The 112,313-nt window shown below is 43.9% G+C and overlaps 2 protein-coding genes across 3 annotated transcripts; both read right to left on the minus strand.

Annotated features, from left to right (window-relative positions):
* Positions 1-220: 220 nt before the first annotated feature.
* On the minus strand, positions 221-88,966 carry GCN1 (GCN1 activator of EIF2AK4). The gene is made up of 58 exons (XM_083147110.1): positions 88,821-88,966; positions 78,718-78,820; positions 74,702-74,765; positions 72,876-73,007; positions 72,683-72,791; positions 71,127-71,225; positions 70,906-71,040; positions 70,739-70,807; positions 70,551-70,659; positions 70,389-70,463; positions 69,763-69,891; positions 69,634-69,684; positions 67,658-67,756; positions 65,877-66,050; positions 65,229-65,381; positions 65,053-65,145; positions 59,932-60,007; positions 59,682-59,841; positions 59,389-59,578; positions 57,977-58,104; positions 56,099-56,277; positions 53,648-53,741; positions 52,866-52,979; positions 52,224-52,422; positions 51,916-52,065; positions 48,729-48,907; positions 48,564-48,644; positions 48,175-48,318; positions 47,874-48,001; positions 45,311-45,500; positions 41,345-41,415; positions 40,996-41,161; positions 40,624-40,818; positions 40,290-40,536; positions 40,089-40,210; positions 39,892-40,006; positions 39,518-39,697; positions 39,194-39,414; positions 35,948-36,016; positions 35,701-35,839; positions 35,428-35,624; positions 25,692-25,834; positions 24,684-24,801; positions 23,472-23,687; positions 23,222-23,386; positions 22,949-23,110; positions 22,659-22,751; positions 22,414-22,557; positions 13,753-14,022; positions 13,516-13,629; positions 13,201-13,431; positions 12,913-13,106; positions 12,712-12,826; positions 12,516-12,612; positions 9,765-9,913; positions 9,526-9,633; positions 7,192-7,410; positions 221-516 (listed from the first exon to the last, which is right to left on the minus strand). The coding sequence occupies exons 1-58, from the start codon at positions 88,836-88,838 to the stop codon at positions 391-393; spliced, it is 8,010 nt and encodes a 2,669-aa protein (XP_083003236.1). The 5' UTR covers positions 88,839-88,966; the 3' UTR covers positions 221-390.
* Positions 88,967-95,273: 6,307 nt separating this feature from the next.
* Positions 95,274-101,920, minus strand: RPLP0 (ribosomal protein lateral stalk subunit P0). Of its 2 annotated transcripts, none has more exons than XM_083147122.1 (8): positions 101,781-101,920; positions 100,386-100,491; positions 99,279-99,454; positions 99,106-99,193; positions 98,330-98,476; positions 98,010-98,195; positions 97,756-97,896; positions 95,274-95,479 (listed from the first exon to the last, which is right to left on the minus strand). In XM_083147122.1, exons 2-8 carry the CDS (start codon positions 100,437-100,439, stop codon positions 95,327-95,329), a joined length of 945 nt encoding a protein of 314 aa, XP_083003248.1. In that variant the 5' UTR covers positions 100,440-100,491; positions 101,781-101,920; the 3' UTR covers positions 95,274-95,326. The 2 variants fall into 2 exon arrangements, with proteins under 2 accessions (XP_083003248.1, XP_083003258.1); XM_083147132.1 differs by lacking the exon at positions 101,781-101,920 and adding an exon at positions 101,629-101,651.
* Positions 101,921-112,313: the final 10,393 nt, after the last annotated feature.

Genomic DNA, 112,313 nt, shown 5'->3' on the forward strand with positions numbered 1-112,313 from the left:
GCCTAAACCTTGTAGGCGATTTTGATGATGTAGTCAAAATGACCTGAAAGAATCACCCCGTGTGTACACAGCTTTAGAATAATTTCAAGATATTCTACTGTATCATCCATCTATGTCGCAGTTAGGAGCTGCACCCCACTGCATCCTGTGTCAGAAATGCACACCAGCCCAACACGCTCAACATGACAAATGGTCATATGTGTATTATTATTATTTTGAAAGCATTTTTTGGAAAGGTTGTACAGGGTACAGAAATTAATATTTATTTTAATTAAACTTCTGGAAAGCCAATAGTTTCTGTGCACTACACAAAAAGTGCACTTTTAGAAACAAAAACCATTTAGTAGATATTCAGAGGTGAAATGTTGATGCAGCCAATATGGTTCCCAATCACGTCAGGATAGTTTCATCAATCTGTTCAGTGGAGTCTGGCTGGGCTGCCAGCTTCTTCAACGTGCGGCGGTTACATTCATTCAGCATTTCTATGCTGGCCGTGTCCAGTATCTTGGTCATATCCTGCAGAAACACAAAATATATATAATACCAGCATTAGATACAAATCTTCATATGAAGAATATTTCAAGGAATACTTCATCATCACTTAAAAAAAAAAAAAAAATTAGATAGATACAGATGTACAACCACACTCGCCATTCCTAAGAATGGGGTGCAAACAGCACCCACACTTCCCAGGTTGGGGTGCAGTGACCTGTGATCACACACGCTAGTAAATACAAATACAGGGGGCTCAGCACTCACCATAATTAACTAACTCAACTTAATTATTTGTATATTAAGGTGAGTTAGTTTATTATGCTGAGATAGATAGAATCTGCTAGCCAATGGTTTTGTTTTAGGTTTCATAACATTTAGTGTCTGCCTTTGGAGAAAATAAAATGCACAGATTTCACATGTGAAGTTACAGAAGCACTGAGAGAAGACTACTTCTCCTCAGTTTGCTTTATCCTTTTTGAGGAGCAGAGTCAGTTACCAAACAGCAGGGGCGGAATGGGATGGGGAACCAGCTCTGGAAATTCCTGGAAGCAGCCCCCACGGATGTTGGGTCTGTGGAGTGGGTGGGGTCTATTGAAGGGGCGGAATCCCTCCTCATAGGGCCAGATTCTGAGTTGGACACAGTTGCAGCCATCCTTGTGTCTTTTCCTACAGTGGGGTCTATGACTTTATGCTAATTCCACTACAATGCCCTTCCCTGGTGTCATGGGTGAATTGGGAATTTAAAGTGGACTGCAATTTTTTTGGTACTTATGTAGTATCTGGGCTGCCGATTTCTAAATCGGGTCGGATCGGGAGATCGCATCGCATCGCATGCGACCATGCGATTCGATGCGATGCCCCGATTTTTCCATAGGAATCAATGTTAAAATGGACTGAGTCTATTTTAACATGGAATTCAATGGGAAAAATGGGTCCTTTTCATACCCCTACTATCCAAGTGGGCATGGAGTTGGATATAAACCTGTGGCGAGCGTAGCGAGCCACCGAGCCCGAAGCGTGGCGAGCGAAGCGAGCCCCGCGAGGGGACGAATACCGTCCCCTCGCGGGGCTCGCTTCGCTCGCCACGCTTCGGGCTCGGTGGCTCGCTACGCTCGCCACAGGTTTATATCCAACTCCATGCCCACTTGGATAGTAGGGGTATGAAAAGGACCCATTTTTCCATAGGAATCATTTTAACATTGATTCCTATGGAAAAATCGGGTCATCGCATCCGATATCGGATGCGATGCGATGCGATGCGATATCGCATCGCATCGCATCTGATTGTATGCCTTAACTTAAGGCATACAATCAAAAAATCGGCAGCCCAGATACTACATAAGTACCATTTTTTTTTCCAAAAACTGTCTCTTTTCTACGCCCACATCTTCAGGCTGCATCATCTACCCCCTAACACACCCAGTCTGTCATCCTCTAATCTCTCCTGGCCACAGGAGGTCCTGTGGGTTCGCCGACCCACCAGGAATCTTCACAGTGATTTAAACTGCCAATTCACCTCCGCCAAACAGAATCAAGACAAAAAACGACATCATGACAACTTAAGAAATTGAAAAATGAGAGGGAAAAACAGTGGAAAAGATAAATCACCACCTTCTGGCTGCTGGGCACATGAACTGATGTTACTATATGGGTCAACAAGTTTAAACACTTAATATTTTACTGTGGCTATCACTTCAGTGAGGTAATCTATTCACTCAGGTCCACACTGCTGCTCAGAATCAATACTTAATAGTTGTGACCTCTGGAACACCAGCTGCTGACATGTGAAAGTTATTCAAAACGATGAACTGAAGATCAATAACTCCAGTCTACTGAGCTCTACAATGTTCCTGAATCTGTATCTGGCGTGTTGCTGAATAGACTGTGTACAAATATTTGAGGTGAAACACAGCCAGAAAATCTGCACACACCAAAGGACTGGTGAAAGCTATGCAGGTGTGATTACAGCTGCAATGCACCAAGTGGTATCAGTGTTTAAGAATGCTGAAAGTGGGCATTTCAGACTTCGCACATTCAGAAGCTCTGATGGTGGGCCTTTGGGTAATGCGCATGTGCTGGGCACAGCAGCAAATGTCTTTGCCCTTGCCAAGCCACTCACAATCTGTCTGACAAAATGGACACACCCATAGAAATGATAGTAGTGCCTGGCCGAACGCAGGCTTTCCTATGACTGCTAGGGGTGGGTGCATGATGTCGACACCCGCGATGAAATCTCTTAAATCCTCAGAGCGGTCGAGTGACTCCCGGGTCATGTGGCAGCTGCAAGCGGCAGAGACAGGAGGCAAAATCATTCGATTCTAAGTAACCATCAAATGATTTTTCTTCTGTGTGGGTGCACAGGGGCACAGACGTGCGGGTGGCGTTAACATGCTTGCCGGACTCCAAGCACTTGCAGCCCAGCGAGCTGGTCTGAATCGGGCCCTTAGTCCCACAAACCTATGGGCCAGACACGAATGAGCAATTTTAATAATTCCACTAAAGTAGTTATCTATTCCTCAACTCCACAGTACCTTACTCAAAAAAAGTCATAGTGACAGGTAATAGGTTGGTCTGACCCGGTTGTGGTATATTTGGACAAGTACAGCCACTGATTGTCCAAGTTGAAACACTTAAAAAAAAGAACTGTAACTTCCATCATATGAGGGCCAAAATACCTGCCACAGTGTGTGCAAACCTGGTCAAGAACTACAGGTAACGTTTGACCTTTGTAATTGTCAACCGAGGTTTTAACTACTGTATGCTGCGTTTATATATTCTCTGCGTACTTGTGTGGGTTTCCTCCTGGTACTCCGGTATCCTCTCACAATCTAAAAATATACTGGTAGCTGTGGCGTAGCCACTGTGCGGCAGACCCTGCTGTGGCAGCGAGGCGCTGAGTAATGTGGGCGCCAGGGTCTGCGGGAGCTACTGACCTGCCTTATACTGTCGCCGCGTTTGTGGCCAGGACCTACTTTGTCTGCGTCCCGGCGCTCCTAGCCTCTTCCTAGCTCCTTATGACAAAATGTCCCTCAAAAAATGGCCGCCCCCTTACAGCAGACAGTATTTAGGATGCTAGAGGGGGCAGCAGCGGCCTCCTCTAGTATCCTTCAAAACGGTCAGCTGTAAGGGGGCGGTCATTTTTTGAGGGACATTTTGTCATAAGGACTCGGAGCCTGGAAGAGGCTAGGAAAGTAGATCTGCGGTCCCCACTCCCAGCCACGAACGCGGACAGATAAGAGAGGAAGGGGAGGGGGGGGGGGCGCTAAATTTGGCGCTACGCCACTGACTGCTAGGTTAATTGGCTCCCAACAAATTAACCCTAGAATGTGTGCGTTTACAATGGCATGCGATGCGATCCGACCCGATTTTTTATTGTACAGGCACCCTGATTGGTGATTACTATGTTAAATGCACCCCCATTGTTATCGCCACCCCCACTATCAATGGCTACGATATTCAGTTGTATGGCATCATATACATTGTAAAGCAACGCATGCCATATGCCCGCATGCGATGCACCCTAATGGGTTTTTTCAATGTTAAATGGTCCCCCTATGCGCCGTGATAATACACAAGTACCGTAGATTCTGATTGGTTGCCCATAGCAATAATCACATGTGAAGTAGAATACACATCATAGTAAATTTCCCCCTATATTTCCTATATAAAAGGTAAACATTACAGGTCATTATGATGACTAAAAATATTTGCTTTGCCAATTTTTACCCCTTTTTTGACAAATTCATTTGTGTTGACTTTCTTGTGTTTCATTTCGACCTTCTGTCATTGCTGACTATTCTTAGGTGTTTAGCTAGTCACTGTCAACCTAGACATTGTTGACTGGTTAAGGTCTGACTCAAGGGGAGGTATATGCTCAATAGATGTATGAAGCAGTGAAAAGAGTGGAAAAATATGCCAGTGGAGACGTTACCCACGGCAACCAATTAGTTGCTACCTATAATTTTATAGAATGCACTGGATGTTACTTCACAGCTAATTGGTTGCCTCTATTAGAAAAACATGTTATTCCCAAAATGTAAACAAATCAGAAAGGCCCCAATCCATTAGTCAGATCCAATACCCCTTGAGCTCCTTGGGGGCGGGATGTTGTAACATCTGTAGCCCTGTTTGCCGCCTCTTCGCCGGCCACCGCATTATTAATAACGGCATATGCTCTAACATATGCCGTTATTAACGCAAGGGACAGCTCTTGCGATAAGAGCTGTCCCTTGCACATGCGCAGAGTGACGCGCTGGCTGCAGGGCATGCTGGGAGGGATCCGTGACGGAAAATAAAACTAAAAAAATAGACATCTGGAGCGGTATTCAATGCCCTGATGGCAAACTGTTGCGTACAGAAGTGCCGATAGCTCGCCATCCGGGTATTCAACGAATCTGGTTCACACACCGGTTTCCTCCTTGCCTGCTCCCTGAGATGAGGTGGAAATGGCAAATGTGGCCATTAAAATGGCGCGGCTCACTGGGGTTTGACGGCGAGGAGGGCATATTTTCGGGGAGGAAAATGTCATCCTCTCCATACAAACCCCCTCGCTGGTGGCATTGACTACCCCCTAAGCCACGGCTCACTGAATTTAGGTGTAAATCACTGAAACCAAATAGGACTTCACTACAGAAAACATACACAGGCCAGATAATAGATAGCGTGTGAATGCAATGGATTAGTGGGAACCTTGCGTTTACCTATAATGCTAGTAAACAAGACCTCTTGCCTGGGTAGTATTTCTGTTCTTGGTGCCATGCCTGCTGTGGGCACCCAGAAGAAAATATACCAGAGAACAAATAAATGAATAAACAAAATCTGGTATTATTGTACTGAATAATGAGAGCCAAGAATGGTTGTTTCCAAAATAAATTATTTTCCTGTTGTTTTTCAAATGCAAATGACTTGTGCCATTACTAACAAATGTAGGGAGCTGCATAGCTGAACACATATTAATCTGATAAACCTTGCTCTTGGTTCTTTAATATGTGTTCCAACCATTTCTCAAAATTCTAATTGTTTTTTTCTTATTGATCCCCCTGGTAACCTAACTCATGAAGTGCTATTTAGCTATGCCACCCATATCATGTACCTCACATCATGGATTCTGCATTGCAAGGAAACTACTGTTGCCGTTTCAGAGGCTTCACAACAAGTCTTGTCATTGCCTAGTCCAATATATTTGTTAATGTACAATGTGACAGATTTCAATAGTCAGCAGGCAATGTACACTGTACACCCAAACAACCTGTCTGCCTAATCTCCCAAGTAGCATTATACTACTGGCAACTGCATTTATTAATGTTGGGATTTTAAAATGAATAGGAAAACACAGCAACCCTGCGACAAAGCTCTCTGTGAGCACAGTGTTATCCTTACACAGGAAGATTTTATGATTGCTGTAGACATTTTCCAGTACGAAGTATACTCAAACATCCATTCAGTTTATTAAAATGTCCATGTGGAAAGCTGGACATAGGCTACCAGAGAATTACCATAATATTACCATCCAAAATGGCAGAGGAGAGAAACGAAATGTAGGTAAGTTAACTTAAAAACTGTTGCCGGAAAAATGGCAGCCAGAAGCATTAAGTAAAATAAATGATGCTGGAGAAAGTGCGTGCTAGAGCAACAGATTCAGATGAAAAAAATGTTACTTCACGGGCAGGGATGCTGGAACCGGAGATAGATGCTGATGTGCATGTGGTGTGGAAGAGGCTGCTGGGAGTGACACGCCATCATTACATCACACTCCCTGGTCTGTCTGACTCCTGCCATACCTTCTCTGTTCTTATGCCTCACACAGAAATACAGGTGAGTGCAGTTGCCAGTGAATAGGGGAAGGACTAAGGAAGGCCTGCAATGGAGGAACCAATCACAGTATCTCTACAGCCCACTTAGGACATCCCAAGCTGCACAGATCTAGGTTTATATAAAATAATTAAACAGAAGGTGCATGGATGCAATGAGCAAACATTCTACATGTGCAGCTGTATAGGAAAACAAGTGGGGGAAAAAGAGGGGGAGGAGGTTGATGTTTTGGAAGTACATTTGAAATCGCCTGACCTCCTGTCACTACATTCTATACCACACTTATGATGGCAAGCTTTCATTTTAAATTCATTGGGTACTCTAAGCTTACAAAAGGAGCTTTCTTACGGTCCATACACACTGGGCGATTATGCCCAGCGTGTATGGCCAGCAATGACTGCTGTCATCGCTGGGGGGAAAGCCGCTCAGTGCATACACACTGAGCGCTTTCCCCCCAGCGATGACAGCGCTATGCAAAGCGGTCAACAAAGCTGCTCATTTGCTGGTAATACCAACAGATGAGCGGATTTCCTGGCGCTGATGCACTCATCACCGGGCCGTACACACTGGGCGGCTTTGAGCTTAAAGACACTCAAAACACTGAGTTAGAGTGGCTTTCAGATCAAAATCGCCCAGTGTGCATGAGCCTTTAAAAAGAATGCTTTAATGATGCCAGATCCCTGGAGTGATGCTTCCTGGCACAGCTCGGAGTACCAGACACAATTTGGATATACACTATTTGCAGGATTTTCTGCTTCTTTTTTTCCACAAGTTTCCCATATAGTGATTACTCCAGGGATAACCATGGAAACTGAATTATGTCACAAGTAACTAGTCAACATTTCACATGTTATATTCCAAAATGTCAGTTAGAAGGATACATACCTGGAAGAGATCATTCCCTAACCTCATTTTTAAAAGGTTCACTATTGCCTGGTCGCTGTATGCTCGAACACTTGTGTTTTTGTCCTTTGTATTGTCCAGTAGCACTTTGAGAATTGGTTTGATAATTTGAGTGTCTAGCGGGGGCAAATGATCTTTGCTTGCCCACCAGATCATCTTTTCTGCTATAAGCTTAATATCACTTGATGGGTTCTGAAGACACTGTGGAAAAACATTAAATAGATGTTAATATACCATCAGTAAGGCTATAATGATTACAAGGCAGACTACTGTTTAGCTTTACTTTAAAACAAAACCCGTTTCAAACACTACTCACCAACTGCAGTGTCTATAATGCACATTATATTCATGATACAGATTTATACTGGGGGCATATCCAATGACCTACTGTTTTATCTGAGGGGTAGAACCAGTGAGTAATGGGCGTGGACCCATAGATCCAGGGGTGTGGTAATGCTCACAGACTATGTCTAGTTAGACAGTCAATAGGTCAATCCCAAATGTTAGGCATTATTCAGGCAGTGACAACAGTAACGACACAAGTAAAATGCTGACATGGAAAGTCAATATGTGTATATACACTGTATAAGTATAAGGCATCTGATCACCATGCTTCAGGCACTATTATATTCTCCCTATATGCCCATTGGGATGGTAGAAGTATGAAGTAGGTTTAAAAAAAAAAAGTTGGTTGTCAGTATATTGGCAGCATTGGCATGTCTAACTAATGCATGTCTAACTTTTGGGTACTTGTAAGTTATCCGGGCTGCCGATTTCTAAATCGGGTCGGATCGGGCACATCGCATCGCATGCGACCATCGGATGCGATGCGATGACCCGATTTTTCCATAGGAATCAATGTTAAAATGGACTGAGTCCATTTTAACATGGAATTTAATGGGAAAAAGGGGTCCTTTTCATACCCCTACTATCCAAGTGGGCATGGAGTTGGATATAAACCTGTGGCGAGCGTAGCGAGCCACCGAGCCCGAAGCGTGGCGAGCGTAGCGAGCCCCGCGAGGGGACACAGAATACCGTCGCTTCGCTCGCCACGCTTCGGGCTCGGTGGCTCGCTACGCTTGCCACAGGTTTATATCCAACTCCATGCCCACTTGGATAGTAGGGGTATGAAAAGGACCCCTTTTTCCCATTGAATTCCATGTTAAAATGGACTCAGTCCATTTTAACATTGATTCCTATGGAAAAATCGGGTCATCGCATCCGATGGTCGCATGCGATGCGATATCGCATCGCATCTGATTGTATGCCTTAACTTAAGGCATACAATCAAAAAATCGGCAGCCCAGATAACTCACAAGTACCAACTTTTGTCAGTGTCTAACTTTTGGGGTCAACCTATCTCTGACTAGGCATTGTCTGACAGCTGTCCAGAGTTAAATGATGGAATATACAGGTTTCTGTGCGCATTAAACTCCAGAGGCTTTATTTACTGCAGATTTTCCTTGCAGCTCCTGAGACTATGAGGAAAATCATTGTTCCGTGTTGGGATGCAGGACCTAATTAAATAGGGCCCGGTTGTCAATTAGCTGCGGTGTAAACACGGCTGCCAATTGGATACGCACCAATGGGAGTGTATTAAGTCTCTGGTTATATTTTTCTTACACCACTTTTACATTTATCAGTATAAAAGTTTTAGTTCACTTAATGGGGCCGATTCAGAGATGTGCGCTATTCTCATTGCTGCTGCGCCTTTGAATGAGAGAAGGATGAGAAAATACTATAAAGCTGCAGAAGGCATATACACCCCCTGACAACATCATAGATCCGATTGCTGTGTCCAAAGACTGCCGTAGCCCAACGGAGCAATTGCTGCAACATGGCAATTATGCTGCGGCTATGGGTGTTTCCTGCGAACTAGCAGACCACATTCCATCAACCTTGTATGCTTTCCATCAAGTGTACGTACAGGTTTGAATGAGGCCCAGTGTGTAGATGATTACGTTTCAGGTGATGTAAAGGTTACTGAATACAGAGAGGGTGCTTACAGAATTCATTCTATTGCACTTAAACACCATCATTGTGTATGGGAAAATAAGGTGTAAAAGAATGGATAATTTGAAACCACTCAATAAAATTTGAAATGGAATTATGGGGTAACATAGTTCGTATTTCTATTGAAGGCTCTCTCATGATAAGAGAAGATCATTCCTTTACTTGTACAGTATAACGGAACCCTTGCATGAATAAATACAAACTACTATACTGTCCTGTCCTCTTCCTCTTCTACATGTAGAAAGTTATGTCAGAATCTGGCATGAACAGGATGAAACAATACAATGTACTTTTTGTACCTACCTTCACAAACAGGGGAACCAGTTTAGGTGGAAGGTTTCCACTTTCTGTATCAATATAATGTTTAATAAGAAAACCAATTCCTCTAATTCCACTCACTGCAATGGGAATCTAGAAAACACAATGTATTAATGAATTCACATCATTATCACCACATATAGTATGGCATTTTATGCTGCCAAGCAAAGCATCTGTCCCATTTACCAACAATCTTCTCTAACAGGTGTTTATCATATCCTTACCCTATCAGCTGTAGCATTGCTAAGAATCATTGATTCAATGTTACTGGAGAACTTTGGCGTGCACAACTTGCTGGATGCCACACTGATAGCAACAGAGAGAGCCATGCTTCGGCCATGCCTGACCATCCAGTCAATTCCAGAGGCATCAGCTGTGTAACACAAATAGAAGTTGCCAATCACTGCATCATTTCAATACATGAAATACAGAACACAATATTGGTACAGCTGCTCAAACCGCCCATTCCCTGGAATGGAACTTGTCCAACAGAATTGCGTCAAAGAAGGAAAAACCTTTTGTTTCCACAACAGGTGCATACACAGGTGAAATGAGAATAGCAGTTCTTTTTAGAACTTGATTTGTCATGGATTGGGTGCCAAGGATCTTGTCTGTAGGAAGAAATACCCCCTTGCAACGAAGTGTGGAATAGCTATTTACAATCCAACTGTAAAGCCGCCCACACACGGAGCAATGTTCCGGTGCGTTGTTATTTCGTGCTCCCGCGCACATCACATCGTACAGCACATAAAGCATGTGCTGCCTGTACCTTTTGAACTAGATCGCATCAAAAATAGTTCAAAACGTACACTGCTTTAGAACATCACATGCGATGCAATCTAGTCCAAAACGCACAGTGCACATATCAGAAACCAATGGGTCAAAAGGAAAGTGAAAGATCTCCGGAGATGGTGCCTTTATCAGGAGATTTGGGACAATAGTCACCTTCAAAAGCCACTATGACAGCTACCACCTGCACAAAGACTTTGGAGGCAGAAAATAGTCCAAAGGGTATAGCCCTGAATTAGTAATGGCCACCCCCAGTAGGAAGTATTGGTGAGGTTACAGACAGGCATCTTAAATGTCCTTAGATGCCAGAAATTCCCACCAGCCAGTGATCATTAAGCGCAGCGATTCCATCTTGAACTTCTGTAACCATGAACATTCAGATATTTTAGATTCAGACTGGGAAGATGGAGGAGTGGGCAGATCTTCAGGGATGGGTCCAGCCAGTGTGAGGTTTATAGAAGAGGCCAAGGAAGCAGGGATAGAGAGTCTCTGTTTCCTGCTGGAAGCCAAATGTTGTGACAGCTTCGACTAGCGGGCCATCCTAAGCCTCCGCAACACACGCTGCGGAAACAGCCCCCCAAGTCAGACCATGTTTAAGGATATTTTACTTTGTAGAAACCTTTTGTGCTGCCCCACCCTTATCAGAGAGCAGCCCTGAAACACTGCCCCTCCTCAGACCTAATCGTTAAAGGGTAGGGAACAAAGGGTATTGGAATATTCATACACAGCAAAAGGTTTAAATATATACAGTATTGTCATACAGTAATGACAAAAGTGCACAAGCAGCAGAGTTACATACACTACTGGGCCGCAAAAAAAAACCACAATGGATAAGCCTGACTGTGCAAACAAGTACTCACTGACTAACTACCTACTGCATAAACACCTATGAATGCAACCAAATTCCCTTACAGAGGAATACACATAGCAACGTATAGAGGGGAGAGGAAGTATGCAGTTTCAAGGTGATTTTACAAAAGTCTTAGCATCTTGCTTGGATTACCATGGACCTTGCAGCGCGTATGCTGGTGTGAGCTGACAAACAGTCTGCATGTAGAAGCAGTAGGGTGAGAGAGAAAGCAGTATCTACTTCCCATGATAATAGGTAGGCAAATTGAGGAGCCCTGCCCATGAGGAGGGCTTAAAAGGACCAATATAGTAGGGGCAGCACGGACAGTGTAATGGTTAGCATTACTGCCTCACAGAGCTCAGGTCATGGGTTCGATCCCCACCAGGACCGTGGGTTTACTCTGGGTTCCTCCCACAATATATATACAGGTAGGTTAATTGGCTTCCAACATAAATGAACCCACATGGACACGTGTGCACGTACATGTGGTAGGGAATATATATTGTAAGTTCCACTGGGGCCGGGACTGATGTGAATGTTCAAAATATTCTCTGTAAAGCGCTGCGGAATATGCATGCGCCATATAAGAATCTGTTAATAAATAAATATTAAATAAAATAAATAATATAGTAGCTCAGGAATTAGAGACAAAAACCTGACTGACCGTCATTACAGGTATGTCAGGCTGCCTGTGGAAAATCAGCTCCATCAGCCTGCCAAATTAACTAAACAGAGGTCAGGTGGTTTATAGAGGAGGGAGGAGTCCTGTTGAAATCATCATTTATAGTGCTTAGCTCCGTACACCACCAACCATTAGGGATAGCCATCGTTGCCTTTGCCATCAATGTTTACCATTGATGGCAATAGTGCAACTGACCATCAATGGCGCTTAACTATGCAATGTTTTTACATATCGATGGTCATCCATTTTCTCTGACTGATTGGCCTGTGGGCCAATCAGAATATGGGGGTGGGGCTTCACGGGTGTCCTGGGCAGAGCTATGCTCCGTGTCCGAGGAAAAATGAAAACAAAACTATTAGTTGAACCTTGACCACCTGGTTCTCCCCCAACGATGGCAAACCTATCAGACATGTTTTCTATTCATCGATGGTCGATGGCCGTCCCTACCAACCATATCCAATGTGTTCTCCCGTGGAAGGAGAAAGTATAAAAACAGGTTCTCACTCGCCTATCCGTGCTCTTCTATTTTCAGTAGGAGACCTCAGGTATTAGAAAACATCTGGTTCATTTACACTTGGGCTTTGAGAATACTCTTTACAACTGCACAGTAGAGAATGTAAAACCCTTTACTAGCTACTGGATTAGTCTACAGACCTAGGAGGTGTTGCTGTAGAACTACAGAGAGCTCGTCCTCTGGAAGGTAAGCACAGATCTCTCCCAGGCAGCCAGCAGATGCCATTCGCGTAGCATCCTGGAAAATAAATGAAAGGGTCACCTCAGATCTTACAGTCTGCAAAGACAACTACAAAACGTAAAATATGACATCACCAAGTGTAAAAATAAATCTCACCTCATCATGTCCCAACATCCCAATCAACATGGTGACATAGTTTTTCCGTATTGTTGCATCCATCTTACCTCCACCACCTCGTATAATGTATCTTACAGCCTGAAGCATGGTTTCCCTGAAAACACAACATAAATACTAAGATACAAAAAGAGCCAGTGTACGTGCTAGGTCTCCCAATAAGTCTCTCATATATTCCGTTACCTTACTCCAGAGTCTTCACACACATGAATGATATTCAACAGCTCTGTGAAGAGAGGATCTACTTTTGTATGGATAACAATGAGTTTCCCCAGAGCATCGGCTGCCTTCAGACGTACAGCCCGGTTTGTATCTTGCAGAGCTTTAGTAAATGTAGTTTGAAGTTGTGGAAGGAAAGGTTTTAATGCAATGCCCACCTGGAAAAGCGGAGACAAGGATATGATCCAATGGCATCTGCTGCTTTATGCATATTCTGCTGTATAATGCAGTAACAATTGGGGATTACTTTACCTTGGCTAGAAGAAGACTCAGTGTTTCCAGAAGGGCCACCTTGACGCTCCAGGTGAACCGGTCTCCCAGAATACGAATTAAGGGCCCCGTTATGCCAATCACAGAAGGCTGCAATGCTTGCGCAGAGGTCAGCTTAATCACTAAGCCCAGTGCCTTGGTGGCCTCTTCTTTCTGTTCTGGGTTACCAGTGAGAACACCTTCTCTTAGCACTGGCAGAATGGATGTTACCCCCTGAAATAAGAATTCAACAGGTTATACTGGAAGAACCAGGCTACATGGCTACTACCATGGTAGCAAAACATGCTTTTGTTGTACCTTCTTTGGAATACAGAACCCAGGCACGTTCTCTCCTTTGGCATCATTTCCCACCATGCGAATATCTCTATACAGGTCATCAATCAGTGTCAACTGGCTCCCAGCATCCAATTTCTACATGTTAGGGAAATAAATAGATATTTTAGGGACATTTTTAAAGGCTATGGTAATGTTGTATATATACTTTAGTAGAACCTTACATTGCTGAAAAGAGACTTAAAATAAAGTTACACTCACTTTAGTAATAGCATTTAGAGCATCCCAGCTTTCGTTCAAAACAACGCTGCTGGTGTCATTGAACAAGCGCAGAAGTCCAGACATCAAGCTCCGGAGATGTGCAGAGTAGTCAGCCTTTGTCTTTGCACAGTATATATTCAGTATTATGACGGCTGCTTGTCGCATTCCTACATCAGAGCTGCGGGTGGCTTCTAGTAAATCTTCAATTACAATTCTCTGGCCGGCATCGTCTTCCACAGACAAGATGACAGCTTGGCAGTTTGCTAGTTCCTGTTGGATGAGCACAGCACAGATAGAACACAAGTATAAAAAACACTGCCTATTTTAAATGGAAAGCATTAGATTTCTACATCAAGACTGGTAAAACAAAACAAGCTAAATATACAATAAAATAAATAAATAGGCCCAAAGCCCCCCTTACATTTGTCCGACTTGTCATAACGACAAGTCGGACCCGAGTGTCCCAGCAGCTCCCCGGGAGGGAACACATGCGATGGCACTTCATGTGCCAACTTTTGCATGTGATGAATCGCATGCGATTTATCACATGCCACTCCCGGGGAGCTGCAGGGACAATGGGAGCGGCAGCAGGAATATGCCCGCAGAGTGGGCAGGGGGTCGGGGTGCAGGGAGCCGGGCAGGAAGCCGCTGGGCAGGGAGCAGGGGGGGCGGCGGCGCAGAGTACCAGGGAGCCGGGCAGGAGAACACGATGCAGCAGCAGCACTTCCAAAAAAAAAGAAAAACCCCATACAAACGAATAGGAAGCCATTGATTGGCTGAGACCTCTCTCAGCCAATGAGCGATTGGGAGAGAGAGGTCTCAGCCAATCGCTGATTGGCTGAGAGAGGTCTCAGCCAATGATTGGCTTCCTATGCGTTTGTATGGCCCTTTTTTTTTTGAAGTGCTGCTGCTGCAGCGTCTTCTCCTGCCCGGCTCCCTGTACTCTGCGCCGCCCCCCCTGCTCCCGCTGATGCTGCCCGGCTCCCTGCGCCTGACTCTGGTAGGTCCCCTGTTGTGGGGGAGCACGGCTCCGGGCAGCACATAAGATTTAGCAAATCTTATGTGCAGCCCGTCCGACCTCCCATCTCCGATCCGATGCGCACGGGGCCGCGCATCGGGTCGGAGGGGATGTCACCATATGTGATTTGGGACGATTTCACGGCCCGATTCATCCGAATCGGGCAAAATCGTGCCCAAATCGCATAATGTAAGGGGGCCTCTAGGCTTTCTGCCAGAAAAATAAACAAATATCCTTGCCCCTAGAGCAAAAGAAAAATGGTGCATCCTGAAAAAGAAGTGCAATGTGCCATACTACTGAAGGTACATGCTCCACCACCAGTGGATGTTCAGACACACCTGGCTCAGGCAGCACCAGGGGTACGTAGCATCTTGGACTGCAAGCCTCATGGCTAGAGGACCAGGTGATCGCCCAGGTCGGCAACCATCAAATGATTATTCCCCCACACCCAAGGCTGCGAAACATCCATTCGCATGCATGGGATGGCGGCGTACGATGGGGGGCGAGAGGCCGCGTGGGCGGCGTCTGGTGGACTTGCAAGGCTGCCTTGAGAGTCAACCAGAATAACCTCCTTAAATCTGCTTCTGTGCAGATATCAGCCCTATTTTCTTTTAGTGTTCTCCATACTCTCCACTAAAGTGTACATGAAGTTATTACACCATTTGTCGTTCAGTACTTTACCCAGTTTGTCTATGTAGGCAGCAGCTTCACTATTTACTATTGTTTTTCTCAGTGTAAAAGAAATGTTCTGTCTGTTCCCCCCATTGCTATTTTCTCATCCTATATTGCTGAAAGAGTGGTTCCTGGTTGCCATGTGAACCAGATGGTGTGCGCTATTTTTGGGATAGTCGAACATGTCACGGAAAAGGGAGATTTATTGCATTCTGTCGTTACGTGCTGTGTGATTGGATCATGCAGCCACATTAAGCATTTTCCCACTGAAATCCGGCTAGACCAATATGGCACATCACGTCAAACTCCAATTATCCTGTCATAACCTCTTTCTTCATATATTAATACTTTGTGTTATTTATTACGGTCTTCAATCAAATGTGCAAGGTGCGATTGGAAATGCTACAACATGATTTAAAAAATAGGATTTATGGTCTTACCTTGATAAATCCCTTTCTTTGAGTCCATAGGGGGCACAGGAGTTCACGCTGGGTATGAGAGGTGAGGTAGCAGAGCGTGCACCAAAGGGTTACAAAAATGTACCCAGCATGCTCCCTGCCTCCCTTCTCCCTCATAACCCGCCCCCTGACCCTGGGTCACCAGTTTCGTTAGCAAGCCCAAGGTAGGAGCAGAGCCAGAGAAGAAGGAAGAGCAAACGCACACGCACATAGCATACAGGCCCTAAAGCCATGGAACTTTCCTACATAGGAAGCCCCGCTACCAGGTGCGTCTGGGAGGGCGTCCTGTGCCCCCTATGGACTCAAAGAAAGGGATTTATCAAGGTAAGACCATAAATCCTATTTTCTTTTTCGTCCACTAGGGGGCACAGGAGTTCACGCTGGGACGTCCTAAAGCTGTCCCCTCATGGGTGGGGGACGCTCCTGGACTGCGGAAAGCACATGTCTACCAAACTGTGCATTAGCCGATGCAAAGGTATCAAATGCATAAAACTTGATAAAGGTCTGGGAAGAGGACCAAGTAGCCGCCTTACAGAGCTGTTCAGCCGAGGCGCCTCGATTAGCGGCCCAGGATGTACCCACAGACCTGGTAGAATGTGCAGTAATCCCCTCCGGGGGAGTAATCAGTGCGGAAAGATACGGTTGGCGAACCACTGATCTGAGCCATCTCGCCAAGGACTGTTTGGAAGCGGGCCAGCCCCTCTTATTGGCCCCATAAAACACAAACAGTGAACCCGACTTACAAGTTGACTTAGTCCTGCGAAGATAAATCTGCAACGCACGGACTACATCAAGAGAAGCTTCAGCTTCAGAAGAACCTGGAAAAGAAGGCACCACTATTTCCTGGTTAAGGTGAAACTCAGACACCACCTTTCGGGTGAAATACCAGAAAAGACGGTTTCCATGATAATGCACTCATGTCAAACCCCCCTTATGCTGAGGAAATAGCCAACAAGAAGCCACCTTCCAGGATTTCAGATCCACCTCCTCCAGAGGCTCGAAAGGAGACGATTGAAGTGCCCGGAAAACTTCTAAAGAGGGACACCTCAACAGCCAGCCCGTCAAAGCCAGGCGACTCAAGTCCGGGTGTCGGAATGGCCCCTGTGAAATTAGGTCTGGACGCAGAGGTAGACTCAGAGGAGAGGCTACCAACAGGTTCCATAGATCCGCGTACCAACCTCGACGGGGCCAATCTGGGGCCACTAGGATCATCATTCCTCCCTCCTTCCTGAACTTCCACAGAAGGCGAAGTAGGAGTTGAAACAGGGGGAATGCGTACACTATCTTGCTGACTTAAAAAGTCTGCCTCAAAATTGAGAACCCCTGGGATGAAGACTGCAGGGATTGCAGAAATCTGCTTCTCCGCCCACCTGAATATCTTGGAGACTTCTTTTATCGCTCCTTTGCTGCATGTCCCGCCCTGCCTGTTGATAAAGGCCACAGGCGTGGTGCTGTCGGACCGGATCTTTACAGGGCACCCTCGGATGAGGGACCCCAACCTCTGAAGAGCCAGAAGGATTGCTCTCAATTCCAGGAGATTGATCGGAAGGCGACTCTCCTGAGCCGTCCAGCGACCCTGAAAAGATTGAGAATTGCAACCCGCTCCCCAGCCCCGTAGGCTGGCATCCGTGGTAAGCAAGACTCAGGTTGGAATCCAAAACGGGCGACCCTGAGACAAGTTGTCTGTCTTTAACCACCATGTGAGAGACAGGCGAACCTTCGGGGCAGTGTGATCAATTGACTCCTTAGACGAGTATGATCTCCTGTCCACTGGCTGAGAGTGTAAAGCCGAAGTGGGCGCGAGTGAAACTGTGTATACTCTACCATGTCGAAGACACCACCATACACTTGTGTACTGAGACCCTTCTGTGACCTATAAGGGAATGAATCTTCCTCTGAAGGGAGTGGATCTTATCGTCTGGAAGATATACTCTCTACAACCGAGTGCCCAGCCGAGCTCCCAAGTGAAGTGTCCTTTGGGAAGGAGTAAGAAACGATTTCTTCCAGGTTATCCTTCAACCATGAGATAACAGAAGTGTAATCACGACCTGCAAATGACTCCGTAGTAGGTCTGGGGACTTTCCAAAATCAGTGGGCCGTCCAGGTATGGAATCATCCGAACCCCCAGCCGATGCAGGTGTGCAGCATTGACCGCCATCACCTTGGTGAACACCCTGGGAGCCGCAGATAGACCAAAAGGTAGCGCCCTGAACTGGAAGTGTTCGACCCGAAGGGCGAACCTCAAAGTGCTGATGTTCCTGTCGGATGGGGATGTGAAGTATATCTAGCGAGGCCATGAAGTCCCCTGGCTCCAGTGAGAGAATGATCGAACGCAGGGACTACATGCGAAACTTCGGCACTCGCAGAAAAATAGTGAGCGACTTCAGATTCAGGATAGGACGGTGAGAACCCTCCAGTTTGTGAATCAAGAATAGGGTGGAGAAGAACCCCTGACCCCTCTGCTCCTGAGGAACTGGAACAATGACGTTCGAGTCCAAAAGAGAGCAGATGGAAAGCTGTAGCACTTGTCGTTTCGCTGGGTCCTTTGGAAGACCCGTGCAAAAATAACACTGAGGAGGGGGGAACCGGAATGTCAGGGCATAGCCCCTGGATACCACCTCCCTGACCTGTTTAGCCACTGGACGTCTGGTAGCCCAGGGCTGCTTGGTGCAGGGCTTGGCTCCCTTAGTGGATGAGGAAAATCTAGAGGAAGGACTAGTGCCGTCGGACAAACCTCTCTCCACCTTGCCCGCCCACTCAGACACTGCCTTGGCCACCCATGACGCGGCAAGCGTGGTACACCCAATGGCCCCTGCCTGTGAAAAGCAGTCCTGAGGAAATTCTCAGAGGGGTCCTTCAAAGATGAAGAATCCGAAATGGGCAGTACTGAAGCGCGAGCTAATCGCGCAACATGATCATCCGCCAGGGGAGGATTTTCCCACTTAGCCCTCTCTGTGGGAGGAACAGGTTAAAAAGTAAGTCGCTTGGAAAGCTGGAACTTTCTAAACGGTTGAGACCACGCAGTCTCCAATAAATCCTCCATGAGGGCCGAAGGCGGGAGCTGGGCCGATACTTTCTTAAGACGCTTAAAAAGCAGGTCTTTACTTTTAGGGGCAGGAGCCTCATCCTCCCTCTGGAGGACTGCCTTAACCTCCTGCATCAGAGACTCTACCTCCGCTGAGGACAAAGTGTCATCGGCCCCTGCGGATTCCGCCCCTGAGCTGGAATCCGAATCGGAACACGGAGAACCCGCATCGGGACTCTGCTGCCTACACTGCCTCCTGGAATCCCTGCCCGCCCGGGTAGCCGTCAACCCCTGCACAGATTGAGCAAAGGATTGCCACCAAGGGGGCTCTACATAAGCAGGAGCTGCCCCAACACTGGTGCTGGCCACTGCCACAGGGGGCATGGGCACAGGGGGCAGAGGCGCAGGAGGTAAGGAGTTGACAAGCGGTCAATATGTCAATACCTGAGTCAAGGTCGAAGCCCAGGCCGGTTCCTGCTGTGAAGGCAGCAGAAGATCTGCTTCAAGGGCCAAACACCTGGAACAGATATCCTCCTCCTGCCGAGAGAGTATGTCCACACATACCCTACAGGTACGCTGCATCGGAGATGGAGTCTCCTTGCCAGGTTTCGCCTTAGGCATACTGTCCATGATAAAAGACAAAAAACACCAGCAGTTACAACACTGACACCCAAGCAACACACTTGCAGCCTTACCCACAAAGCTTTAGCAAAGCCATTTGGTATGGGCAGATAGACTCAACAATTCAGCAAGCTGAAAGGGAGACACCGTATATGCAAAGCCAATACTATGAATGGTGACAGTGTTTCAAACTTTCATCTCTTCAATGATATTGGAAGGAAGACAGCATCAGAGTACCAGCCGCAGGAGAGGATAAATACCACAAACACCAGGCTCCAGAAGCAGGGTGTGGGGGAGAATCCCAGCAGCCTCCATCTCTAAACCCAGCAAGTGCCAGAATGGCTGCTGATTAGGACCTTAATGAGGAGCTGGGACACCTGGGGCAAAAATATATATTTGTTATTTTTTTTGGATTGTGGGAGGAAATCGGAGTACCCAGAGGAAACCCACTCAAGTACGGGGAGAATATACAAACTCTGCACAGTTAGGACCATGGTGGGAATCGAACCCAGGACCTCAGTGCTGTGAGGCAGTAATGCTAACCATTACACCCTCCGTACTCCTACAGCACCTGGTGTTCCTATGTGGTCACCCACTCAAGTACTTACCAGGCCCAATATACAGCATTAGCTGTAGATCCCAGGCTGTCTTCAAGCTTCCAATGATATTGGAAATAAGACATCCGCAAAACTCAACAATCCAGCCAGCAGCAGGAGAGGAGAAATACCACACACACACCAGGCTCCAGGAGCAGGGTGTGGGGGAGAATCCCAGCAGCCTCCGTCTCTAAACTCAGCAAGTACCAGAATGGCTGCTGATTAGGACCTTAACGAGGAGCTGGGACACCTGGGGCAATCCTACATCACCTGGTGTTCCTATGTGGTCACCCACTCAAGTACTAACCAGGCCCAATATACAGCCTTAGCTGTAGATCCCAGGCTGTCTTTAAGCTTCCAATGATATTGGAAAGAAGACATCAGCAGAGCTCAACAATCCCGCCCGCAGCAGGAGAGGAGAAATACTACACACACACCAGGCTTCCAGGAGCAGGGTGTGGGGGAGAATCCCAGCAGCCTCCGTCTCTAAACCCAGCAAGTGCCAGAATGGCTGCTGATTAGGACCTTAACGAGGAGCTGGGACACCTGGGGCAATCAGAGAGCAAGCCTCAGCACTTCCCCAGGGGTGGGGGAGGGACTAACCTACAGCACCTGGTGTTCCTATGTGGTCTCCCACTCAAGTACTAACCAGGCCCAATATACAACATTTCCAATGTGTATGGCTGTAGGTTCCCAGGCTGTCTAACCTCCCCCTCAGGCATCAACCCCCGGGACATAGCCTGACTAATTGTCCCTGGTGATCTAGTGGAAAGGTGGAGCAGTCCAGACCCCCACTGCCTGCCCCCCCGCTGACTCCCATACAAACGGGGGGGATCGCTGCTAGACGCGGCTCCCTGCAAGCAGGGAACCGCCGCTTACCTGCCCGGGGACGGAGTGCAGCATGCGGGAGCCTCCGAGAGAGGGTCCCGCGACGGAAGTCCCCAGCCCAGTCGCCAGCGCTGCCGTCGCCGAGTGATGGAGCTGCGCTGCCGGTGATTCACTAAAAGAGCACCCGCCGCAGCAGCTCTAACCCATGGCTGTTCTAACAGCCGCGATAATGGTGCTGCTCTCTCCTTGGCACCAAAGAAAAAACTGGTGACCCAGGGTCAGGGGGCGGGTTATGAGGGAGAAGGGAGGCAGGGAGCATGCTGGGTACATTTTTGTAACCCTTTGGTGCACGCTCTGCTACCTCACCTCTCATACCCAGCGTGAACTCCTGTGCCCCCTAGTGGACGAAAAAGAAAGAAAGGTTCCATAAATATATGGCAGTACTAATTCCTTACAGCACTTTTGCTTCAAGACCTTCTATTTCTCTGTATGTAAAGCCCCATACACACTAAGCGATATTGCAAACAATATTGCTCATTTTGGCACTTCTGAGCGATATTGTATGTAATATCGCTTATTGTGTCACTGAATGATATCATTAACAATATCGTTCAGGGTGTATGCACTATATTCTTTGCCCAGGAGTTAAGGGAAATCGTTGACTATATTGCTCATGGACCGAATCATCTAGTGTGTACCCGGCTTAAGAGTTTAGATCAGACGGACATTTATTAAGTCCATTAGCCCAATTGTGGATTATTGCTCATTGTACCAGACTGCTGGTCATGGCAAAGCTTGGAAACAAGGCGCTTCGGCAGAGTGGCTGTGTAATGCTACAACATTACTAACAACGCGTTTTACCAGAGGAACAGGAACAGAAGGGGATGATCACTAGAGAATTGGGTATTTATACCAACAAGACTTACAAACACATATGGCTGCAAGCCGGACTCCGCCTTTTTGTGACACCTCTGGCATCCAACTTAAGTATTAACCACTTCTAAATGTGCACATTAAGTGGGGGCTGTGACTTTTAAAATTAACCCTACTAACTGGTTATTTAAAAAAAGGAAAATCCTTAAAACTGCATGTTCCAACTAACCGGTTTAATGAGATGGGGAGTGAATTCATTTTTAATGTGTTTGTAAGTCTTGTTTGTCTAATTGTGGCCACAACATTGTGTAAATTTTAATAAATTGTAATCTTATTCAGCACAGCGCTGTTCCATATATTTTTTTTCTTTCCTTGGTATTATTCTAAAGGGGTTTTGGGTATTTCCCTTTTTGGTACAGCTGCAGTGCAGAATACATCAGTCAGCACTCAATATCAAGTTGTCTTGTTGGGTATTTATACCAGTCAATACAAAGACCAGTATAGTACACGTAAAGATATTGTTAACTACATTACAAAACAGTAGTTTAACTGGTCTACGCATCTCCTTACCGCTTGTTCATTCTCTGTTCCCAAATGTGCTTTTAATGCAGACATAACGGCAGGTAGAATGACATTCAGGTGTCTTGTCAAAGCGTCACCTGCTACTGATGAAAGGAATGCCAAGACACGAGTATTCACAGGGGGATGTGTCAACTGCAAACAGATAAACGTGTGACAGATCCTTAATAATGCAATATGGATAACGGTCTGCTAATTGTAAGATCTGATTACAGCAGATTCATCTGGAAACTAACCTTAGGAACAAGATATGGAAGCACAACGCGACTCTTCACTGCCATAACCTGTTTCAGTCCATCCAAGGCAAACTCGGACATCTCTTCATTATCCTAGGGCATAATATTAAGTCAGTAACAAAAGTAGTCTCACTGATAAAAGCATACGCTAACATCCATCATTAGATAGATTCTGTAGAGGAAATATAACTGCTTAGATGTGTCAAAGAAATAGATTTAATCCAATAAGTAAATATGCGTAACAATGCCTTATAAAAGGGAGTTCTATGCCGCAATGTATTTCTTATTACCAGCTGCTCCAGTAAATATGGCAGGATATCTTCCAGAGCTTGATGGCCAATTGTAGAGTGCAACTGCTCAAAGGTTTTGGCTGCCGCCTCTCTGACTTGCTCAAGCGGGTCACACAGGGCTTTCCTTACGGTTGGAACGAGGGATTCCGAGAAAAACATTACCTGGAATATTCAAAGTTTTCACATGAAGAGATGCAAAAAAAATCCTGTACAATAAGCAATAAAATATATAAAAATATAATAAAAAAAGTGTTCTACTGTTCTATAACTCACCGCGTCCCTACTGGTTGATTTCATGATCTCACTTAAGCCAATACACACGCCCTGTCTTTCGTCACTTTTATCAGACCTGAGACTGGCCTCCAAAATCGGAATGATTTCCGGAAGGATTTTCTCCCCAAGTTTGCGGACCAGATCTCCAAGTGTTCTGGCAGCAATCTAAGGAAAGAACAAACCCCAGTGGTTCAGCACATCGTACCATTATACCGTAACAACAGGAAAATAAGCAAGTGACGCGTCTCACCGTTCTCTTATCTGCACATGTGCTGGCTAGAAATCCCAGCAGTAATGTAAAGAGGGTTGGTAATATTTCTCTAAGTGTGCGCGGTGTGTTTGAAACAACAATTTTCCACACATGAAGAGAAGCCTGGCGCACTACTAGCTGGGTATCTGACCGGCCCATGTACAATCCAGCCAAAACACGGTTCCTCCTTTCAGCTCCAAGGGCAGAAATGATGGCCTAAAAAAGAAGTAAAAATGAGGGAACAGAATTTTTTTTTACCTTTTAGGAAACCAAAACATTATTTACAGTATGTATTACTTCTTAATACATAACCATTTATATAGCACGCACTTATTCCACAGTGCTTGACAGAGAATATCTATCGTCATTCACATCAGTACCTGCCTCAGTGAAACTTACACTGTATGGGCCTTGTTCTGCTTCATGTGAAAATTAGCAATATTTGCCAATTGGCACGTTTGGAACCATTTAATCTGCAGTGTTAAAATTGGACTATAGTCAAAGGCACAATAGGGGTGGTGGCTCGGCGATTGTGGCGACTTGGCATTGAGGGAGTCACATGCAACGCTGTAACCCAAAAGATGGCAGCCCCGCAACTGGCTTCGAAAGCCAGGGGTCTACTATTAATGCGTGAGAAGCATTACATAGCAAAGCGCTCGCACAATAGCCATACACCCACAAAATCTTGCGTGCAGGGCGGTCTTGCCCTGTGCTTGGTGGCCCTCTGAAGGCAGGTATGGATTAATGGATAGACAGAAATGAGTTCTACAAGCATTAGGTCGACACAAACATTAGGTTGACATGGGTAAAGTCAACAGTCAAAAGGTCGACATGGTGTTTTTCACTTTTTTTTGTCCCAAATGTCTACATAGTTCACATGGACACTAAAAAAGTGCACTGCGTCCCCTTGCATGGCTTGTTGCGCTCTCCATGCTTTGGGCACACTATTTTATTCTTCCACCACACCCTAGTGGATGATAGGGCACATTGTCGCCTACAAAAAAAAAAGTTAAAAATCCATGTCGACCATCCTCATATCAACCAAATGATTGTGTCAACCTTACCCATGTCGACCATCATGCATGTTGACCTTCAGTGGTCGACCTAATGCTTGTAGACCTAGTGACCGTATCCCCTGCAGGCTACCGCCGGCAGCTGTAGTGTTCCCTACCACAGGCAAAATAACAAGGTATGACTGGCATGCTATTTTACCTTTGTGGACTGTGCAGTCCCGAAATTATCGTCTTCAGAAGCAGTCTCTGTAGTCATCTTCCCTGTCACCCCAGATATATGAAACAACAGGTCCCCAAGAAGTTGAACAGAGCTAAACCTACAGATCAAAACAATAAATATTACAGTTAACTCCCTTTGAGTACACAGAATCTGGCCCACACAATCCTAAAGGGGCATACACAAGGGGTGATTGCAGCCCCATTTCTATGCGAGGTGTGCATCGCGGGTGTACCACAATGTGTGCTGAGCGATCCTGCTTAAGCCAGTCGCTCAGCAAGAGAGCCAGGTCGCCCTGTGTGTACAGGGCATATCTCTAGGAACAGGAATCTGCTCTAAATATTCTACTACTGCCCTCTATGGAGAAAGTTTTCTAATCCGATTGGGTGTAACAGGATCAAATTTTATACTGAAACCAGAATTAGAATTACTAAAATATTTGTCCAAAAGTTTTGTCATGACAAAGCTATATTGAAAATGCAAAAATATTTTGAAATGCGGACCACTAATGGTCATTGCAAATTGTGAGCAGGGCCCTCCTACCATTTTGACTGTCTGTAACTATCCAGTTTCTTTTACCCCTGTTTCCAGCATAACAGAACTTGCTGCTCTGTATAAGTAAGTGCATTAAAGATGTTTACCATAAGCCCCAAATTCAGTGACAAGGTCACCCCATTATGCATACCACTTACATACATGACTACGTGAAAGAAAGGACATGTAAAGGCAGGTATAACCATAACATGTCAGTGCCTGTAATGCAATTGCATCTGTGATGTCTAAGAAAGAGTATATCATATGAAGTTATTTTGATGATGTTGGACAATGAATTGGGCTATGGGCTGTTATGTATTTCCTTGGTTTGTGCACCCTTCTATTGCCACTCTTTTTGTGAATATGTAATAAAACAGAAGTAAAAACAGTAAAATAATAGATATTACAGTTTCGAGAGCCCTAACGTTAACATAAGCTGTGGCAGAATGAAGATACCTTATTCTCCAAAGGTCATCAAATAAGCCCTGTTCCAGCTGTGGCAGCAGTAGTGCAATTGCAGTCTCAGCATACATGGAGATTATCCTCTGCCCTGCACGTAGGGCTGTGTCACGTACAAATTCATTTTCATCTGCCAGGGCCTGATATAAGACAGACATTTATTTTAGATTTGGGGTAAAAATGGGTGTTGATATATCAATTACTATATATCAATGAAGAAACACAGTGAGTTTATATTCAATGATGTCTACTTTATTTTCCTAAATCAGCCTCTCTATTTCTGCTGCCCCTCTGTGCAATCATTGGCTCACTATATACTTTATATCAGAAAGTCCTAACAGAACTTTCAAAACAAAGTGGATAAATCAATGGGGCCAGACGGAATGCACCCAAGGATATTAAAAGAAGTAAAAGATGTGCTGGTAGCGCCATTAACAGATTTATTCAACCAGTCACTAGATAAAGGTGCAGTTTCAGATGACTGGAAAAGAGCAAATGTAGTTCCACTGCACAAAAGCGGAAGCAAAGAAAAAGCAACTACAGACCAGTGAGCCTTACATCTGTAGTAGGGAAATTAATGGAAACACTATTAAAAGAAAGAATAGTGTAATATCTTAAATTAAACAATTTACAGGATCCAAAACAGAATGGTTAAACTGCAGGGAGATCATGCCAAACAAATCTTATTGACTTTTTTGACCCCGTGACCAAAATAATAAATGAAGGGGGTGCTGTAGATGTGGCATATCTAGACTTTAGTAAGGCATTTGACACGGTCCCACATCGCAGACTGCTAATTAAACTTAAAAGTGTGGGATTGGATTATAAAACAATTAAATGGATAAGAACCTGGTTGCAGGATAGGAAACAGTTGTAGTAAATGGAGTGCATTCTATGGAGAGACATGTTACCAGTGGAGTACCCCAGGGATCTGTACTTGGACCAGTGCTCTTTAATATCTTTGTTAGTGACATTGCAAATTGTATTGATGGGAAAGTATGCCTTTTTGCAGATGACACAAAGATATGCAACAGAGTAGACACACCAGGAGGGGTAAAGCAAATGTCTGATAATCTAGGTAAACTTGAGAATTGGTCAAGAGCATGGCAACTACAGTTTAATGCAAAAAAATGCAAAATTATGCACTTGGGATTCAAAAATCCAAAAGCTCAATATAGTATCAAGGGTACTATAATGGAAACTACTGAGGAAGAAAGGGATCTAGGAGTCACTATTTCAAGTGACTTAATGGCAGGAAAGCAATGTAGCAAAGCAATGAGGAAGGCTAGTCAGATGCTTGGTTGCATAGGGAGAGGAATCCGTAGCAGAAAAAAGTAATAATGCCACTTTATAGGTCTTTGGTATGGCCTCATCTGTAATACTGTGTTCAGTTCTTGAGACCATATCTTCAGAAGGATATAAATACATTAGAGAGTGTACAAAGAAGGGCAACTAAAATGGTTCATGGCCTACATCACAAAAAACTTACCTGGATAGACTAAAAGATCTTAACATGTATAGTTTGGAGCAGAGAAGGGAAAGGGGGGACATGATAGAAATCTTCAAATATATGAAGGGTTTTAACATAGTACAGGAGGGAAATTTTCTTCAAAGGAAAAGAAGTAATAAAACACGAGGACATGCACTGAAACTGGAGGGAGGTAGGTACAGGGGAAATGTTAGAAAAAATTACTTCACTGAAAGGGTAGTGGATAAGTGGAATAGCCTCCCATCAGAGGTGGTAGATGGTAAGACAGTAGAACAATTTAAACATGCTTGGGATAGGCGTATACAAAGAAATAAGGGTTGAGATTACCTGAAGGATAAAAAAGGGGCAGACTAAATGGGCCAAATGGTTCTTATCTGCCGTCAAATTCTATGTTTCTATATACTGCCTTTAGGACATCTCCACGGTGTTCAATCCTCTGGAATGCCCTCACTCAGACAGTCACCTTGCCAAACAACCCTTAAACGTGCACTAAAAATTCACATCTCTTCTTAATTTTGTATCTGTTTATATTGTCAGTATTTTCAATATTGTTGACCAATGTAACTCTGTATGTTGTTTGTCTAGGCACTGTGCTATTTAACTTTTGTGGCACCTCAGAAATGGAAGATAATTATTATTATACTAATAATAAAATTTATAATAATAATAATAATTAAAAAGAAAAATAGAAGGCAATGCAATAGAAAAAAAATTGTAAGAAAAAGAAGAGCAACGTAGAAAGGGTAAACCATCTTCCTAGTTAGGACCTTTGAGATAGTCATTTATCCTTATGCTTAAAAAACAATAAATACTCTAAAGCCACCTTCACTAGAAGAGAGGAATTCCTAAATTTAAACCAATGATTCTTCATCAATGCATGTACAATGTAAGGATGGTATGCTGAGACAACCAAGCAATTGCTCTGCATACCGGCTGACCTGCCCCACCACCAGAGGTGAGCGACATCACAACTCAGCGGTTACATGTTCCAGAGGTAAAATTGTCAAAGTAGTAGAATAAATGATCTAAATTAGTAAATATAACAATGATTTAAATTAATAGAAGATGTTTAGAGAGCGCCACACAATTTTTGAAAAATTGATTACAGTTTATTATAAAAAATACATACATATAAAAATAAATATAAAAATACACAATTAGAAATAACTCATACTGTATAAAAAAGTCACAATAAATTACCAAGATATAATTAATAGTATCCGGCTCCAAATCACTCAATTTAGGAATATATAATGAGATTTCAAATTTTCTTAGACACACAACCCTGTGCGCACCAGGGTGTGTGTATTAATTGAAAAAAATAGTCCTCCAAATTTCTTTTTAGAAGATACGTGTATGGCAATTTTTTTCAGTGCCAAAAGAACTTTAAAACTTTGATTGGTGAAAATAACAGGACACCCTGAGAGTTGTATAGGTGTCTAATCACCATGAGGTACAGACAGTACAATATATTGGCTGCAATGTTCCTCTGTATGTGAATGTGAAATATACTTTTTTGCCGCAGAAGAAAGGTTTTCAAATAGGTGAGCTCGCTACGACCCGCTTAGGCTCTAGCTGTATGTGGCGAGCCTCTGTTGTGGGTAGAGCGGGGAGCAAGCCTCACTGACCTGTTGATGTTTGTGACAGGACCTTCTTCTCCAGTGTTAAACGGCTTGCAGACACTTTGAGTAGGTGGCAGCTGTGCGTTAGAGAGGATGCAGTCGTTCTCAGGGAAATCAAGATGTGATGAGTGAGGGCTCTGGATAGGTATGGGTCACAAAGTGACAGTCCTTGACGCGTTTCTCCGCAGACGATAACGGCGGTTTCTTCAGAAGGATTGTGGTATCTGAAGAAACCGCCGTTATCGTCTGCGGAGAAACGCGTCAAGGACTGTCACTTTGTGACCCATACCTATCCAGAGCCCTCACTCATCACATCTTGATTTCCCTGAGAACGACTGCATCCTCTCTAACGCACAGCTGCCACCTACTCAAAGTGTCTGCAAGCCGTTTAACACTGGAGAAGAAGGTCCTGTCACAAACATCAACAGGTCAGTGAGGCTTGCTCCCCGCTCTACCCACAACAGAGGCTCGCCACATACAGCTAGAGCCTAAGCGGGTCGTAGCGAGCTCACCTATTTGAAAACCTTTCTTCTGCGGCAAAAAAGTATATTTCACATTCACATACAGAGGAACATTGCAGCCAATATATTGTACTGTCTGTACCTCATGGTGATTAGACACCTATCCAACTCTCAGGGTGTCCTGTTATTTTCACCAATCAAAGTTTTAAAGTTCTTTTGGCACTGAAAAAAATTGCCATACACGTATCTTCTAAAAAGAAATTTGGAGGACTATTTTTTTCAATTAATACACACACCCTGGTGCGCACAGGGTTGTGTGTCTAAGAAAATTTGAAATCTCATTATATATTCCTAAATTGAGTGATTTGGAGCCGGATACTATTAATTATATCTTGGTAATTTATTGTGACTTTTTTATACAGTATGAGTTATTTCTAATTGTGTATTTTTATATTTATTTTTATATGTATGTATTTATAATAAACTGTAATCAATTTTTCAAAAATTGTGTGGCGCTCTCTAAACATCTTCTATTAATTTAAATCATTGTTATATTTACTAATTTAGATCATTTATTCTACTATTTTTATTGACAATTTCCAGAATTGTCTCTGGGAGCGGCCATTATCTAAACTTACCAGATTTGTTCCCCCCCTTTTTTTGTGTGTATGTATTTGTGTATATATGTGTGCATGTATATGTACATATATATACACTGAGTAGTAGATTTATTAAAAGAGATCGCGCCCGATTATATTCTTTTTAAAATTGTCAAAGTTCTGCTTCTGCTTTTCTCCACATGCTAAGGGCGGTAATTCAATGTGTGCCAACAGTCAGAAATATCGGTACACATATATTCAATGCGGCCATTCCTGACCGCATTGAAGCAAGTCAGATTTGATTTTTTTAAAAGTGGAATCTGCATGGATGAAAACGGCTGATTGTCGAATCCGCAAATATCTGTTTTCGACCAAATAAATATGGATTTCGATAATCCCCATGTATTCCGAATGCCGAAACATTTCAGATAGTATGAAGATTCAAGAAGAATCAAACATTTAATACCCCCCATAGTGTCAAAAAACATGGAAGCTAGTTAAACTCCTATAGACTGGATAACCCTCTCTTGGAATAACTACTACAGAGTAAGGTCTCCCAAAAGTAATGACTGCACAAAAGGAACAGTCATGCTTGATTGAAAACCTCAAACTATCCAAGGGGACCACAAGGACACAGGGGGTTATTCTGGTTCACTCCTTCTGGCAAATTCCTTTTTAGATGGACAAAACCATGTGCACTGCAGGTGTGGCAGATATAACATGTGCAGAGAGAATTAGATTTGGGTGGGGTTTTACTTCAAAGTGAGATCTATATTGCAGTGTAAAAATAAAGCAGCCAGTATTTACCCTGCACAGAAACAAAATAACTCACCCAGCTCTAATTCTCTCTGCACATGTTACATCTGCCCCCCTGCAGTACACATGGTTTTGTCCATCTAAGTAGGAATTTGCCAGAAGGAGTGAACCAGAATAACCCCCAAAGTCCTCTACTATTCAGACAGGATATACAATATATACAATAGTTACAGTATATGCCCCTACTGGCCCCAATACGGCTTTTTTCACCGATATATATGTACAATTACAGGAATGGGCGGAAGGATACATAATAATGGGAGGAGATTTCAATACTACTATCAATCAAAGTCTGGATAAATCTAGTAATATCAGAAGTAAAGCCCCTCCACCGGCGATAGCATTAATAATGGATTCCCTACACCTTACCGACCCATGGAGATTTCAGCATCCCATCGATAGGGAGTTTACATTTTACTCTCACCCACATGGCTCTTCATCTAGGATTGATTTTTGGTTAATACAGAATAGCCTATTGGGTAGAGTGAAATGTTCTAAAATTGAAAACATTGTGGTTACGGATCATGCCCCTACATGGTTTACCCTCGCATTACCAACCCCCAGATCTTATGCAAGGAACTGGAGATTCCCTACATACCTTATGGAATCAGCGGATTTCAAGGCATATTTGGAAACCCAGTTCCTAAATTACATAGAAGACAACAAGGTACATATAGAGGATATAAATTTATTCTGGGCTACATCAAAGCCAGTCCTACGAGGGCATATTATTTCATATGTGGCATCTAAACGTAAACAGTTGGGCCGAAGGCTGGAGGAACTCAGTAGAGAAGTGGCAAAAGCTTATTCTTCTATGCTGGCTACCAATACATCCGAAGCTCGTAAAGAATATCTGGATACAAAGGCACTATATGATGCGGTGTGTACAGAGAAGGCGCAATTTAGTGTGGATTGTCAGAAAAATCGATATTTTAGGGGAGGGAATAAAGCAGGAAAGCTGTTAGCTTCCCTGATAAGGAGCAAACAACCAATAACACATATACCTAAATTAGTGGTGGGATCACAACAAGTGAACTCAACAAATGAAATAGCTAGTTCCTTTTTAAAATATTATTCACAGTTGTATGATGCGCCAGAAGACAATCCATCATTGGGGATGGAATTTATTAGAAAAGCTAATGTCCCCAAGCTGTCAGACGAGGAGAACATGGAATTATCAAAACCTGTATCAGAAATTGAAATCAGGGAACGCATTGGTAAACTACCCAGGGGCAAGGCCCCTGGCCCAGATGGGCTGAGTGCGGAATACTATAAAATGCTGACACCACACCTGATACCACATCTGCAGACTTTATTCAACTCGATATTAGAGGGCAAGACCCCACATAGAGAGTTTAATAAAGCAAGAATAATAGTACTGCCTAAAGCTGGGAAAGACCCCACCCACATATCCTCATATCGACCAATATCCTTACTGAACCAGGATTTCAAAATATTGACGGCCATTATGGCAGAACGATTGCAGCGGGTACTCCCCAAATTGTTACACCCTTCCCAACTCGGATTTATCCGTGGTAAATCGTCAGTCCATAATATCCGCCAAGCTATAGCAGCAATAATACAAGCGGAATCTAGCCCGGAGGGGAGATCTATTATAATTAGTTGTGATGCGGATAAAGCATTTGACCGGGTGTCCTGGGCCCACCTCCTTAGAGTATTTCACTCTCAGAATTTAGGGGTGGGTTTTATTACTTTCTTCCGAAAAATCTATGCATCGCCCATGGCAACTATAACAGTTAATGGAGTGAACACCCCAGAATTTACCCTTTTCCGGGGCACTAGGCAAGGATGCCCACTATCCCCTTTGTTGTTTGACTTAGGGATAGATTCCTTGATAAGATGTTTTCACCTGGACAGTGCTTGGAAAGGAATCCAGATTGGACAAGAAATATTAAAGGTATCAGCTTATGCTGACGACCTACTGCTATATTGCTCAAAACCACAGGAAGAAATTCCAGGTATTGTACAGGTGTTACAGGAATTTGAACAGGTGTCCGGGTTTAAGATAAACAAAACAAAAACCAAGGCCTTAGCACTCCATGATAAGGCAAAACAGGGATGGGGAGATGAATTCCCTTTCACATGGGAACCTTCATCACTGACCTATCTGGGAATTAGTTTATCAAAAAAAACACAAGACATCTATTATAACAACTTCCAACCTATTATAGAACGAATCTTGAAAGATTTTAAATCATGGAGATGCCTCCCAATATCATTTATTGGAAGATGTAATATGATTAAAATGGTAGCATTCCCACGTCTATTGTATTATATCCAGAATTTGCCGTTTCTTCTTAAGAAAGCAGACTTACAAATATTAAACAAGGCGATGAGTAACTTCATATGGGCAGGGAAAAAACCCCGTATATCAATGACTAAACTAAGACAAAAGGCCAGCTTGGGAGGTATAAATTTACCATGCATACATAGTTATACTCTTGCAGCGAACTATAGATACGCAATTGACTGGGTATATAACACTGACAATTATGCTAATGTTTCGATAGAACAAGCGTTCTGTCCAGACATCCCACTAAACAGCCTCTTGCATATGAAACCCGCAAAGCTTCCATTGAATACAATAAACAACCCTCTCCTAATAACTACATGTAAAGCATGGAAAATGACCAGGTCTAGACAAGGATTAACCCCATACAAATCAATATTCTCTTCGCCACATTATAATATAATATCCCAAGAACCTTTGATACAGAACAAAAAAATAATCCAGAAATGGAGAAATGCAGGCATAAGATCAATAATGGATGTGGTAGATATAAAGGATGTTTCAATACTATCACTGGAAGGATTAAAGGAAAGGTATGAGGATTTAAATATTAATAGCTTTCAATACCAGCAGATGAGAAGCTACTTGAACGACGAGAGAGTAAAACCATTAAAGGAAGAAATAACAGAAGGCTTGGAAGTATTAACACAAAAAGCGAAGGGGAAAAAATGTACTACGTCCGTGCTATACGCACAGATTAAAAGACAAATCCAGGCGGATAATATAAAATCAGGGTTGGCAAAATGGGAAGAAGATCTGCCGGACTTGACTAACCAGTCGGTGCTTACGGCATTTATGCGTATAAATAAAAACTTGATTGAGTCATCCTACATAGAAATGCAATACAAGTTGCTGCACAGGGTATACTATACCCCTAAAAGGAGACACCAAATGGGTTTAAGTATGGACGCTAAATGTTTCAAATGCTCAGAGCCAGAGGCAAACCTGTTACATTGTATGTGGGGTTGCGGGGAGGTAAAGAAGCTCTGGGATACAGTAACCCAGTATGTGCAAAGGATATATGATATTAAAATACCCCTTAGGCCGGAGTGGGCAATATGGGATATAGATTTAGAGCATAGACAAACTAAAATACCCCAGGGACAACGGATACTTATAGCCAAAATTGCCGCAGCAACAAGGAAAACGATTCTCTCTCAGTGGATACTGAGAGATACATTAACACTATCATTAGTAACACCTAGAATAGAATATCTATTCCAAATGGACTGGATAGAAATGAATAATAATAAAGAGAAAAAGATCAAAATATTTTTCGATATATGGTTACCTCATGTTAAAACGCTACCCGCATATACAAAAAATCTGCTGAGGAAAGCAATAGTAGCAACAAAATGGTATAAAGAAGAGTTGTCTCTAAGGGGAAAAGAACCGTTTTGAGAAGGGATGGGAAAACAGATACCCACTATGGTGTCGATAGGCGAGAGAGAAAGGGAAAAAGAGGGAAAAGGTGTCAAGGAAACAGATATAGAGAATGTTATACTTAGAAAGAAAAGTGCGATTTAATAGAAAAACGGTATAGGAATACTCATAATGCTAAATACGGAGTGTAATGTAATATATGTAATGTTTGTAATGTATGTGTGTATGTGTGTATGTTAAAGTAAGTGTTCTTTTTTAATGTTTGTATTTGTGAAGAGCAATAAAATTTAAGGAAAAAAAAAAAAAAAAATAAAGCAGCCAGTATTTACCCTGCACAGAAACAAAATAACTCACCCAGCTCTAATTCTCTCTGCACATGTTACATCTGCCCCCCTGCAGTACACATGGTTTTGTCCATCTAAGTAGGAATTTGCCAGAAGGAGTGAACCAGAATAACCCCCAAAGTCCTCTACTATTCAGACAGGAGTATCTACAGAACGCGCCATAGATATTTGTACCACATCCATACGGTTTGCGATCTTCTCTAAGAAGCATCTATCGTTGGGTTCATCTTCTGTTACCCTCCCTGAGTACCAAATACATTCTAAAGCACTTACCTAATCCGACTACCTTTGAATAAGTATGGGTCCTCCTTGCTTGTGACACTGATGTGACTGGGTGGAGAACCAAATGTTACAAGGGTTGAAGCAATTATCCCCTTCTAACTGATGTGCCCTATGGAACCCTTGGCTGACACCATGGAAATAAGTGAGGGCAAGGAGGTAACAAGTCATGCACAGCTGGATAAAGAGAATGATTTACAAGACCCTGCTGTTCTTTGGGAAAGCTGAGGCACCACAATGGACAGCGGAGACCAGTCCTTCATGGAGGTTCCACAAAACAACACTAACTTGGGAAATACAAGGCGCTTAAATTAAAGAGACTATACTTTAAAATCCATTACTTGTACTATACAATGCTATAATATAACCAGAAGACAAATGTCATACCAATATAACTAGAATATGGTTACAATATACATAATGTTTTACCTTCAGAATACAGGGTATGATTGGCCCGACATAAGGCGTTAATTTGTCACCAAACGTGATTGGCAGATAAATGAACATCATAATGTAACCATCACGGACATGGGGAGCAATGTCCACTTTGCTGGCTGTTGCTACAATGTCTGGCATCAGCTTTTCCAGTTTCTCCACACCTAGACCAGCCATGACTTCGGAAAGACCTGTGACAGAGGGTAGAAGAATCTTAGTACTGTACACATTGTGTTGACAGAAAAATATATCGTGCACAATTCTTACCTTGAGCAGCACCAGAACGATCCACTGAGCTGTAATCGGATGCTAACGTGTCCATCAACCATGGCAGTAAATCCTGAAAGCAGGACTCTCCCGTTCCTTTAACCATTGCACCCAATGCCTTAGCGGAGACCGTGCGAACCTACAAACAAAGTCAAATTTTACTTATGATAAGGTAGACCTATATTTGAAAATACACCAAACATCTTCTCTTAATAATCATAATCCGCAGATATTATAAGAGACTTACTTCAGGAACAGGGTCTATAAGAGATGCTTTAAGTCCTGGAACTACACTTGGGAGGTAAGGAGCCAGGTCCTGAAAAACAAATCACAGATGTCTTCAAAATCTAGAAATCTGACTGAACTACATCTACAAATTAATGTCAGCCAACTACATCTACAAATTAATGTCAGCCCTGTTAAGGAATATAACTGTATTCTGTATACACATCACACATCTCTTATATATTTAGCCAGATCCGTCACTCAAAAGCAGTGTAGGTAATGGTGGGCGGGGTTCCACGGGTGATTGACAGGCCCATCCACCGTTATCTACAATGCAGAACCTGCATTACAAGTTCTACACATCCTATGTCCTACACAAAGCTCCTGCCCCCTACTCTCCCACCACTCCCCATGTCTGGCCAAATACCACCCAAACCCCGCCCAACGGCTGAACACCACCCCCTCCACCCCAGCACACTGACTGTGACCCAGGATGCTTTTAAGTTTGCTGCAGTGGCTCATGTGTACTCTCCTGCCAGCTCCTTCCTCCCTGGCCAGACATCCACAGTGAGTACTTCTGTACTCACCGTACAGCCCCTGCTGAAGGTGGCATGGCACACCCCACATGGGGGTGCCCACGATTTTCGGGAGGGGGGGGTCGCGGGTGGGGTGCCCGCGATTTTCGGGAGGGGGGGTCGCGGGTGGGGTGCCCGAGATTTTCGGGACGTGGGGTCGCGGGTGGGGGAGGGGTGGTCGCGGGTGGGGGGAGGGGTGCCCGCGATTTTCGGGAGGGGGAGGGAGGGTGCCCGCGAATTTCGGGAGGGGGGGGTCGCGGGTGGAGTGCCCGCGATTTTCGGGTGGGGGGAGGGGTGCCCGCGACTTTTCGTGAGGGGGGGTCGCGGGTGGGGGGAGGGGTGCCCACGAATTTCGGGAGGGGGGGGTGTGTGTCACGGGTGGGGGGAGGGGTGCCCGCAAATTTCGGGAAGGGTGCCCGCGAATTGGGGGGTGTGTGTCACGGGTGGGGGGAGGGGTGCCCGCAAATTGGGGGGGGTGTCGTGGGAGGGGTGCCCGTGAATTGGGGTGTGTGATCCCTCTCTATCTCTCTCTGCGATCCCTCTCTCTCTCTGCGACCCCTCTCTATCTATCTCTCTCTGCGACCCCTCTCTATCTATCTCTCTCTGCGATAACTCTCTCTCTATCTCTCTCTGCGATCCCTCTCTCTCTCTCTGCGATCCCTCTCTCTCTCTCTGCGATCCCTCTCTCTCTCTCTGCGATCCCTCCCTCTCTCTCTCTGCGATCCCTCCCTCTCTCTCTCTGCGATCCCTCCCTCTCTCTGCGATCCCTCCCTCTCTCTCTCTGCGATCCCTCTCTCTCTCTCTGCGATCCCTCTCTCTCTCTCTGCGATCCCTCCCTCTCTCTCTCTGCGATCCCTCCCTCTCTCTCTCTGCGATCCCTCCCTCTCTCTGCGATCCCTCCCTCTCTCTCTCTGCGATCCCTCCCTCTCTCTCTCTGCGATCCCTCCCTGTCTCTCTGCGATCCCTCTCGCTCTCTCTCTGCGATCCCTCTCGCTCTCTCTCTGCGATCCCTCTCTCTCTGCGATCCCTCTCTCTCTCTCTCTGCGATCCCTCCCTCTCTCTCTCTGCGATCCCTCCCTCTCTCTCTCTGCGATCCCTCCCTCTCTCTGCGATCCCTCCCTCTCTCTGCGATCCCTCCCTCTCTCTCTCTCTGCGATCCCTCCCTCTCTCTCTCTGCGATCCCTCCCTCTCTCTCTCTGCGATCCCTCCCTGTCTCTCTGCGATCCCTCTCGCTCTCTCTCTGCGATCCCTCCCTGTCTCTCTGCGATCCCTCTCGCTCTCTCTCTGCGATCCCTCTCGCTCTCTCTCTGCGATCCCTCTCGCTCTCTCTCTGCGATCCCTCTCTCTCTCTCTCTGCGATCCCTCTCTCTCTCTCTCTGCGATCCCTCTCTCTCTCTCTGCGATCCCTTTCTATCTCTCTGCGATCCCTTTCTATCTCTCTGCGATCCCTTTCTATCTCTCTCTGCGATCTCTTTCTATCTCTCTCTGCGATCTCTTTCTATCTCTCTCTGCGATCTCTATCTCAATTACACTAGATCTCACACTCACATATATTTCTACTTCTAATGGGGCGTAGCCCCTCACGACGGTGTGAAGAGCGCCCGGAGGGCGCGATGAATCACCTAGTATCTGTGTATGTAGGGATGATGGTACACTGTTGCATAGGTTGCACTGGCAGAAACTTGGGCACTGCAAGATATACCAGCAAAACCTACTCCCTTTGCATACACTGAATGGCTTTCAGGGCCATGAGGATTTCCCGAAAGTGGTGGGGAACAGGTAGCACCAACATTTTCATAGGTTTGGAAGACATACCAGTCAAGTTCGTCAAAAGTGACCATTTCCAGCTGGATTACTCTGATAAATGAACCACTTACAATGAGCATGCTTTCCTGCCCCTGATAATGGAAGGATGATGCAGCGTGGGGCATCATTTAAACCATTGCATCGGGCACTTCTGTTCTTTGTTAGATGGCTACATTGCCTGACATCCAATTGGTGTACAGGGGGAAGGAGCTTTATCTCTTGCCTGTACACTTAAAGTGCCCGAACTAAAGGTGCCCATACAGGGTACAATATTCCTGTGCGTTTTGAACTAGATCGCATCACATGCGATCGGAACCTAGTTCAAAAAGCACAGGCTGCAGAGACTTGTGACTATGTGCTGTGCAATGGGATGCCCGCATCTCATAGCACCCTCACACCGTGTATGGGCACCTTTAGTACAATCTAATGAAAAAAATTTAACACAGTATTATTATTTCAATATTAAAGAAGTAAACAAAGCCGCTACCTCATCCGCACTCATTACTCGCTCCCATTCCCGACTGCAGGACTTTCTTCGGGCTGCACCCACTCTGTGGAATGCCCTCCCAAGCACAATAAGACTCTCCTCCAGTCTCCAAACCTATAAGCGTTCCCTAAAAACTCATCTCTTCAGGCAAGCTTATCAAATTCCAGAACCAGTCATAGAACCTTGCATTCTGGTGGAATCGATGCAATAAAGAATACAGTCTCTATCCTTATGTATCAATGCCTATTTCCCTTTAGATTGTAAGCTTGCGAGCAGGGCCCTCCTACATTTTGACTGTCTGTATATACCCTGTTTTGTTGTATCACTGTCCCCTTTGTAAAGCGCAACGGAATATGCTGCGCTATATAAGAAACTGTTAATAAATAAATAAAATAAATACCTTCTGGTCCGTCAGGGAGTACATATTTCCAATAATTTGTGCTGCCATTTTTCTAGTGTCTGTCGATCGGTCTTGGAACGCCCTCTGTACAATGGGCATAATCAAGGCTAATGATGGAGCATCAATAAAATGCACAAACTTGGTGTCCAGCAGTGTTTGTAGGCACTGCTGGGTCATCCTTGAAGGATCCGTAAGTGCATCTAGCAGAACCGGACAGATAGCTAAAACAAGAGCACAAATAAATGTTATCAAGACCATGGACACACAAGGAACTATTCCCATATTACCAATGATTTACATACTAAAAATATGGCTTGCACTCACCCAGGATCTCTGGATTACGAATTACTGAGCCAATCTGACGCAATGCTTGCTGACCAGCTTTCTGCACCTTCACATGGGAGTCGGTCAGCACTTCAGTGAGTTTGGGCACAATGTTTGGGAGACAAGACGACAGCTGTTTTGGAGCACAGTATGCCATAGCTCCCAACAGCTCCACAGATCCTTAAAACAAGCAAGAATAGAAAAACAATTCAAAAACCAAATAATCATCAGGACTCCATAACGGATAAATCAGTGATTCACAAATATGACCTATAAAAGTAACATAACATTTCATTTGGCAGATGGCTGTGGAAATCCCACAGGTTTTGGCCCCATCACAGCCAGCAGAAAATGACATATATATATAAAATTACCAGCTTTGGTTCTCCATGATTCTTCCTCTAGAGCCACCAGAAGTGATGGCAATACAAGCTTTACACCGTGGGCACTGAGATTACTCATCACTGCCTTGGCACATTCATCCGCAGCCTAAAATAATGAAATAAAGCAATATTCAAGAACATATTCACACAGGCTATATACTACATGTTCATGTAAGGACAGCACTTACCTCACGTACATACTGGTTTCCATCACCGAAGCACAACAATAGATGAGGTAGCACGTGAACCACGTAGGGCTCAAATAACTTCCCAAGCATATTACAGAGCATCTCAAAGGCAAACAGAGCTCCTAGAAGTAAAGCACGGTCAGCATTGAGCATTCATTCTACATTTAGACTTCTCTGAACATTTAGGGCATTGTTTCTTACCCTCCCTACGTCGGAAGTTCTTTTTATCCTGAATAGCTTCAGTTAGTGTGGTCATCATTTCTTGCTGTTTCAGGGAAAGAATTCCTAATCCCTTCACTAGTCCTGCAAGCCCATAGGCAGCACCTTTACGCTCTGCATATTTATCGGACTCTAGAAGAAGAGCCATTAATTTCTGGATCATACTACCAGCATCCTCCTTAATAGCAGGCACCAAAGGAGGCAGGCAGCCAGCCACAGATTCTTGGACCTTTGAAAGAGCAAGACCAGAAATGCATCATTAAGGCAAGTACATAGCTCATATATCTCCAAGCATCGCTGATTTACAATGGAATACCTGTTGTGATGGAGTAGAGAGTGCTGCGATTAGTTTGGCGACAATCGGTTTAATTTTAGGGTCACTTTTGTCCAGATGTTTTGCCAATGAGCCCATAAGAATGACAACACTCTGCCGAACAGCGTCATAATTAGCATCGTTTGGGGCATTTTTCAAGAACTCTTCAAATACTGGCAATAATAAGCCAACGCAATCCTGAAAGGCAAGAAGAACATGGTTTAGAACCAAATGCCAAAGAATGATTATGTTAATGAATATTGCTCTAAAAAAAACAAAAAACGAAACTACAGCCACACAGAACACTGTCGCCATGAACTGTACATCAGCAGAATACAAATGTGCTTACTGTACTCGTCTGAAAACTTGTCTCACCTTTCCATGTGTGTTAAGTGCAGACAAAGCAGCGTCCAGCATACATTTTCTGACATCAGCATGTCGATCATTAAGGGCATCAGGTACAAAGAACTGGAAGAGTGGTTTAACTTGAGAACTGTCCAGATACTGAGCCAACTGGTTTAGGGCCAAGGCTACTCCACACCTGAGACAAAAGAAAAAAGTTTGGAATAAAAGGACTTTATAGTGATGTGAGCACAGCAACAGAAACGTACGGAATACAAACAGATATTGGTCAGTAAGGAAAAAAAGGCAAATGCCAATCAGCTGTTAGAAGTCTTTTTATAATAAATATCATCAACTATCAAATATCATCAAGCTTACTAACCTTGCTTCAAACTGGTCAGGAGGAGACTCTGAAATTAAGCGACCCAAAGCATCCAGAACCGGTGGTGGTCTCTAAAACAAGACAAAATATTATAGTTCATAAATAAAAACGGGTATTCTTACTGCCGGCGTCCCATCTGAGAAGATGTTAACTGCATCCCCAAGCTCCTTAATACTAGACAAGACTACTTCCTATATCCTGGCTAAACCACCAACACGTATATTTTCAACTCCACAATTCACTTTACTGCTTAGCACAGAAAACTGCTCATCGGGTGGGAGGGGTGGAAGATGGAGCGGGAAGGAAAAGAGAAGGGTATGCAGTAGAAGAGTCCCATAAAAACCAGGGCTACTTGCTGCTTGGAAATGCATTGCACTTTACTGCCTTGCACACAACACAAACATTGCTGTTAGAAACCATTGAAGAGTAATGAAATCCACCTATCATTCGAGGCATTCTAACCCCATTCTTTAGATTTTTTCATTTGAAATCTCCTAAGGAGATCATAAATATCTCATAATGTATTGTCAGCATAAGCTTATCCATCATTTAAAAAAAACACCATTACATAAAGGGCCCGATTCAGGTTGGCTCAGTAAGCTGCAAACATCGCAGCTTACTGAGCCACTAATTCCCCTCGGTAACATGCGAGGGGATGTGTAATGAGAACACATCTCCTTGCATGCCTCCGCTAGCAGGAGAAATCATTTGATGGTCGCTGACCATCGAATGATTTCTGCCATCGCAAATAGAAGTATGGTAAGTTAAAAACCAACTTTTATTTGCAAGCGCTGCAACGAAGATGGGGCAGGCAGTTGATGTTCTGTGGCATCAACTGCCCGTCCACGACAGGCATGGGCCCGCCACCCACCTACCTGCCCATGGAAACATCAAGCGTTTTCATAGGGACACCCATGAAATCCTGGGTGCTCCCATGGCCCACCGTCATCACTGCCCCAAGCCCTCCCTCCCCCGCAACAAATATCGGTACTTGTGGAGTATCACGGCTCCCACGATGGCCATCGTACATGAAAAAAATTGCATCGCATGCGATTTTTAACAGAAAAGCATCCAAATGTATTGAAATTAGTATGAAACATGTTCAATGGCCCCCAAATGGCATTTTTGAGGCTGTACCACCCCCACTCACTATCAACACGAACCCGAAGCGTGGCGAGCGCAGCGAGCCCGCGAGGGGCGGCGGTACACTTCCTACGACCTTTTCATACCCCCACTATCCACGTTGGCGTGGAGTTGAGAACAGAAAGTGTGCCCGAAGCGTGGCGAGCCCCGCGAGGGGACGCGGATACCTTCACAGGTATCTGCGTCCCCTCGCCACACTTTCTATTCTCAACTCCACGCCGACATGGATAGTGGGGGTATGAAAAGGTCGTAGGACGCGTACCGCCGCCGCTCGCCACGTTTCGGGTTCGCGTTGATAGTGGGGGTGGTACAACCTCAAAAATGCCATTTGGGGGCCATTGAACATGTTTCGTACTAATTTCAATACTTTTGGATGCTTTTCTGTTAAAAATCGCATGCGATGCGATTGCATGCGATTTTTGAAAAAAATGCCTAAAAACGGCAAAAATCGTATCAAATCGCATGCCATCGCATGCCACTACATTTGGCATGCGATCGGAGCCGTGATAATCCACAAGTACCCAAATATCCTAAGCTGTTCATTGGCAGGGTCTGAACATGCACAAATACACACTATGAAAAAGGAAGCAGTGTTGGAAGGGCATATGGAGGCTATGTGATGTTACCACTGGTATCCCACATATAGTAGTTATGTGTCTTAAGCCACATACAAACTAGCCCAGGCATGTCCAAACTATGGGCCTCCAGCTGTTGTGCCATAGTTTTAGCTTTCCCTGTGGTTCCTCAACAGCTGGAGGGCCATAGTTAGGACATGCCTGAACTAGCCAATATACTCTATGAGCTATACCGGCAATGTTTCCCTGTGATCTCCAGGGAAAGTGATATACAGGGTGCTCCCAAAACTGAAAGTGTATAAATCAATGGGGCCAGATGGGATACATCCAAGGATACTAAAAGAGCTTAAATGGGAGCTGGTAAAACCATTAACAGAATTATTCAACCAGTCACTAGCTACTGGAGTAATCCCAGAGGACTGGAAAACAGCGAATGTAGACCCACTGCACAAAAGTGGAAGCAAGGAAGAGGTAAGCAACTATCGACCAGTGAGCCTTACATGAGTAGTAGGGAAGCTGATGGAAACACTCTTAAAACAAAGAGTTGTAGAATATCTCAAAACCAGCAATTTACAGGATCCAAAACAGCATGGGTTTACTGGGGGAAGATCATGTCAAACAAATCTTATTGACTTTTTTGACTGGGTGAGATCAAGGTGGGACTGTAGATGTAGCTTATATAGACTTTAGTAAGGCTTTTGACACTGTCTCACATCGCAGACTGTTAAATAAACTTGAAAGCTTGGGATTGGAGTCTAGGACAGTTGAATGGATAAGATCTTGGTTGCAGGACAGAAAACAGAGAGTTGTAGTAAATGGAGTACAGTTGAAGGAGGGAAGGGTTACAAGTGGAGTACCCCAGGGATCTGTACCTGGACCAGTGCTTTTTAATATCTTTATTGGTGATATTGCAAATGGAATTGAGGGTAAAATGTGCCTTTTTGCAGATGACACAAAAAGGTATGCAACAGGGTAGACACACCAGGAGGGGTAAAACAAATGATTGATGATCTAAGTAGATTGGAGGAATGGTCAAGAGCATGGCAACTACAGTTTAATGCCAAAAAAAATGCAAAATCATGCACTTGGGTCTCAAAAATCCAAAGACTAAATATAGTATAAATGGCACTGTAATGGAAACTAATGAGGAAGAGAGGAATCTAGGAGTCACTATTTCAGGGGACTTAAAGGCAGGTAGGCAATGCAACAAAGCAATGAAGAAGGCAAGTCAGATGCTTGGTTGCATAGGGTGAGGTATATGCAGTAGAAAGAAAGAAGTACTAATGCCACTGTATAGGTCATTGGTACGACCTCATCTAGAGTATTGTGTTCAGTTCTGGAGGCCATATCTCTAGAAGGATATAAATACATTAGAGACTGTACAAAAAAGGGCAACTAAAATGGTGCATGGCCTACATCGCAAAACGTACCAGGAAAGACTAAAATATCTTAATATGAATACTTTAGAGCAGAGAAGGGATAGGGGGAACATGATAGAAACTTTCAAATATATCAAGGGTTTTAACAAGGTACAGGTGGGAGACATTCTTCACAGGAAGAGGAGCAGCAGAACACGAGGACATGCACTGAAGAAGATTCAAGGGAAATTTGAGAAAGAATTAATTCACAAAAAGAGTAGTAGCTAAGTGGAATAGCCTCCCATCAGAGGTGGTAGAGGCAAATACAGTGGAGCAATTTAAACATGCTTGGGATAGGCATATTGATATCCTTACATAAAAAAAAAATAAGGATCAAATATGGTTTGAGGTAACATATTTAAAAAGGGGCAGACTATATGGGCCAAGTGGTTCTTATCTTCTGTCAAATTCTATGTTTCTATGTTTCTAGTGTACACACTGAACAATATTGGTAAACAATATCGTTCAGTGACATCACCGGGACCTGCTGAACATGCGGGTCATTGGCTATTTAGCCAAAATTAACCTGCATGTTCAGAAGACAGGGGGGGTCGTTAATGATATGCAGAAGCGGGCATCGTAAAGATATTGAGTGCACATATTACGCTTTTTCTAAAAAGATATTGCTCAGAAGAGCCCTTCTGGACGATATCTTTTACATTCTTGTCTAGTGCGTACAGGGGTTTACTGTATAGAGAAAGGCCATCTAACCACACATGATGGCTAACACCAGATAGTATTTTCACATATACTGACTGAGCTATAAAACAATGAATGGAGTAAAAATACATTAAAAAAACGGCAATAAGATTTCTGCCCTCACAACTTACATAGAGCTTCTGATGATACAGCTCAACTAATTTCTTCATGACCTCAGTGGCTTGATTCTGATATTCTGCAACTGCATGAGAAAGTGCCTCAGCTCCGGCATGTCGTATTGCTTCTTCATGATAAATTACATCTTTAATGAGCAAAGAACAGATGTCTGGTTGCAAGATCAGACCCAATGACTCCCAAAATCTGTAGAAAGCAAACAAACCCAAAACAGGGTGAAAATCATGTATTCATGTAAGTGTCCTTTTCAATTAGAGAATAATGTCTGAGTTGTAGTGCAAAATTGGTATTGGCATGCTGCTCAGGTGTGGGTGTGGAGAAGCCTGCACCCACCAATGGGAGGAGCTAGGCAGACCAGAGGCATTGCTCTATGGAGTAGGCACATTAGTGCATTTAGTTCTGCCAAGCAAAGTAAACATTTTATTTAGGGAGCAAATTTACCGACATTAGATAAACAGGTAGATGGTGCATTTTTTGACATGTTCAATGTTGTATGAAGAACAATTAGACTTAAAAGTCACAAAAAAAAAAGATTAATCAAATCACAAGAAAAAAAAGCCCAAATTGCATGTAAATGACAGCAGGTCCAATGCGATGCACGGTCTCGTACGCATCCCACCTGATCCTGCCAGTTGCAGGATCCGGGCGTAACTAGAACTCTGCTCCCAAGATCAGAGGATGACCTCGGGAGCTGTGTGTATGTACTGCTTGTAATGTCTTGACGAAGTCCGGATACGGCCGAAACATTGACTATATGGGTCTTCGGTTGATGCTACTGATGGTGATGTACAAATAAAAACTACTATTATTATTTTCAAATGTGGTGAGTGCCCTCACTGGTTCTATTATTGTGGTGATTTGCACACTTAACAAACATTCAACACCATTATGTTCCCACAATTCATTTTCAAGACCTGCATTCACTTCTCCTGAAAGGCTGTATCACACTTGAACCAGAGTCTTGCTACCCATCATACTCCACGTAGGCCTAGATGTCAACCGTGGTGCATTAAATTAACAAAACACCTACAAATGTTCTCATGTAATGGTGAACGTTAGTGGTGTCAATTTTGTACTCCAAGTGACTTTCTTTTGTATAAGACTATCTACCACTCCCTATCATAATGTCTTTTGCTCAAGTCTCTTACTCAAAGTGACTTTTAATATATTTAAATTATTTCTAAACCTTCCCTCGCCCAACCCACAAGCCAGTAACACTGCAAAAGATCTTATTTACTATTTCAAAGGACAAGATTCAGAAGATTTAAGATGAAATGGTATGCTCTTGCTCTTTCTCAATCTGTGTCTGGCTCAATACCCTACCCCCTCTGGCACCTTCTCTTCATTTGATCCCACAAATGGAGTTAAAGCATCAACATCGTTCTACTCTATTACCTCTCCTCCTGATTCTATACAATCACAAATACGGCAAGAACGGTTTCCTGTGCTCATCCCAACTTTAACTAAAATGTGTTATCTCTCTCTGTACTGGTATCTTTCCTCCAATATACAAGCACGTAATGACTACTCCAATTTTGGAACAAAAAATTACAACCCTAACTCTCTCAAACTACCACCCTCCCATATCTCAGCTCCATGCTACTTGAACGACGCCTCACATTCTTTCTTAACTCCTACAAGTTATTGGACCCACTTCAGCCAGGCTTTTGTTCCCAACACTCCACAGAAACAGCATTGACTAAAGTAGTGAATGATCTGGTTACGGCTATGTTTATTCTTCTAGATCTTCAAGCAGCTTTTCTCAGTGATGACCACTCTCATCTCATACAAATACTACAACTTCTAGGTCTTCAGGACACAGACCTTTTCTTGGTTCTCATCCTACCTATTTAATTGCTCTTTCAGTGTCAGCTTCTCTAAATCCACCTCCGCTTTGCTACAGCTATCAGTTAGAGAACTGCAAAGTCTTACACACATGGCGATTTCTGCCAGCGACTTAAGCTATGCTAAGTCGGGCAGTTCTACACCTCTGTCAGTCAGCACACAGAGCTGACAGCCCACACACAGAGCGAGCTGACAGTGCCAGTGTTCTCTGGGGGAGAACACTGGTGACCAGCAAGATTGATGGACACTGCTTATCAATCTCGGCCAGCGATAGTGACGCGCGGGAATGCTGTCGCTATAACCCCTACACACACACACACACCAATGTAGGGGCATTTTCTCAGCGATTTTGCCAAACTAATCAAAGTCGATTAGAAAATGCCTTAATATCGGCATGTGTGTAGGCCCCTTTAGAGGTACTACAGTCTTAGGCCCTCTGCTTTTCTAAATCTATAGCATGTGTCTGGACAAACTAACCAACTCTCTTGGATATCAGTATTATTTGTACGTGGATGATGTTGGTGTCAGTAACTACAGATAATAAGTGTGTATGTGTATAAGGAAAGTGCGAGGTATGTCTGTCAACCTGTAACCAGTGGGAAAAAGACGGCAAGATTGAGTGCTGCAATCCTTTGCAATGCACTGCAGTAACCACACTATAGCCGCGGTGAGCGGACTTCGTGACAACAGTCATCAGTGTTTCAGGTGCCTCACCTCTCAGCTTGTGCTTTTATTTCAGCCTCAACATCAAATTTCACCACCCAAAGTCTGTGCAACAAGGCCAGTCCATTCTTATCATCTGTGTCTGGTGTAGGCAATACCATTGTAAGTTCCATTAGTCCCTAACAGAACAGAAATGATTTCAGAATATATAAATAAAAAAATTAAAAAAATACAATAGGACTGTGAATGTGTGCATCATGAAGTTAACACATACATTTCAGGTAATAAGACCATTGGTCTGACAACAGATGAATTTTACAGGGGACAAAGGTGGCGTTGAACCAGCTCTTACCCGCAGAGCAGAATCTCGCACATTTGAGCATGACGACTGTAAGGCTTGAAGTAAAACATCTATTTCCTCCTGTTCAGCATATGTACATCCTTTTCCTCCCCCACTGCTTGTGCACAGTGATGTTAGAGCATTGGAGGCGAGGACCTGAGGATTAACAGAAATACAGACAAATTACACAGGTATGGTCTAAGCCAGGCATGGCCAAACTATGGCCCTCCAGCTATTGTGAAACTACAAGTCCCATCATGCCTTGCCACAGTTTTGCTATTAAGGAATGCTAAAACTATGGCAAGGCATGCTGGGATGTGTAGTTTCACAACAGCTAGCATGTCAGATTAGTTTAACATAAACAAACTAATCTGTTCTAAAAAATCCCCATACACACTTACTTGTAATCTCGGACTGGATGTTCCAATCACCCTAGTTAACAATAGCAGCATATCTGTGCGAGGCAGCAACTCCGGACCATTCTAAAGACATAATATAATCGGATATTTAGATTAACCAATATTAATGAAAGTGTGAGTTAACAGATTATACAATACCACACTAACCTCATCAATAAAACCAGTTGGACTCTCAGAAGATCTCAGCTGGGAATGTACAGTGATAATCTGTAATGTTTGCACTAGGAGTTCCTCGCTTTCTTCACTTGTATTGCTTGTTTCCATTAGAACCATTTTCAGAAGAGGGAAGACAAAGGAAAATGCTGGTGCCGGTAAAGGAGATGCCCCTGTATAATGCAAGACACACAATTAAATCACAATCAAGTGAAAGGAACCATAGCCTCAAAAACCTTCTTCTTCCCTTGATTCTGCCTAGTAAAATATACGGTATATGATAGACACAGCTTAATACTATACTACTTTTACAAAGTTACAGTTTTTCATGCTAATAGGCAAATGTTCAGTTCATAAAAACGATTATAATCCAACCCCCATGGTGTGAATCTTAGTTAGACAAGCACAAACCTTTCCTTCAAAACAGAAGTAGCAGATAAGGCGAAAATATGGCACTAGGACTGCAGGGTCTCATGCAGGAATTCAGTTCTAGCAGGTAGGATGAGTAGTCAGTTCTATATCCAGAACACTAAGCAGTGATCCGAATTCGGCTCCTGCCCTGATGTTCGGGGTTTGCGCATGTAAAAAATATGACTGCTAACAGCCGCATTAAGTTACTCACTTGCCAGGAATTTCGCATGGGGGAGAGGGGTGGACGGGGGTGTTGCCCTGCCATGGAAACAACCAGCGGTTTATGGACATCCCCATGAGAATGCTAGTAGAGTTCCCATGGGTACGCGGGTAGGCTGATGCCTGCCAGTGGGCATATGTGACGTCAGCCACCCACCCTGTCTTTGTCCTGGGCGCCCCCAAATAAAAGCCAGTCTCTGAATTGAAGTGGTGTAGGGAATTACCACTGTGTAGCTGCTAAAATATTATCTCTGAGAACATCCTGCTCTGGAGCCTGAGGCTAAAGGACAACAGTATAAGCCAGAAGGATGAGTCCTAATGATAGAAAACCCAGGTGCATTGCCTCTTTTGAAGACATGATGTGAAATCCAAAGGCAGTTTCCTTTATAGAGAAGTTACATTACCTGAAGTGCCAACAGGGGTTAATGCAATGAATGTAGAAGTGCCACTAACTAAGAGATAGGTGGGGCTAAGAAATATACATTAAGAGAGCCAATAACAAATTGGTGCACATCTGCAGTCAATGAACTTAAGAATCTAAATGCTAGGAAAATATCAGTACATTAGAAACAAGGAGACAGGAGACAGTGAGAAATACATAGTATAAAATGCACATACTTGACGGAGGAGACTGTGAGAATACACACGTACTTCTAAACACGTATAAAAGAAGGAGACTGAAAAATACACAAAAGTACTCCTACACTACACTTATACAGGCTGGAGACATTGAAAAATATACTACTCCTCTAAACCTATACACCAGGGTTGAAGAACCTTTGGCACTCCAGCAGTTGTTGAACTACGCATCTCAGCAGGTCATGCAACAGTTTTAGCATGACCAAATAGCAAACCTGTAGCAGGGCATGCTGGGATATGTAGTTCAACAACAGCTGGAGGGCCAAAGGTTGCCTATCCCAGATAAACACTTATGCACAGAGGACATTCAATGCAATTAGAACAATAAAATACAGGCAATAATTGCTCAACCATACAAGCTCCAGTCAAAAGGAAGGAGCTAAACTGCCCTCTGAGAAAGAGGTATACAGGGAAACAGGAGCCCAACTCTTCAGAGAGGAGCTGCAAGAAGCATTGGGGAAAATGGCAGCTCAGTCTCTGTGAGGGTGGGGAGAGCAGGAGAACTCATCCTTGGCAGGATGCTTATGTCAGGGAATGCACCAAGAGAGCTTGAAAGGAACTAATAGGGGCAGGCTGCACTGCATGCTTCGGAGGACCTGGCTGAAATCGGAGACCCACCCGCCATCTCTGTGGCTATCCGCGCGGGGGGTCAGTGGAGCGGCAGCTACTAGCTGAGACATTTGCTGCATCATAGCCTTCATTGAACTCAGCCACTGTGGTTCAGGAATCCCCCCCCAAGAGGCCTCACTATGCTGAGATAGCTGGCTGCACTGACCACACGAGAGCGGGGGAAGGGGAAAGAGGCCAGTGTACGCATTGGGGGGGGGGGGGGAGGAGTGATCCCCCCCAGAGAAGAGGGTGGTCCGTATGCCTCCCTGCAGGTGTGCCACACAAATTAACTGGGTCTCCGGCTTCTGCTCGCCAAGCAGATGTTTTCAGACAGGTTAGGGGTTTGCGGCAAGCTGCGGGCGTCTGCACCGTGGCAAAATGACAGGTAGTACACTAACCCATTCTAGCAGTGGGGATTAGAGCAGCACCTGAAGAGGTCGGTATCCATCCTTCTTCCCCCCCGTAAGCCCCAACTCCAAGCCGCATGCCCAAATAGATAATAAACAGTTTTTAATAAATTAAGAAAATTCTGTGGAGCTCCAGAGTGTGTATCCTCTCCTGAGGGCACATTTTTCTAAACTGAGCTGTGGGAGGGGGCACAGAGGGGAGGAGCCAGCACACCCTGTTTGAAGCTGTATGTGCCCAGGCTCCTTTGGACCCCATCTTTACCCCATAGTACTAAGTGACTCCCCAGTATCCCTTATGGATGATAGAGAAACTAGAGATAGCTGTAATCATTTTGTATACTACTTTATTATAAATAGGTTAGGTTCTTAATGTTTTCACGTTTCAATCAAGGTGGATATGGTCATCTGAGCTAATTGCAAATTCTTTATAAATCAACTGATTATATGCAAGTTATATCAACTGTAATTTTATATCTCTTAATACTATATACTGTATAAATTAGGTTTTATATGAATTAACTGTAAATCGCTTTGTAAATGACCTCAAATTTTTTTTTTTTATTGTTTTCACGGTAAATTAAAACTGACAAGATATAATATGGTAATTTGAGCGAATTGCAATCACTTAATATTTGAATTTGATATATGTAAGTAAGGTCCTTATAGATCTAAAGGTTTATAGAGATCGATAAACATTATGTGTTCTTCCTTTAGAGATGTGACAAGGATTGTAGCTTTGGACTATATGGTATATGTGTTATATATATATTCATTATATTTAAATGCATGCTTTGTTTCATTAATAGAAGTATAATATGGCAATGAAAAAAAAAGTTCCCTCCTTTGCGTTTCTCTTATTACAATTGCAGTCTATACAAACTAACAAATACCAATACCTGTGTCATCCTTGCGTTTGTGGACTGTATAAGAGTGTAAAAGGTTTACTGCTCTTCTCACAGCTACTGGCAGATCCTCCTGACACCATGCAACATCTAGGTTACACTCTGGTTTCAACAAGCGGAGACTTATATGGGCAACCAATTTTCCTAGGGAAAACAGAGCAGTCAGATATTCCTGTCAATTCTTATGTAAAGGTAATCTTTTCTCAAAGAGATGTAAAGGTAATCTTTTCAAAAAGGTACATTATAGGTTCTAAATCTTTACAACAGAAAGGCAAGCCTCAGAGAGGAAACGAGAGACTTACCAAATGTTTTCAAATGTGCTGGCATGACACAGTCTGCAAATTGTACAAGAGGGACGTGGACCCGAGGAGCAGCTAAGGGTGACTTGAGTAAAGGCAGAAAGCTACTGGCTAGCCCTGGGATGTGCTGTGAAAGACCAGGGGGGCTCTGCTGTAGGACACAGTCCAGAAGCCTAATAGTGTTTTCCAGATGTTCATCCAACTAATGCAAAGAAAGTGGAAGTTTAAGTTACCAGATCAACAATTTGTATACAATAGTGCTTCCAACATACAGGAAACCAATTCTATTCAACATGGTTATCTAGCCAAGGGGTAGATGTATGAAGCAGTGATAAGGGAGAAGAAGTGATAAAGTGTCTGATACTTTACCACCGGCCAATCAGCTCCCAGCCTGTAACTTAACAGTCAGGAGCTGATTGGCTAGTGATAAAGTACCAGACACTTTATCACTTCTCCTCCCTTATCACTGCTTCATACATCTGCCCCTAAATGTGGTTGATACACAAAATACAGACATTCACACATACTGTACATACACATATATCTATCTTTACACATCCCGCTTCCATTTTAGGTATAGACACAATGCAATTCAGTGACAATCTGTTTAGATTTTTCTAAAATGTGATCACATGGTCTCCTCACCTCCAATAGTCTCTTGCGGATCTGACTCTCCTTCTCTGTCTGCGCCTGCAGCATTTCTTTTTGTTTGCTGGTTAGCTGAAGCTCCTCCTTTATTCCCTTTTTTTTCTTTATTTCCTGCAGCAAATAGATACATGTACACATGATATCCACATTTCTCTCTGGTATGTCTATTTCTGTTTTCTGTGTACCATGCTGATGTCATTTCTATTTCCATTGTTTTAATGTACCAGTAATGTGTATACCCATTCGATTGTGTATCAGTTTATTAAAAACAATCAGCCCTCCCCAGTTTTACATGGGAGCAATCTTGAAGAAATCTTGGTGTGCTTTCCTGAGGATATTGATGATCTTGCTATGATCCATACTTAAATACTAACCAAAAGCATGCAGATTTACTAGAATGAATAATATCGCACACAGGGCCAGATGTATCAAGCTTCAAATAGTGATAAAATGAAGAATGATAAACAACCAATCAGCTCCTAACTGCCATGTTACATGCTGGGTTTGAAAAGTGACAGGTAGGAGCTGATTGGCTGGTTGTTTATCACTTTTTTGAAGCTTGATACATCTGGCCCACAGTCACCCACTGCAAAATATAAACACAGGAAATAATGTGTGTGATAAAATGGGCAGTAGAAATCTCCTGGCCCTATAACTTGCTCCAGCACAAAATGAGTAAAGATACTAACTCTGAAGTTCAAATATAATCAGCTGAGGGCCGATGGCAAATATTAATCCCAACGCTGTAGAAATGTTCAGAAATAATGCCAGTAACATACCTCTTTCAGTTCCATTTCAATGATTTGCTCCTTGAACGAGTAAGCTTTATTCTCCCTCTTCATGTTGGTCTTTTTTAAACTATCCTGTTGAGCACTAGCAACAATAGAAAACAACAGAAATTAAAAAAAAAAAAGTATATTATATAATATGTATTATCTGAAGTAGCCGCCGAGTCCCCACGGAGGCGGGGAAACACCTCATTTGAGCATTTTTTTCTGACTGCTCATGCTCTCCGGAGGATAGGAGGTCTTACCCGGTTACCTGCATACAGCTTATTGTCTCTGAAACTGCTGGGACAAGGCGTCCGGGCTCTTAAGATGTCACAAAGACTGGCTATTCCGGTTTACAGCCACAAGGACTACAAAACCCAGCATATTTAAAGCAGGAACAGGAAGGACGCTCCCACTTATACCTATACTGGACTTGAAACATCACCTTTTCTTAGGAATAAGAAACGGTCCCTATACACAACTGCTAGGATTTAAACATACATAATTCTGGCCCACAGGCTTTTCTAATAATAATGTTCTGATGCGGATTAGCACCTAGATTGGGGGTATTCAATCTTATAAAAAAGTTTGATTTGTCGAGCACATTTTATTTTTCGTTTTGCTCGCCTGCACTTTGATAGCTCGACAAAATGAGTGCTCGTCTATTCAAAGTATCAATCACGTGAAACCCCACCTGTCGACGTCAGCGAAATGTATCGAGTTGATGGTCCCATGATCTCGCCTTCCCGCCTCGCCGAACCCTATATAAGTGCATTGTACTCGTGATCCCGTGCCTTTTCCGCTGTCCTAATTTCTTGTGAGGATGAACATCGATGATTGAAGGATCTAAAACATCGATGATTGATGTTTCTAGAACATCAGGATTTATCTTCCAATGTTGAAGACATTGAAAGATAAACATTCAATACTGTACCTATGGTGGCTAATTTCAACAATTATCAAAAATCTAAGCCGCCCACTAGAACAGTGTTTAAAGATCAAAACAACCTAGGTACATTTGCAAGAATACAAATTAGTCAAAGCAGTAGGCTGGAGTCTCTCTTGCAAACGAAATAATGCAGTATCAACAGTCTGGTATATCACAACTACCACAAATGTACAATACTTCAAAGAAAATAAAATTACCCTATATGCAAAAATAAATCCTGTGTATCTCTAAAAGCTAGCTGCCTTGGTGATTGGCAGCACAGGCACAAATAATACAGTATCTAGGGAGATACATCCACGCAGCAATACATCCTTGCTGACAAGAAGAAGACAATGCAGGCAAATGAAAATAAACACTACAGAGCTGTCACTCCAGCAGCAATTCTTTAAATACGACCCGCAATGGTCACAAAACAAATGGTGCAGGAAAGATAGCAGCCACGAGGAGGTCTACGCTAACAGGTACAGTACTATAAAAATCACAGGCACAACAGAGCATCTCAGCAGCAGCAGAGGTTTTCAACAACAAACTGCTCAGCATAGCATCATTGAGACCCAGTACAACCGCACACACCACGATCAATAAGCTGAAGAATACAAAACACTCAGAAGATAAACAAGGGCTGTACGTGCAGCACATGTAAAACAGTGTATGTTCTAGAAACACCTCATTTTTAGATAAATATGTTGATGTTTACTGAAATCACGCCTAGAAATAGGCGAGCTTATCTTGATAATGTAATGAGTGTAACCCGTCGAGCAAGCCAAATAATCATCCACATTGAATAGGGTACACGCGAAGTCGAGCAAATAAACCTTCAAAATTTTTCGTTAAGGCAAGAGAAGATAATCTCGACCGTCGAGCAAAACGAGTTTATTTTTCTTTAAAAAAACTCGACCAGCGAACAAATTCCAACATAGAATAGGCGAGCAGCATAAAAAAACATTTTAAAGCGAGCAACATGAAAAGCTCAACAAAAACCACTCCTCGACAGACATTGAATACCCCCCTAATTGTTTTATCATTCTAATTTTATGCATTTGGTATTTAACTGTGTATTATTATCACTGGCCAGTGAGATTTAGTGTAATTAATAAATATTTTATTTTTATACATTGTTTCTAGCGCGTTATATGTATTTTGTTTTCTTGCATCTTTGGGAACTAGGCATTTACTATTACAGACGCTGCTTGAACCGGCTGTGAATGTATATATATTCATTTTTAAGAAATATATGTACACAGCAGTGTATATGGTCCACACCATAATGATATATATTTGAGGGACATTGTTTTGTGGGGTTTAGCGCTGATATACCACCTTTTTTGTATTATACTGTATAAGCAGATGCATTGAGTAAACACAATCATTAAAAAAAACTATCAATGTATAAAACTGCAAAGCTATACGAACTAACGGTGGTTAAACAAAACATAAGAATGACATGCATTTTGCAGGGTTCACCAAGTTATATTTAAAGGAAAGAAAATACTCAAACGTATGTCACTCACCTTTGTAAGATAGATTTGTCATACAGTTCCCCCTCAGGGGTTTGCATAATGGCATATTCTTCTCTGGTAACCTGACACAATGCTGGATTCTGCAGAGATTCTGTAATGATCCCCATCAGCCTAGGAAGGACTCTATCTGGAGAAATGCGAGCCAATGTACCTGCAGCGTTAAGAACAGCCTGGGGGGGAAAAAAATCTGATTTTATTAGCTTTACATAGGGAAAAATAAAGCATCTCCCTAAAAACAATGGATTGGGGACAGAAAGCAGCACAAAGTACTGTCTTGAAGAGATCATCAAGAACCAAGATCAAACCTGACTGGGTTCTAACTGTGCAGCCAAATTGTTTTCTGACCTATTCTTCTCTCCCTCACCTGAAGAGAAATTCAATAGCAACATATGGGAAAGCCACTACAAAGGTAAGGTGCTTGCATTTTAAACAGTGAAGCCGGGATGCCTAGCCACTATTGAAAATTATACAATGGACTGAAGTATGGATCTAAAACATTCAGGGCATACACTGCAGGGCTAGGCTCTATATCTGTAGCCATGGATGTGCCCAAGATAAGGCTCCAGCAACACATAAAAAGGTCTCTGCTCGGACTGCAGAGCAAAAACAGAAATACAGGGAAGACTAATCTGCAGATTGTTTGGTCTGAGACATTTCACAGACAGTTCTAGATGCTAGATAGGTGAGGGGGATGAAGGTGTGTGTGTGTGTGTGTGTGTGTGTGTGTGTGTGTGTGTGTGTGTGTGTGTGTGTGTGTGTGTGTGTGTGTGTGTGTGTGTGTGTGGTATTCCCCTGCTCTAAAGCAGGTGTACTATAAATAAAAAAGGAACAGAAAAAAGCTGGCTAAGGGACACCAGAAGATGATGCCTATTCGCCAGGTGTGTCCATTGCCAAAAGGCAGAATTAGCTACTATGACCACCTGCTAGTAGACTACTACAGTTGTCTGCATATACAAAATAGTTGCTAAAGTGATAGGGCCTGATGCACTAAGCTTCAAAAGTGATAAAATGGAGAGTGATAAACAACCAGCTTCTGTCTGACATTTTTCAAACACAGCCTGTGACATGGCAGGTATGAGCTGATTGATAAATAACCAGCCAATCAGCTCCTATCTGCCATGTCAAAGGCTGCGTTTGAAAAATGTCAGACAGAAGCAGATTGGCTGGTTGTTTATCACTCTGCATTTTATCACTTTTGAAGCTTAATGCATCTGGCCCATAGTCTGCTTTACAAACACAGGGCATGCCCAAATCTTGTGTGCAGGTCCCCACTGGTCTCTAATAGAAGGCTGAATTAAGCAAGTTACTTACAGCATTAAATAATACAAAATTAGATGTAAAGCAATGGGAAAACTTTATTTTTTTACACTGAAGAGGGGAGTTTACTACAGCTTCTAAAAGTGCAAAGTGGTTATGTTGCCCATAGCAACCAATCAGATTTCTCTATTGCATCCTAGGAAATGATAGTGAAAAGTGGGGATGTTTCCCATAGCAACCAATCAGATTCTGCCTTTTATAAGCTTCAGTAAATTTACCCCTAAAAGAGCTATTTAAAAGAACCAATAAGTTCCAAAAATATTTAGCTTTACATATAATGAAGGTAAAACACACTGTTCAGTGTTAACCCTTTGTGTCAACATTGTTGTGAGAGATCCTCAAAATATCTGCGATAAATAATTACAAATACAGCAAGTCAGTTAATGGAAGTTTACTTAAATATTGCGCCCAAATAAAGAACAGTCGTTGTGAGTGGCGCTGACATTTTCAGCAGCTATTTTATGGATCTGTCACAGTAATGTTGGTACTCAAAGGGTTAATCTGTACTGCAGCTCTTTCACTTCTTGCTCTTGAAGTCCGATGTACACTGACCTGGTTTCTATTATTATTAGAAGTGATTAAAGGTAAGAAATCCTCATCAAAGTGCTTGTTTATAAAGTCGGCAGCGTCAATCTTCATCTTGTACAGAAGATCTACCCACAGATCCCTGTACACAGAGGCTGTTTTTATAAAAACAAGATGGGGGTGGGGGAAAAGATCAGACTCCGCAGTGATTATGTTTATTTAAAAATTTGCCAAAGCAGAACAAAATAAAAGTTTTAATTTTAAGCTGCCCACACATCTACACAGTTTTATTGTCCGATCTGGCTGGTTGGAACAAAATCCTGAAAATGGATGAGAACAAATGACAGTTGCCCATTTGCTTTGAAATGCTGGAAAACTGTCATTCGGATATTACCAGGTTTTTTGTTCCAACCAGCCAGATCTGACAATCACTCTGTAGATGTGTGGCCAGCTTTACACGGTGACAAAACAAATTAAACTTGAAAGGAAATGCGTAACAAAAAGAACAGATTATAGAGATAATATGTATGACACCACTATATAAATGTACCAAGCCAGAAAATGCTATCCGGATGCATGTATAGGAGACACCAGCACCTATAGACCCATGTTTTGTTTATGGCTACAAGGAAACATGGCTCTTCGCAGATGTAGATATACTAATAAAATTGACAACGTCAACACCACAATGTTGAGTTATGTCGATAGTGTTGAAATGTCAACATTGAACCTGTTGGTATCTGCAAAATGTTAATGTTTGAAACGCCAACATTCTGCAAGGACTGGCACTGTAGAGTTATGCTGTGGGATGGCTCGGTTACGATTGGGCACTAGGGGTGGGTAAGGATTAGCAAAACCTTCCACTGGAAGTCATTGTGACACTATTGTCTGGAATACACCAATGGCGCCGCAGCACCAGGGATGTTTTGATGACACTCTAGCAGTGTCACCGTGATGAATGTCAACATGGTCAGTGTGATGGTGGATTCACCCCATGTCCTCTACTTTGCACCTGAATAGATAGCATTAATTAATAATTAATGAAATAATATTTATTCACTGATCGCTGCGGTATAGCTTTGGATAGCTTATACTACCTATAGTGTACCAAATGCTGAACATGAATATAGTAGTATATGTGTTGGCTTTATTAGCTATGTGGACTTGGGTTCAGGGAGTAATATTAAGCAAACTAAGCACTTTTGTAGTTTATGGGTAAAAGGATTTTGACATTTTAAAAGTCAATTCCCAGTTACTCTACACTAAATCAGTAACAGTGTGGCACCAACGTTACTTGATAATTGTATGTGCCAAAATATAAATCTAGTTTTTAATATTACTATAAAGTTTGGTTTATTTACTAACTGATAATGTTTTTCTTAATGACTTATCTGCATGTATTGCACATTTCATTTGTATACCTTACTTTATATACTTACCAATTAATGGATGGTTTACTAATATTAGAAGCTCCTGGGCAAGATTTTCTGCTTCCACAAAATCAGACTGCAAACCTGGCACACATGTGAGAACTTGAAAGGCTTCTTGTAAAACTCTTGGCTGCACGTGGTACTTTCCAGGTTCTGTCACCTCTTCAGACTCCACAGATGAAGTGTCACTTGGTATCAGCTAGTTTAAATAAATGAGAAATACAAGTTGCTGCCACCTAGACAGTGTATTACTAATACAGAGCTAGCTGTAACAAGGGCTTGTGCCTTTCCAATATACTAACCTTATCTGAGTTTAAAACAACTTTGAGTTCTAACAGAAGACCATGTAATAGCTTGGTACCACCAAGGGACGCCAGCAGCTTTTTAATGGTCTGCTGACACTGCTTACGCACTTTCCACGATCGACTCAGCAGGACAGTGATCAGAGCATTATAGTATGGTCTGAAATGAAAAGGATGCCATATAGTTTGTGTATATCTCAGGTACTCCAAAATTCTGCATCCAGAAACACATAATAAAAAAAAAACTTACTGAGCTCGGTTGTCTGGAATCCTGTGGATGTGATCAAGAAAGAGTCTCTCACTTAACTGAAGAAGTGTGCAAAGGTCTTAATGAGATAAAAAAAAAAAAAAGCAATGATCATTTTACTAAATGAACAAGACAAAAACATGAAAAGATTAAACAAAATATAATAACCACAATGAATTAAACTAAAAGGACACCCGAGTCTCAGAAATCAAGTGACTTTCATGGACCAGACATAAAAGAACCTTAAATATTAGTTAAACTGACAGGCTAAAACATTATTTTTAGGCACTGTTTAACTGATCAGAATGGCAGCCTCTATAGTACTTAGGCAATACTTTAAATATTTTTTTCTGAATGTGTAGGGGGGGGCACTTAAGAGGATTTTTGGCAACAAGGAGATAACCTCTATAGAGAAGTGCAGCCCGTGGCTCCACCTCCCTCATACCCTGTGCTCAGGAAACAGTTATTGTAACAAGCAGAGAGTAACAGGAGGAAGAGAGAAGAGAAACACACATTCAGCAAAGCACACACTTGTAGACAGTGTCCCTAGGCAACCCCACCCACAAAGGAGTGTTAGGGTGGGTGCCCAGCATCCACCATGGCTTCAAATAAAAGGTTATATGAAAGACCAAAAATAGCCTTTTTTCCTTTCAAAATATGGTGGAAGCCGGGACTATGGGACCTCCCAAAACAGTCCCCCTATGGGTGGGTAAGCTCCTGAGCTGCACTAAGACACCTCACCTGAAAGCAGAATCTGCAGAGGCGAAAGAGTCAAATCTGTAAAACTTGATAAACGTGTGCACAGAGAACCAACAATCGTCTAGGAGACGAAATACATCCTGCTTGAATGCCCTGCTGGCTTAGGAAATTGGCCGCCAGTTCAAGACTCCTGGGATGTATGTTGTGGAAAAGGGACATCAGAAACCGTTCTGCCCACTTCAGAATTGCAGAGACTTCCGTCATGGCTATTTCTGCTGCCCTGATGATTTGTGCACTAGATGGCAGTCACATTTTCCGTCCGGACCTTCACTGGCCTGCCATAGAGTAATGTGCCTGTCTGACAGAGAGTACAGAAGATTTACCCTTAATTGCACAATGTTGATGGACAGGCAAGATTTGAGAGCCATTAAAACGACCCTGAAAGGACTTGTCTTGTGCCACCGCTCCCCTGCCCCAAAGGCTGGAACCTGCAGTCAACAAAACCCAATCGTGCGTGGCAAAGGAGCGTCCCATGCTGAGGTAGGACAGCTTGAGTCACCACCGGAGGGACAAGTGAACCTCATGGGATAGGGAAACTGTCTGTGACTTGAGGCAGCGGTGTGAGCAATTCCATTGGTAAAGTAGCTCCAGTTGGTTGCAACTGTTTGTAATGGAACTGATAGAATTCCACCATTTTGAATGAGGACACAAGTTTCCCCAACACCCACATACAGAGATGAACTTGGATCCTCCGGTGTTTGAGGAAAGACTGAACCGTGTGTCGAAGTTGCAACCTCTTGTCCTCTGAAAGGAAGACTCTCTGGGCCACCGTGTCCAACAGGGTACCCAGATGAAGCATGGTGGTCAATGGAACAGTGCTGGACTTGTGCCAGTTGATCATCCAACCACAGGACCTGAGAAGTGCCTGTGTTAGGAGATTTTCTTGAAGAGCCTCCTAAGACTGGGATAGCAGAAGAAGGTCGTCCAAGTAAGGGTGAATAAGGACTCCATCACCTTTGTGAGGACAGAAGGTGCTGTGGACAGACCGAATGGAAGGGCCTGGAACTGAAAGTGACGGTCTAATAACAGGAACTGCTGTTGAGCCTGGCAAATCGGAATATAGAGGTAGGCGTCCTGTATGTCCAGAGATGCCATGAAGTCCACTGGTTCCAATGATTGTAGTATGGATCTGAGAGACTCCAGCCTGAATCTCAGTATATCTAATCACTTAAGTGTCTAATACAACAGACTGTCAGTACTCCTAAGTTGTTGAAGCTAATAATACACCTAGGCAGTAAGCAGTCAGTGACATATGAATACCAATCAAAGAAGAACCAAGTACAGATACTTCTTTAAAAAAAAAGGTAGGCACATTGGACTTGACAGCAGCACAAAAAAAAAAAAAAGTGTGAGGGGAGTGTAGTTTAAACCTGCACTAGGACAGTGGAGACAGGAGGTCACTCCACTCCGCTAAGCTGTGAGGAGATCACAAGGTGGCCCGAGTTCCCAGAGGAGGGAAATCCGGGTCAGGACACGGGCAAGGGGACGGGGGCAGGGCCACAAAGTCCACGCCAACCCCTCCTAAGACCCAGGGGCAGCGCCATAATGGCTCTGTAATCGGCCTAAAAATAACCTGGTGGTCTAGTGGATGCTCAGAAACAACTGTGTGCCACTATCTTTTCCACTGGTGCTGCCTCAAGCACCGGCAGTGTCTCCTCAAACAGAGACCCGCTTAACTGGTCCTCTGTCCCATCCGTGGCTCCCTCCAAGTGCTGGAAGGTAGTTGGTGAGAGCAGCTAACAGGTCCATTCACTGACCGCTGGGAGAGGGTGCCATCAGTAGCCACGAAATAATAAAACAAGAAATGTAAGAAAGATTTTCAGGGCTGCAAAGAAGGCACCAAGTAAAAACTGGTTCCTGGGGACAGGGGAGCAGGAGCCATGGTCTGCACTTCTTTAAAGATGTTATCTCCTTGGCGCCCAAGTGCTCCAGACCCCCATCATACCCATAAGCTACAGACAGAGACAGGATTACTGCAGCAGCACTGAGATGACCTGGCATATGTTGGGCCTGTATAACTAGTGGATAATAAGAGAGGAGAAGGAATATAGGAGTGATGCAGCCTGGATTGTGCAGAAGGATGCTGTGCCGCAAAAGATTCTGAACAGTGTGTTGGGGGTTTTATTTAATCACCATAGGCTGAAAGGAAAAACTGGATCACATAGAGATCAATTAAGAGCATTGCATTTTAAGAATCTATTCAAAGTCTGCAAATCCTCCACCTACTATAGCCAATCTTAGTAGGTAACTAATTTATATAACCATTCCCCAAAAGAGAGAAGGAATAGAACTAGAGAATAGGGAAAAAAAAAGAATAAGGAACAAGCATTCACCATCCTAAGTACAAGTTTTTTGGATAACCAGAGCATAAAATGGTGAGCATCTGTGCAGCTCTAAAGGTGCCCATACAATTATTGTATATAATATTGGATACAATATCGCATCGTATGCTGCACATACTTTTTGTACTAGATCTCAACTCATCTTATCGCAATATTGGATACAATATCGCAACGTGTATGGGCACCTTAAAGCTTCAGAGAAAAAGATTTAAGCACAGCCCAAAAATCAGTTCTGTGTCCTATCGGGGCAGTACCATGCATCCAAAGCTCAATAAAGAGTACCACTGGACAGACATAGCAACGGTTTGCATTTAAATACTTTGGGCAGCATTCAATACTTTTTGCAAGCTGTGACAGCGAGCAGTGCTGACTTAACTGACCTCCCTGCACACACCGTTCCACCTCGCTGGATTTTTACAGCGACGTGGAAATGACATGTGAGGCCGCCAAAACAGCGAGGCTCACGGCTAATTGCAGCGGGCACCCTGCATTAGCCACGAACCTTGCCGTTTGGGGGAATCCTCACTGTCTTCTGACAGTGAGGATTCCCCCGGAACGTTGAATATGGTGAGCAGCTGGCGCGGGGGTTAAACAGCGAGGGCCGCTTGTTTTCAGTGATCCTCGCCATTTAACCCCCTCACCGGCCGCATTGAATACGGCCCATTGACTTTGAGCTCAACCTCACTTGTGGTTCAACCAAGCTAACATCTCCCTGGCCCCATTTTTCCGCTCTCTCCTGAAAAACACCTACTAGACTAATCTCTGAGGCATAGGGCGGTATTCAATGAGCCTGATTCGCCAGGTTTTTATGGCGAATTTGTGCTGTTTGGCGAATTTCTGACAAAAACGGTGAATCACCCTATTCAATGACCACATGGCGAATACATTTGAAGGTTTTTTTCGCCATGATTCACCGAGTAGCAATCGCTATCTTTTTATGGTGAAGTGGAAGGTGAACTTTTAAAATAAAGTGTTTTGTTTTTTACATTTGGTGTCAAAAAATCAGGAATTTTATTCTGAGGAGGGGCATGCTATTTTTATTCATGTGCTGTAAGCACATGAATATATATTTAATTTTAAAAATAATATTTTTTTTTTTTTTTTTTTGCACAGCAGCCAGCAAGGGGCGCCGGAGCCGAGCCGCTCATTACATATTCATATATTCACTGCACGATCATTACGATCGTGTGTAGTGAATATACGCCCCCCTGCTGGCACTCCCGGGGGGGCAGCCTGTGCTGCCTGGCACCCGGGGAGCCCACCTAACCCCCCACAAAGGTCTGGGCTAGGCAGAGAGACTACCATCTCTCTGCCTGGCACCGTCCTCAGGCTCCCTGCGGCAATCGCCGCAGGAGCTCATATTCGCCAGTCAGGGGCTCGCTGCCCCTGACTTGTTGAATACCGGAGCCCGCCGGCTCCGGAACGTGGCGAATGTGCAGCGAATCCAAAAAAGGATTCGCTGCACCTCGCAGGTATTCACATTGAATACCGCCCATAGTGTATGACTGTTCATAAAATCTGCTTTCCCATTTCTCTATATTGCTGGTACTACAGTGATTGTGGATACTTTGGTCCAATGCATTATTTTAGTGGTTTTCTCTCATAACAATGGAGCTCTTGGTGCTTCCCTTACCACAGCACTGTACTATTGACAGACTCAATTTTTATGGCCTGAAGATAGCTACATTGTTTAATATTATTATTATGTTGTTTCTATTAGAAAGGCCCTACAAACAAGTTATTATTGCATTACTTGTTCCAGGACAGTGATAATGAAAGCATTCATTAGACCCTCTGTGCTGCTGCTCTGTCACTGAGTAAAATCAGGTGTAAAAAAAAAATTCTAAAAAGAATTATGGCTGCATAATGCAGCCCCTCTCTAAGGTCCACTACCCAGCTTTAGCCCTGTGGCCCCTGACGTGTCCCGAAGAATAAATAAACAGTTTTAAAGTGCTATATTTACAGCACCTGACACACAAATATATAAAAAGTAGCAATAATAGGAAAATACCATTTCACTTACAATCTTCATTTGCAGAGGAAATAAACTTATCAGAGGTAAAAATCTGTTTCTTCTCATCGGACAGCAATTGCCAAAAGTTGCTCAGTTTATTTTCTGTGTAAAAATTGGGACAGAGTCACTCCATAGCTTTAACCACAAATGATTAGAAAACTGTTATAGGAACATTTGCAACCTACCAATCTGTGTTTCAGTGACTGAAATCCTGCACACAAGAACAGCAGCAGCCAAAGCTTCTGCCACCAAGGATATCTGCGAGGTTTGCGAGGACGCTTTATCCACAGTTTGGATCAAAAGGGGTAAAAGTTCCAGAGCTTGTCCCAATGTATCACCTGAGGGGAACATTAACTTTATGAATATTTTAAGGTTTGTGTTCATTTCAGTACTTAGGCATGTCTCTTTCGATGTAAACAGTATTAAAAAAGTGTGTCAAGTTATGGGCAGACAGGAAATGTGACACACTTAGGGGGGTATTCAATGTCAGGGTCACGGCAGTCGAGCTTGCTCGACCACCGTGACCCAGTCCCGTTCTCGGTCAGCTCGACCGAGAACACGCAGGCGGGATTCAATGTCCCGCCTGCCGGGGAGCGAAAAGGGGGCGTGGCCATGAGTTGCGGCCGGGAAGAGGCCAGCTGCAGCCGGCAGCTCGTCACTTCCTGGCTGTTCTCGGCAGAACGAGCCCGACAGCTAGTGATGTCGGGCTCGTTCTGCCGAGATACCCTGCTCAATGCTGTCGGGGAAGACAGCATTGAATAGGGCCCGGCGGGCATCTCCCCGATGGGAGGTGCTCGCGGGAGATTGAATATCCCCTAATTCCCTAAACTCACCTTTGAATGATACTAGCATACACTGGAAGTATGCATATCTCACTCCAGATGTGCTCGTTTTCAGAGAAATTGCTTTTTGAAACCATTCTACCAGCTTCTTCGGGACCTCTGTAGTGAACTTCTGACACCATTGAGTAAGTACCGAAACAGCGTGAATTAGAGTTCCTTCATGAACTACAAAAGCAGAAGAAAAATAAATAAATGTAATATTAATATATATTGGTTTACACAAAAGTAGCATTTTTTTTTATTTAGTTATTTGGACTTCATAAGCAATGCAAGCAGAAAGACAGAGGTTCCCAAACTTTCTCGAATCCCTGTGGCCTAGAATGTTTTACATGGCACCTTTAGGCCAAAAGTTTATTTTTGAGAAATCCAGTTCATGTTATTAAATTAACCCTTTGAGTGCCAAGTGAATTTGCCAAAATAGGTGTGAAAATTGTCAAGCAAACATTTTTACTCATCATAATGACCTGTAGGGGAAATTTACTAAAGGAAATTTGTAAAAAAATAGGTGTATTTGTATCCAGAAATACACTTATTTTTGACATTTACTATCCCGAAAAAACGGCAATTCATATTGATAGCACATCAATACGACTACGAATTGCCGTATTTTCGGGATAGTAAATGTCAAAAATAAGTGTTTTTCTGGATACAAATACACCTATTTTTTTTACAAATTTCCTTTAGTAAATTTCCCCCGTAATGTCTACTTTATACAGGAAATATAATCTTGTTTTACACATTTTTTATTTGAATTTATATAACAAATGTGAGTGATGCTGGCATTTTTAGAGGATATTTTGAACATCTCTCACAGATGTTGGCACTTAAAGTGTTAAGTATATTGTGCTGACCTCTCAGCCTAAGGAACGCTATGTGTTGGTGAAAAGGGTTGTGTTTCTGCTTGTCCATATATTTTATACTAAGCAGCCAAAAGCACTGGTTTTTCCACATCGAACGGACAATATTTGATTGATTTGGACCTGTATAGTCAAACCAATTAACCCCTGCAAGCTCACCAATATAGACACACACTTGCCAATTGTCTGTCCAATGTGTTGTGCCTTCCATCACAACCGGTAGGGCATTTAAATGTGCCTGCCCAGTTGAGATGTTGGTCACAGCTGTTGTACAGCAATATCGGAGCACCCTCCAGTGGCTCTCACTGACATGACAGACAGGATTACTGCAGCAGCAGCTTCAGCACAGGTTAAGTATGTGGGGCATCACTGAGATGACCTGGCATATGTTGGGTCTGTATAACTAGTGGATAATAAGAGAGGAGAAGGAAGATAGAAGTGATGCAGCCTGGATTATCCAGAAGGATGCTGTTCTGCAAAAGATTCAGGACAGTTTGCTGGGTTTTTTTTTTTTATGTCTACTGTGTCTGCTCTGGTGGGGTTCAGTGATAAACCATGCCAGAGAGGAGGTCCTGAGGGAAAGTACCTCCCCAAGGGCCTAGCATGGCAGAACAGCCAAATCCAAAGAAAGGACCCTTCAGCCATGCCCATGACCTGTAGAGAACCCCCACCAACCTTAAAAACAACAAAGAAAAGATATTCAAAGTAAATATAGATATTTGTTTTATCCGTGAAAACTGCTTTTGCAGGGCAGGCTAGTAAACAAGCAAACTCCACCTTTTATGCTATATCTACATTTTGTTGTAGATCAGATCCAACAAATAGGTCAATTCAACAGTTCAGATCAATAACAAAATGACAAATAGAATTGTGGTTGCTCCGTCACATGAGAAAGTGATGGAGAAATGCTCTTACCTTCTTGTTGAAGAAAAGGAATGAACAGCTCTGATATGGTCTTACTCAGCTCCTGACTGGAAGCGCCAAATACAGCATGGTGACTTAAACTACCAATACCTTTTAAAAAGAAAAATATATAGATGATAAAGAATAAGATTATAGCTTACAAGTTGTATATATTGCTAAACCATTTTATTTCAATTCAAAAAGTATCATATTTGTACAAAACTGTATTTGATGTTAACCCCTTGCATGCAACAAACAGAAAAAAAAACTATGTACCGTACCACTATCTGATGTGACTGCAGATGGAGTCATTAAACTAATACTCGCATGTGAGTGGGCGGAGTAACTATGAACATTGACTGAACTCCAACATACACAGATTTGTGTATGTATGGGTGTGTACACAGCCCCTTCTTTTACAACCTTTAAATGGATGTAACCATTCTTTTAAGAGCTTAATATGAGTAATAAATATTACTTTCAGTTAAGGGCCTTTTTTCAGTTAAGGGCCTTTTTTCAGATCTGATCGCAGTACAAATTTGTTCTCAAAATGGGCAAAACCATGTGCACTGCAGGTGGGGCAGATGGGCAAAACCATGTGCACTGCAGGTGGGGCACTGTACAGAGAGAGTTAGATTTGTGTGAGTTATTTTGTTTCTGTGCAGGGTAAATACTGGCTGCATTATTTTTACACTGCAATTAAGATTTCAGTTTCAACACACCCCACCCAAATTTAACTCTCTCTGCACATGTTACATCTGCCCCACCTGCAGTGCACAGGTTTTTGCCCATTTTCCAAAACAAATTTGTACTGCAATTTGTACACCGTAAATGTGTGGATTATTAGATTATCAGTGCCTAGACAGTCAATAGGTCGACCCAAAAGGTCAACATTGTAGACTGGGTGAAAAGGTAAACATAGGAAACATGAAAAGGTCAACATTTTTTGGGAGCCAATATAGACATGGACCTCCAATTAGTTTAACGCCTACCCTCGCATGGCTCACTTTGCTCACCATGCTTCGGGCTCGGTGCCGTGCACATTATTATATTCTCCCTCTATGCCGACATGGATGGAGAACCAAAAACAAGCAGGTTTTAAGAAAAAAAGCATAAAACCTCATGTCTACCTTTTGTATTTCGACCTATTGCATGTCAACCTTTTGGGGTAGACCTTTCAACAGTCTATCTAGACACTGTAGATCAGGCATTCCCAACCACGGTCCTCAAGGAACACCAACAGTGCAGGTTTTGTAGATATCCAGGCTTGAGCACAGGTGACTTAATTAGTATCTGAGGGATTCTGATTAAACCATCAGTGCTGAAGCCTGGATATCACTAAAACCTGCACTGTTGGTGTGCCTTGAGGACCGTGGTTGGGAATGACTGCTGTAGATCCATAAACTAGAACCAGCCCTAAAGTGAGGCTAAAAAAGCAAGCTCTGCAAATATTCAGTAGTCCTTGCCCAAAGCAAGTGGTCAAGAAGAACTAGCCACGGTACCCAGCAAAGAGGAGCTGCAGCATTCACACCCAACACCCATATGTACAGTGGATCCGGAAAGTATTCACATTGCTGCACTTTTTTCCACATTTCGTTATGTTAATGCTTTATTCCAAAACGGAATAAACATATTTGTTTTTCCCTCAAAATTCTAAACACAATACCCCATAATGATAATGTGAACAAGGTTTTTGGGAGATTTTCAAAATAATAAAAAAAACTAAGAAATCAAGTATGGGCACAAAAAAAAACTATACACAGCTGACACAATGGGTGAGTGCCCGGGGGACCAAGTAGCACAAACAGGAGTTGTTAGTAAGAGCAGACCAATGACGGTAAGGTCAACCCTAATACAAATCTGTAGATCAATCCCAAAAAAGTGAGTAAGACCTGCCTGTCTTAACCAACACCAACCCTGTAAAGCACAATAGGAAGCATGATGAGAATGCAGGTTCACGTTGAACAATACAGTGTTGTCATATTTACCTGAGAGAACACTTATTTTCTGAGCCACAGCTGAGAGTTTTCCTTCGGAACCTAAAAATGACAGCTGTTTAATAGCAGCCCTCTTAGGTTAGCAAGGCAAGTCCAGAAGATAATATGTTATTTACTCACCTCCCAGAATGGCAAACAAATGTTTTCCCAGCGCCTCCACAGCAGTCGAGTCACTGCACTGGTGGGCCAGGTTCTGTATTGCAACTACTGCTCCATCCATTAGTTGGGGGTTGTTAGACTTCAATTGCCCTTAAAAAAAAAAAGATTGGATATTAAACACAAAGCATCACAAAATACACAAAAATAACAGCCACTTGCATTAACACAAAAGGTACAATAATGGGATCTTTATACTTCTGTTAAATCCTTTCCTCTGATCCAATTGGAAAATAGTGGAAAATGCAGAGATAAGGATAAATGTAATAGCAGGTTAGTTTTGCCTTGCATTAAAAATAGGGGCAGACTCCCACAAAGTCCTGCACCTCTAGCAGCTTGCAGGCTATAACATTTAGCCCTCAGATGGGGGAATTCAAAAGGTGCGTCTGCTTCCTGCAGGCACCAAACAAAAACTGAGCTGCATGAGCCTGGAGGTGGGGTTGCAGGGGAGAGGGCCCTAGGCATCCTGGGAAATCTTAAAAAAGCTTCGCTGATTGGTGCCTCGGACGCCTGGATCCGCCTACAACCCCCGATGTCCCCTGTGGGACCCATGAACCCTGAAAAGGATTTTTTTTTTTAAAGCTACTTACCGGCTAAGCTTTTCCCAAGATCAAGTGCATATTGGCTCAAGTCAAGTGTCACAGATGCAAACAGAGAGGAAATTGCTGGGGAAAAAAAGAAAGAGGCACATGCTATTCCATTCGATTTCACAATCAATTTCATTTTTTCTGCTGAATTATAAAGGAGCTTACTTTCAATCACATTTTCAGGGCTACGCAGAAGAGACTTTTGTAGCGTGGGTAAAACTTGGTCTTTAAATTCATCATGGGTCAGATGTTGGAGCAATGGGGCGCAACTATCCTGCAATCAAAATATCAACAGAATTAGCCTCAAAAGACACTTACAGTAAAATAAAAGAGCCCACAGGAAGTCGCCTTACCAGTATGTACTTAGGAGGTTTGACTTTATTCATGAGAACCATCTTCACGTAGAAATCTAGAAGATTACTCTAGAAGTAAAGGTACAGAACATTCCAGAGTAAAACATAGGAAGAATAGCGGCACTTCATTCAAGCTTTGTCTGTTTCAGTGTTAAATCTTTACATACCCTGTGCTTGGTAAGAATGTCCATCTCACTCTGCTTCACACAAAAATGCACGGAGAGCCCAAGGATGCCAGCAAAATTCTGGTTTGGCTCAAGGCTTAAAACAATGTCTAGATACTTTTCAACAAGACGAGGGTTCTGGGGTTGAAGAAAAGCAGGTTAATCAATTAAGATAATTAGTCTACAAACAAAGTATGTATGTACTGCATGAAACGAACACACACCTCCTTCCATAATTTGTACATCTTCTTTGAAGATGCCATTACAGCATGTCTATGTGAGCCTCCTAATATCTCCATCAAAAGATAAGACTGACATTCCACCTGTCATGAGGAAAAAAGTAAATGATGAATCAGCAATGATATTTCATTCAGAGTGTCATAGAACATTTACAGATTCAACGGAAAAAAGAACTATGGGGCGGATGCCTGGAGAAGAGATCAAATGGAAAGTGATAATGCACCAGCCAATCAGCTCCCAACTGTCATGTTACAGACGGGGCTTGAAAAATGACAATCAGGAGCTAATTGGCTGGTGCGTTATCAACACCCATTTTATCTCTTATTCAGACTTAATACATCTGCCCTATTGCCCTTTAATCCTGTATGACCCATTGCATGTTTCCAGTGTATCCCAGTGATGACATTGGTAAAGTAGATGGATGATGCTCTAAATAATCAAAACAAATATGGTTTAATCCCGACAGGGGGGGGGGGGAGGGGGGCGTTGATCATCCCCCCTTGCAGGCTCGCCACGCTAATTTATTCGCCCTCTATGGGTGTCGTGGACACCCACGGAGGGAGAAAGTGTCGGGATTTCGGCGTTGGGATTTTGAGCGCCGGGATTCCAACTGCATCCCTTTTGTACAATTACATAAAAATGGTCAACGGTCATCATACAATACAGTCTGAGCAAAACATTTTAAGGACACCCATTAGAATGGACAAGGGTCCATAAAGGGTTAATAGGCCGGGCAGCATTGTAGCACAGAGTTTGGCATCGATTTTGTGGTTACAGTCTGACCTGGCTTTATCCATGTCGGTTCCCACCATGTGTGTGTTTTTGTGCTAAACAATTGTACAGTGTGGCTCCCATAGCGCAGGGACTGATGTGACGGATTAAGGCGCAGATCTATTCAGCCTGATGAAGTGATAAATTGGCCGGTGATAAGGCACAGCCAATCAGCTCCTAACTATAAAGTTGCAGGCTGGGTTTGAAAAACAATAGTTTGACTGCTGTGTTATCACCGGTCACTTTATCACTTCACCAAGCTTTATAAATCTGCCCCTAAATTTGGTCTGTACAATATGAATGGAGCCAAATAGAAGAATAAATTGGCTTTACTTGTCCTTGATACAACAATACAACCTAATAATGGTCAAGTGGAAAAAAATCCCTCACCATAGAACAAATGATATCTGTGTAACGTAATCTGTATTTACAAAGAGCTGAAAGACCTGCATGATGGGAACTACAAAGATGACCTTTGTATCTGACAAGAGGATTTGATGCGGGTGAGCACACAACGATCCACATTCATTGTCAAGGTTCCTTTACAGATGTGAAAGGGCTGAACAGGTAGAAAATAAGGTGTAAAAAAAAACCAAAATGCCTGAATGATTAAAGCAGATGGATCTAGTCTGGAAATGGCAATAGTACATAAAAGAAATTGCATGACAACATGTTTACACACTTGTATTTGGCACCTAGTGGCGGTACGCATGGTCTATTACATTTTCAATACATACTGTATAGCTTCAGCTATACGGAAAATACATACCAGTTTTTTCCATGTATCCCCTTGCTGTTTGTCTGGGGTGGAAAACACAACCCTGACAACGACACAAGTCCATGACAAGGCTAATGATGCTGCAGAGCCACTACTCTTGCTGCAAAACAATTTACAAAAGAATGTCAGAAATGTACACAAATGATGTAACAGTCAGACCAGGACTACACAATCCTGAAATTACCTGGGCTCCACATTTCTGTTTCCCACCCCAGATGTCTGGAGTGACTGTAGAAGATTCTTAGCAGTGGCATCTGGCTGGGACTCCAGCAGCTGTTGGACAACTGACTGCAGAGCTTGACGGGATGCTGCATCTCTGTAATATAACAAACCATTATGTCACTTTAGAAACACAGACGCTACCGAAGGTGGCAGAAGGGAACAATGGTGCACTGCTGCTGCATTTTATTAAATCAGAACTTTTCCCTGGCTAAGATTCTCTGGAAGTCAGGTATTGCTTGGAGGTGGAAGAAGACCCCAGGGACAAAAGTTATGGGGCCTGATTCATATGTGGTTAGAGAGAATCACTGCAAACAAATGGCAATGCAACAGGAGGAGACCGGTATAAGTAGATGCCTCCTGCATGCATTGGTGATACACTGCTGTATCTTAGGAGGCCAGATTGGGGATACACCATTGGCTGACTGAATGACCTATGAGGTCATGCAAGCCGGCCAGCATAGCTCCCACTAAGAGATCAGGAGACAGAGAAGTTGGCCTTGGCACTCAGAACAGAGGTGATGTGTCTGAGTTTTGGGAAAGGGAGGCTATTGCTGCACCCTCCCCCAAACATCAGTATTTTGCCCCAAGACTGTCAGGACCTGAATCAGGCCCCTGGGATGAGTGCATATGCAAAGTGTTTACCATAACCACCTTCAGTGGTGTTTAAAACCCTTTACTATAGCTATCTGGAAATCAAATGCAATCAAGGACAAAATCTTAATATTATTATTGCAATTAGCAGAATAGATGCAAATTTAAAATCCGGTATTTGTTTCCTAGCACGGCGCCCATCGCATACGATGGTATGCGATGCGATGTTAGCCGATGTTAAATTGTTTAAGCACCCTAATGGATGTTTTTAATGTTAAATGTGCCCCCTATAAGATAAATAATTGTATAAGCACCGTAATAGGTGCTTACAATGTTAAAAGCACCACCACGCCACCCATACTATCAACGCCAACCCGAAGCGTGGCAAGCGCAGCGAGCCAGCGAGGGGAGGCGGTACGCGTCCTCCAACCTTTCATACCCCCACTATCCACGTCGGCGTGGAGTGGATTTTATATAGTGTGGCGAGCGCAGCATGCCCCGCGAGGGGACACGGAATACCTGTGAAGTAATGCGCGTACGCTCGCCACGCTTCGGGGTCGGTGGCTTGCTGCACTCGCCACACTATATAAAACATCAACTCCATGCCGACGTGGATAGTGGGGGTATGAAAAGGTCAGAAAACACGTACCGCCGCGCTCGCCATGCTTCGGGTTGGCGTTAATAGTGGCGGTGCATTTAACATTGTAAGCACCTATTAAGGTGCTTATACAATTAAAAATCGTATAGGGGGACCATTTAACATTGAAAAAAACAAACCCATTAGGGTGCTTATACAATTTGAAATCGCATCGCATTGCATTCTATGCCATATACAATGGTATACAATTTTAAATTGAATACAATGTAATACGACTGAACATTGTGGGCGCCGTGCTAGAAAACAAGTACCTAAAATCCATATCCTGGACCAGCCATTCGGCTCAATGGTCAACAGGAATTAGCCAGAGGAACCAGAAAAGGAGGTCTGAAACAGCTCTCCTTACTACCCAGTGAATCCATGTACATGTGAAGGAGTCTAGTACTCTTACGGGAAAACATACGTGACGTAGTGTACATGTTAAGTGCTGGTTAAGTCAACCCATATGAACAAGAGTGGTCAATTGGTTAAGGAAGACAGTGAAACTCCATCATTTGGCATCAATCTGACCAGTTGTGGAAGCCAGTCCAGTCACTCACCGATATCGATGTAAAGTTAGACAGAATAGCTTGCAGAGTCCTTTCACAGCAACCTCTGGCAGATCTTTAAGAAAGATTAAAAAAAAAAAAAAAAAAAGTAAAATTCTTCAATAAACATACTGGGTACTTGTGTATTTTGGCGGCGCCCATCGCATCGCATCGCATACCATAACACATACGATGGTATGCGATGCGACGCGATATCGTACGATAGTGCATGATGGCATACAATTTTGAAATTGTATGCCATTGTACATGGCATACGATGCCATAGGATGCGATGCGATTAAACATTGTATAAGCACCCTAATGGGTGCTTATACTATGTTAAGCACCCAAATGGGTGCTTACAATGTTAAATGCACCCCCACGCCACCCCCCACTATAAACGTGAACCCGAAGCGTGGCAAGCGCAGCGAGCGGCGGCGGTACGCGTCCTAAGACCTTTTCATACCCCCACTATCCACGTCGGCGTGGAGTTGAGAATAGAATAGTGTGGCGAGCGCAGCGAGCCACCGAGCCCGAAGCGTGGCGAGCGCAGCGAGCCCCGCGTGGGGACGCGGATACCTTCACAGGTAAACGCGTCCCCTCGCGGGCTTCACAGGTGTCCGCGTCGCCACGGACACCTGTGAAGCCCGCGAGGGGACGCGTATAACTGTGAAGGTATCCGCGTGCGCTCGCCACGCTTCGGGCTCGGTGGCTCGCTGCGCTCGCCACACTATTCTATTCTCAACTCCACGCCGACGTGGATAGTGGGGGTATGAAAAGGTCGTAGGACGCGTACCGCTGCGCTCGCCACGCTTCGGGTTCACGTTTATAGTGGGGGGTGGCGTGAGGGTGCATTTAACATTGTAAGCACCCATTTGGGTGCTCAAAAGCACCCTTTAGGGTGCTTATACGATTTTTGGTCGTATAGGGGGTCAAAATCGCGTCGCATCGCATGCCATCGGGTGCATGGCATGCGATGCGATCTGTTCGTCGTACGACGGACATCGGGGGCGCCGCCAAAATACACAAGTACCACATACTGTATTTGTTTAGCTGTGAAGCGTGTAGAGGAAAAACAGAAGGACAACAATGTAATTCAATTCACCACCTCTAACACCTGCTGAATGCACAGCCTGGATACCACTTACTGAACCCTTATAGCTCAGAGACATAGGGCTGGTTTCAGAGTTGATCGCAAATGCAAAATCTTTCTCAAATGGACAAAACCATTCTGCACTGCAGGTGGGGCAGATGTAACATGTGCAGAGAACATTTTGTTTCTGTGCAGGCTAAATACTGGCTGCTTTATTTTTTAAATTAATTAGTTTTTATTGAAATGTTTACATGTTTGTGTAACAAATATTTCTACCCCCACAAAAAAGAGAGAACAAAAAATAAACATCCACATGAGCACAAAATTGCCAGTGTTTTCTTTACAACACTGGCATCACAGTGTATACAAGCACACACTAAATATACTTTGCAGGCATTGCCGTTAGGCAAAGTTAGCGTTAGAAAAAAAAACAAAATGAGTAAAATCAATGTTGTCTGACAAATTAATAAGATCAACATGTAAGACGCAACAATGCATATACCAAGATATCGATCTATCCAAAATCAAGAAATAAAAGTGCTACAGACAAAACATTGCAGATGGTCAGCCAACATTTGAAGCGTAGGGGGAATCATGCCACCTATAACATGTATTATAATATTTTTCCTGCTTTACATTTTTCTCATGACCAGTTTAGGCAGCACTGTAATTAATGCCTCAGATATGGAACAGGGAAAAGTGCTACTTTCAAATATTTGATGGAAAAGTTCCAACATTTTGGGTACATAGAAATCTATGTCTTCTATAAAGCTCCACAGGATTATCATCCATTCCCAGGGCTTTGCCACTAGGGGGATTGAATTAATACATGGCTGTCCTAACCTCATCCTAAAGAATAGGAGAGTCCAACATAATATGGGCCTCCTGTGGTAAAGATGGAAGTTCTACACCAGAAGATATACACTCTAATCTCAGGAGCTATAGAGAGACATCTATTGTAATGCAAAAAAAAAAATCAGCAATATCAGATGACCATGTTCCAACTGTACCATCCATTCAAGGATGTCTACTACAGTACTAGATGGTCAGTCAGCCCTAGTGAGAATCGCCAGGTAGCTCCCCGGCCTGTCACCAGTAGCATATCTGGAGTGTTCTGCAAAGAGTCATTTGGTACTCTTTACCTAGAACGGCGCCAGCGATTGAAATCGCGGGCGTCGTGGGTAAAAATCGCGGTGATCGCGGTCATCGCGGCCATCCCGATTTACCCGCGATGACCGCGATCACCGCGATTTTCCCATAGGGAACAATGTTAAAACGGCTGATTGACCGCGATTTTACTGTTAAATGCCTCAATGGACCCGATTTGGGGCCAAATAGGCCAAATTAACCCTTAAATGTCCCCCCAAATGTTTAACGCCACCCCACGATCCACGCGAACCCGAAACGTGGCGAGCGCAGCGAGCCCGCGAGGGGCGGCGGTACACGTCCTCCGACCTTTTCATGCCCTACTATCCACTAGGGCGTGGTGTGAGAATATAATAGTGTGGCGAGCGCAGCGAGCCACCGAGCCCAGCGAGGGGACGCGGATACCTTCACAGGTAGACGCGTCCCCTCGCGGGCTTCACAGGTGTCCACCTCGCCACGGACACCTGTGAAGCCCGCGAGGGGACGCGTCTACCTGTGAAGGTATCTGCGTCCGCTCGCCACGCTTCGGGCTCGGTGGCTCGCTGCGCTCGCCACACTATTTTATTCTCACACCACGCCCTAGTGGATAGTAGGGCATGAAAAGGTCGGAGGACGCGTACCGCCGCCCCTCGCGGGCTCGCTGCGCTCGCCACACTATTATATTCTCACACCACGCCCTAGTGGATAGTAGGGCATGAAAAGGTCGGAGGACGCGTACCGCCGCCCCTCGCGGGCTCGCTGCGCTCGCCACGCTTCGGGTTCGTGTGGATCGTGGGGTGGCGTTAAAAATTTGGGGGGACATTTAAGGGTTAATGGGCTCTGTGGCCCATTTAACATTGATTCCTATGGCCAAATCGGGTGGATTGAGGCATTTAACAGTGAAATCGGGTCCATCGCGCCTTTTAACATTGATTCCTATGGGAAATCGGGAGCATCGCGTCGCGGGCATCGCGGGTACATTTATGGACGGCCGCGACGCGACCGACACGATTTCAAAGTTTAACATTGGTTTCAATGGGAAATCGCGGGCATCGCGTTGGTCGCGTCGCGGCCATACATAAATGTACCCGCGATGCCCGCGACGGGCGCCCTTCTAGGTAAAGAGTACCAGTCATTTATATTGCACCTTATCGAACAGAGAGCCCACCAAACTCCCTGAGAAGCAATCCAGGCAGTCCTGGTTGCATCAGCCCCATCCTCTAAGTATGCTACCTCCAAGGCAGGACACAAAACCTTGAATTCCTGTTCATGTTGCCTACAGGAACGTTTCAAAACATTTGGTTTTAATTAACACCCTCAAAAAGCATATAATGGCATCCCGACATGGTTTATTTTAGTATTTTTAATCACTCCAGTATTAGAATGTTCCTATCCCCCATGATACACTACTTTTTCCTCTTACCATCATGCCCTGCCCCAAACAGGAGGCCTCCTATAACTCCATTCTCACCTCATCACTCGATTATGTTGCCCCATCTCTTCTGTCCCCCTCTGATGTTCTAAAGCCCAACAAACAGCAACCGACTGCCTCAAATTTGGAGGAGGAGGAGAAATAGGCAATCTGAAATGAACTCCACTCATATCCACAACCATCCCACCTTATTCGCTCCCCCCTCCACAGACCTGCTTCCACCGTGCTCACAACTTCAACATATCATTCTCTTCCAGCATCTTTCTCTCACAATCTTGTCTCATCAATCGTTAAAACCTTTAAACCTAGTTTTCCATTATGTTGTATTTGTAGACAGAACAATTTCTTAATTTTAAATGGGACATTATATAAACCCACCTTTTGCAGAAATACATAATTTCAGCTCATTAAGGATTTCTCTGCGTTCCTTCACACTCGATGTGGTTACTTTTGTTGCAAATTTCCTAAGTGTGTCCTGCACCTACAGTACATAAAGTAGAAAACAAAAAGCTTACTTCTGCAACACACAGAACAAAAACAGAGAAGGCATAAGTCAGAGTCAGGGGATACGGTCATTGGGTCTACAGCAAGTTGGTCGAAAAGCGTTGGGTCAACACCGTTAGGTCGACATGAATCTAGGTTGACAGTCAAAAGGTCGACATGAGGTTTTTCACTGTTTTTTGAGCGACATGTGCCGACAAGTGGTACTTCATGCCCTACCATCCACTAGGGCATGTGGGAGTATAAAATAGTGTGCCAAGCTCAGCGAGGCACCGTGCCCGAAGCATTGCAAGCGATGCGAGGGGATTTGGTGCACCGAAAACTGTGTCCATGTGGACTGTGCCGACATTCGGGTAAAAAAAACAGTGAAAACCCCCATGTCGACCTTTCGACCTAGACCCTGTCGACCTATTGCTTATGCCAACCTATTGACCTGTCGACCTAAACCCATGTTGACCTTTCCCCATGTCTACCTAACGGTGTCGACCTAACGCTTGTCGACCCAATGATCCCAACCCTAAGTCAGATGGTTAATGTTATTAAATACAAACCTCAAAACTGCTGCATGAATACAATCACATTTAATTAATTGTATACCTTATTTACAGCACCCAAATATCACATCACTACACAGAGAACCATTCACATAGGGCCCCGGAAAATTAAGTTGCATGTACAGGAGACACTTGCATCATTAGCGATATAGGCCCTTATTCAGATCTAATTGCAGTACAAATTTGTTGTCAAAATGGGCAAAACCATGTGCACTGCAGGTGGGGCAGATGTAACATGTGCAGAGAGAGTTTGGGTGGGGTGTGTTGAAACGGATATCTAAATTGCAGTGTAAAAATAATGCAGCCAGTATTTACCCTGCACAGAAACAAAATAACTCACACAAATCTCACTCTTCCTATACATGTTACATCTCCCCACCTGCAGTGCACATGGGTTTGCCCATTTTGAGAACAAATTTGTACTGAGATCATATCTGAATAAGGGCCATAGAGCGTACACAGTGAGCAATTTTAAGGATTTGTCATAACGAATAGTCATTATCGCCTAGTGTGTACCCAAGTTCTCTACGAAACATACTAACAATGATATACCAATGTGTTTTTTTTATTTTGTATTTAAGACTGCAGGAAAAGCCAATGAAAGAAGCATACAACTCAATTGCATGACATACAAACTCCACACAGATAATGCTCTGGTCAGAGTACAGCTCATGTTCCCCAGACGGGTGAGGCAGCTGTGTATTCCAGATGACATTGTGCACCCCAACCCAATGAATATAGCACCAATTTATATCCTGGAGCACAAACAAACAACTGCCTTGTGAACAAATATTGCTAAAATGTACATAAGACCAACATCAAGATAAAATGATTTATTTAGTAAGGTAAGCATGTACAAGCCAATAAACTAAAGTTATCTGAAGGGTGCGAAAACCTGTAAAAAATGTAGCACGGTGGTAGCCATCCCTAGCCCTCGAGAGCTACCAACATTGCACATTTTCCAGACAACCTAGCTGCTGCACAACTGCACTCATTAATCACTGACACATTTTAAAAGATCTGCAGGTTGAGCTAATTAGCTCACTTGTGATTCTGTGAGGAGACCTGCAAAACATGCACTGTTGGTAGCTCTCGAGGACTAGGGTTGGCTACCCCAGGTGTAGCAGTACTGGTTGCTGTGTTCATTTGAGGCTTGGATTTGAACATAATCAGTAGCCAAACCCAACTACTATCTAAACAATGGCCATACACTGTGCAATAATCAGTCTGGTTATAAGGTTGTTTGGTCAACATGCATTGGGTCGACCACTGAAGGTCGACATTGGCTTAGGTGACATGAATGGAAGGTCGACACAAGCATTAGGATATGTTGACAGTCCAAAGGTCGACATGGGTTTATTCTATTTGGAGGGGAGCCGACAGGCGGTATTTCATGCCCTACCATCCACTAGGGCCTTGATGGCTAACCTGGACACTCCAGATGTTTTTAAACTACACATCCCAGCATGCTTTGCTTCAGTTTTGCTATTTTGGCAATGCTAAATGTGACGCAGAGCATGCTGGGATGTGTAGTTCAAAAACATCTGGAGAGTCAAGGTTAGCCATCAAGGCACTAGGGCATGGAGGGAGAATAGAATAGTGTTCTGAGTGAAGCGAGGCACCATGCCCGAATCGAGGGGTACCATTTAGAGACCATTTCGACATTTGGGACAAAAAAAAACATGTCGACCTTTCAACTGTCAACCTAGCCAGGGGACCTTCCATCCATGTCGACCTTAGCTGTGTCAACCTTCAGTGGTTGATATTGGTTCCTGACTATCGAATGATTTTTCTCCCTCTGATCGCCAAATACAGGGTAGGGCACTGACGTCATGTGGCATCAGCCGCCTGCAATGAGCAGGCAATGCCACACCTGCATTCTCAGGGGAATGCCCAGCATTTTTATGGGGACACCCATAAAACGCTGGGCGTTCCCCTGCCCAGCCACCTGTCCGCCCCCTCTGGAACGAACGGCCCGGCAAATGTGAAACTCGCCGCAGCCGTTCACTCCTGGGGTATGCACATACGCATAAACACGCATGCACAAACCCCAAACATCGGGGCCGCATTCGGGCCCACTACGAACGGGTCTGAATCGGCCCCTAAATGCAGTGTCACCACATTGTCCAGTTTTACAGTGCTAGGAATAGAAAGCCTGAACCACATAAAGGGGGAATTAAATTTACAGCAGTAAATGACAGCAGCTAATTAATGAACCGGGGCTTAGTCAATAAGCCCAGATAGCCAGCATGATCAGAAATGTTTGAATTTTACCTGCCCATAGGTAACTGAAGCATTGTCACGGCTAGTAATGTGATATCACATTGATTTGGGAACTTAGCACGATCCTGTGTTATTTTCACAAGAATGTTTCAGGTCCAAAAAATTACTCAGATCCGTGAAATTTTTTCATGATAATCTGAATATAACCCAAAAAAACTGAAAAGGTTACTGGTTTAGAACAGGTATTTTTCAATCCTCATCAGACTTTACTAAAATCATGAATATAATGTCAAATACAGCATGAAGGAAAATGTAGCCCCACGCACACTAGGCAAACAATATCGCCTAGTGTGTATACTCCATATCGCTAATGGCCTCCTCTCTCGTACTGCATGTTCAGATGAGGGAGGTTCTTGTTAACGGCGGTCATGCTGTAGTCTTCTATATCTGTGTCGGCGGAGATCGGCAAGTGTGTAGCGGGCTTTTGTTAAATAAATGGTAACTAGGTATTGTTCCTAGTTTTAATCGGGCAGAACATTTTACCCATTTTTACCTTAGGAGTCAAAATTTTAAATATTCCTGCTTAGTGGGTGGCAACAAATAACAAGTTTGGCGTCTGTGCGGGATGCCTGACAAACTCAGAGGTATTTTTAAAGGGGCAGTCATTTACAATGCATGGCTATTTGCAGCAACTGTTTGTGACAGTTTTCAGATTTTGGGAGCAAATGACTGAATTACAAATTACATTTGCTCCCATCCAGTACCAGATTTTTATTCAACTAACTTTTATCCAACTAACTTGGAAGGTTGAAGGAAAGTTGGTCTAATGTATGGCCAGCATTTGAAATTTGTCTACGAACTGGAATTACATAAATCTAAAGCAGGACAAAGACAGACTCTTAAGGCCCCCATACACTATGCGATTTTGGGACGATTTCATCTTATTTCGGCACTTTGTGCTGATAATCGGGTGATATCGGCCCAAAATCGTAGGTGTGTGATATCTGATCCGATGCGTGGTCCCGTGCGCATCGGACCGGATCAGGGAGGTCAGACAGTCTGTACATACGATCACGTCCGACCTCCCTGTATGCATATGCCTGCCACCTGAAAGGCATTTGAATGCAGACACCGGGGGAGCAGTGGGGCGGGCAGCGGGTCCCTGAGCGCCGGCGAGTGCTGCTGACTGACCTGGCCGGGCAGTGTACTTACACATAGCAGCAGCGGGGACGGGCAGCGCAGTTGCGGCTATTATATTTTTAAAATACTTGTCAAATGACCGACCGCTCTCTGATTGGCTGAGAGCTCTCCGGCCAATCAGAGAGCGGCCGGTCATTTGACAAGTATTTTAAAAATCTAATAGCCGCCACTGCGCTGCCCGTCCCCGCTGCTGCTATGTGTAAGTACACTGCCCGGCCAGGTCAGCAGCGCTCACCGCACCCGCCGCCCGCCCCCACCACCGCCACCGCTGCCCGCCCCCACTACTGCCGCTGCCCGCCCCCACTACTCCTCACCGCCCTGCAGCTCCCCGGGTTTTTTTTTTACATGGGATAAATCGCATGCGATTTGTCCCATGTAAAAAATGGCACATCAAGTGCCAAATTGTATGTGAGCCTCCCGGGGAGCTGCCGGGCGGCTCGCAGGTAAATTGGGTCCGACTTGTCCCTAGGACAAGTCGGCCTAATGTATGGGGTCCTTTACACCAATACAATAAACCAGATGGTAATCTGCATACATCAAATGTGAAAAGGGTGGCTAATTGGATCCACAGCTGAAGTGCAAGGATATCCATATCTAATTTATGCAGGACTGCAGTGCAATGGGAATATCTGCTGGGCCTAAACAAACCTGAATTAATAAGCAAGGCATCCAGCATGTGCAAAATACTAACTATATGATCAGTTGAAAAAAACAAGGCATCAATAAAGACTCATACATAATTAAATAGTAAAACCACTTAAAAGTAGGCACTTGTAGACTCTAGCTTTTTGCAACCAGATGTATTGTATCGCAATGTAGTAAGACTAGGGTTGCCAGAACATCACAATAGGGACACATATGAATTATACCCCTTTCAGACATACTACCCAGGATTTCAAAGCTGGTTAAATCCTGATTTTTTTTAATTCCTGGTCAATTGCAGGTGTGCAGGACCCAGGATTTTAGTGGACTAAAATCCCGGGTAGACCCTTTCAGACATACACTAGTCCTGGGATTATGCGCGTACATGTGAAAAATCCCAGGATTTTTGCATACGTCTGAAAGGGGTATAAACACAGATTTTGAGGCTGATGAAAACCAGGTAAAATGTAGAGTTGAAGTGAAACCCCCTACAACAGGCATTCCCAACCACGGTCCTCAAGGTACACCAACAGTGCAGGTTTTAGTGATATCCAGGCTTCAGCACAAATGGTTTAATCAGAATCACTCAGGTACTAATTATGTCACCTTTGCTCAAGCCTGGATATCACTAAAACCTGCACTGTTAAAGCCCCCATATATTAGGCCGACTTGTCCTAGGGACAAGTCGGACCCAATTCTCCTGCGATCCGCCCGGCAGCTCCCCGGGAGGCTCACATACAATTTAGCACTTGGTGTGCCATTTTTTACATGTGATAAATCGCATGCGATTTATCACATATAAAATAAACCAGGGAGCTGCCGGGCGGTGAGGAGCAGTGTGAGGGGGGGCAGGCACCGGCGGTGCCAGTGAGCAGCAACTGTAGTGGGGGCTGGCAGCAGCGTCTCTGGGTGCCGCGGGGGATGCCGGTGACAGTGGGGCGGGCGGCGGTGATAATCAGCGTGCTGTCACTGTGCAGCGGGCTGGCAGCAGCGTCTCTGGGTGCAGCGGGGGATGCGGTGACAGTGGGGCGGGCGGCGGTGATAATCCTCATGCTGTCACTCAGCGGGCGGGCAGCGGCGGCTATTACATCTTTAAAATAACATGTCAAATGACTATCCGGCTTCTGATTGGCTGAGATAGCACACTCTCAGCCAATCAGTGTCACATGTCACACGCATGCGATTTTGGGACGATTTCACGTGATTTATCGGCCCAATTGCCGAAATCGCATGGCATCGGCCCAAAATCGCATAGTGTATGGGGGCCTTTAGGGCTATTTCACACGCTCCGGCTCCTGCCGGACGGCGAAATCCCGCACGGACAGGAAGCCGTGCCGCACTAAGAAGTTTAGAATGGAGGGGATGGCCACAGCCCAGCAGCCGTCCCTTCCAGTGGTGGGATCCGGCTGCAACCGGACTGCCGGGCCGTGGCCGTCCCGTGTGAATGGACACAATAGTGTCCATTGACAACTACTTTGTACGGCACAGCTTTTGGCCGTGTGGCATTTCGCCGTTCGACAGTAGCCGGAGTGTGTGAAATAGCCCTTAGTGTGCCTTGAGGACTGTGGTTGGGAATGCCTGCCCTACACAATACACAGATTTTTTTAAAGAAATCATTTCTGAGCAATATCTTTTAAAAAAACATGTTGTGTGCATGTTCAGTATTGTTAACAACCCGTGTCATCTGAACATGCAGGTCAATTTTGGCTTATGTAGCCAATGACCTGCAAGTTCAATGAGGTTCTGATGACATCACTATACCGTCCATCCATGGTCACCACAGATATCGGTGGTGCCGTGGGTTAACTAGGTTGTACGGGGCTTTAGCCAGAAACAGAATCTGTGTAATTCATGTGTCCTATATTAAGGGACAATCTGGAGCAGCTGACGGCATGCAGCCGGTGTCAAGGTGCGTACACATGTACAGATTTTCTGTCTGATTTACCTGGTGGGAACAAAATCCTGGAAATGTATGGGAGCATATGACAATCAAAAAATTGTTCCCAAACACTTGAAAACAGACAGTGATCAGTCAGACAACTTGGTTTAAATCATTCTGATATTACAAATTTATCAAAGTATATCTTTTTTTTTCTGTTTTCCTGCATTTGGGTGAAATTTTTTGATTGTCAGTTGCTCCCATACATTTCCAGGTTTTTGTTCCCACAAGATAGATCAGACAGAAAATCTGTACGTGTGTACGCACCTTCAGACACAAGTTAGAGGATACCCAAGGCATTGATTATTGCAATAGTCTTTTACTGGTCTTCCCCAATACAGACTCTCACTACTATATCATTAATGCAGTTGCAGGGTGGATTTTCCATCAGACATTCATCATTTGCAAAACTGCTCCATCAGTCCCTCCATTGGTTACCTGTATTTACCGCATTCTATATAAAAAAACTTTTACTTACACACAAGGCCATAAACCAAAGTACACAAATGTACATCTCTTATCTCTAAATATCTCCCAACCCGTCCTCTTTGTTCTGTACAAAATCTAGGTCGCTCATCCACACGCATTACCTGCTCCCTTTCATAATTGCAGGACTTTCTGTGGAATGCCCTCCCACACGCAATAAGACTCTCCTCTAGTTTTCAAACCTTCAAGAATTCCCTGAAAACGTACCTCTTCAGGCAAGCTTATCAGATTCCAGAACCACCTACATTACCTTCGTAAACCTTTCACATCCAATTACATCCTTCGTTCACAGCACAAACATGCTCACTTATTTGCCCTCTTATTTTCCTTCTGACCCAAGGCTTACTTTGTTGGGTCACCATATCATTCAGCCCACCAAGAACTTTAGCAATCTGGTGGACCATTATGCGATACAGAATGCATATCCTTGTGTATCAATGCCTATTTCCCTACAGATTGTAAGCAGGGCTCTCCTACTATTTGACTGTCTGTAACTACCCAGTTTGTTTTATCCTTATTTCTAATTGTAAAGTGTAACGGAACCTGCTGCACTGTATAACAAATTGTTAATAAATAAAACTTCATCAGTGATGGACTCCACCCCGTTTCTGACACTTAAATCCCTTTCTGACACTTGTGTCTGCTTTACACCTCTCTACAAATGTAGTAAGGCATTGATAGTCGCACAATATATCATATCTGTCAGTGGCACAGAGACCTCCCCCTTTGCCTGAGCCACACTTCAGGAAAGGAGAGAGAGAACTGACTGCTTCTCCCACAACAACAAAACCTCCAATCGGTCTTCTCTCTCTCAATGCATGGAAGGAGCAATTGCCCTCCACCCACATAATCGGACACCTTTGTTTTCAGGAAGATCGCAATTTATGACTGATGGTCATTTTTGCCTTATCCAATTAAAGGCCAGTTTTATTGGCCAAGAAAAGGACCCAGGATAAATTCCTGGTCCATGTGTTATTGCACATCCAACAGCTGCTTATCCTGGATTTTAATACCCGATAAGTGCCGGTATAAGAGGGATGAGTGCATCTCATTGTGGGTAACTGGATAGCTTACAGTGAAGCAATTAGCAACTGTAAATTACTGCTACTTATAGGATACCCCCTATGAGCAGCATGGGATTGGGGGGTTCAATTGAATGCAATGTTGTTTAGTTCTGAGAACGAATGCCTGTATCTATTCAATTAGCCCTAAACTCACACCAAGAATAAAACTAGAAATGTGTCTTAGCATGTGTGGTATGCTCAGTTATTAGCATCACTAGATAACAGAATCGTGCCTGCCATTTAGGAGTCTATTTACAAAGGACAAAGATAAAGTGGGCAGAGATAAAACACCATCCATTCAGCTCCTAACTGACATATTACTGGCTGTTTGAAAAATGACATTGGCTGATTGGCTGGTACTCAGAGAAGCAGGGTGTGAGTGCCAAGTGCATGCAGGGACTGAGCGCCAGGAGGTAGATGGGGTCGGGACTGGAGTGAGCACCGAGCGGGTGCAGGGACTGAGCGTCGGGAGGGAGACTGGAGTGAGGGACGACAGGGGGTGTGGTGCAGAGCCGGATTAAGGCAGGGGCTGCAAGGAAGGAGACAGGACCCTGCCACCTTCCTAGTCATCATCCTGACAACCACCCTGTCCATTGCCCGCAAGCCCAACCATTGACTGCCGTCTGCCCTAGCCATCGCTTTGCCGTCCGCCCACATGCCCCGACCATCGACCTGCTGTCTAGGATAGAAATTGTGCAGGTTTGGGGATTCTTTTTTTTAGGTGCAGTGGTAGGGACAGAGATGCAAGGGTTGGAACATTGCTACATGTGTAGAGGCCATAGCGATGCTGTGCCCTGCGCGTCGCTATCGCATGGCGATTAATATCCACCATGCCGGATATTAATCGGTCAGAGCCAGTGTTCTCAACAGAAAACATTGGCTCTGACAGATCGCTCAGCACAGTGCTGACACATTGCTGTGTGCTGAACGATCTAGCCTCGCTCAGAACACATCAGCATCTTCCTGTGTGTTGGCCCCTTAAGATGCTCAGTTGCTCGGCTACTCGGGTACAAATGAACCAGTTCTGTTTTCATCCTACTACAAAAAAACCAACCTCACTATAAAATTATTTTATTTGCATGTAAAATTTTCTGACGGGCCACCTAGTTACCCATATCAAATTATTTTGGCTTAAGGGTGCCTTGAAAATTTCTTGGAGACCCAAAGGGTCTTGAAATTAAAAAGTTTGGGAACCACTGTATTAGAAGATCAGTTACCTAGTAGATGATAAACATGGGCATTTGGTTGGTTTCATCAAATTGAATAAAATATAATCTTATGCTGACAAAATAACAAACTTCACTATACATTTTCCATATTATTACTTAGTGGTCATTCAGAAGCCGAAAGTGGAGTTTAGCACCAAGAACGTCATTATAAGCACACTCAAAAGTCCCAATAATACGGTTAGTGAAAGCTATAATATATATACCCAGATATTTATTGGTTTATGCATTTCACTTTATTTAAAACAAACATAAATCAGATACAACAGAGATACAGGAGACCGACATGCCAAAGATCAATGATGTGGCCTTTACAGAGCCAGATGTATACACCCTGATCTTGGAGATCTGCTTTATCTCACCAATAGGTGGGTAGAAGATATTAATAGGCAAAGGCTGAGGAATCTACCCATTAAAACAAGCAGATGGCACAGTCTCATCTGGTGAAAGTCCAAGAGCCACAGCCCGAATTATTCCGGCCCCTCTGCCATCCACTATGCCTCCCAGCTGTGCGACAAAGAGCAGCACTGTGTACAACTCCCTGCAGCCACTGTTACCGCGCCTAGGGGACACACCGGCAGCACAGACCCTGCGTTACACGTGTATAAGTACACGCACCAATCACTATTGCCGGGACCACACTCACCTGCGTGTCCGTCGCCATCTTACCGGCTGTGACCCAGGAATCACTTCCAGCGCACTTCCGCCTAATACTTGCACATTGTTTCTGTTGCTGTCGCCTGCCGGGTACGTCATTTCCGGTAAAGCAGCTGTCTGTGCCAGAGATTCTCCGTGCAAGGAGTGTGTTGTAGTGTCTATGTTTATCTGCCACATGCCGGTGCAGCATCCTGTATATACTGCTACCTGTGCATGTATGTTCTGTGATTAGTCTTAGGTTCCGGGTATAGTTAATTGCACATGTTTGCCTAGTGTACGACAGGCTGAGACTTGTAGTTTCTGTGGCAAGTTGCCAGAGTTTTCTGGTTGTTTTCTGGCTGCCAAGCAGTTTTCCAAATCATCGGTGCGCCATAAAACTGAATTTTTAACAGATATTGCAGTGTCAGTTAAAAATGTAGTTCCCCCTTTGAATGGGAAAACGTTGGCTGTGTTTACCTACTCATAGGTAAAGCTGGTGTATAGTAATCGCAATAAATGCCTTAATTCATGTGCAATTTAAAATTGCATAGGAGATAGATCTGTAATGACAAACCTTCATCACTTGTTTTCACCAAAGGCTAGCTGGGTCTGTGCAACCATTCATTATTCACCATAGCAATAAGGCTGAACAAAGACTTTATGCAGTGTCAAAACATGCTTACTCTCTGCAAAATTCGGTTATCACAATTACACAAAGAGCAACACCATCCCTACACAGCACTGTGCTGACCAACCAATTCCTTTCCAGTGAGTGACTCCATTATATTGGCAAATCTGCTTAATCCTGGGTGGATGGTATTTAGGAACCGTAGTGTGCAAGAGGCCAGCGACATCACTTTAAGTGCATCACAGCCAGTCTGGGCCTCTGCTACTTTACCTAAGGGTGGTTTCACACTGTCCGGCTCCTGCCGGACGGTGAAATCCCGCATGGCTTAAAAGCCGTGCCGTCCCTGCAGTGTGTAATGGACAGCTATGTGTCCATTCACACAGGACGGCTACCGGGTAGCAGCCGGATCTTTCCACTGCAGTGTCCGGCTGCCGTGCCGTGGCCGTCCCGTCCTCACAGGTCAGTGTGTGCTGAGGGCGATGGGGGCCTTTCACACACACCGGTCATTTGGTGTCCGGTTTTAGCTCTCCACCGCCCCCAAACTGACGTCACTTCAGTTTTTACCCTCAAATTTACATAGCACCGGCTCACTGAGCCGGTGCATGTGAAAGAGACAACTGTCAGGCAAAAAGCCGGACAAAATGTGTCCGGCTTTTTGCCTTCCGGACAAAACCGGAGTGTGTGAAACCAGCCTAAAGGCTGGTTTCACACACTCCGGCTCCTGCCGGACGGTGAAATCCCGCACGGCCAGGGAGCCGTGCCGCACACAGTACTTTATCATGGAGGGGATGGCCACAGCCCGGCAGCCGTCCCTTCCAGTGGTGGGATCCGGCTGCAGCCGTGCGGCCGGGCCGTGGCCGTCCCGTGTGAATGGATACAATAGTGTCCATTCACAACTAATGTGTGCAGCACGGCTCCCTGGCCGTGCGGGATTTCACCGTACGGCAGGAGCCGGATGGTGTGAAACCAGCCAAAGGCTACATTTTCTACGCAATCCTTCAGACAACACAGTAGTTTTGTCATCCTGTAAGGGATGCACATGGTTAAATTCAGGTTGTTAAAATATCCCTTTAATTAGTGGCACACATAATCCACTCTACAATCTGTGTGAATCGTAACAAAAAGGTGTTTAAAAGGATATTCTACCAATTATTTCAACCCTAGACTAGGAGCCATATTTCCTATCCTGCAGTTTGTGAAAGCTGAATGGTGGCGAGATGCAAACATTTAGGAAACTACCCCTAAACTGATGTCTGTCCATTTGTTCCCATTATCTATTAAGATCTTTAACAACATAGTATACTGGAACCTGCCTTTCCTTTGATCATCCACAAAAAGAGGAAAGCTTGGACAGTGCGCTAAGATACCCCTTGCAGGCTTGGTGGCTTGCCACACGTTCTATTCTGCCTCCATGAGGGAGAATAGCCCATCAGTCGGGATCCCGACTGTCGGGCATTTAACAGTTGGGATTCAGATGTCAGAGCGTCTTCTGGCACCCCTCAATAATACCCCTTTCAGCAATAACCAAAGTAATTGCACATGAGCATGCAGAACTCCGGGTTGTGGCTCAGTCTTAATTATAATCTGGGTAGCAAACAGGGTTCAACCCAGGTCACAGTGCAGTGTGAGCAGGAAACCTGCGTCAATGCAACCTGGGACCTATTTACAGCATATGAAGTCAGTATTTGGGGATTCTCATCTCCACATCGTGGGACCTATGTGTGGTGATATCTTTGACCAGGCAATAAGCCCTGTCCAGCTTTGTAATCTGAAAGCGTTATAAAAAAACATGTTCTCAAACTGAGGCACATAGTGTAATAAGATTTCTGTGTTTAAGGGGCACTATCAACACTATTATAGCAGCAGGACCTTTAATTGGCTTCCTGGGACTAAACTGAATAGAGGAACAGGTTGTAATTGTATTGTTGATGTCATTCATAGATATATTGCTGGTGCACACTGGCAGATGGAACATTGATCAGGCGTTCAGTTGAAGGGCCAGTAAATCAGCCAGTGTGTACCCAGCACCGGTGTGCCTTGAGGCTGAGAATATCTGCTCTCAAAGTACTGTTCAATTGGTATTTCAACCAATAAATAACAATCACAAAGGAGGAATATTCAGGAATTACCTTTAATCTGTTCTTCAAATAGCACGGTACTTATGTATTATCTGGGCTCCCATGTTAAATACACCCCATTTTTTCATATCCCTACTATCCAACTACGCACGGAGTTGATTTTATATAGTGTGGCGAGCGCAGCGAGCCACCGTGCCCGAAGCGTGGCGAGCGTACGCGGTCTCCTAAGAAAAACGGGAGCCCAGATATTACATAAGTACCAATAGCACAAGTGCAGTCTAAAGGGACTTATTCAAAAATGGTAATTGGAATGATTATCAACCTGCACATATCACACATGCGTGAGTGTATTAAGTGATAGTAAATGCAGGTTCCGGATGGCTCACCAACAGTTGGGATGCAGACGGTCATTTCTCATTCAGAATCCCGAATTCCAGGGACTATTTTCCTGTTTGGGACCCCCATATAGGGAAAATAGAATAGGTGGTGAGCTGAGAGGTCACCAGGGGCTCCAATGCACTCAACCCTGTACAGCTCCTGACAGTCAGGATTCTGACTGTCGGGGACTTATACCGGGATGCGGTCATTTGGTCTACTGCATTATGGTAGAAAGTCATTAGGTCGAATCCATTAGGTCGACATGCTAAAAGGTCGACATGACTCTAGGTCGACATGGGAAAAGGTCGACATGATTCTAGGTCGAAAGGTCATTAGTTCGACAGGTCATTAGTTCGACAAGGTCATTAGTTCGACATTGTCTATGTCGACATTCACAAGGTCGACATGGGGTTTTTCACTGTTTTTTGAGCCAACATGTGCCGACAGGCGGTATTTCATGCCCTACCATCCACTAGGGCGTGGTGGGAGAATAAAATAGTGTGCCGAGCGTAGCGAGGCACCGTGCCCGACGCATAGCGAGCGCAGCGAGCGATGCGAGGGGATGCAGTGCACTTTAAACTGTGTCCATGTCGACTGTGTTGACATTCAGGTAAAAAAACAGTGAAAAACCCCATGTCGACCTTGTGAATGTCGACATAGACAATGTCGAACTAATGACCTTGTCGAACTAATGACCTGTCGAACTAATGACCTTTCGACCTAGAATCATGTCGACCTTTTCCCATGTCGACATAGAGTCATGTCGACCTTTTAGCATGTCGACCTAATGGATTCGACCTAATGACTTTCTACCATAATGCAGTAGACCAAATGATCCCAACCCCTTATACCATACCCAGAAAATGCATATTGATTGTAAAAACAATGTGGCCAGACTTTGAATGACAGGAAGTTGGCATTTTGGGTGTTATGCTGGGTACACACCAAAACGATTTGGATTGGATGCAAATCGGATCGTACGATTTGCATACGATCTGATCCCCTCTGTATTCAGATGAATGGATCTTTTACAGATCCAACCTGCAGCAGGTAGGATCTGATTTGGATCCAATTCAGATCCAACCAAACGATTTTGACCAAATCTGCATCCAATCAGTCTGAATTGGAACCAGATTGATGGGATTGTGCCAAAATAGTTTTGGTGTGTACCCTGCATAAGCCTGCCGTTTTCTGGGTGCCAGAAAAACCAGATGTTTGGAAGGGCCTGTGGCATCAGTGATAATCTGCAATTGAGCCAGGCTGGAAGTGGTGATCAGAAGCCACTCACATTTGCAGATGACAATAACGATTTGTGTATGAATTTGCAAGTGCATAGAAATTCAGCCACGAGCATTTTGTCTGTGCGGCAGCTTTCTCCTCATAGTCCACTGCAATTCTCACATTAGCAGTGTGGTCTGAATCAGGTTCAAAGCTAAGTACACCTCAAGTTTTCATTCATATCTTTCTGTCTGGACCAATATCTGGTAATGTATGATAACAGGAGAATCTAACATGCTGGAAAATAGACAATGGTTAAATCAATTTTTGTTAATCAAATCACTTTGTCCATTTTCCAGCATTTGGGAGTAAATGATTGTCATGTGCCTTTATCCATTACCAGAATTTTGTTCAGACAGCGGTTTCTGCTCCCAACTTAAGCTGACATCTAATGTAATTGAATTACATGAATTTAATGAACTATTTTCAACATAAATATAATTTGCATAAATGTTTAAGTTTATAGAAATGGCTCAGTAGAATGTCCTAGCATGGTTACTAGTATTTATTAAGTACTAGTGGGTAGTATTTTGCTAGAGCAGGCTTTTTCAACAGGTGTGCGATGACCAGTTGTAAGGTGTGCCATTAGACAGATCTGCTGGCACCATCAAAATGAACTGTGGACTTAGGCAGGGTGGGGCTCAGTCATGCCTTGACCTATGCCATGGAGTAGCAGCCATGTGACATGGGTCACACAGGTAGCTTCCAATCAACATCCAAACCCTTCTGTCCACAAGCATCTACTTGTTCCCAGTGCCAGATTAAGCCTTTGGGGGGCCCGGGGTACTTTAGCCAGGGGGCCCCCTTGCACTTGTCATTACTGGCCGCACACTGCATAAGAGAATATTACACTGTCAAAACACGGAGTAAAGGCAGTATAAACTTGGTCAATGGTAACTGCATATATATATATATATATATATATATATATATATATATATATATATATATATATATATATATATATATATATATATATATATATATATATATATACACACACACACACACATATATATATATACACACACACACACACACATAAATACATACCATATGAAAAGCCTGTGTTTGTCCCTCTGCACCTTACTCTATAGGAGACCTCACAGTCCTAGTGCTAAAAACCCTCCCATGACTAAGCTTCTGCTGCTGTTCTCCATGGGCATGTAATGAGCTCCACCAATTAGAGCTCAGCACAAACCTCTCAGCCTCTGCCCTCTGGTTTAAAGTGTCATGGGACTTAGTCAACTCCCAGTAATGCACTGCACACTTGTGCAATCAGTGTGCCTTGGCTCCTGATGCTCAGCACCATTAATCATTGTCACATTGGCAGTTAGGTGAAGCTGCAGTTCTACCCCACTCCCATGCACAAAACCTTTAGCTAAAAAAAAATATTTTTTTTTTTTTGAAAAATACATGACAACCACAGGGGGCCCCTAGCTAGTGGGGGGCCCAGGGGCACTGACCCCTTGTGCCTCCATTATAATCCGGCCCTGCTTGTTCCTGCCTGCTGCTCAATGTTACAGTATTGGGTAGTAGTCAATTTGTTATTTTATTTTTCCTGTGGAGGCCAGCGGTTTTTTTTTTTTTACTATGGGTGCCGATATTACCCCTTTAAGGTCATACTAGAAACCGCAGTCATTTTGGGGTCAACATGCAGTGTATAAGCACCAAACCTAAATTATATGCTCTGTATATTGGGCAACCCGGGCTTAGTATGAAAGTGCCAGACCCAAGATCCCAGGTCCGACCTGGCATTTCAGTCTGAAAGTGGTATGATTCCTCCTCTCTCTCTCTCCCCCCCCCCCCCCCCCTCCAGGGGGACATGCCTTGGCATTTTTTTTTTAATGGTGTGGCACAAGTTAAAAAATAACTGCTAGAAAATTGTGAGTTTGTTTACGACCAGTTTTCATTTTACAGCAGCTTTTTTTATTCCACTTTATGCTTACCTTGCACCAATGTTCCTGCCACTCACCTGAGCCATCAATGCCTAAAGTATCAGTTACAAAGCATGATTTCACAAATGAATCAAGCATTTAAATATGCATTTGCTACAATGCAGAGAATCAATATGAGCTGCATTTATTCACACAAACAAAAATTAGGGGTTGCAAGGTGTACAAGTTTATTTGAACTATTACACCAATAACAGGCTTAATCAAAGAGACCAAATCCCATATCGTCATCCGATTCTTCGGACTCCTCTGGCTTTTCCTCCTTCTGGGGCGCAGCAGCAGTAGGAGCCGCAGCCTCCACAACAGGAGCAGCAACAACGAAGGCCGTTGGGTCTGCCAGGAAAGCCTTGACCTGCAAGAAGAATCTTAGTGAGAACTTTCACAATTCTAGTGTATCTACATTTTCATTAGATTGGCATAACAGTTTTCTGCCAACAAGATTACTGTTGTAAGCCTTAATAGCCCTCTTTTAGAACGTGGAGCACACAAGATCCAAGCATGGCTATGAAAAAGCACTGCTTAACCTAATAAAAATGACCAAGGTGAACTCTGTATACCAGAAATGGCTGAAGGTGAACTCAACTTCGGCAAATTACAAATAGACTTTCACTCACATGATACATTTTATTTCTAAAGCGGTGTACACACGGGGGCAATATATTGCTCAGTGTCTCCTTTTCATCAGCGACCAGAGATGGTCGCTGATGAAAGGGAACCTCTGCCGGGCGAGCCACAGAGGGAATCAGCTGGTCGCAGGAGCTAGTGCCCGTGACCAGCGATCATAAGGGGGCTAAAAACGGAGCGCGCACCCGGCGATTTATCTCCGGTGCACACTCCAATCGCTGGCAATATGGTCGCACAGCGACCATATTGCCAGCGATTATAGCCCATGTGTATGCACCTTAAGAAAGGGAAATGCAGTGGCACTATTCTACATTAGTAAAGTCATTATACCTGGGGTATTACAATGTATAGTTCAGGGTCATTCGGTGTTAAATCAACACTTAAAATGTGACTTCACCAGCTCAGATTGTTCAAAACTGGAATATGGAGTGTATATGTAGTCTAATAAAATTACAAACTGTAAAATCTAAAAATTACTAAAAAAATATTTACAAATGTAAACTGAAATTGATCAGGATTATATCAAAGCGCATTGATAAGTTACAAATTAGTCATTAGTCTACTAATGTTGCATGTTTGTCAAAATGTAAAAATGGGAGGAGAATGGGTTCATAGTTTACAAAAAAAATAAAAAATCAGAACCTACTTTTAAAAACAATGAGGGAAAACCTAAAAATTAGCCTAACACCAGATTTGAAATATAAATTCTTAATTACTTTGACAATATCTACATGTTACCTATAATATAGCTGTTTTATTAGCACATGTAGATTGTAAAACAGAATTACTTTGTTGTCGCAAGCTAGACTTCGATGTTTAGGTACAGTGCTATTTTTTTAGCCACAGTGCATGGGGACGGACCCTATGATTGAGTTGGTGCCTTGTTCCCAACCCTGGTCCTCAAGTACCCCCAACAGTGCACATTTTCCATGTCTCCACACAGAATCACAAGTGACATAATTAGCTCCACCTGTAGATCTTTTAAAATGTGTATGAGTAATGAGTGCACCTCCTGGGTGACCTGGAATTCGTACACCAGGGTTGGGAACCACTGCCTTAGTCAATCGACTGAAAGATAGAGGCAGTCTACAACACCCATATGAGAACCAAATCCTCATACCTCTCAAACTTTAAGAATGGGCAGTAAAGATATATCTGAAATTAATTTGATGTTCACAATGCAAGACGACTATAATTGAGTCTGAAATCTTTCCAATGGTTGTTTCAGCCAGTCACAATACACAGTCATGCTTTTATATCTTATTGATTGAAATAACGTTTTCTAAAGGCTACAACATCTACAGTATGAGTAACGGTGCCCATACACGTCACAATTATTGTATACAATATCGCATCTCATTGCATATCGGTTTTGCGATGAGATCAGATGAGATCTAGTACAAAAAGTATGTGCAGCACATACTTTTTGAACTAGATCTCATCTCATCGCAAAACCGACATTCGATGAGATGCGATATTGTATACAATAATTGTAACGTGTATGGGCACCTTTACAAAACTCCAGTTGACACAAGCTACTAAATATATGTAGAGTATAACAAGAAACGGTGGCTTGCTTATTTGATGGTCAAGAATGACGATGAAGTTAAGTGACCTTATGGAAGCCTAATGTACTATGGATACCTCTTATAGATGTCTCAGTCAAGCTTTTAACTCCAACTAAAAGAATTTGTCCTGTCTCCTGATGACACTTTAAAAACCACTGAGGCATTATCAAACTCTTCAACTAACATTGCTGACCGACTAATATAGTGCCAAGTATTTATATTCAACTTTATTAATATAATTAAACTAAGGAAGCTATTAACTGACTTATTAAAGTCAATGTTTATTTGACAAGGAATGACATTCTCCTATATAGTTCAAAATGATACTATAGATTTGTCCATTTTCTAGTCTGATATTTAATGCTTAATTGTGGCCTTGCACAAACATGTTAGTGATAACATGAAATGCATCAGCCATTAGTCACTTAAAGCTTACCTTGTCTGCCAATGGGAAGCTGTAGTCTGTTTCCAATGCAAGAGCTAGAACACGCTTGTACCCATTGATGATTGTGTGGGGCACAGAGGCAACAGTGGGATAACCAATTTGTAAACAAACGCTGGCCACATTGCGCACACCCTAAAAAAATAATAATATTAATTTAACATGTTGCAACCGGTTTTAATTCATGCCTAGCTGACAAAACTGTCCATGTTCAAGGCAGGAAGCTTTAACTTTTATCAGAGCCATACCTCCAAAAAGCGAATTCTTAGGGTATCTTCAGTAATATCCAAAACTTCCGGACTATAAATGCTGCCGTTATCATAGACTTGTTGGATGATCAAACCAAAGGAGAAGGGAGAGATGTTCAGCATGTTCAGGAGAGTGGCTTCACTGGCACCTACTTTATCTCCAGTCTTAATCAATTGTACATCGCTCTAAAGGGATAAAACAGTAATTACTGATAAACACTAAAATACAGCCAAACACAAGAACTGATCAATGAAGTACTTTAAATAATAAAAAAAAAAATTTGACAAGCACTTACAAGCCATTAACTTCAGCCACTTACCAAAATTTCAATAGTTCCTCTGGAGATTTTTGTAGTGATTCCTAAAGCCTGGAAGAAGGAAGTCTTCTCAGGGCCCAAACCCGTATTCTGAGCAGGCACAGTGACCCCACAAGGTGCAATGGCACCTGCACGAGCAGAGGCGGGCACCTAATAAAAGGTCAGATTAGTGTAAACATTTTTGAACATTAAGAAAACTGCAATTACTCTAGAACATACAGTTGACTCCTGTAAAAATACATTACAGAAATAATGGCTACCTGGCAGAACGGAATATGATTGAGGGGGTTTGTTAATTACTTTATCATTTCCACTACGAATGTAGTTGCACCTGCTAACAATGTACTGTAGAGCCCAGTACACACGGGGGAGATATATTGCTCAGCAATATATTGCTCTGTCTCCTGTTAATCAGCGACCAGAGATGGTCGCTGATGAAAAAAACTGCAGTGGGAACCGCAGAGGTAATCAGTTGGTCGCAGGAGCATGTTCCTGCGACCAGCGATCACTACAGGGGTAAAAACGGGAGCGCGCACCCGGCGATATATCGCCAGTGCACACTCCCATCGCGGGCAATATGGTCACTCAGCGACCATATTTCCAACGATATTACACAAAATCGCCCCGTGTGTATGCGCCTCAAGACAAAGGCTTTACCTGGTACCAAGTTAGGCAGCAAGTTATAAGAAATATGGGAAAATAAAATCTAAGCAGGTAAAACCTTCAGGTATAATGCAAAATTTTGTCCTTAATTGACAAAACAGCACACATCTAGTCACCTTGTTTGCTAACAACATGTCTCGAACTTCCGTCAGATCCTCCTTCGTAAAAACAAATCCCACATTTCCTTTGATGTGAGGCAGAAGCCTGTCCACAAAAAAAAAATTAGAAAAGAAATGATGGCTTGTAGAAATCAAAAGCATACAAATACACCTTATAAAGCATCACTCACTTCTCCAGAGCAGAGTTATTCTCCAAATGTCCACGGATAGCTTTGCGCATCATTGTGTTCTTCCCCATCAACACAACGGCTTTCCCTCGCAGGGACATACGGATCTGTTGCATTTGCTTCGAACCAACATTGTCCGCCCCCACGATGAAGCATTTTGGGAAATCATCCAGCAATTGCTGTAAGAAAATAAAGACATGAGCAGTTGCTAAATTACAAAGCAGTTATCCTGTTCCCATAAGGCAGAATATAGGTCATAACAGACTAAAGGTGCCCATACACGCTGTGAGAATATGGGCTAGATCACATCGCACGGCATGCGTTTTGCATGCAATGTGTGTGTGATGCGAACCGAAAGCAGTAAAAAAGTATGTGCAGCACATACTTTTTGTAACTGCAATGCCCGCAGGAACGTGCATTGCAGGCTGCTATCGCAGCGTGTATGGCCACACATAGCAGCCAAGCAGGTCCCGTTCAGTGGGACCCACTTGGCCAGAAGGTGCCTGCAGAAAAGCTATGCAGCCGCCCACACATGTGCAGCAGGGATACAAACACCAGGTCCTAATAGCTGGACAGGACGACGATTTCAGGGCGAACACATACATTTGAATGTATGTGTTCATGCACTGTGTCCCCCTTGAGAAATTCGGTCGGCAGTGGCCAGACCCTGTTCTGCAGGATCCGGCCACAATGCTGTGTGACCCCACACAGCCTCCTTACAGCCAATGAGGCCCGGCTTAGTCGTTTATATGTGGCCCCAGCCATAGTTTAGAATTAACTGCACAAAAACATATGTTGGGTTTTAAAAACTCATTAGACGTAATAGGAGGATGCATTATCAAAACACTTTGTCCAGATGTCCCAGCAAACTCTATTCCCAATGTTTGGTCAGGGTTTCACAAGTAGTCAGGAACCTAGTTTAATTTTAGCAGAAAGTTACAATACAGATATGCCAGGATATGAAAAAGTCCAAAAGTTGTTATAGTGAATGAAGAATTGCTATTAATAAAATAGTTAACTGTTGTATTAAACTATAGCTTATATTAATATACATGTGATACAGTAACATACACAACCATTTTTTTATTTTTATTTTTTTTAGAAACTTACAATGATTTTCAGGAAATAGTTGGACTTCCACGTAGCCCTGTCTTCCCTGGGCATCTTGTCAGTGCTTCCAAGGATTGCCACAAAAAGGGTTTAAAGACTGATGATCCTGTGTGACAAGAATACATTAATTACTAGTCTAATACACACCAAGAAAGTGGTGTGAAACGTTGTGGCATTTGTTACAGGTTATAATCCATTAGGCAAAGCATCCATTTACACTAAACTACAAAGTTGAATAAAATTACATGAAATGAGACAAGACACAGCATGCAATTTTAGATGAGGGAACTAACTAACTTAGCTGCCAGTCTGTACCAGCTGTACACATTTTTTTACTTTCTGGATAGGCTGTCACAGTAACTGAATTTTATAATAACTTTAATCATACAACCAGGACATTGTTTTTTTAAGACACATCGGGGCAGAGATAAACATCCAGCTCCTTACTGACTTTTTTCAAACACAGCATGTACCAGGCAGTTAGCAGGTGATTGGCTGGACGTTTATCTCTATCATCCTTGCATTTATCTCTTGTTAAGGCTTAATACATCTGCCCCAGTAATTTTAAGAAATGCTTATAATTTTACAAGTTATTTTTATACTATTTTACATTAGGCTTTAAACCTAAAGCAACTTTGTAATTAAAGGATTCAACAGCTACCTGAATTAATGGAAAACATGCACTGAGCAAGTGTGAGATACTAGAAGTAACCCAAACTATTAAAACCACAAGTGACAGGAGCCAGAAGTTATATTGTAAAATTCCTGAAATGGAAATCCTATTCACACTTTTGCTAATGTATTTTACAATTTTATTTCCACTAGATTACTTTAGCAGATGTATCTATCCCCACACACTGGCGAGTACCAAGCTTAAATTTACTGAGCAAAAAAGATGGAAGGGGGCTGTTCTCATTAAGATGGATCCCGATAAACGGGGGACTTTCTACCAGTTCTAGAAGTCATCAACGATAGCTGCTGCTAACATACACCGTACCTCCAATTTTGGCGTTTCAAAACCCCAAAAGAGAAGCCAGACGTGCAAGTTAGATTTATTAATCCTTAATTACTATAGATTTAGATAAAAGGACAGCTAGAAGCAGACAGACGTATGTTTATTAAAGAAAACGTAAATCACTAGGCTGACACCACAGTGCAGGACGGGAGGCTGATCACTGGCCGGGCCGGGAAGCTGGCGCGGCAGAAGCATGGCAGACCTGGAGCATGTGCGGGAACCACTTACACCGGGGCTACTCTTCCCGCACACGGCGTACGCTGCCAGCGGGGCAGCATAGCACCGGACACCCGAGTACACGTAATCCCAGAGTATGTGCGCAGTGCTGTACTGAAGGCCGTACAGCCGCTCACCGGCTCCTACTACTAGGCCTCACATACCTCGCACAAGGACTCCGGGAAGTAAAAGAGACGGCCTTCTGGGCGCAGTACTTTTATATTACATGATAGCAGCCAACCAACAAGCAGAACAGCTACGGAAACTACTCTGATTGGTTGAGTTTTGTCGATGTCCCGCTGTCTATTGGACAATCAAATAGTCAATCAATATGGCCACTTAAAGAAACGTTACATGAAATCCAGCGTCCCTAGTGGAGCGGCTGTTCTATTACTACTTGTTTCCACTTGTAATGTGACTTCAATAGGAAAATTGCTTACCTTGTCGAACTATTGAGCGGATGATGGATATACAAACTCGCAACTAATAAGCACAGTATGGTGCTACAGTATTAGACCACCAACGGAATCTATACAATTATAAGAAAGCTTCACCAAGCAGATTTATTAAGCTTGGTGAAGTGATAAAGTTTTTGGTTTTTATCACCAGCCAATCAGCTCCTCTCTGTTAAGTTACAGGCTTGGTTTGAAAAATGACAGGTAGGAGCTGATTGGCCGGTGATAAAAACCAGACACTTTATCACTTCACCGAGCTTAAAAGATTCCAATTTTACACTGGCAAAAAAATCCCAGTGTTTTACACGGGAAAGCACATTAACTTGAAAATAGTGTGTATGTGCCCCGACCATGGTAAAAAGCAGGGAATTTGCCAGCTGATACCACTTTTATACCAGCAAGCCGGGTCGAACCTGCAATTTAAGACTCGGATCCAAGCTGGGTGCGACCCGGCTTGTGGCCCCTTTTAGACCGGCATCAGGGCCGGTACTAGGGTGTTCGGCGCCTACCTGCAAACTCTAAATTTGCGCCCTCCCATACCTTATAAAAGAGTGCACGCTAGAGGCATGTGCCATAAAAAATGAGTTATGTTCTCACAAGGAATCTGTTCTCAAATTACACCAAACAGTAGCACAATCTTATTCACATTATACCACATGTAGTGCCTCAGAGTAATGCCCACAGTAGTGCCACCTACACATAATGCACAAGAATGTTACTTACACATAATGGCCAGGCTAGTGCAGTTTACACCTAATGCCCAGGCTAGTGCTGTATACACATAATGCCCAGAATAGTGCCCTTTTACATAATGCCAATAATAGTGTGATTACAAATATTTCCCACAGTAGCGCCGCATACACATAATGCCAACAATAGCGGTGTTTATGCATAATGTCCACAGTAACACAGCTTTCACATAATGCCCAGAGAAGCGGTGCTTACACATGCCCCTTGCGCATAGTGAACATACTAGCGACACTACAAATGCACACAGCAGTGTCGTAAAGCCCAGACTAGCGACAATTATGCATAATGCCCACTGTAAAGACACTTAAACATATAATGCCCAGAGTAGCCCTGCTTATATAAAATGGCCAGGGTAGTGCTGCTTATGCATAATGCCCAGAGTAGTGTCAGTTACGCATAATGCCCAGAGAAGTGACAGTTACGCATAATGCCCAGAGTAGTGTCAGTTACGCATAATGCCCAGAGAAGTGACAGTTACGCATAATGCCCAGAGAAGTGACAGTTACACATAATGCCCAGAGAAGTGACAGTTACGCATAATGCCCAGAGAAGTGACAGTTACGCATAATGCCCAGAGTAGTGACAGTTACGCATAATGCCCAGAGAAGTGACAGTTGCGCATAATGCCCAGAGAAGTGACAGTTACGCATAATGCCCAGAGAAGTGACAGTTGCGCATAATGCCCAGAGAAGTGACAGTTACGCATAATGCCCAGAGAAGTGACAGTTACGCATAATGCCCAGAGTAGTGACAGTTACGCATAATCAAGCCCGGCAACCGGGAGGGGTCAAGGGGGACCGTTGTGACGGGCCTCAGTGATCTGAGGGGCCCCAGAGCATATTGTGCGTTGCCAGCCACTTTTGTTTGCCCACAGCGAGTGGGTAAGACGGCAGAGGGTAATGGCCGGAGCAGGGACATGTGGCTGCTAAGGGCTCTGCACTGGCAGTCTCCGAGTCCAATGCCCGCCACTTATCCTGCACTGAGATGCGGCCTCCGGCGCCTACACGCAATAGGGGGAGGTACCTTGTGCCACATGGACCGGCAGGACAAGTCACAGTGACCTGCCAGCAGCTTCACCTCTCGAGTCCTGCATCTTCATGCTCAATGAACAAGATGGACTGCTGTCAGCTGTCAGGACCCAGCGGAGAGAGCTGGTCAGTTACAGTGCATACCTTTTACCAGCGCATATCCATTTCTATTGAGTATATTTTTTTCTCCCCACCCATGCTCTCTATACCTGACACAGGCCACAGTCTGTCACCCCACATTCCTTGTCCCCACTCATCCTCTCACCCCACATGCACTACCCCCACCTTCTTGCTCACAGCCCGTCACCCCACACTCCTTGTCCCTACTCATACCATCACCCCACACACAATACACCTACCTTCCTGCTCACAGCCTGTCATCCCATGCTCCTTATCCCCACTCATCCTGACACCCCACAAATGCTACCCCCACCTTCCTACTCCCAGCCCGTCACCCCATTCTCCTTGTCCCCACTCATCCTGTCACCCCACACACGCTACTCCCACCTTCTTGCTCACAGCCCATCACCACACGCTCCTTACCCACACCCATTAGTGCCTAAAGCAGCTGGGAGACGACAGCTCACAGGAGTGCAGTGTTGCGACACAGTGATGATATATGGGGAGGTATGGGGGCCCCAGAGATATCAGTGTATGGGGCACCAAGATTTCTATTGTCGGCCCTGCGCATAATGCCCAGAGTAGTGAGTTATGCATAATGCCTAGAGTAGCACCCTTAGCCATATTGTCAACCATACTGTAGTGTTGTTTGCATATAATGCTCAGAGTTGTGCCCACAAAATGCCCTTCCATTCCTATAAGTGTTTCTCCATGTTCTTAATTTTGGGAGTCCCTTTGTCAAGTCTGTGTTAATACAGACAGTGCCTCTCACCTCATGTAGGGGGAAGGCCCTGTGTCTATTATAGTGGCCCCCCCATTCTGGCCCTGGGTAATTGCCCCTTTTATTTACAGTGGCACACACCTTTGTAATACACACTGTCACACAAACAGTGCCTGCAAACAAACAAAATCACCGCCGGCTCTTCCCCCCTGTAGACATGCATGCCTTCCGAGAGCGTCATGATGTCCTAGGCCCAGCTTTAACAGGGGGAAAGGAATCCCAAGGCCCCCAGCACTGACCCAAAAAGGTCCGCCGGACAGGAGGGGGGAGCGCCACTCAGCAGCGTGGGACTGGGACAGCTTCTGCCCGGCTGCCTGTCTGATACGCTAAGCCTGCTGCTGGCGCCACTACCTGTCATATGCTTTGACAGGCTGCACCAGCCAGCAGCTACAGTGTTAAAGGAGGGGAAGAAGCGCCTATAAGGGATGGTGCCTACCCGCTTTGCAGGCTGTGCTGAGCGGGTAGTGCCGGCCCTGACTGGCATCCCGATCCAGCATAATGCCGGAAGGGTGATGTCACCAGAGGCGTGGGCCTGAGCCCCCCGAGAGCATCTCCTAGTGACGACTTTTCCATTGAAGTGAATGGGTGGAGGGTGGAAGTAACCCTTTTATGCTGCACTGTGATCTGGATTGACTTTTCCCATTTTTTTAAAGCAGCGATCATTTACACTGAAAAAAACAGGTTGATTTTGCCATGTAATTGATTGCTGCTTTATAAAACTCTCTGACTTTCTGATTCTCACATCCTATTATATTTGGCCAGGTGATTCTTATGAGTATCTCTAGCTGAGCTCATAGGGAGCTAAAAGGTGACCAATGCACTATTACTATTAATCAGCGATGGCTCTTACCTCTGTGGAGGAGGGGGCTGCTGTGATGCCCCCCCCCCCTCCAGCCTCAGGGCCAGTGCATGCGCTGTAGCTTCTTCTGTTCTGAGCATGCACTGGCCCCCAGCCTCTCTGGGGTGCTTTTGCAGCAGTTCCCAGAGGCATAGTCAGGGTACGGCGCATGCGCAGTATCGCCCTCATACTGCGCATGTGCAGAACCCAGTTTTTATAGCCGCAGCTCAGCAGCCCATATAGAGGCATCCCAGGGGGAGGGAACACCTTCCAATGAGACTGCCTTGGGTGACTGGCAGGTCGGACTTCCAATAGGAAGTCACTGCCATTCACAGTGAAGCCAGAGCAGTCTCACAAACTGTATCTGGCTACACTTAGGCAGAGAACAGAGGCGGGTTTTACCTGGGGAGGGGGGGGGGGGGAGGCTGCAGCCCATAGGTAAAAAACGCCACTGCATACACCGATCACCCACAACTTTGGAAAATGCACCTGTCAATGGAAGGCAAAGAATGTTGATGGACCATGATAGTAGACATAGTGACATTGACACACCCATGACATGCCCCTAAAAGCTAGCCACACACCCAGCTCTCCCTAAGTTATACCCATGGAAAACTATGTGGGTCATGTTGATTGACTCCGTAAGCTGCAAAGCTTACTGAGTTCCTGTGATGCCACCGTCAAGTGCATCGCCCCAACCCCCCCCCTATCCACTTGCAACCTTGCAAGGGGATGTGGAACCAAGCAAGAGGACTGACTTATATTTGTGACTGCCAGGACGGAGACAGGGTGGGCGTCTGACCTCATGTGATATCAGCCGCTTTGGCCTGCCCGTGTTGCCATGGTTCAGCACCACCACTGTTCCCGTCCCTCCCCTCTGCGAACTGCACGGTGAGTGAGAAACTCGCAGAAATGCGCATGTGCCAACCCCGACCATTGGTGCAGAACCAGAATCGGACCCTATATACAATTTTCATCTACAGTACACACACCTTGTCAGCAACCATCGAGACACGAATCAGTGCTTCGCAGGTGCATGCACAGATGGAAACCACTGGACCCTTGGCCCGTTGTTTTACCACATCCCACTCAGAATTGCCTGATATACAGTATATCTTATTCTTCGCAATTTGCTGCTGAAGTAGAAAATAAGCAAAAATTGCATTAATACACTGAAACTCACCCGAGTGCACATTCATTCTGATGGCTACCGCAGAGACACAGGCCGATATTCCGTTACTCAGGGCTGTTTCACACAGTACGGTTCCTGCCGCACGGTGAAATCCCGTACGGTCAGGGAGCCGCGCCGCACTCAGAATTTTATAATGGCAGGGATGGCCACAGCCCGGCAGCCGTCCCTTCCAGTGGGGGGATCCGGCTGCAGCCGTGCGGCCGGGCCGTGGCCGTCCCGTGTGAATGGACACAATAGTGTCCATTCACAACTGCTGAGTGCGGCACGGCTCCCTGGCCGTACGGGATTTCACCGTGCGGCAGGAACCGTACTGTGGCCTTTATTCTGATCTGTGCGGAAATTCCCGCATTCTTACGGAGCGGTCCGCACGCCACGGTGTTTTTCCGCATGCGGCCATCGTCCGTAGAAACGCCCACGTGTCCTCCGCATTCGGACGGACTCACTCTTTAAGAACAGGGCGTGTTTACGGACGACATACAAACCATGCGTGTGCGGGAGAAACACTCCGATTCTGCACGGTATTACAGAGTATTACAGAGTATGCTCGGGAATACCGCATCCGACCGGGAGCCAAGCGGTGCTACCGCACGTAAGCGGAGGATTTACGCCAAACAACCCACTATGAAGTATCTTCTGCAATACATCACATGACCCACTTATTCAATTACCTACCCTCATAAAAAACAGCTTATTTGGAATTGGAATCAATTAGATTCCAATATATCCTTACAAGCATGCCTAACACATGCATAGCACACATTAACCCTTACAGCAATGTAAGTGCAATGGTTTCTATTAAAGCACTGACAAGCGGCCTATTAGTGAGTAATGAGTAAAGGAGTAGATTCTATTGGGTTCAGGTGTTAATGGTTGTAGTCATTAGGCGTACGTTCGCCTACCGCATGAACGAGTGGTGTCCGCAAAGCAATAGTACACTTGTGGACACCGCACATTTCAGCCCTTTTTGATCGCGTGCATTCGGAGTGGTTTCCGAATGTACGCCCCCCAACATAAGTGTACTCCCCCGTGTCCGCCCATGTTTCCGCCCCGTTTTGCCCACTTTGAAACTACGCCCATGTGTCATTCCGCATGACGCCCATAATACGCCCCTATTTCCCGAATGATAGCGGTGAACAGTTCTGGACGGGATTTGGCCGAACTGGTACCGAGTCAATGCGTGGCACATGCGCGTAGCGTTCTCCACGCATGCGCAGACGCCATAAAGACGCGATCCGTAAGAACGCGGTAAAGTCCGCATCAATCAGAATAAGGGCCTGTGTCAGGATCAATTATCGGGGGTGACTGCTACGGCGCAGGGCTGATCTGTTATTTGTTGACAGTCTGATGCCGTTTGGCAACTGGGAAGGGGTGGCGATGGCCTGTGCCTTCAAAAGGAGATTTTCTTGCCTCTGTAGTTGGCTGCTTGCAAGCTCCCAAGGGGTCCATTCTAGCTGCTTTATAGTAAGTGAATAATATAATGTAGGTTCCAATGATGCTAGTCGGATCACTACTGCAGCAGGAGCCATTTTCATGCAATAGACAACGCCTGCAGCATTATCGTAAAATGCTACTAATGCTGCTAACAAGGAAGCAGCAGTGACAGCAGCTCCAACCATATCTGAATCAGGTGAGAACGATCAACAAACCGTCACTGATAGTGTAATAGTTTTCACCTTCTCCGAGCAGCAGTGGCATCTCTATTGTCTATCCTGGCAGCCATATGACATTTACTTCCAACACCGACCTCCAATACTACAGCATTTCGGTGAGTATTTCTCCACTCAATCCTAAACCCTAACTCCTAAACCTCCCTCAAGTGCAAAACCTTACACTTCTCCCATATTGGCGCAATGTGAGCACGATTTGACGTGTCGGCACAACAGTTCGCCTACATCAGGCAGTGTGTTCCTGTGAATGTGCACTCCCACAGGTTGCTTGCAACATCTTCCAGGCAACCCTGCCGCAGGACCAATATTAACATAACTAGTGACCTAGCGCCATCCAAGGTAGGATGGAACAATTTCTTCTGCTAAGAATACAAAGATTGTCTGGACACTGGGCACTTCAAATAACATAGAACAGAGTACGTACATTCATGGATTTTGCCCTCCACTTCATAGTTTTTCTGATTTCACATTGGTGCTAAATATATGCTCGTTCTATGTACAGCAGGGTCAGTGCCACATTGAAACTATTAGAGACATTGTTTATAGTTGGAGGTTGGTGAAAGCTCCCTTTGTACAAGAGGCGGCTTTGCTTGATATTTTTGCACATAACTGAAGGTCAATGGCTATTTATTTTAGGAAATTTGTACATAAATTAGTTGAAATTTAAAAACCTGGGAGGCCATTTCTTATAGCAACTCAAGATCAAAATAAAAAGATAATATGCTGCTGTGACCCGTAATGGGATAATAGGTACTCCATGCAATAATCATTTTCTATCTCAACTACTGTAACCTCCTCCTCCTCCTCTCTGGTCTCATATGTTCTTAAGTTTCCCCTATTTAACCTTTTGCAGTCCAAATATTTGTTTGCAATTCAAACAGTCTGGAATATATTAATTGTCATTTTAAATAAAAAAAAATAGTCTACATTGAATGTGGCTCACCTTTGGATCTACTACTAGTGCTAGGGCGGTAGAGCATGACTAGACGTTGGACTTGAATGGGGTAAGCTGAATGCTGCAGCTTGTCCTGATTTCTCCTGTCTCAGGATTTAGCATAATCTTCAGAGCCGCTGTAGTACTAGGCACTGAGGGGGAGCATGGCCTGAACCAGGAGGACATAGCCATGGGCCCTCCCACAACAACTTTTTTTTTTAATGTTGTTGCATACTTAACGGCACTGGTTGCCACACCCCCTAAGCAGGCCTTAGGTCCCCCGCTTCACCCCTTCTCAGCAGCACTGATCGTTCACACCCCTGCTTCACTGGCTCCCTTTCTCCCGCAGGTGTAAATTTACTAAGATGGGAGTTCTGTTGGAGATGGGATGTTGCCCACAGCAGCAATTCAGATATCTATTATGTGCTAAATAAATAAGCAGAACCTGATTGGTTGCTATGGGCAACATCCTATCTTCAACAGAACTGAAGAATTTAATCCCGCCTAGCTTATTTCTGGCCACACTCTCCACTTTTCTCCTCTGGTGCTCGCTTCTTTGTCAAGGCGGACATTCTACCAGTCACACTGGTTTCAGTTTGTGCTTCCAAAACAAACTTTTTCCTAAAGCGTAAAGTCTTCCCACCTCCCTTTAGTCAGTTATTTTAGGTAACTGATTTTTGATCGTTTCCGTCAGTTATTTCAAGTCATTGAATTACAATCATATCGGTCACTATTTACAGTTGATTAAAGTTTTCACCCAAATCCATCCATACTAGAACTGTCTCCCTGCCTAGTTTTAAAATCTTTTGGATACTTTCCTGTGAGGTTACTTGTTTATGGTGTGTAGATTCAATATCATTATAATCTGCGACAATGAACTGTTGATGCTTGTGCTGAGATTCAGCCAGAGTGGACAGCATTTTGAAAATATCCTATTAACTTTTTGTTGTAAAATTAAGAAAATACATAAAAAAAATTCTGCTTCTGTTTGGTGTCAAATGGCTACCTTCCCAATAAAAAATAAATTAAAAATTAGCATTGCATCCATGATGGCAAATATACTGGTGACATACCCTAAAAAGTTTTCCCCACACCCATATTATAAGTGTAGACACGCCTTACTTATTTCCTTTTTATAACTGTGTTTCCACATTTATGGACCTCCCTGTGTAATTAAGGTACTTCCTCATCTTTGCAGCCACCGCTTAGGATAGGGAACTTATGTAGCACCATTGCCCACTCGCCATGCTTCGGGCTCGGTAGCTCGCCATAACTTTACTAAAGGTAATAGATGGTGGAGTGGCCTCAGGAGGGTGGGGTACTTCCTCACCAAAAATCCTTACATAGCACTTCAGTAGCAGCTAACGTAACTGGCATGTCAGTGACCGCAAAGATGAGGAACTACTAATATTAATTCCATTTGTAAAAATATGTGCTGTGTCTTGCACCTCTGAAATCATTGTTCTCCATGCAAAGGTATTAACAGAAATAAAAATCATTCCAGACCGAAAAACCAAAGATTTGATTTTTTATATACATATGGTAACACTTACCGAAGTGCATGTGTTTTAAAGCATCTGGCTCAAATTTTCTTTTTTTTATTCATATAGAAAGAAAAATAATGACAAATCAAATCTAAATTCTCTATTGAAATATTAGAGTTATAAGAGATTAAAAAATTAAGGTAGGTGTCAAGTGTCATAGATCAATTAAACCAACACAGGACAAGAACGATATGTTCATTTCGGAATACATTTTTAAATGGCAGTGTTAAGACTACCATTCAATTTCTACTTGTGTATTAAACTCCCAGATTGGATTTCTGAAATCCCTCCACTGATAACTATATAGCCATGGGACATTTTTGTTTCTTAGAGTAAATTGCTCTTAGGAGATAGAATTCCCTAGATAGATTCCCTATCTTTTCCATGGATACTTTCATAGTCTGCTGACAAACATCTGCAAATGACATTTGTATCTTCAATACTAGCTGGCTTTTAATATAGCTTGTTACATTATATCATGTAAATGCGTATTGACTCTTCAGTTACCACAATGCGGGAGATGCAGCAGAGTAAAACAATTGCAGCCAAACCTCAGAAAATGCCATATTCACCAAGCCTGGAATGCGGTATATTCCGGGACTTGGATGCAGCGGGCATCACGATTTGAAAATCAGTGATGCCCATAGCAGCCTATCCCCTGTCGCACTTCCCCTGCTTAAAAGAGATTCAACTGGATCCCTCCCAGCATCCCTGGTGGCACGCGCATCATTTGACACATGCGCAGATAGGACTATGGGTGCAGAACCCAGAATTCCTATCATCGCAAAGGGCGGCTCTTACCGCAAGAGCCGTCCTTTATGGAATTCTTCATGCATATGGCATTAGTAAACACCGGTATGCATGCTGAGGCTGACGGCAAGCATTTCGAGTTTTCTGCAATGCTTGCTGCATCTCGCCCAGAATTGCATCAATCAATTGCACCATACATATGGTTCATTACAGAATTGTTCAATTACCAATTGTAAATGTTTTATAAATATACTAGTTAAAAGCCTACTTTCTACTTGAACAATGTGTGTGACACCTGTGTTGTTGGAAGCTCTGCTGTGACCACATTTCTCCCTGGTACAGGAGATCGCTGAGCCGGCTTTTGGTGGCTCCTGTTACCCTCTGATTACCATCCAGGAGGAGAGAAGATGTGAGCTCAGCCCAGCAGCTTTTGCCATTTGGTTTTAAAATGTATGCTGATATATACCCGTCTTTTCTATTGTGCGTGCACTCAGTTATTAAATACTCTGCTTTTAACAAGAAGTATTGCACCAATCTAGTCTGTCGGGTCTCAAATTACCCTACACTATTTGGGGTGTTGGAGACTGCGTTTTGTTTCAGATGCCACTTGGACGTATGGAGCGACCTTAACCTGTGGA

Source organism: Crinia signifera, chromosome 1 (assembly GCF_055691185.1).
Source record: "Crinia signifera chromosome 1, ASM5569118v1, whole genome shotgun sequence".
NCBI classification, from domain to species: Eukaryota; Metazoa; Chordata; class Amphibia; order Anura; family Myobatrachidae; genus Crinia; species Crinia signifera.

Bases quoted from the DNA above. Each gene is read 5' to 3' on its own strand.
- RPLP0 (XM_083147122.1), bottom strand. From the start codon at position 100,439: ATGCCCAGGGAAGACAGGGCTACGTGGAAGTCCAACTATTTCCTGAAA. The intron at 98,196-98,329 runs GTAAGTGGCTGA...TTATCCCTTTAG, and splicing joins GAGGAACTATTGAAATTTTG to AGCGATGTACAATTGATTAA. The intron at 97,897-98,009 runs GTATGGCTCTGA...TTATTTTTTTAG, and splicing joins TAAGAATTCGCTTTTTGGAG to GGTGTGCGCAATGTGGCCAG.
- GCN1 (XM_083147110.1), bottom strand. The intron at 14,023-22,413 runs GTAAGGAGATGC...CTCATCCAACAG, and splicing joins GAACAGAGAATGAACAAGCG to GAACTAGCAAACTGCCAAGC. The intron at 7,411-9,525 runs GTAGGTACAAAA...GTTTTTCCACAG, and splicing joins TGGTTCCCCTGTTTGTGAAG to TGTCTTCAGAACCCATCAAG.